Source organism: Gigantopelta aegis, chromosome 14, assembly GCF_016097555.1.
Source record: "Gigantopelta aegis isolate Gae_Host chromosome 14, Gae_host_genome, whole genome shotgun sequence".
NCBI lineage: Eukaryota > Metazoa > Mollusca > Gastropoda > Neomphalida > Peltospiridae > Gigantopelta > Gigantopelta aegis.
The window spans coordinates 56680530-56824708 of NC_054712.1; the positions used below are offsets into that span (position 1 = coordinate 56680530).

The 144179-nt window shown below is 37.7% G+C and overlaps 2 protein-coding genes across 2 annotated transcripts; both read right to left on the bottom strand.

Annotated features, from left to right (window-relative positions):
• Window positions 1-2313: 2313 nt before the first annotated feature.
• Window positions 2314-119106, bottom strand: LOC121389349. The gene is made up of 72 exons (XM_041520944.1): window positions 119098-119106; window positions 117839-117863; window positions 116633-116750; window positions 115098-115240; window positions 114044-114158; window positions 113028-113167; window positions 111644-111775; window positions 111123-111149; window positions 109474-109588; window positions 108356-108600; window positions 107208-107322; window positions 106321-106586; window positions 104868-104982; window positions 104238-104437; window positions 103381-103495; window positions 100951-101135; window positions 100353-100467; window positions 98486-98670; window positions 93405-93519; window positions 92631-92860; window positions 91491-91605; window positions 90687-90871; window positions 90031-90145; window positions 83657-83886; window positions 81360-81474; window positions 80171-80310; window positions 78714-78828; window positions 77563-77771; window positions 74181-74295; window positions 73455-73630; window positions 70898-71012; window positions 69002-69234; window positions 66654-66768; window positions 65551-65741; window positions 64360-64474; window positions 62994-63220; window positions 61625-61739; window positions 60440-60615; window positions 59360-59474; window positions 58171-58418; window positions 56920-57031; window positions 55648-55802; window positions 52112-52226; window positions 50780-50964; window positions 48742-48856; window positions 45333-46849; window positions 44554-44668; window positions 40066-40322; window positions 39211-39322; window positions 34995-35188; window positions 33822-33936; window positions 32265-32542; window positions 31477-31591; window positions 28682-28959; window positions 27671-27788; window positions 26230-26483; window positions 25076-25190; window positions 24234-24541; window positions 23226-23340; window positions 20030-20256; window positions 18922-19036; window positions 16901-17145; window positions 14261-14407; window positions 12349-12471; window positions 10600-10826; window positions 8989-9146; window positions 8291-8460; window positions 7405-7455; window positions 5274-5436; window positions 4315-4406; window positions 3010-3124; window positions 2314-2601 (listed from the first exon to the last, which is right to left on the bottom strand). Exons 1-72 carry the CDS (start codon window positions 119104-119106, stop codon window positions 2475-2477), a joined length of 12408 nt encoding a protein of 4135 aa, XP_041376878.1. The 3' UTR covers window positions 2314-2474.
• A 7808-nt stretch (window positions 119107-126914) lies between these two features.
• LOC121389350 (cartilage matrix protein-like) lies at window positions 126915-129707 on the bottom strand. The gene is made up of 4 exons (XM_041520945.1): window positions 129476-129707; window positions 128522-128863; window positions 126994-127473; window positions 126915-126955 (listed from the first exon to the last, which is right to left on the bottom strand). Exons 1-4 carry the CDS (start codon window positions 129705-129707, stop codon window positions 126915-126917), a joined length of 1095 nt encoding a protein of 364 aa, XP_041376879.1.
• Between the last annotated feature and the right edge of the window lie 14472 nt (window positions 129708-144179).

Here is a 144179-nt window from a genome sequence, read left to right on the forward strand (position 1 = left end):
GTACCTGCCAGTGGGCTCTCCCTTGGATGCAATGACTTTCACCTCAGGATTATCTTGGTTTATTTTGTACTTATAATGGAAAACATTACTACGATCAGAGGCAACCGTCTGGTTTTTTTAATTTTGCTACATTAGATTTACTTACATGCTTGGTATTATGAAACCACTATCGATAAAAACATGGATGAGTTTGCCCTTGGAGACATGTGCTTTGACATTTACTGAAGCCATCTTGAAAATGAAATCGACATGCCCTGTTGAGACATGACTCAACTAACAATCAGATTTATGTGCCATCTTTTAGGACATCGCTCAACTAACAATCAACAAAAAATAGCTGTTTTAATGAAGTTAAATTCAATAAATATCGAATCTGGACTAGTATTGTGATGTTATTTCCTGAATAGTGTTTGTAAACTGGTGGCCATCTTGGATTTCCAGATGACATGATCAGTATATGAACTTTGATTTAGTAAAATCAGATTTGTTGTCCCCAGATACCCAGGGGTAGAAACCTTCATAACTGTCCTAGAGTAAATAGTATAGGAGATAGGCCAGTTTTAGTGTCATGACGGCCATCATGGCAGCCATCTTGGAATTGACAATGATGTAATACGTTTTCAATATAATAATTGGTTTTAATGGATAGGTTGACCCCTAAAACCTAGGTATAGACATGAAAATACCCTTCCTAGGATGAATAGGTTGCGAGCTATGGTCAGTTATATGTAATGGTGGCCATCTTGGACGCCATCTTGAATATCTCAAATTGCTCAAGGGTGACAACATGTCATCAAGCAGTTTTTGAAAATATAGGCACTGGGCTACCAAAATCAACAGAAAAAAACCCTTAATACAACATTGCAAGGTTAAGGTAACAAATGGCATTTGGCTCCTGGACTATATTAACACACACCAACACATGTAGGTACACGTGCGTGCACACACACACCACATTTTTGTGGAGCTGGGACAGTCCAGTGGTAAAGCACTCACGGTCAGTCAATGTGCCGATTTCTTGTTCCAGCCAGTGCATCGTTACTGGTATATCAAAGTCTGTGGTATGTGCTATCCTTTCTTTGGGATGGTGCATATAAAAAATCCCTTGCTTCTAACGGAAAAATGTAATGGGTGTCCTCTCTGAAACTGTTTGAATTACAAAATGTTTGACATCAAATAACTGAAGATTAATAAATCATCAAAATACAAACAATCACCTGAACAGTACTCAAGGGCATTTTATGTTTTTTCATGCACATAGGCCCGATGTCACTTACCACAGCCTTTGAAACACTCAAAGAATTCTGGTCAGAATGGCAAAAACCTGTGGGTTCTCTTTTCAAGCAAGGGCCTAACCACTGAGCTACATCCCCTCCCCCCATCTCTAGTACAATAGCTAATAAGGTTCAACAACCATAACTCTTTTAACAAATGGGCAAAAACTCCAAGAAAGCATTCTGACAGTACTGCTAGAGTAATCTAAGTCTGCTACCGAGCCCAACAAATGTACATAGCTTGTTAGTTCATGGGCCATAACCGTCCCTCTAGTGCTAGTGCAAAGCCTCAAATTCGGGCAAAAATGATAGAGATATTTGGGCAAAATGTGCCAACCTCAGACCTTTTTACCATGTATTTCCATCAATGTCTACCAAATTAGTTGTAATCCATGTAAAAATGTGTAGTAATTTTGTTTGCAACCCTATATAACTGTTTGGTAGTAATGCTAATATGAATAAATGTTGTTATCCAGATTCAGGTATTTTCGTTTAATTCCGGCAAAAACCAGCCTCACCCCCTACCAAAATGGGAGCCCATAGGCCTATGGCCATAGTCAAATCCCAACAAAGTTAAACTTGATCTGTAATTCTACATGATAAAAACTATACACCAAATTTCAACTCAATATCTTGAGGCATCAAATTGAAAAAGAAAAAAAAAAAGTCTGGAAACTATATGTTCAGGGATGTGAGAAACAAAAACATGATGTTCAATACTGTTGACCACACAAGGTTCATTTGCATGTTTTCACAGTTTCAAATTTATGATGTGTCATATATTATAAGTTATAACCAGTTTAGATTTGTTAGCATTGAATGCAATTTTTGGCAGTTCCAGGGGTTGCAAACAACAATTTTCCTTCTAGGGCCCTTGAGCGGCCCCTGGACCCTGTCCGTAGTAAACTTTTTTGTTCCAGTCCCTCTCACATCCCTGTATGATGACAGACGGATGAAGACAAAACCTATAGTGGCCCTCTGGATTGGTAGGGGACTAATAAGGCTGCGATAAGTCCACACATAAAAAACAGAGAACATATAAAAATACATACTTTATTTACAGGATTAAAAAAAAGTAGCAACAACAAGAAACACGAGAGATAGAAGAAGAAACTGCAGAAGTTTGCGTGGATCAAAGTTAACTATGGACCCAGCCCTGTGGGTCAGAGTTAACTAGGAACTCATCTCTGTGGGTCAGAGTTAACTAGGGACCCAGCCCGGTGGGTAGTTGACGACGATTCCCGCAGGACAGCTGGGTGTTTTACAGCACATTCCAGTACCAGGAGGAATCAGCTTGCATACCTTTGGCAGAGTCCACTCCAGACATCTACAATACAAAAAATATATCAAAATACATTAGTTTCAAGGAAAACATCTAGACTGGATGTTTGTTTGTTGTGTTTAATAACACCACTAGAGCACACTGATTAATTAATCATCAGCTATTGAATGTCAAACATTGGTAATTTTGACTTGTAGTCATCGGAGGAAACCCGCTACAATTTTCCTAATGGAGCAAGGGATTTTTTATATGCACTTTCCCACAGACAGGAAAACACATACCACGGCCTTAGACCAGTTGTGGTGCACTGGTTGGAACGAGAAAAGCCCCAATCAGGTGAATGGATCCACCTAGGTGGTTCAATCCTCTGACGCAAGCATCTCGGGTGAGCACACAACCCACTGAGGTGAATCCCAGCCCTGAATGGGATAGGATGCCTCACAATTTTCATACCTGGTCTCGCATCGGTAGTAACCACGTGTGGCATCTTTGCAGGTGCACTTATAATCGCAGCCATCATTCCAAGACTGACCCTGGGCATACGCCTTGTTCTTGTAATAACAGAAATCTGAAGAAAAAAACAAGAATAAATGTATGTTTATCAACACCCCAACACAAAAATAGAGATCGGCTATTGCGTGTCAAACTTGGTAAGTACATCAATATGATTATAGAATGGAATAGAATGTATGTATCTATAAAGGCAGGATGGATGAGTGAATGAATAAATTGATGAACAACAACATGCCGGAAAGAAAAAAACACCTAATATTGATTAAAACCCCCCACCATTTTTACTACAGTAAACTACATGTACACTTATAACGAACATGTTTAGAATGAACTATTGCATAGAACGAACTGATCTGATCGTAAAGTCCCATTTTATCTCCCTATACATTAATAACTAACTGGTATTTATTTTGACATTGGCACGTCTACCAGTGTAATAGCCCAAAATATACACCCCCGCCAAACTATACCCGGGGTATAAACGGGACTAGCCCAGAATATACCCCGGAGTATAAAATAGGCTAGCCCAGAATATACCTCTCTAGTCTATATTTCAATGTCCAGAGGGTTTTTTCCCCATCATAATTTATATACATGTATTTTGGACTAGAGAATATCGAAATATCTTCTAAAATGACTAATCTGTGATAGTTTTATTTTTATGAAAGCAATAGTTGCTTTTCATTTAAAGCGTTTATTATTATTATTTATTTATTTATATTTTTTATACAGGTTAGTAATAAAAAATGAGAGTTAGGGTTAGGGGTATAGAATAGGCTAGCCCACTTTAAAGGGCATATTGTCACAGACCACTGACCTATTTAATGGTCTAACAAAGATTACCTGAACAAAAATAATTTGATTTGTCCCTAAATGTACTTTATTCAACCATCTTCATAACCACCATACTCCATTTATTAATGATATTTTGTAAAAATAAGTGAATTATGGCAATGGTCTATAATTCAAAAACTAAAATTACCAAGAGGGTTAAGATGGATTTCACTCCATCATGCTTCAGTTTAGGTGATGCGATAGCTAGATTTGGTTTCCAACAATTAGTGTAATTTTTATTTATTATCCATTTTTAGAGAAATAAGGTCCTTAAATCCGTGACAGTATGCCTTTAACCCCGGGTATAGTTTGGCGGGGGTTATATTTGGGGCTGTTATACCGGGATCCGCACTTGGTGTTGCTGACAACTGTTCGCTATGTGTCAGAACTCTTTAAAGGATGATTACTTACTTCCGTTATTTATACAGTCGAGTTTTTCACAACATTCACCAGGTTTCTTTGTCAACTTGCATCCAGAAGGCACGACCGAGTAAACCGGACATCTATAAAATTGAAATAAATTTATATGTGGATTAAATCCTTGTTTACAAAAGGAAAAAGATTATAAATTAAAGTTTGTTTGTTTTGTTTAACAACAGCACTAGAGCACATTGATTTATTAATCATCGGCTGTTGGATGTGAAACATTTGATAATTTTGACATATAGTCTTTAGAGAGGGGTGAAAGCCTCTGAAGTATGTGACGTAATTAATATGAAATCAATCTGCTCTAGTGGTGTCTTTAAACAAACAAATTTTAACCAAAAATGAATATGACGTCATCATATTTGCTTTTATATCAAAACACGTTATGACGTTGTTAGATTAAGTCATATCCTTTCACCCCTCTTGGAGAGAATTCCATAAAAAGACAAAATGGCAACCGGCACAAAATTACATTACATGCTTTTTGCCCTATATGATCTCAGCTAAGTCGATATAGTTATCATCTAGTATGTGGAATCTGTGTCATTGTAATGTTTTTTTTTTCAAGATTTCTGTCTGGACAAAATGTATGTAAAATCTAACGAAAGTTAAAGGTAGGACAGTAATTTATTGTAGTTGTTAACAATTTGGTTCGGACTTTAACTAACAACAACTCTACAAAAACATACTTCCACATGTATAACCACAACATGAGGTGGTACTCTGGCATGAGGGTGCATGGCTGACTGAATAAAATTGTTTGGTCGACGTACATTTGTGTGTTGATTTTTTGCAAGGTAGTTGTGAACAAAGAGTACTCCTTAAAACTAGCAGCCACATGATCCACTCAATATTGCTTAATTTTTCACAGAATATATCATCACATAGAAATTGTATTGAACTGCATGGAGTAATTAATGATGGCGTGCAACCAGTATACCCACATATCTAAACATCTGTAGAAGCCAGTCTTTGCGTCTTCGCAGGTGCAGTTGTACTGGCAGCCATCTTTCCAAGTCTGATGTTCCTTGTAGAATTTGCCCTTGTAGACACAGACATTACTGTTGTGAGTGAACGAGGTTGGAGTTATAGGGTGGGTGCCATCACCTAGTTCACAAACAAAACATTTATATTGTAATTATATAACTTAATTTTATAATACAGTCAAACTTTGATAACTCGATCTTCAAGGGGACGAGGAAATAGTTCGAGTTTTCGAAATTAATATATAAGAGTTCACATTTGAAACTGCATTGCAGCTGGTTGATTTCACTTAATATTGTAAGAAGCATGTGCTTCGCTGCCTACCTCTGAACTCTGAAAACTATGCATCCCCAATTAAAAGGCAAATTAATATATCAGTCACCTCACCCCATGCCACCCCATCCCATCCAATCCCACCCCACCCCAGCTGTTGGCATCTTTGACGCTTGTGATATATTAATTTTACGTATATTGTAAAAGTAAGTAAATAAAACAAAAAAGATAACCCAGATGAATATGAAATATATGTTTGGGCATATAGGCTACATGTATTTATTGACAGAAAAAAAGAAGAAAAAAAAGAAGAAGGTATTTACATACATATATAAATAACAGAAAGTAATGGCATATTTTACAGATGTTAATACAAGGCGGAACGTAACTAACAAATAACACTGAATGCCAAATAACACTATAAGTACATTTGTTTTACACAGAATTATTTACGCTTCACACCTCTACTTTCTTTCTCCAATCTGGCCACCCACCCCCATTTCTGGGCCCTATGCAAGATTGCTTGGATGACAAGAAAGCAGAAGTTTTTAAAACCAATCTGGCAAACCTCACATTACCAGGTCCTTCCCCAGATTTCTCTATCTGTGATGTATCAATTTTTAACATAACTAAATGACTAGTAATTGGTAAACATTAATTGATATATAAATACAAAAGGAAATGTTTGACACGATTCACGCCTTTGAGAGCAAAAACAAACCGCGCTAACAATTATTACAGATGCTCTTTGAAGTTAACCAGACTGTCTGTAATTATGTATTACGCAGCGAGCCTCTCCACCACGGACCAAACACAGGATAATTTCGTCCCGCTTAGTCGGCGATCTATTATTCTGTAATTATCACCTTAATCCTCGACAGCCAAGACCACCCAAGACAGGCGCGCTTCGCTTGTTTGACATGATTGACAATGCATTCGTCTTTAAAATACTATCAGCAACGACAGTTTGATCAATCCACACGCGTCGAGTTTTCGAGGTGCATACTCTATTAAATCTTTATGGCGGGACCAAAGAATTAAGTCGAGAGATTGAGTTTATTGAGTTTTCGAAGTTTGAGTTTTTAAAGGTCAGTTTGGATAACAACTTGGCCGGGACCGTCGCTTCAGATCGAGAGATCGAAGGTGGAGTGATCGAAGGTGGAGTGATCGAAGTTTGACTGTATAATAATTAAAATTTCTGTTACCTTAATTACAATTTAACATCATCACATTGGTCCAGCTGTAGCAATGTACATGTAAGTTTGTTAATTTCTTGGTGAACTTAAAAATAACGTTGTCAGGGAATGTCATAGCTGATGAAATCACTTTGTATTGATACTTTGTCTTTAGTTATTGTTTAAGAAACAAAAAAATAATTCTAAATAAAATGTCAACTTCTAATGTTATTATTAGTAAGTATGTTTTAAATTTAATTACATGGATTGTCTGTGAGTTTTGAAAGTTATTATGGGTACGAAAACCCCTCCAAAATGTTCACACCCGATAAGCTTAAAAGAAATAACAAATAATCCTTAAACATTTTATAACTTTGATTAGGATTCATTTTAACAACATATGCCACTTTGGTTTAGGCTTAAAAAACAAATAGGAGTGCTTCAGGTTTCATCCTTGAAAAAAATTAAGTTTGTGGCTTTGTTTTAACCGCAGCTTATTTAAAGGTACAGTTTATGTACGGATGAAGGTCAAAACGTGGTCTAAAAACAAAAGGTGCGGTTTATACACCAGTGCGTGTAATAGGTCAGAAAATACGTTTCATTAAAAAAAACATTTCTCTAAAAAATAAGGAAATATAATTACAATTTCCGCCTTGAGCAAGAATGGCAAACACATCTCCAGATCCTAGACTACCTGCAAATGAATAATGAGAAATAATTAGGCTGTATGTAAAACTTTAGCTCAATGAAAATTAATGTTTTTTTTGTAGTTTTTTTTAAAATGACACTACAGCATATTGTAGCCATTTAAGCATTAAAGTCACAGGCCCTGGTTTAAAAAATTCAAAATAGACACTTACCGGTATATGTTTGGTTAATTTATAAACCAATGGGAAATGGGAGGGTGTTGTATGGACCAATACACTTTGTTTTGTTTAATTAGAGCACATTGATTTATTAATTAATAATCGGCTATTGCATGTCAAACGTTTGGGTTATTGGTTGCTGAAGTCATACGATTGTCAAAGTGTATGCTAGCAAAATTCTCTTTAATTTTGACAAATACCGGTAGTCTTAGAGAGGAAACCTGCTATATTTTTCCATCAGCAAAACGGGATCTTTTATATGCTCTTTTCCAGTCAGGACTAAACATACCAGACTTTGATATACAAGCCACGAGGCACTGGTTATGACGGAAAAAACCCCAAACTAATCCGAGAATGGATCCGATGATAGGATTTGATCCCTTGACTAAAACACCTCTAGTAAATGCCATACTGACTAAGCTAGATCCTGCCCACTTTGTGGACCAGTACGTCTATCCACTTAGGGCTACTGATCCTACAACGCACTGCATCTTAGTTGATCTAGTAATACTCTACAGTGGCCTGGGCTACCGGTTCATGTATATAAAATCTGGTAGCCCTCAGTAAAAACTTAGTAGCCCAAAAATTCCAGCAACAAAAGCAAACCTAAATGGCCACTCCCATACACAATCCTGCTTAAGCTGGTAATGAATGAAAACGTACTCTGACTGAATTTCCCCTTCTGGTTTCCTTTGACGTAATAGAAAGCCGGTTTTCCCGAGCTGCTTGGCTCGAAGCTGCATCCTGACCGCGTGGACACCATGAACCAGCCGTTGACATCACACCCGAACCCAGAACTACTGGCATAGAACTCGCGGCCAGTAGAAGGATCTCTGTAGGAAAATGTCATATTCAATAAACTCATACAAAAATTAAGCTGGATGGAAAATATTGTTAGTAATTTTATTATCTAATTTTTTTTATTTTTTATTTTTAAAGTATAGCCAAATTCAAGAACTACTGACATAGAACTCTCATCCGGTTGAAGGTCCTCTGTAGGAAAATGTCATATTCAATATACTGTGGCAAGTGAAGTTTAGGTGTCATGCTCTATAAAAAATACATTTAAAAAAAAAAAAAAAATTGCTTGAAAGTGTGTGCTGGGGTGGTGGTGAGGGGTTAGATCCCCTTAACCCTCATCGGCACAAGTGCCTGTAATTTCCTATAACATTACACTTGAGTGATTCAAATGTCATTCTTCTTATTTAATGATCAATGATCAGCTTCTTGAAAAAATTTAGAATCTTATACTTTCTGTTGCAATATTTATAAGCAATATGTTTAATAATTCTGCTCAAGTGAAAATTGAGTTCAACTAAGTTAATTTTTTATTTCACACTGCTATCCCACTAAAAGCATACCCTGACAATCTGAAGATGTTCAATGGAGCATATCGGATGTCGTTCCAAGTGCTGGAGATGATTCGTTCCGGTCTGAACCAGTTCATTTTGTCACTGTTCCGAGCGTCAAATATAATGTTAGCCTTTTCCACTCCATTGTTGTAGATCCCTACCATGACCTGAAAACCCCCAAATTGCAACCTTTAATTACAAACGATATATTATCACCATATTTATAAAATAAATTAAACTTAAAAAACTGCAGATGCCCAGTTAAATATCAATTATTACATGAAATTATTTTGCCAAATTAAAATACAATTCACCAGTTGAGTTTAAAATTCACAATTGGCGAATTTGTCGAGTTCCAGAGCTAGTCCAGAATACACATAGATGTTCAAGAATCAGTACAAAAACAGTGATTTGTCGAGTTCCAGAGCTAGTCCAGAATACACATAGATGTTCAAGAATCAGTACAAAAACAGTGATTTGTCGAGTTCCAGAGCTAGTCCAGAATACACATAGATGTTCAAGAATCAGTACAAAAACAGTGATTTGTCGAGTTCCAGAGCTAGTCCAGAATACACATAGATGTTCAAGAATCAGTACAAAAACAGTGATTTGTCGAGTTCCAGAGCTAGTCCAGAATACACATAGATGTTCAAGAATCAGTACAAAAACAGTGATTTGTCGAGTTCCAGAGCTAGTCCAGAATACACATAGATGTTCAAGAATCAGTACAAAAACAGTGATTTGTAGAGTACAAGAGCTAGTCCAGAATACACATAGATGTTCAAGAATCAGTACAAAAACAGTGATTTGTCGAGTTCCAGAGCTAGTCCAGAATACACATAGATGTTCAAGAATCAGTACAAAAAGAGTGATTTGTCGAGTTCCAGAGCTAGTCCAGAATACACATAGATGTTCAAGAATCAGTACAAAAACAGTGATTTGTAGAGTACAAGAGCTAGTCCAGAATACACATAGATGTTCAAGAATCAGTACAAAAACAGTGATTTGAATGAATAAAAACATAATGGTTATCAATATTTCGGTGAAAGGATTTTATTATAACACCAGTGGGAATTGTGTTAATTAATGGGTGTTCTCATTATGCAATTGTGGCTCAGACTTGTCACATGTGATCAAATTGTACTGCGAGAACACCTAAATCAGAACAATTTTAGTCTAATATGTTCAGATTTTTGTAGGGCCGAAAAACTGCAATGAGACAAGTCGGTGCGACTAATCGCATGATGGAAACCCTGGTTAAATTTGATAAATTGCGTCTTAACCTATAGGTTACCAAGCCTGTAGTTTACGATAATCTGTACATGAGTTACCAGACTGTGTGCTTCTTTCAATGCCTGCATTCAGACAATATTTCATTTCATTTTAACTTATTTTCGTGATTATATCCAATTAAGGTTCAAGCACACTGTCCTGTACACACACCTCAACAATCTGGGCTGTCTGTCCAGGACAGTGGGTTAGTTGTTAGTCAGAGAAGAGAGGGTGTAGTGGTCTTATACCTACATGTACCCATTGAGTCGTTAAAACTCACTCTGGTTGGGACCACGACACCACCGAGGCCGGGGTTTTTTGGGACAATAAACACATTACTGTGTGTACCTTGTCGAAGTGACATTCGCTCCAGTGGTTGGACAAGTCTGGCTTGTAGTGCTGAGGGAACTGGGCGGTCATCAGTTGTGCTGCTGGGACATGCTCATTCTGGGTGTTGGGGGATGCCCACAGACTGAATAGATCTCCGGGTGCTCCTGCCACCCCCTTCAACAAAATGGTCCAGCCCTGAGGTGGAATACCCAGTCCAGCTGGAAGTGGCGTTGTTACCTGACCTGCTAAAAAATTTGAAAACAAAACGAGAGAGAGAGATATTATTATACGAGCTTGTGTGTCATACTTATTTTATGAAATGAGAGGCAATTTCCGTAAAGAGCTCCAATCAGGATTTTTGTACGGAAATATTTATTAGATATTTTTAAGCATTTAACAATTGAATTTTTTTTTTTTTAATGTGATTCAATTTATAAAATATTTTACATGTTTGGTGCCAAATATAGACCATCTGTCATGTTTTCTTTACCGTTATTTTACATGTTTGGTGCCAAATATAGACCATCTGTCATGTTTTCTTTACCGCTATTTTACATGTTTGGTGCCAAATATAGACCATCTGTCATGTTTTCTTTACCGCTATTTTACATGTTTGGTGCCAAATATAGACCATCTGTCATGTTTTCTTTACCGCTATTTTACATGTTTGGTGCCAAATATAGACCATCTGTCATGTTTTCTTTACCGCTATTTTACATGTTTGGTGCCAAATATAGACCATCTGTCATGTTTTCTTTACCGCTATTTTACATGTTTGGTGCCAAATACAGACCATCTGTCATGTTTTCTTTACCGCTATTTTACATGTTTGGTGCCAAATACAGACCATCTGTCATGTTTTCTTTACCGCTATTTTACATGTTTGGTGCCAAATATAGACCATCTGTCATGTTTTCTTTACCGCTATTTTACATGTTTGGTGCCAAATATAGACCATCTGTCATGTTTTCTTTACCGCTATTTTACATGTTTGGTGCCAAATATAGACCATCTGTCATGTTTTCTTTACCGCTATTTTACATGTTTGGTGCCAAATATAGACCATCTGTCATGTTTTCTTTACCGTTATTTTACATGTTTGGTGCCAAATATAGACCATCTGTCATGTTTTCTTTACCGTTATTTTACATGTTTGGTGCCAAATATAGACCATCTGTCATGTTTTCTTTACCGTTATTTTACATGTTTGGTGCCAAATATAGACCATCTGTCATGTTTTCTTTACCGTTATTTTACATGTTTGGTGCCAAATATAGACCATCTGTCATGTTTTCTTTACCGTTATTTTACATGTTTGGTGCCAAATATAGACCATCTGTCATGTTTTCTTTACCGTTATTTTACATGTTTGGTGCCAAATATAGACCATCTGTCATGTTTTCTTTACCGTTATTTTACATGTTTGGTGCCAAATATAGACCATCTGTCATGTTTTCTTTACCGCTATTTTACATGTTTGGTGCCAAATATAGACCATCTGTCATGTTTTCTTTACTGCTATTTTACTTGGAATAAACAGCATTATTTTACTTGAAATAAATACTGGTATTTCATGTGGAATAAATAACATTATGTTGTATAGATGAATAAATAACATTATTTTGTATGGATGAATAAATAACATTATTTTATACAGAATGATTGACATTATTTTGATTATGGATAAAATACTGTTACTTTATACAGCATTAATAATGCTTCTGGACCCTACCCAAACAGTACAAATAGGAGTCGTCTAATACTTACGACACAAACCACAGGACAGGGCACAGTTTGTCTTGGCCCAGGTTAGATACAGACCGGCACAAGAACTCTTTCCGTAGTCATGACAATTAGTCAGAACGTCATGGCAACCACTTTGTGGCTTAGCTGTATATAGAGATAACAAAAACAAAAGAAAAACACAACACTTAGGACAAGCAGTATAAAATTTGAAAGCAATAATGGACCAAGCTAAAATTAAACTGTTTGTGTATGTGTGTGCATTTACCATCTGGCATATAAAGTGTGAAACCGGCCTCAGTGGTGTAGAGGTTACAAATGTATGTCATAGGCCTTATGGGTGGAAGGTACTGGGTTCAAATCCCAGTCCACTAGCACCCATTCAGAGTGAGTTAAAACAGCTCAGTGATTTCTCTCTCTCACCAGTAGCCACTCAGATAGCCGAGATGTGTGCCCAGGCATAATGCTTGAACCTAACTGGATATAGGCAGAACGAATGACTGCCCATTGTATGTAAGGAGCAAACGTGGGTTAGATATGCTTGAAAATCACGAGTTGTAAGCTAAATCATCTCGAGTTGTAAGCTAAATCATCTCGAGTTTGTAAAATAAATCATCTCGAGTTGTAAGCTCAATTATCTTGATTTGTAAGCTAAATCATCTCGAGTTGTTAAAGTTGACCATTTCTGTGGGTTTTTTTTTTTTATTGCACATGGAATCCACTTGCATTAATTTCCTGTTGCATTTTTGTGTGACCACAATGACATTAATTTCATGTCACATTTTTGTGTGACCACCATGACATTAATTTCATGTCACATTTTTGTGTGACCACCGTGACATTAATTTCATGTCGCATTTTTGTGTGACCACTGTGACATTAATTTCATGTCACATTTTTGTGTGACCACCATGACATTAATTTCATGTCACATTTTTGTGTGACCACCATGACATTAATTTCATGTCGCATTTTTGTGTGACCACTGTGACATTAATTTCATGTCGCATTTTTGTGTGACCACCATGACATTAATTTCATATAGCATTTTTGTGTGACCACTGTGACATTAATTTCATGTCGCATTTTTGTGTGACCACCATGACATTAATTTCATGTCATATTTTTGTGTGACCACCGTGACATTAATTTCATGTCGCATTTTTGTTGTGACTACCGTGTCATTAATTTCATGTCGCATTTTTGTTGTGACCACCATCACTTGCATTAATTTAGGGATGCCTTAATTTCAAGATGTACAGTACAATTAAGACGTTTTAACTATCACACAGCCACAGGGTCTATGATATATACAAAACTTCACTTACGTTGTTTTTACTTCCTATTTATTGCACAGGTTCATTTTTCTCAAGAATATATACCCCGAAACTGCTTAGCGGTCAAGTGGTATGTTCTTGCGCAAAATAAACGAGTGCAATAAACAGGAAGCGAAAACAATGTATGTGAATTCTGTATTTATTACATACCTTCTTTTGTGCTTTACAAAAACCGTTTTTAATTTAACGTCATAACAACACTTTCTTAAATCTATGATTAATACTCCTTTTATGGATTTACTTAATGTTAAAAATCATACTCTGGGGCAATATTGTGTAATGTTTCAAATATGATGTGACATAATTTGTAAATTAAACATGACGTCACTAATAAAAAGGTGCCAATATAGTAAAAATAAAAAGGGAATTCCCCATTCAAAAGTTCCGTTTCAGATCGCACATAATTTGTAAATTAAACAAGACGTCACTAATAAAAAGGCGCTAATATAGTACAAATAAAAGGGGAATTCCCCATTTAAAAGTTCCAGTCCAGATCGCACATACATGTATGTGCAATACAAGATAAATTTATCACATGGTTTGAACATGTCTTTATCACTATAGCTTCGTAAAATTGAATAGGTAGTAAAATGACTTACAGCAGTAGCCACAATAGAGCTGACAGTTGTCTCTCGCCCAGTGCTCGTACTGACCAAGACAAGATGTCTTTCCGTAACTTGCACAGTTGGTCAGTTTGTCAACACACCCTGTCTGTGCAGGGTTGGGACTTGTTACAGGAATGTTAGCTGAAATACAAAAACAAGTGGCAACAATCCTTAGAGAATCGTAGAAGGTTGGTCGACACACCCTGTCTGTGGGGGGTTGGGACTTGTTACAGGAGTGCTAGCTGAAATACAAAAACAAGTGGCAACAATCCTTAGAGAATCGTAGAAGGTTGGTCGACACACCCTGTCTGTGGGGGGTTGGGACTTATTACAGGAGTGTTAGCTGAAATACAAAAACAAGTGGCAACAATCCTTAGAGAATCGTAGAAGGGTGGTCGACACACCCTGTCTGTGGGGGGTTGGGACTTGTTACAGGAATGTTAGCTGAAATACAAAAACAAGTGGCAACAATCCTTAGAGAATCGTAGAAGGTTGGTCGACACACCCTGTCTGTGGGGGGTTGGGACTTGTTACAGGAGTGCTAGCTGAAATACAAAAACAAGTGGCAACAATCCTTAGAGAATCGTAGAAGGTTGGTCGACACACCCTGTCTGTGGGGGGTTGGGACTTATTACAGGAGTGTTAGCTGAAATACAAAAACAAGTGGCAACAATCCTTAGAGAATCGTAGAAGGGTGGTCGACACACCCTGTCTGTGGGGGGTTGGGACTTGTTACAGGAATGTTAGCTGAAATACAAAAACAAGTGGCAACAATCCTTAGAGAATCGTAGAAGGTTGGTCGACACACCCTGTCTGTGGGGGGTTGGGACTTGTTACAGGAGTGCTAGCTGAAATACAAAAACAAGTGGCAACAATCCTTAGAGAATCGTAGAAGGTTGGTCGACACACCCTGTCTGTGGGGGGTTGGGACTTGTTACAGGAGTGTTAGCTGAAATACAAAAACAAGTGGCAACAATCCTTAGAGAATCGTAGAAGGTTGGTCGACACACCCTGTCTGTGGGGGGTTGGGACTTGTTACAGGAGTGTTAGCTGAAATACAAAAACAAGTGGCAACAATCCTTAGAGAATCGTAGAAGGGTGGTCGACACACCCTGTCTGTGGGGGGTTGGGACTTGTTACAGGAATGTTAGCTGAAATACAAAAACAAGTGGCAACAATCCTTAGAGAATCGTAGAAGGTTGGTCGACACACCCTGTCTGTGGGGGGTTGGGACTTGTTACAGGAGTGCTAGCTGAAATACAAAAACAAGTGGCAACAATCCTTAGAGAATCGTAGAAGGTTGGTCGACACACCCTGTCTGTGGGGGGTTGGGACTTATTACAGGAGTGTTAGCTGAAATACAAAAACAAGTGGCAACAATCCTTAGAGAATCGTAGAAGGGTGGTCGACACACCCTGTCTGTGGGGGGTTGGGACTTGTTACAGGAATGTTAGCTGAAATACAAAAACAAGTGGCAACAATCCTTAGAGAATCGTAGAAGGTTGGTCGACACACCCTGTCTGTGGGGGGTTGGGACTTGTTACAGGAGTGCTAGCTGAAATACAAAAACAAGTGGCAACAATCCTTAGAGAATCGTAGAAGGTTGGTCGACACACCCTGTCTGTGGGGGGTTGGGACTTGTTACAGGAGTGTTAGCTGAAATACAAAAACAAGTGGCAACAATCCTTAGAGAATCGTAGAAGGTTGGTCGACACACCCTGTCTGTGGGGGGTTGGGACTTGTTACAGGAGTGTTAGCTGAAATACAAAAACAAGTGGCAACAATCCTTAGAGAATCGTAGAAGGTTGGTCGACACACCCTGTCTGTGGGGGGTTGGGACTTGTTACAGGAGTGTTAGCTGAAATACAAAAACAAGTGGCAACAATCTTTAGAGCACAGTATCCTAATAAACATGCACTGACAGTTTGTTTGTTTGTTTTGTTTAACAACACCACTAGAGCACATTGATTTATTAATCATCGGTTAATGGATGTCAAACATTGGGTAAGTTTGACATATAGTCTTAGAGAGGAAACCCGCTACATTTTTCCATTAGTAGCAAGGGATTTTTTATATGCACCATCCCACAGATAGGATAGCACATACCATAGCCTTTGATATACCAGTCATGGTGCACTGGCTGGAATGAGAAATAGCTCAATGGACTGCACTAACAGAGCAATATTGTGATTGAAAATTAAAAAGACAAAAAGAAAATATGTCAGAAAATGTAAGAATTTAATGTTACAACTTCAAATGTTACAACTCTACCAAACATGAATACATTCCATTTCAATACACTGTTCAAGCTATACTGGATTAATGAACAAAGGAATGTTTGATGACACCCCAGCACCAAGGTGAGGAACTGCACACTCAAAGAGAAAGGTTGTTGGACAACTTAAATTGCATTATGTTAGAAAATGAAAATTGAGAGAGAGAGGGAGGGAGAGAAAGAGAAAGAGAAAGAGATAGAGAGAGAGAAAGAGAGACAGACAAAGAGAGGTATTTTACAAAATGAAAATTGAGAGAGAGAGAGAGAGAGAGAGAGAGAGAGAGAGAGAGAGAGAGAGAGAGAGAGACCTTCTCACTCTTCCCCCATTTCCTATTGGCTAGCACAGAGCAAATACTCACGACAGAAGTTGCAGTAGGCTGGGCAGTTCGTTTTGGCCCACTGGATGTAAGGTGCCTTGCAGCTTTTCTTTCCATACGAGACACAGTTGGGCAGGACGTCCTTGCAGGCACCAGTGATGTGCACAGGTGTCATCTTAACGGGGTACGGTGTTGTCACGATGTTACACGTAACCTGCTGACAGCACTGGCCCTGTGGTGGCTGGACAAATCTGCACGCTGGAGGCAGGTTGCTGTATTGTGGACACCTGGTTAACAAAAGCATACACACAATGTCATTTAGAATCATCCGAGATACCCTCCACCACCCGAAAAAAACAAAAAAACGCTACTTTTATAACAAGGATTCACACACACACACACACACACACACACACACCTACACACACATGTACCCACCCACACCTACACACACACACACACACACACACACAAACACCTACACACACATGTGCCCCCTACACACACACACACACACACACAGTATGGTCCTGTTTTGGGGTTTGTTGCTGTAGTTGTTCAAATACAGTTTGATATTTATAATAATTCTTCTCCTGCAATAAATGTTGAAATAGTAAATAATGTGAAATTGTTCTCTGGATGAACTGGAACTGGATGAACTGGAGCTATTGAAAAACAAATTAAGACAACTTTAGAACAGGTTTTTCCTGGCCTGGTGCTTATAAAACGTTTAGAGTCTACACTTGAGAGACACTAATGTCATGACAATGCTATACAAACTGTATGTGTGTGACCAGGCATCGCAATAAGCATTGTGTCTGGTAACCCATTTACAGGTTACCACAAAATATAGCCTCGTAACTTATAGGTTACCACAACTATAAGTCGACACTACTAAAATGCGGACGTTCTGAAATTGTATCGGTGCACATGAACATCAGTACAAAAAACTAAATTTATCTAGTGGGAACTGCTTAAACACTGATTGCCGAAATTGCTTTGCAATTGCACAAGTGCGCATGAATATCAGTGCAATTTCGTGTGAGAAAATAAAATGCAGAAGTAAATTTATTTAGTGGGCGCTACTTAAACGTGGAATGACTATAATTGCTTGCAATTGCACAAGTGCGTGCGAACATCGATGCAATTTCTTATGAGAAAATGAAACGTGGAAGCCTGGAATGCATTGCCTGGTTTACGTTCAGAAACTACCATTTGTTGAAATTTTTGTCGAGAACAAAACACTGTTCTCAACTTTTCTTACATGTGGTAACCTCCCAGTAACCTGAACAACCGTTCTCGACTTATTTCGATGTCTGTGTGACAGCATTAGAGATTGAGTCCGGACTCTAAAAGTTTTATAAAGTACAGGCCTGGACTTCATTTTTGCAACAGTATTGAGGTAATTAATCTAACAAATAAATGTAGGTATTACTACAAAAGCATCTAATACATGCACATGTAACACTGAACAGTCTTTGACAGACTGTTACGCCGCTATAGATATATCAGCTTTTATGTATCGATCCGCACACACTTCCAGACACATCCCTGCTTCCACATTTATACCTGTCTGCAATGCAATTAAATATGGCAGATAATGGATAATTTATGTGAAAGTACAATGTAGCTACATGTAGGTGCAGATGAAACAACTGATATATCTGACTGTGGCCATATAGTCTGTCCCATGGGGAGAACCTTTTTTCATGCTATGGAAATGACTACAAATTATTTATTTTTGAGCCGATTGTTTTCTAAATTGGACACAAAAATATTATATTTTGAGTTATTTTCAAAACACTTTTACTTTTCTTCTTACCGCAAACAAAACTAAAATTATTTACAAAAAACATTTTTGTAGGAGGAAGGGATGGACTATAGATCTTGCACATCAGTTGCCCGACCATGATATTCCTTTGGCCCTGGGCATTGCATGGACAATGGTATTTTTAACTCGAGGAGCGTTACTTGTTAAACACCTTTCCAATAACTAAATACACAAATTAAAGTTTAAATTGCACCTGACAAAAAATCTGAGAACAAATAGCAAATCAACCTACTTGGGATGACACTGATACTGGCCCTGGTCGCTGTCCAGACAAGCGCAGTCGTACTTGCAGCCATCGGTCCACGTTTCACCGCGGCGATACAGGTGTCCGTTGTACACACATCCAGCTGTGAGGAAATGGTAAAATATAAATCAAAATACAAGCTGTGAAAACTGTGTGTACGACAATTCTGTTTGCTCTTCACTTACATGTATAAGTGTGGTTTTACATAGCCCATTTTTCATTTGCACATAAAATGTAGGACATATAACTTATATGGTCATAACCACATACACAACATACATGTAGAAGAAGTGCCTGGAATATTTTTATGTACCGTACATCTTTGCCTATAAGTAGATTTTATCAAAATATTATTTTATAACTTATGTGGGTTGACTTATAAGAGAAAGAGAAGTTTGTTTTGTTTAATGACACCACTATTGATATATTACTCATCGACTATTGGATGTCAAACATATGGTCATTTTGACACAGTCATAGAGAGGAAACCCACTACATTTTTCCATTAGTAGCAAGGGATCTTTTATATGCACCATCCCACAGACAGGATAGCACATACCACGACCTTTGATATACCAGTCATGGTGCACTGGCTGGAATGAGAAATAACCTAATGGGCCCACCGACGTGGACCGATCGCACATCAAGTGAACGCTTTATCACTGGGCTACACCCCGACCCCCAACTTATAAGGGGTTCAATTTTTTTTTTAGGGGAGGTATTGCAATTTTTTATTGTTCAAAATGATCGCTCCAGCCAGTGCACCACGACTGGTACCGGTACATCAAAGGCCATGGTATGTGCTATCCTGTCTATGGGATGGTGCATATAAAAGATCCCTTGCTGCTAATCGAAAAGAATAGCTCATGAAGTGGCGACAGCGTGGTTTCCTCTCTCAATATCTGTGTGGTCCTTCACCATATGTCTGACGCCATATAACCGTCAATAAAATGTGTTGAATGCGTCATTAAATAAAACATTTCTTTCTCTTTTTTTGTTCAAAATGATTATACTCCACCCAAATATAGTGAACCATGCATTTTTCAATGGTGTTTAGTCTATAAATGCTCTTAAAAACAAGAAACTTTGGTATTACGTGTTCGTCCATTGATGATGATGTTCGTGCCGGGAGTGTATCCAGGTCTGAATCCCGTGAATCCGCCGGTGAATGAGCCGACTATCGGGTAGACGCCGGGTGCTGTCAGCGGATTGACGACGGTGCCGTCAGGTTTACGGCACATCGGCCTCTGACAGCAGACTGCCGGCGTGGTGACGAGGTAACAGCCCTGCTGCGTTAGTTTACTGACGTCATACTTGGGACATCTAGCAAGTGCAAACAAACGGTTATAAGCGTCAGCAGTTCATCTTCATCATTATTCACACTTAAAGTGACAGACCCTAGTTTTTCAACATTACCACACATTTTTCACCATTAGTTCCATTTTTGATAATTTTAAATTAGATATTACTTACTTTTTATTATTTAGATTATCCATTTCTGTACATCCATTTTGTTCTGGTCATCTTGGAGTTTGTAATAGTGCAAAATGCATTTTAAAACTACACATACCTCTGAGAAGTAACAATTATCAGGGTTTTAATACTCATGTTTCTAGACTCCGATAATCAGCATCATTCCCCACCATTCACAAAACGCTGCAACGTTTTTTATTCCCAATTTTGGACAAAATAATTCCCAATCCGAATGTAAATAATTCCTTTTTTATTACTATATAAAGATTTATCCTATAACTTACCCATGATATCCATGTCATAAACCCATGTGATAATTTACTTTATTAACCCGGTTAATAATGGTATGCAAATTTACAAGGTCTCTAGGTAATGTGTTTACAAAGATTTGTTTAAAATGTGTGACATCAAACTAATCTGTGATAACATCATATTATCGATGGCGGCGACTTTAGTACTGTGATTTACTAAAAAATTAATTTGAATGTTATTTTAGAAATGTTATACAATAAATAGAATTCGCTACTCATGTTTTTCAATATGTAAAATATCAACCTCATCTAGTTAATCGGTATTTTTCTCGGCAAAGCCTCGACAAATACCAATTAACATAGACTTGGTTGATATTTTCCATATAAAAAAATACTTGTGATGAATCCTCTATATATTTTTTAAAATGAAACAGAACACTTGACAAACTCACCCATAACTTTTCATAATGCAAAATCGATATATTAGTTTGAATAAATTACAAGTATATGTATGGTATTACTCTTTTAAATTTTAACTTTAAGTTTTAAAATGAACCTGAAAATTCCCATTTTTTTTAAAATGACGCTAAAATTCCCAAAGTCAAAGCCATGAGTATCAAGTTAAATTTTAGAAATAAACCCCTGATTATGGAGACAATCTCTAGTCTATATTAAGAGAGTATATCTCTTCGTTTCAATGTCACAGTCTTGTTTCATTTTATTGTAACTTTACACAGATTTGTTACATGTTTGTAGATTACCCAAGCTTGGTGTTTATTACACGGGCTGAAGCTATTATGGTACACTGACAACCAGTACTGTAACTTTTCAACTGCAATTCGCTATTATGGTACACTGACAACCAGTACTGTAACTTTTCAACTGCAATTCGCTATTATGGTACATTGACAACCAGTACTGTAACTGTTCAACTGCAATTCGCTATTATGGTACACTGACAACTACAATTCAACTGCAATTCGCTATTATGGTACACTGACAACCAGTACTGTAACTGTTCAACTGCAATTCGCTATTATGGTACACTGACAACCAGTACTGTAACTTTTCAACTGCAATTCGCTATTATGGTACATTGACAACCAGTACTGTAACTTTTCAACTGCAATTCGCTATTATGGTACACTGACAACCAGTACTGTAACTTTTCAACTGCAATTCGCTATTATGGTACACTGACAACCAGTACTGTAACTGTTCAACTGCAATTCGCTATTATGGTACATTGACAACCAGTACTTTAACTTTTCAACTGCAATTCGCTATTATGGTACATTGACAACCAGTACTGTAACTGTTCAACTGCAATTCGCTATTATGGTACATTGACAACCAGTACTGTAACTTTTCAACTGCAATTCGCTATTATGGTACATTGACAACCAGTACTTTAACTTTTCAACTGCCATTCGCTATTATGGTACACTGACAACCAGTACTTTAACTTTTCAACTGCAATTCGCTATTATGGTACATTGACAACCAGTACTGTAACTTTTCAACTGCAATTCGCTATTATGGTACATTGACAACCAACTGTTCAACTGCAATTCGCTATTATGGTACATTGACAACCAGTACTTTAACTTTGCAACTGCAATTCGCTATTATGGTACACTGACAACCAGTACTTTAACTTTTCAACTGCAATTCGCTATTATGGTACACTGACAACCAGTACTTTAACTTTTCAACTGCAATTCGCTATTATGGTACACTGACAACCAGTACTGTAACTGTTCAACTGCAATTCGCTATTATGGTACATTGACAACCAGTACTGTAACTGTTCAACTGCAATTCGCTATTATGGTACATTGACAACCAGTACTTTAACTTTTCAACTGCAATTCGCTATTATGGTACACTGACAACCAGTACTGTAACTGTTCAACTGCAATTCGCTATTATAGTACATTGACAACCAGTACTGTAACTGTTCAACTGCAATTCGCTATTATGGTACATTGACAACCAGTACTGTAACTGTTCAACTGCAATTCGCTATTATGGTACACTGACAACCAGTAATTTTTGCACTTTTCAACTGCAATTTATTTATCATAAAGACAACCTTACATCCATGTTATGATGCAGGGATTTTCTGAGGATTTTTTGCCAGGGTCCATGTCCGATCGACTTGGGACAATTAGTGCAAATAAATCATATTTGAGACATGTTTTCAGGCCACTTTCTGATGCAGTACACCACTGTTCAGTTAATTTATTAGAACAGACATAATTAGATGTATATATTGGGAATATTTAGTAGAGAAATTGGGTATTTTCAGTGCCACTTTCTTTTGGGAAAGGGCCTATATTGGGACCCACATAACGCCTGGATAAAGCCCTGTAATGATAAATAAATCAATGTACTCTAGTTGTGTCGTTAAACAAAACAAACTGTAAACGTGAATGTGTCACTATATAGATGACCTACTCTGATATATATGCACATATCAAAAAGACAACTTTACATCCAATAACTGATGATTAATAAGCAAAACAAAAACGTAAACGTGAATGTGTTACTGTGTAGGTGACCTACTTTGGTATGCACTTGAAGAATCCAGACCGTGCCTCAACACACTCACACTGGTAGTTGCACCCATCGTCCCAGTGCTCTCCCTGGTTGTACATCCTGTTCTTGTAAACACACTTATCTAAAATCATTAAAATCATCTATAGTACAAGAATATCGTGGAATTAGAAATCTTGCCTGCCATAAACTAATTTGGTGTCAGTCATAGCTGTACCCACTGATGTATGCATCGATGCATAGTTTATATACATATATATATATATATATATATATATATATATATATATATATATTATTAAAATAATAATAAAATAAAATAATAATATTATTAAATTCAATTTTTAATTAATTTTAATTTAAGTTTTAATTTTATATGTTATTTAAAAAAAAAACCATATTTAAAGGAACAGTTAATTATAAACAATGTTTGACTGAGCTATGACTTTGGGGCTAAAGGCAAACTGTTAATGTGGAACAAATAGCTTACATATACCTGTACCTCCAGTGACAATTATCACAATTTACTTAACATAATTATTCCAAATGATAAAAAATCAGCAAATCACTCCCTATTGATTCCTACATTGGCAACAGAAATACCAATTGGTACAGGAACATGATTACCGAAATTTGATATAATTGCAGTATTCCAAAGATTAAATATCAAGAAATTTGATATAATTGCAGTATTCCAAAGATTAAATATCAAGAAATTTGATATAATTGCAGTATTCCAAAGATTAAATATCAAGAAATTTGATATAATTGCAGTATTCCAAAGATTAAATATCAAGAAATGTCATTCCTTTACTTTTCTCCAATGGCTACAAGCGACCGTGACATAATTATTCCAAAGATTAAAAATCTTTCCATTGATTCCTCCGGTGAAGACACAAGTCCCAGTGGACATAGGTGATCGTGACATAATTATTCCAAAGATTAAAAATCTTTGCATTGATTCCTCCAGTGATGACACAAGTCAAAGATTAAAAACCAGTCTTCCGATGGTCTTACCATTGATGCCTCCAGTGATAAGAGAAATGCCAGTGGGTACGGGAGCGCCGTGTCCGGAGAGTCCACTTCCTCCAACCATGCCACCCTGTCCCGGTCCGACGATAATCTGTGGTGCCTGAATGGCCCCGGGGGTGGGCACCATGTTGGGAGACTGACCAGGCATAGGGGTGGGCACGGGGGTGGGCACGATCATTGGGACAGGATTGTAGTTACCGACGCCGGGAATATTGCAGGACAGACTTGGACAACACTGACCAGCCACGTCGATGAACTTGCAGTACGACGGAATTGCTGGGTACGTTGGACATCTGAAATTGAAGGTGAGATATTTGAAGAAATAAAATAACTTTGAATATTCCACGCTGGACATCTGAAATTGAGATGAAATATTTGAAAATAAATCAAGATACAATCAAATCTGGAATGGAAAGGAATATTTGTTTCAAGAAACCTCAGTATATTTTAAACTATGGTTATTTTCACACTTAGTAGAGAGAAAAAAAAAAGGAAAAAAAAAAAAGGTTTGTTTTGTTTAATGACACCACTAGAGCACTGATTTATTAATCACTGGCTACTGGATGTCAAACATTTGGTCATATCGACATATAGTCTTAGTAAGGAAACCCACAACATTTTTTTATTAGTAGCAAGGGATCTTTTATATGCACCATCCCATAGACAGGATAGCATATACCACGGCCTTTGATCCACCAGTCGTGGTGCACTGGCTGGCACGAGAAATAGCCCAATGGGCCCATCGACAGGGATCGATCCCAGACTGACCGTGCATCAGGCGAGTGCTTTACCACGTGACTACTGTCAAGAAAAGTGTGTCCACTCACTTTGAAATACATTCGTACTGCCCGTCTTCGCTGTCCTTACAGGTACAGGTGTACTTGCAGCCGTCGTCCCACGACTCTCCGGGCTGGTGAATGGTGCCTTTGTACATGCACACACCTGTAATTAGGACAGGTGTAAATACTAAAGAACACAACATTGATTGTACATGCACACACCTGTAATTAGGACAGGTGTAAATAGTAAAGAACACAACATTGATTGTACATGCACACACCTGTAATTAGGACAGGTGTAAATACTAAAGAACACAACACTAATTCTACATGCACACACCTGTAATTAGGACAAGTGTAAATACTAAACAACACATTAACTCTGCAAGCAGGACAAAAAAGTTGATCTCTTTTATTAAAGATATATTTTGGACAATAAAATAATGATATTCAAAATACTGAAAGAAAGAAAGACCTACATGTATTTAAAAATTATTTTCTTAAAATTAATTGTTAATATTTGCACTTTTCAACTGTAATTCCCTATTACATTGACAACCAATATTTTATTACTCTTAACACAAATCCAACCTTAATTTTCGTACTGTAATAATTTATTATTTTAAGAGGACAACCTCACAAAAAAAACGTAAACCCCCCTCATAACCCCCCCCCCCCCAAAACATGATTACTTTAACTTGAATGACTAATAAAAATCAATGCCATAAGTATTAGTGTTTTGCATGGTGAGCAAAATCTGTTATAATTACATGTATTTTATGCTTGCTAATATCTCATAATTTACAGTAAAATAAAAATAAAAATTTAAAATAAATAAATAAATTTTAAAAAGTGCATAACATGACTAATGGAAGGAAAACTCTATTAACGCGCCCATATCCATGACGGTTCAGGCACATCCATCCTGGGCACGAGTCCTGATTTGCACCAGATCTCCTGTCCCGGACAGTATATGACTATTATGCAGACATCACCCTTTATGGGGAGCTATCACTCACTCCCCTTCACACTCCTTGAGACTAGTTCAAGAGGAGTGATTTTAGCTCCCTTAGCATGTGAATTTATATGATATTAATATGGTAATATCTTAAATGGCTCCCCATAATCTAAGTTAGGGGAGCCATTAATCACGTCCCCTCAATGTTTTTCACTGCACGATCTGCTAATGGCAAGAGTCTTACTTCTCTGCCCTTGGCCGTAGTGTACAGACTGTCCTGGTGGTAGGCCTGTTCCGGAGAAGATCTCGTGTGTTCCCAGTGGTACAACATTTGTAATCGACGGACTGAGGGTGGGTACAAGTGGTGGGTGTTTCGGGTTGCCAGGCATGGGCACCAGCATTTGTCCGTTGTAGCTGCACACGGGTTTCTTACAGCAGACGTCGGCCGGGTCAGGGGTCAGCTGACAGAACGATGGAATGCTTGTGTATGTTGCACATCTGTTGAAAATGCAACAAAACTTTATATTTCTGACATTAGGATTATAGTGTCTTATCTAAAGTCCGTCCCACAGGGAAAGCCTTTTTTCATGCTATGGAATTTACTACAAGTTATTTATGTCAGAGCCGACCGATTTGCAAATTGCACACAAAAAATAGTATAAGTTTGTTATTTCCAGAACATTTTTGCTTTTCTGTTGACATCGAACCAAACAAAAATTATTTACAAATAGAATGATAGGATGGACTACAGCTTGTTTTAGTATGGTGCGGCACCATGCCTCGGTAGTCCAGCACCATCTTGCCTAAATCAGCACCATGCTACCCTGCGATTAAACAAGTCTTTTTCAATAATTAATTGTGAAATTGCTGTATAAAATACTCACAAAATGTATTATATTAATTAATAAAATATTCCTGTTATATATTTTGCCATTCATTTATTAAAGCAAACATTATTTAAATTAATTGTTTGTCTATAATGCCTTGCCAAATTTCTAGGGGAAACACTAGGATTAGCATTAAAGTATTTCAGAAGCATGCACTTGTAAATATAGAGGCACTGATTTTCCATTATTGCAGAATTGCAGACGGAAACGTGGAAATACCTATCTGAAACGGAATTCCCAATTGTTTTCCAAAACATTATTTACCTTTAAATAGTGCATTTTATTCATCAAAATTTATTTTCCGGACTAGAAATTATACACATCGACATCGGCCTGTGCTATGCTATGACACTAGTAAATTAATATGTTACGCCAAATGTTTAATGTGGCGCATCTAGACGTTTTACCAATCGTGTGTTCTTCGCTTGTTCTAGTCGATTTTAGTGGGGAAACTGAACATTGTGAGCTGAAATTCTCCGACATTTACTCAAGTGAAAGATGAATGCTTTTCAGCTAACTCACTCTGGCATTCATACAGAGTGTGAAAAGATATTGTGGGGCATACTTTCATGAACATCAAATGAAGAAAGAGTTGGATTGTTTTTTCATAGTCTCAAACGAATGTTTTGAATGAATAATGACTCTCAAAAACAATAAAATGTCAACTACACACATCATGAAAAAATCTACACAATTATCTCTAGTTATTTTGTGACAAAAAACTGTACTTAGTGAACATAAAATGACCATTTTTAAAGAATTTCGGCCGAGAATGTTTAGCTGTAGGACAATGTCTACCTCTGTTCACAGTGGTAATCATTTGTCAGTGGATTCTTGCACTCGCACGTGTAGTCACAGCCGTCGGTCCACGTCTCGCCTTGCTTGTGCATTGTTCCATCCTTGTATCGGCACACATCTGAAAAAACATAGGTCAGAGAAGGGTTTATTTGTTTAACGACACTAGAGTACACTGATTTATTAATTATTGGGTATTGGATGTCAAACATGGTAATTCTGATATATAGTCTTTGAGAGGAAACAAGCTGCTACATTTTCCCTTAGTAGCAAGCGATCTTTTATATGCACCATCCCAGACAGGATAGCACATACCACAGCCTTTGATAACCAGTTGTAGTGCACTGGCTAGAGTGAGAAATACAGCCCAATGGGCCCACCGACAGGGACTGATCCTAGCTAGACTGACCGCGCATCAAGTGAGCACTTTAACTCTGGGCTACTTCCGTCCTCAAATTACTAATAAATTGACTAATAGAATAACACTATCATACATAATTTTCATTATGTTTTATGGGCTCAAGTGGTGTCGTTAAACAAAACCAATTTTTAACTATATTGCACTCCTTTTTTCCCTCCTGGTTTGATTAACAGTAAAAATAACTATTTTTATCACCTGGTGGTTTTCTTCCAGACACATAAAAATTTAAAACTTAATTGCTTTCATACTCTGCATATCCCATAGCAATGAAGCCAGTTCCATGTAGAAAGTTAAAGTTGTTATATTTATTTAACTAACAACACCACTAAAGCACATTGATTACTTAAATCATCAGCTTTTAGATGCCAAACATTTGGTAATTTTGACACATGCATGTACGCTTCAGAGGAAACAATCTAAACAATCTACATTTTAGTTTTATTAGCAACAAGGGATCTTTAATCTGCATTTTCCTCACAGATAGAACAGCACATACCATGGCATTTGATATATCAGTTGTGGAGCATTGCTTGGGATGGGAGAAAAACAACAACATTTCCATGTAAAACTAACTACAAAATGAATACACCTACTTGGTGGTTTTGTCCCTGAGAATGAATTGAAGGTTGTGTGAGCAGTGGCTGGCTTTGTTCCACTGGGTCCGGTCAAAATGGCTGGAGTGAAGGGTTTGCCTGTTTGATGAGGGGCGGTCACCTTCGGTGTAGGGTTCACGGCTGGGGTCGGAGTCTGGAAGGTGCCTGGGGGCGGGGTTGGGAACTGTGCTGGGTTGCAGTGGACCTCCTGGCAACACGAATCCTTTGGATCGGTAACTTTGAAGCACTGTGGTGGCAAGAAGTACATCTTTGGACACCTGAAACCAATGCAGTTAAAAGTTAAAGCTTGTTTTGTTTAATGACACCACTAGAGCACATTGATTTGTTAATCATCTGCTATTGGATGTCAAACATATGGTCATGTTGACACAGTCATAGAGAGGAAACCCAATATATTTTTCCACTAGTAGCAAGGGATCCTTTATATGCACCATCACACAGACAGAATAGCACATATCACAGCCTTTGATATACCAGTTGTGGTGCACTGACTGGAACGAGAAATAGCCCAATGGGCTCGCCGACAGGGATCGATCCTAGACCGATCGTGCATCAGGTGTGTGCTTTACCACTGGGCTACATCCCGTCCCTCAATACCAGCTGGAGTTAGGCCATTGTTTTGATTCTGATCAACACTACAGCAATGTTAAAATATGGTATACCAGCTGGAGTTAGGCCATTGTTTTGATTCTGATCAACACTACAGCAATGTTAAAATATGGTATACAAGCTGGAGTTAGGCCATTGTTTTGATTCTGATCAACACTACAGCAATGTTAAAATATGGTATACCAGCTGGAGTTAGGCCAATGTTTTGATTCTGATCAACACTACAGCAATGTTAAAATATGGTATACAAGCTGGAGTTAGGCCAATGTTTTGATTCTGATCAACACTACAGCAATGTTAAAATATGGTATACCAGCTGGAGTTAGGCCATTGTTTTGATTCTGATCAACACTACAGCAATGTTAAAATATGGTATACCAGCTGGAGTTAGGCCATTGTTTAGATTCTGATCAACACTACAGCAATGTTAAAATATGGTATACCAGCTGCAGTTAGGCCATTGTTTTGATTCTGATCAACACTACAGCAATGTTAAAATATGGTATAAAACCATCATTTATTTCTTATAACAGGAATAGGAAGGGGGTCTGTGAAATGATAAAGTTAAAAAGTTAAAGTTTGTTTTGTTTAACGACACCACTAGAGCACACTGGTTTTTGTATTAATCATCAGCAACTTGATGTCAAACATTTGGAAATTCCTGACTCGTAGTCTTAGAGAAAATCGACTGGCCTTGGTGGCGCAGTGGTTAAGCTATCGGACTACAGGCTGGTAGGTACAGGGTTCGTTGCCCGGTACAGGCTCCAAGCCAGAGCGAGTTCTTGAGGGCTCATTGGGTAGGTGTAAGGCCACTACACCCTCTTCTGTCTCACTAACCACTAACCACCTAACAACTGTACAGACAGCCTAGATAGCTGAGGTGTGTGCCCAGGACAGCATGCTGGAACCTTAATTGGATATAAATTAAACACGGAAATAAGTTGAAATGAATGAGGAATTCTGCTACATTTTTCCACTGGCAGCAAGAGATCTTTTATTACATTTTCCCACAGACAGGACAACATATACCATAGCTGCAATACTGATTGGGACGTTCAATATTACAACACAAGCTCCTGAGGTGAGCGCTCCAGTACTGGCCGAGCTAGATGTCTCCCCACTCCAGTACTGGCCGAGCTAGATGTCTCCCCACTCCAGTACTGGCCGAGCTAGATGTCTCCCCACTCCAGTACTGGCCGAGCTAGATGTCTCCCCACTCCAGTACTGGCTGAGCTAGATGTCTCTCTCCCCCCCCCCCCCCCACCCCCCCCACCCCACCCCAACCCCATCACGACACTGAACAAAATGTTCTCTAGTGACAGTAACAACCAACTGTTACATTAAATATAAAAATAGTAACCGGGCTAGTAATGGTAAATATCAAATAGGTTTACGATATGGATATTATGGGTAAATAAGTTATAGGATAAATAGTGGTAAATATCAAATGGGTTTACGTCATGGGTATTGTGGGTAAGTTATGGGATAAATAGTGGTAAATATCAAATGAGTTTATGACATGTACATGTATATTGTGGGTAAGTTATAGGATAAATAGTGGTAAATATCAAATGAGTTTACGTCATGGATATTGTGGGTAAGTTATGGGATAAATAGTGGTAAATATCAAATGAGTTTACGACATGTACATGTATATTGTGGGTAAGTTATAGGATAAATAGTGGTAAATATCAAATGAGTTTACGTCATGGATATTGTGGGTAAGTTATGGGATAAATAGTGGTAAATATCAAATGAGTTTACGTCATGGATATTGTGGGTAAGTTATAGGATAAATAGTGGTAAATATCAAATGGGTTTACGTCATGGATATTGTGGGTAAGTTATGGGATAAATAGTGGTAAATATCAAATGAGTTTACGACATGTACATGTATATTGTGAGTAAGTTATAGGATAAATAGTGGTAAATATCAAATGGGTTTACGTCATGGATATTGTGGGTAAGTTATAGGATAAATAATGGTAAATAGCAAATGGGTTTACGACATGGATATTGTGGGTAAGTTATAGGATAAATAGTGTTAAATATCAAATGCGTTTACGTAATGGATATTGTGGTAAGTTATAGGACAAATGGTGGTAAATATCAAATGGGTTTACAACATGGATATTGTGGGTAAATTATAGGATAAATAGTGGTACCTGTCTGTGCATCTGTACTTTCCACGAAGCTGATCAATGCATTCACACCGGAAGTTGCAGCCGTCATTCCACTTTTCACCCTGTTTGTACACCTTGGTCTTATACACGCACACACCTGAACAAAATAATTAAAAGTTTGAAAAAATCATCAGGTAGCTATTCCATAAATAGTCACATTGGACATGCATGGGAAGGCAGATGGTATTCTACTTTCTCTATGTCTGTGAGTCTAATGAACTGTATTAATTTCCATCCCACTGGTTGTGAAAATATAACTCACAGGACCGTTGTGAAGGATTGATCCTACAGTCTACTGGACATGGGATGAGTGCTCCATCACTGAGTAATATGTAGGTCCTTCTTTGAGAATAAGACAAATTTTATTGTAGGAAGAAATTTCTGTAAAAAGTTGCTTAATTTGCTAACAAAACAGCTGTAACAACCGGCCTTGGGCGTGTCATGGATAAGACATCAGACATAAGGCTGATAGGTACAGGGTTCACAGCCCGGTACTGGCTCCCACCCAGAACGAGTTTTAACGACTCAATGGGTAGCTGTAAGACCACTACACCACTAACCACTCACACACTGTCCTGGACAGATAGTTGAGGTGTGTGTCCAGAACAGCGTGCTTGAACCTTAATTGGACATAAGCACCAAAATAAGTTGAATGAATGAATGTAACAACAAAATCCCAAGACTACATGAAGAAAAAAGATTTACTAAAACACCTCACTAACCATCACCCGCTCCCTCCTTCATATACAAGCAAACCCCTTTGCACTTACCACTGTGTCCCGAAAAGGCATTTCCTGGATTTGGGTTCACTCCAGTTCCAGTGAATGTTCCTAACAGACCTACAGGTACAACATAGGGGGGTCTCGTCCCAGAGATGCCGGGTCCTTTAGTTGCCCATGACGGCAGGTTGGTTCCGGAGGGACCAGGTCCAGTGCCTGGAAAAACGGGGATCAGTGGCTTTTTGGTGCAGTCTGGGACCAAACAGCAAGAGTCTGCAGGGTCGGTCTTAAACACACAGCCAGCTGACAGAGATGGATAGGAGGCACACCTATCATAAGAAAAAAAAAAATATATATATATATATACATGTATATACACATGTATACATACACAGTGAAAGCCCTCAAAACCGGACCCCTGTAAACAGGAATTCCCTCAAAACCGGACCCCTGTAAACGGGAATTCCCTCAAAACCGGACCCCTGTAAACAGGAATTCCCTCAAAACCGGACCCCTGTAAACGGGAATTCCCTCAAAACCGGACCCCTGTAAACGGGAATTCCCTCAAAACCGGACCCCTGTAAACGGGAATTCCCTCAAAACCGGACCCCTGTAAACGGGAATTCCCTCAAAACCGGACCCCTGTAAACGGGAATTCCCTCAAAACCGGACCCCTGTAAACAGGAATTCCCTCAAAACTGGACATTTTCATGGTCCTTCTTTATAACAAAACATAACATAACCTCTTTAAACCAGATACCCATTAAAACTGGACTTTTTACGTGGACTGGTGGGTGTCCAGTTTAGAGGAGTTTCACTGTAGTACATCACAAAGTGTAATTACTTTAGTACTTTAGATACTCAAACTCCTCCATGCAGCTGGAAACGAGAAATAAAAAGGCACAAACTGAAAATACTGTAAAACATATTTCATATTGATATTCGTAATAATAAGAGAAAAACAAAATATAGGAGGCCACATTACTGACCGACACACGATTCCGACACACTTGTGTCCGTTTACCTCTGTTTACATGTATAGTGATTTTCATGTTTACCTGTGTAGTGGTTACCACGTTAACCTGTTTACATGAGTAGTAGTTTACATATTTACATGTGTACCGGTTTACATTTCCCTGTTTACATGTGTAGTGGTATACATGTTTACCAATGTCGAGACTTACATGTTTACCTGTTTAGTGGTTTACATTTACCTGTTTACATGTGTAGTAGTTTACCTCTGTTTATATGTGTAGTTGTTTTCATATATTTACCTGTTCACGTGTGTAGTGGTTTACATGTTCACACATGTAGAGGCTTACATGTTTACATGTGTAGTGGTATACATTTACCTGTTTACCTGTGTAGTGGTTTACCTCCGTTTACATATGATGGGGTTTACCTTTGTTTACGTGTAATGGTTTACCTGTTTACACGTGTAGGGTTTTACATGTTTACCTCTGGTTACAGGTGTAGTGGTTTACCTGTTTACGTGTAGCAGTTTACCTGTTTACACGTGTAGGGGTTTACATGTTTACCTCTGGTTACAGGTGTAGTGGTTTACCTCTGTTTACATGTGTAGGGGTTTATCTCTATTTACATATTTACCTCTGTTTACACGTGTAGTGACCCGTTGACGTGTCATCACAGACACACTCCTGGGAGCACCCATCGTTCCACTGCTGGCCTTGTCGGTAGAAACTTCCCTTGTAGACACAGAAACCTGGCAACACAATCACAGTGTTAGACAGAAAAACAAGACAACAACTACACACGGAATCATAGGGACAAACATTGAGGACCGACAACCATAAATGGTTATGTCCACTGTTTGCCAAAATGATATGCTGCATTCTGCATGACATTGTTTTCTTTGTATCGTTCCCGAAAGTGCGAGCCTGAGTACTCTATCGTTCAAGAGAGAGATAGGCATTTGGAATGATACCATTTAGCTCAGGCTAACGAGATTGCCAGTTGAACATTTGGTAATATATTTTTGAGGTGAGGGATAGATTACGTAATCGTTCGTTCACATCTGAAGATAGAAATTGTTCGCCAAAATATCAGCTGCTTGCCAATTATCAGCCAAAATAAATAAACAAACAGCCAATCGCTAATCTGACTACGAACAACGCGAGACCTGCTACCTTTTCATACATGTATCTTAAGAAATTCTAACTATCAGTTATTAGATTCGAGCAATATGTAATAAACTACCATTGAACTCTGTGCCATGATACGAACGAGTTTCCCCCTTGAAACAGAAATAGCAGCAACCCATTCGGAATGCTTTGAACAGCTAATCTGCATATGCACTATACACTAGCAAGTAATGCACTCAGAACTCCTCGACTGAACAAATTTATAAATTACATAATGATAAACATAACTGGGCAAAGTGTTCCAAATAAGTAGTGACCGACTGAATAGTCCATTACTGACCCTCATTTCATATATCCATGCATTGACGATCATTTCAATTGAAACAATACACATAGGGCCCAATACATTCGGGCAGATGTAAAATTCCATGACTTTCCAGGCCTAGAAAACTAAGTTATCAAATTCCATGACTTTCCAGGATTTTCATAATCGTATGCGCCCTGCTGTAAGTGATAAGTAATTAAATTATTTAAAAAGCTGTAACTGCTAAAAATATTTTCCATTCCTTAATAACTACCATCAGTGTCATTAAGTATTGTGATACATATCGTATCATGACCAGCCCATACTGTTACATCTCTATGGCTGTCATATTAAGTTAACGTTCAATAAATCTACCTGGTGTTGGGTTGTGTGGAGGTGTTGGTTTCTGGCCAGGGGGTAGTGAGGGGTTCAGGTTTGGATTTGGTGTTGGTAATCCACCGGGGAAGGGAGTCGGGTTCATGAAATCGCAGTATGGAACCTTGCAGCATGGATTCTTGGGGTCCTGCAACATCACACACTGGGGTGGGGGGTTCGGCACCCTCACACATCTGTAACACAAACCAATACATTGTAAAACATCACACACTGGGATGGTGGGTTCGCACTCTCACACACCTGTAATACAAACCAATACATTGTAAAACATCACACACTGGGATGGTGGGTTCGCACTCTCACACACCTGTAATACAAACCAATACATTGTAAAACATCACACACTGGGATGGTGGGTTCGGCACCCTCACACATCTGTAACACAAACCAATACATTGTAAAACATCACACACTGGGATGGTGGGTTCGCACCCTCACACACCTGTAATACAAACCAATACATTGTAAAACATCACACACTGGGATGGTGGGTTCGGCACTCTCACACACCTGTAATACAAACCAATACATTGTAAAACATCACACACTGGGATGGTGGGTTCGCACCCTCACACACCTGTAATACAAACCAATACATTGTAAAACATCACACACTGGGATGGTGGGTTCCGCACCCTCACACACCTGTAATACATACATTGTAAAAACCAATACATTGTACAAACCAAAACATCACACACTGGGATGGTGGGTTCGGCACCCTCACACACCTGTAATACAAACCATTACATTGTAAAACATCACACACTGGGATGGTGGGTTCCGCACCCTCACACATCTGTAATACAAACCAATACATTGTAAAACATCACACACTGGGATGGTGGGTTCCGCACCCTCACACACCTGTAATACAAACCAATACATTGTAAAACATCACACACTGGGATGGTGGGTTCGCACCCTCACACACACCTGTAATACAAACCAATACATTGTAAAACATCACACACTGGGATGGTGGGTTCGCACCCTCACACATCTGTAATACAAACCAATACATTGTAAAACATCACACACTGGGATGGTGGGTTCCGCACCCTCACACACCTGTAATACAAACCAATACATTGTAAAACATCACACACTGGGATGGTGGGTTCCGCACCCTCACACACCTGTAATACAAACCAATACATTGTAAAACATCACACACTGGGATGGTGGGTTCCGCACCCTCACACACCTGTAATACAAACCAATACATTGTAAAACATCACACACTGGGATGGTGGGTTCCGCACCCTCACACATCTGTAATACAAACCAATACATTGTAAAACATCACACACTGGGATGGTGGGTTCCGCACCCTCACACATCTGTAATACAAACCAATACATTGTAAAACATCACACACTGGGATGGTGGGTTCCGCACCCTCACACACCTGTAATACAAACCAATACATTGTAAAACATCACACACTGGGATGGTGGGTTCCGCACCCTCCTGCACAATACATTGTAAAACATCACACACTGGGATGGTGGGTTCCGCACCCTCACACACCTGTAATACAAACCAATACATTGTTCCGCACCCTCACACACCATACAAACCAATACATTGTAAAACATCACACACTGGGATGGTGGGTTCCGCACCCTCACACACCTGTAATACAAACCAATACATTGTAAAACATCACACATTGGGATGGTGGGTTCCGCACCCTCACACATCTGTAATACAAACCAATACATTGTAAAACATCACACATTGGGATGGTGGGTTCAGCACCCTCACACACCTGTAATACAAACCAATACATTGTAAAACATCACACATTATGGTGGGTTACCCTCACACACTGTAATAAAAAAAGGTACATTTTTTTACTCAGTAATAACATAGGAGAGTTATAGACTGAAAAAAAGGTAATTTTTTTACTCAGCTGTTTGATCACACCAATTTCACTGCACACAATGTAAGTACCGAGTTAATCTGCTGAGTGGCAGGAGGGATGAAACATCCTGTTACAGGTCTCCTAGGGTAGTGGCAGTCTTCCTATAGGAGGTATGAAATATCCTGTTACAGGTCTCCTAGGGTAGTGGCAGTCTTCCTATAGGAGGTATGAAACATCCTGTTACAGGTCTCCTAGGGTAGTGGCAGTCTTCCTATAGGAGGTATGAAACATCCTGTTACAGGTCTCCTAGGATAGTGGCAGTCTTCCTATAGGAAGTATGAAACATCCTGTTACAGGTCTCCTAGGGTAGTGGCAGTCTTCCTATAGGAGGTATGAAACATGTTACAGGTCTCCTAGGGTAGTGGCAGTCCTCCTAAGGATGAGCACTTGATAGTGGATCACAGAAGCAATCACGATTATGCCCAACATCCTTTCGACTCTGCTTTGTGCATAGATACAGTTTTGATTACAGAATACAGTTTTGTTGCTCAGATTTATGACTGTCATCACATCACTGACATAATGTGTGAAATCAGATGTTTTTAATACTACATATATTTGTGTTTCCATTGGTCATTTTGTTAATTCAGCTCAGCTGACAGTTCATTTCGCCCAAATATGGCATTTTTTTGCCATGTGACATCATAAATATCAAACGAGAGATATATTTTCTTCACAAAGTGAAAAACTCTCCAAATTCACCCGTCAGCTGAGCAAACAGTCTTCTTAAGTTACTTTTTTCTCAAGCTTATAGCTTTCATGTGCGGTATGCTTAATGCACAAACCAGGACACTGTATGACTTGCACCCAAACCAGAACATTGTATATACATAAACCAATACATTGTATGACTCTCACACACAAACCAGTCCATTGTATGACTCTCATCACACAAGCCAGTACATTGTATGACTCTCATCACACAAGCCAGTACATTGTATGACTCTCATCACACAAGCCAGTACATTGTATGACTCTCATCACACAAGCCATTACATTGTATGACTCTCATCACACAAGCCAGTACATTGTATGACTCTCATCACACAAGCCAGTACATTGTATGACTCTCATCACACAAGCCAGTACATTGTATGACTCTCATCACACAAGCCATTACATTGTATGACTCTCATCACAAACCAGTACATTGTATGACTCTCATCACACAAACCAGTACATTATATGACTCTCATCACACAAGCCATTACATTGTATGACTCTCATCACACAAGCCATTACATTGTATGACTCATCACACAAGCCATTACATTATATGACTCTCATCACACAAACCAGAACATTGTATGACTCTCATCACACAAGCCAGTACATTGTATGACTCTCATCACACAAACCAGTACATTGTATGACTCTCATCACACAAGCCAGTACATTATATGACTCTCATCACACAAGCCATTACATTGTATGACTCTCATCACACAAGCCATTACATTGTATGACTCATCACACAAGCCATTACATTATATGACTCTCATCACACAAACCAGAACATTGTATGACTCTCATCACACAAGCCAGTACATTGTATGTCTCTCATCACACAAGCCAGTACATTGTATGACTCTCATCACACAAGCCATTACATTGTATGACTCTCATCACACAAACCAGTACATTGTATGACTCATCACACAAGCCAGTACATTATATGACTCTCATCACACAAGCCAGTACATTGTATGACTCTCATCACACATTTAAACCAGTACATTGTATGACTCTCATCACACAGGCCAGTACATTGTATGACTCTCATCACACAGGCCAGTACATTGTATGACTCTCATCACACAAGCCAGTACATTGTACGACTCTCACACACAAGCCAGTACATTGTACAACTCTCATCACACAAGCCAGTACATTGTATGACTCTCATCACACAAGCCAGTACATTGTATGACTCTCATCACACAAGCCAGTACATTGTACGACTCTCACACACAAGCCAGTACATTGTACAACTCTCATCACACAAGCCAGTACATTGTATGACTCTCATCACACAAGCCAGTACATTGTATGACTCTCATCACACAAACCAGTACATTGTATGACTCTCACACACAAGCCAGTACATTGTATGACTCATCACATAAACAGTACATTCTATAAATCACAGGTGTTGTTAAAAAGACAAGTCTGACTGTACTACATGTATATTTACACATAAAACACATCTGGGTTAAAAGGTGATTCTTAAAATTATATATAATAAATTGGATAATAAAGATTTACTTCTCTGTACACTTGTACTGTCCAGTCATGTCGTCAAGGCAGGCGCACGTGTAATCACAGCCGTCATCCCAAGTGTCGCCCTTCTTGTGTATGACACCCTTGTACATACAGCCTTAAAAACACCATAACATTTAATGCAGGATTTTACAGCTTATGAGAACCGAACTTTAGAGAAACAATAAAATATTTTCTTACTTAATACTGTACAAAAGAACTCTGTACACATATACACAGAAAAAAAGAAGAGTTACTGTGTATAACACACATGAATACACAAGCTTCAGAAAGCAGATACAAATTTTGCTGCTTTTATCTAGAAAATATTGATTTTGTTACTTATGCTGGGCATAACAGCCTTGTATAAACAGTCTTAGAAAACTAAAATAGAGAGAAAACTTACTGATTGTGTTGACTGGAAATCAAGCAAGAAATTAAAACTTTTGAACGAGGATCTTTTGCCCATAGACCAATCCCATTTCAAACAAATAAGATGAAATTAATTTTATTTAAAAAAAAAAGTATATTTAAATAATGTTTCTTTTGTTTCAGTTAAAAAAAAAAGTCCCATCAATTTATATTTCAGTCTAGTTCTCTTATTAACACTGGGGGATAAAACTTTTGAACGAGGATCTTTTGCCCATAGACCAATCCCATTTCAAACAAATAAGATGAAATTAATTTTATTTCAAAAAAAAAAGTATATTTAAATAATGTTTCTTTTGTTTCAGTTAAAAAAAAAAGTCCCATCAATTTATATTTCAGTCTAGTTCTCTTATTAACACTGGGGGATAATGTCCCAGTCTGCCCCCCCCCCCCCCCCCCCAACTTCGATTCCCAGTGTGAAAGTCTACCTACCTGTCTTGGGTTGAGGTGTTGCATATGGGTTTGGTACCGGTGTCTGTCCTCCAGGTACTGGTATGAGGTAGGGGTTCTGTGTGGGCACAGGAGCCAATCCAGTCACCTGCCCGGGGCTGCCAGTCACAGGCAAGTAACCAGGCGTCGGTGTTGCTCCCACTGGTTTCACGGGACAGCTTGGCACCTTGCAGCATGCTGGGTCCTTTGGATCGGGCATCAGTGTGCATCCAGGAGCAACATTCTTGAAAGTGGAACATCTGAAAACAAAGAAGTTGAGTTCAGTGTTCAAATTTTACCAAGGCAGCGATGGCAAGTGAGGTACTGAAAATGATCCACAATGTCACATATCAATAATCCTTGTTTTCAAATAAAGTTTGGAATGTTCAAACTGTATCAAGGCAATGAAGGCAAGTGATTTACTGAAGATGATCAAGAATGATGTTATGAATGAATCACTATGACATCCTTGTTTTCAAATAAAGTTTGGAATGTGATGTATAGGTATTTTGTAAGACACTTTGTGGCACTTACATGAAAGCAAAAGTAGGAATAGGACCTCATTATTACCCGCTATTGGGAATATAAATTATACAGTAAAATAGATTTAAACCGTACAGGTCATAGTTCATAATTTTATTATAAAGTTAGCCTTTAAAGTAACAGACCCTAGTTTTTAATCACTACAACATAGTTTTCACTATTAAAGCCATTTGTGTGATAATTCAAATTAGAAGTATTTACATTTTATTACTTAGAATATTCATCTTCATACACCTGAAGTAGTTACAGTCATCCAGGTTTTGTAATACCAAGAAACATATTTTTCTTAATTCTCAAAATGCACGTTTGTCCAAGAAGTAATGGTTATAGAGACAAGCTTTAATTATTTGTAGATGGTATGTTCCCATTTAAATATCACAGACTTTAGCTGCTCTCTGTTATAACCTTACCCTGATGAGTTGAAGGTTTGTAGACGGTATGTCCCCATTTAAATATCACAGACTTTAGCTGCTCTCTGTTATAACATTACCCTGATGAGTTGAAGGTTTGTAGACGGTATGTCCCCATTTAAATATCACAGACTTTAGCTGCTCTGTTATAACTGATGAGTTGAAGGTTTGTAGACGGTATGTCCACATTTAAATATCACAGACTTTAGCTGCTCTCTGTTATAACCTTACCCTGATGAGTTGAAGGTTTGTAGACGGTATGTCCACATTTAAATATCACAGACTTTAGCTGCTCTCTGTTATAACCTTACCCTGATGAGTTGAAGGTTTGTAGACGGTATGTCCACATTTAAATATCACAGACTTTAGCTGCTCTGTTATAACCTTACCCTGATGAGTTGAAGGTTTGTAGACGGTATGCCCACATTTAAATATCACAGACTTTAGCTGCTCTCTGTTATAACTGGTGGGTTGTAGGTTTGTAGATTAATTAAATTTAGTTTCCATTTTCACGGGATGAAACAAGAGTCTAAGCCTTTAAGCCAAGAGACCCTTTCTGTATTTACATGAACTCATTGCTGTAGACGGGGATCGATCCCAGACCGACCGCACATCAAGCCAGTGCTTTACCACTGGGCTACGTCCTGCCCTCCAATCAGGTAGAAGACAACTGGCAGGTGTGTAATTTATAAACAGAAGAGATTGGATAAAGTACCTTTCTTGACATCTGTGTAATTTATAAACAGAATAGATCGGATAATGTAGCTTTCTTGACATCTGTGTAATTTATAAACAGAATAGATCGGATAATGTAGCTTTCTTGACATCTGTGTAATTTATAAACAGAAGAGATTGGATAAAGTACCTTTCTTGACATCTGTGTAATTTATAAACAGAAGAGATTGGATAAAGTACCTTTCTTGACATCTGTGTAATTTATAAACAGAATAGATCGGATAAAGTACCTTTCTTGACATCTGTGTAATTTATAAACAGAATAGATCGGATAATGTAGCTTTCTTGACATCTGTGTAATTTATAAACAGAAGAGATTGGATAATGTACCTTTCTTGACATCTGTGTAATTTATAAACAGAAGAGATTGGATAAAGTACCTTTCTTGACATCTGTGTAATTTATAAACAGAAGAGATTGGATAATGTACCTTTCTTGACATCTGTGTAATTTATAAACAGAAGAGATTGGATAATGTACCTTTCTTGACATCTGTGTAATTTATAAACAGAATAGATTGGATAAAGTACCTTTCTTGACATCTGTGTAATTTATAAACAGAAGAGATTGGATAATGTACCTTTCTTGACATCTGTGTAATTTATAAACAGAAGAGATCGGACAATGTACCTTTCTTGACATCTGTGTAATTTATAAACAGAAGAGATCGGATAAAGTACCTTTCTTGACATCTGTGTAATTTATAAACAGAATAGATCGGATAATGTAGCTTTCTTGACATCTGTGTAATTTATAAACAGAAGAGATCGGATAAAGTACCTTTCTTGACATCTGTGTAATTTATAAACAGAAGAGATTGGATAATGTAGCTTTCTTGACATCTGTGTAATTTATAAACAGAAGAGATCGGATAAAGTACCTTTCTTGACATCTGTGTAATTTATAAACAGAATAGATCGGATAATGTAGCTTTCTTGACATCTGTGTAATTTATAAACAGAAGAGATTGGATAATGTACCTTTCTTGACATCTGTGTAATTTATAAACAGAAGAGATCGGACAATGTACCTTTCTTGACATCTGTGTAATTTATAAACAGAAGAGATTGGATAAAGTACCTTTCTTGACATCTGTGTAATTTATAAACAGAAGAGATCGGATAATGTAGCTTTCTTGACATCTGTGTAATTTATAAACAGAAGAGATTGGATAATGTACCTTTCTTGACATCTGTGTAATTTATAAACAGAAGAGATCGGACAATGTACCTTTCTTGACATCTGTGTAATTTATAAACAGAATAGATCGGATAATGTACCTTTCTTGACATCTGTGTAATTTATAAACAGAAGAGATCGGACAATGTACCTTTCTTGACATCTGTGTAATTTATAAACAGAAGAGATCGGACAATGTACCTTTCTTGACATCTGTGTAATTTATAAACAGAAGAGATCGGACAATGTACCTTTCTTGACATCTGTGTAATTTATAAACAGAAGAGATCGGATAATGTAGCTTTCTTGACATCTGTGTAATTTATAAACAGAATAGATCGGATAAAGTACCTTTCTTGACATCTGTGTAATTTATAAACAGAATAGATCGGATAATGTAGCTTTCTTGACATCTGTGTAATTTATAAACAGAAGAGATCGGATAATGTAGCTTTCTTGACATCTGTGTAATTTATAAACAGAAGAGATTGGATAATGTACCTTTCTTGACATCTGTGTAATTTATAAACAGAAGAGATTGGATAAAGTACCGTATTTGACCGGAAATAAGCCCATGTCTTTGAATAAGCCCCCCTCCGTTTTGATAGCATTTAAGAAATTAGGCCCTCATTCGTAAATAAGCCCATCCCCAACTTCGTCACCTTATAAATAACATGAAATTGCAAGTTTGCTCAAAGTTAATTTAAAAGTTCATACCTCCTGCAGATAATTAAACACAAATGTAACACAATATTTTACCACCAGTGAGATTTAGCAGTCTAACAATAACAGTGTGTAACATTGTTTTCAATTTCATGCCTGCAGTATTTCTCTGAAGTGCCCAAGTATGAACTAAAATTAAAACCAATGTCTATTTTCACCACCACACTGGGTCCGCAGTTAATGCTAATTAAGCAAATACCTTATTCTGATTGGCTAAGAACAATGACCTTAGATTGACAATTCTTTGTAGTGTAAGCTGGCTGCCTGTGTCAGAAACGTGTGTATACGCTATTGAGTTTGTTGTTAATTGCTGTTGTTTTAAGTCTTCTCAGCATTAATTTTGGATGTAAATAAACAGCACTGGTAAGTAATTGTGACATAGAAGGTGTGTTTAGATACTAGTAAAAAACCCACAATTTAATAAACAATTATTATTTATTAATAACAAATGGAACACTAATTAATAGATGTGCTACTGAACGTTTTTTGTTTTCTTCCTAGTTCATTTAAGTATTGTTATTTATTTTAATTATTATTATTAAAAAAATTTTCAACAAAACTGGCCCCTTGTCTGGGAATAAGCCCACCCCATGCTAAGCTCACAATGAGTTGTCTTGGCCCCCTGGGCTTATTTCCGGTCAAATACGGTACCTTTCTTGACATCTGTGTAATTTATAAACAGAAGAGATCGGATAAAGTACCTTTCTTGACATCTGTGTAATTTATAAACAGAAGAGATCGGATAAAGTACCTTTCTTGACATCTGTGTAATTTATAAACAGAATAGATCGGATAAAGTACCTTTCTTGACATCTGTGTAATTTATAAACAGAAGAGATTGGATAAAGTACCTTTCTTGACATCTGTGTAATTTATAAACAGAAGAGATTGGATAAAGTACCTTTCTTGACATCTGTAACTACCCGTGTCTCCACTCTCGCACCGGCAAACAGCATTACACCCATCGTACCAAATCTGCTGTTCTCGGTAGTAAGCATTCTTGTACACGCAGAATCCTGCAATTTTAGTTAAAAACGAGTGTGAAGGTCTTAAAAAACATTTTTATTATCACTATTTGTTTTAACATCTTTTTTTTTTGGTTGTACCAGAAACTCTGTAAACTGGAGTTCCCTCAAAACTGCAAATTTTTCATGGTCATTTTTTAATACCATTACAGAACATAACTTTTTTAAACCAGATACCCCTTAAAGTAGGTTTTTTTTACTTGGTCCCAAGGATGTCCGGTTTAGAGGGTTATAACTGTGTATCCAATCAGTTTTTTTAGATTATTTAATTTTTCAAGAATACGACCTCAGACTCAATCAGGATCAAGATCAAGAGATTTAACGTGTACGTTCAGAACAAAATATTGTAGTACACTCCTGTCATGGGCTCACATGATCACTTATGCCAACTCTTCCGTTCAGATCAGGAAAAAGGCTCAAATCACTATTAGCTTATCTTACGACTGGGTTCAGTCCCAATGAACAGGATTAAACAATGAAAAAGAGCCAAGACCGCAAGTATATCGGATATAGTTTTACATATACTATTTACCTTTCATGTGTGGAGTTGGGAATGTAAACCATGTAGTAACTACCTAGTCTGGGTTCAGTTTATTAAACAAAGGAAATAAGCCAAGACCACAAGAATATTGGGTTTTACATATACACTATTTACCTTTCATGTGCGGAGTTGGTGTTGGGAATGTAAACCCTGGAGGGAACGTCTGGCCTGGTGTTGGGGTCAGATATGGCGGCAACGTCTGTCCAGGGGTTGGTACAAAGTTTGGCGGCAGTGTCACGCTTGGAGCATATGTCTGACCCGGCGCTGGAGTCAGCTGAGGTGGCAGGGGTCGACCGGTTGGTGTCGGGAACGTGAAACCAGGTGGGAAGGTCTGTCCAGGAACTGGTGTTACGTTGGGTGGCAGGGTCTGCCCAGGTGTTGGGACCACGTTGTACGGCAGGGTAACGCTCGGAGCGTAGGTCTTGCCAGGAGCTGGGGTGAGTTGAGGAGGAAGCGGATGTCCAGGGAGGCTTGGGAAGGTGTATCCGGGAGGGAAGGTCTGTCCAGGAACCGGGGTTATGTTCGGTGGAAGAGTCTGGCCTGGTGTTGGGACCAGGTTGTATGGCAGGGTGACACTTGGAGCGTAGGTTTTACCAGGAGCAGGAGTCAGGTAAGGAGGCAGAGGGTATCCTGGAGGAGTCGGGTAGGTGAATCCTGGAGGATAGGTCTGTCCAGGAGCCGGGGTTATGTTCGGTGGCAGAGTCTGGCCCGGGGTAGGAACGAAGCCTGGAGGGAAGGTCACGCTCGGTGCATACGTCCGCCCGGGGGCTGGGGTCAGCTGAGGAGGCAGACGATGACCAGTCGGAGTGGGTGTCGGAAACGTGAATCCTTGAGGGAAGGTCTGCCCCGGTGCGGGAGTGAAGTAAGGCGGCAGAGTCATTCCTGGTGTTGGAATCAGCCCAGGAGGAAGAGTCAGACTTGGTGCGTAGGTCTTCCCAGGAGCTGGGGTCAGCTCTGACGGCAATGGACGACCCGGAGTTGGGAACGAGAAGCCGGGTGGGTACGTCTGGCCTGGCAGAGGCGTCAAGCCTGGTGGAAGAGTTGCTCCAGGCGTTGGAACAAACTGTGGTGGCAGGGTCAGATTTGGTGGGTATGTCTTGCCAGGAGCAGGTGTTAGGTAGGGTGGAAGTGTCGGTCCCGGAATGAAGGGGAAGGTCACAGATGGTGGGTAGGTCTTTCCAGGAGCTGGGGTCAGCTGAGGCGGCAGGGTCTGGCCGGGAACGGGAACCAAACCGGGAGGGAGGGTCATACTCGGGGCAAATGTTTTGCCTGGTGCCGGGGTAAACTGGTGTGGGAAGGTGACCCCCGGGAACGGTGTGAAGAGAGGTGGGAAGGTCAGATTTGGAGCGTACGTCTTTCCTGGCTGGGGGGTCAGGTTTGGAGGAAGAGTTCCACCAGGGACAGGGGTTACCCCGGGTGGTAAGGTCATTTGTGGAGGGAAGGTCTGATGCGGTGCTGGAGTGAAGTATGGAGGGAATGTAGCCCCCGGGGATGGAGTAAACATGGGGAGAGGGGTCAGATATGCAGGATGTGTCGGGAACAGACTGGGGCAGTACGGCACCATGCAGCACTGGTTGTTAGGGTCCTTCATCATGGAGCATGAAGGAGGTACACTCGTGTATTTAGCACACCTACAAAATAAAGAGAAATCAATTTTAACAAATATGATAACTGCAATGTCCTGACTGGATTACTTTCCAGCACAGTGAAACCAGTCTAAACTGAACCCTGAACAAATCAGAATATTGTCAAAGTCGGCCAAGTTTCATAAATCGGAGAAGTATTAGATCTCCATTGTGATCCAGTTAGTAATTCAATTTATACATTAATTAAACCAGAACTGCTTGACATTGTTTAGAATATGGTTGTGGGTTAGGGTTAGGGGTTAGGGGGTAGGGGTTAGGGTTAGGGTTAGGGTTAACCCTAACCCTAACCCTTATATGGTTGTGGTAATTAAAAAACAAAACAGCTCTTTTTCATTTAAAATTAAAAAAAATTATTACTTAATTTTAGTAGTTTAATTTATACATTAATTAAAATATAACTGCTTGACATCGTTTAGAATGTGGTTTTGATATAATGGTGGCACAAAACAACAGGAAGGAAAGGAAATGTTTTATTTAATGATGCACTCAACACATTTTATTTACAGTTATATGGCGTCGGACATATATTTGTTGCCACTTCATGGGCTACTCTTTTTTATCAGCAGCAAGGGATCTTTTATATGCACCATCCCACAGACAGGATATAACACATACTATGGCCTTTGATATACCAGTCATGGTGCACTGGCTGGAATGAGAAATAGCCCAATGGAATCACCAAAATAACAGGAGGCATTCAGTGTCAATATGTTAACGTTGAATATTTCTGGTTTAATGGACATTATCGATTCACAAACAGTACAGCTATTACTAGTTATTCAATATAAAAGAGACTTAATTGAAGAACTTTGATATCACAGTGAAATTTATAAACTACTGTCAACCATCAATTCTTGATTCTAGACTAACAAATACGCAAAAGATTTCACCTTGGAATTGTTCTTCCTAATTTGTATAATGTACAGATTTTGTTTAGAAGAAAAGTGTGAAAAATAAACACGTCTGAGAATTAAGAGTTTGTTAACTACAGGCAACCCATTTTAATTAGCATAACCTTTTACAATCATGATGTCCAAAATTATAATGTACAAATGAAAACTAATGTTCTTTCATTTTTCAGAGGCCAATAATACATATAACAAGCATTCTGAGAGTAATGCTAAAGCAATACATTTCCCCTACCAAGCCCAACAAACATTCGTATCTCCTAAGTTTAAGGGCCATAATTTTGTGAAAAATGAGTTAATCGCCTTGAAAGATAAATTTATACACAAAATTCCAGCTCAATATTTTGAGGCATTGCAAAAAAAAAATCCAGAATTTTTTGTTTCATATCTCCCAAGTTCAAGGGCCATAACTCTGTCAAAAATGGGTAAATCACCATGAAAGTCAAACTTGATCTGTAACAGTACATGATAAAGCTATACACAAAATTCAGCTCAATATACCAAGGCATAGTGACAAAACCATCCGGAAAACGATATGTGGGACAGATGGAGATACAGACAGACTGATGGACAGACAGGTCAGAGATGAAACCTAAAGCCCCTCTGGTTGGGTCGTTAGGGGATTAATAATATAGCAGTCGCTATATTTACATACTGCATGGAAACCAAAGTAATCCACACATGTAACCTTGACATCACATTATTATATTTTATTAAACTATACAGATGTGAACAAGGCAATTACTATAACTATAACTCACCCCTATGGAAGTCATGAATTTTTTTTTTTTTAAATCCACACTTCATTGTACATTCTCCACTACTTAATATTCTTTAAAATATTCCTCTAGAATCATGGTAGTTATAGTTATTGGCATAATCACATCATCATAACAAAAGTTGCTGATGCATTATTTGCATGGAATCACCATAACCATGGTTACTGTTACTGAATATTTCAGCACTTACTTCTCGTTACACCTGTACTGTCCAGTCATCGAGTCGAGACACTCGCATGTGTATGAACAGCCATCCTCCCATGTCTGTCCTTGTTTGTAGCTTCTGCCATGGTAGATACACACATCTGATGGATATACACAATGTACAATGTACTTAGATTTACATATATCAAAGCATTCTGAGAGTACTGCCAAAGCAATACATGTCCCCTACCGCGCCCAACAAATTTGCATGTCTCCTAAATTCAAGGGCCATAACTCTTGCGAAAAATGGGTAAATCGCCATGAATGTTAAACTTGATCTGTAACAGTACATGATAAAGCTATGTACAAAATTTCACCTCATTATCTTCAGGCATTGCCAAAAAAAGAGAGAAAAATCTGCAAAACAAACTTTTCCTGTCTCCTAAGTTCAAGGGCCATGACTCTATCAAAAGTGGGTAAATCTGTAACAGCTAGTATGTGATAAAACTGTACACTAAATTTCAGCTCAGTATATCAAGGCATTGTGAAAACAAGCATCAAGAAACCTATATGTGGGACAGGCGGATGGGGATAAAACCTATAGTATCCTCCAGTTGGATTTGTAGGGATCGAACTAATAATAGCAGAGTTTTAAATTTTTGTTGCTATACCTTAAACAGGGACTTGTGCAAGAATTTATGCAGGGGGGGGGGGGGGGGGGTGTGTGGTGTGTCGGGGGTCCAGGCGAGTGAAGTTTCTAAGAGGCCAAGACATGCTGCCCCAGAATTTTTTTTTTTTAAAAGAGAAAATTTGCTTGTGTGTGGTGGGGGATTCAACACACACCCCCCCCCCCCCCCCCCCAACACCCCTGGTTGTTAAAAGTGTTAACCACAAGGGACTCATAACTGATATATTGAACATTCTGACTATATTCTCATTCCAATTAGTTGCTCCCAACAGGTAATATATTATCAAAGGCAGTGGTATGTGCCATCCTGTGTGTCCCTTGCTACTGATGGAAAAATGTGGTGGGTTTTCTCTCTGAGACTGTATTTTAGGATTATCAAATGTTTGACATTCAACAGCCGATGATTCATTAATCAATGTGCTTTAGTGGTGTCATTAAAAAAATTATAATAATAAGACAAAAATATATATATACAAGAGGGGCCTATACAAGTTTTTTCTATCATTATTATCTCATTATTCAGATCAAGTGCCTAATAGTTAATGGTTAAGCCAGTTGTTAAGAATTTAATTAAACATATTACTTGCCCTATCTGTTATGAATTTTGTTTCATCACATTAAAAAGTACAAATTTAAAGTATTAAATTAAATGTTAATTAAATATTATTTATGATAAATTACATTTAAATTGTTACCTTAAATTTGTGTTTGTTGCATTTCATGAAAATAACTGTTGTAAATTTTAACGAAGTACTGATTAATTTTGTTAAAATTATTTTCAATATGAATTTAATTATTTTATTACTCAGAATTACTTGTCATGATTGATAAAAGTTGTAAATTACAAACAAGAATTACAAACTTCAGTGAAACCCTTCTAAACCAAACACCTACAGGAGCAAGTACAAGTCTGCTTTACAGGGGATCCAGTTTAGAGAGGTTCTTTAATATTTAAAAAGAGACCCTGAAAAATTTCCGGTTTTGAGGGAATCCCAGTTTCCTGATGGTCCAGTTTAGAGGGTTTTTACTGTATTAAATACAATTATTATTAATATAAAGTTAATGTTAATGTTTGTCTTGTTTAACGACACCACTAGAGAACATTGATTTATTAATCATCGGCTATTGGATCTCAAACATTTGGTAATTCTGACACATACACATGAAGCCTTAGAGAGGAAAACCTGCTACATTTTTCTATTAGTAGCAACAGTCTGGATAGTACATACCACGGCCTTTGATATACCAGTTGTAGTGCACCGACTGGAAAGAGAAATAGCCCAATGGGTCCATCAACAGGGATCGATCCTAAATCAACCGTCCATCATGCAAATGCTTTACCACTGGGCTAAATCCTGCCCGTTAATATGCATTTAAATATCTCATGAAAACTCACTATTTCTTGTGTTGGGGTTCTGGTTAGTTGGCAGACTGCTGCCATGGATGGTACCCGGGATGCCAGGTAGTGTGTGGTCTGGGTTGGTGACGTCCGGTTTGGTACACTTGGGAATCTGACAGCATGGATCCGATGGGTCGGTTATCATAGTACAACCTGGCTTCAACTGGGGATATGTCAGACAGCTAACAAACAAATTAGTAATTAGGTAGAATTTAAAAACTGTGCATTTAATTCATAACAAATGCATTTAATTATTAAGAAATTTGTAAACATAATGAAAATAAAAAGTATTGCTTTTTTAATTATATATACACAATGTATATATATATATAGATATTTTTTTAATAAAAAAATGTGAAGGTATAAATTAATAAAAATCTATTAAAGATGTTGATAAGGTAGCATTAAAATATTCAACAATTTCTTAGGAATCATTAAAATGTTCAATAATTGCTTAGAAATCATTAAAATGTTTATCTATTGCTACATGTAAATATATCATTAAAATTTTCAATAATTGCTACTTTATCTTTAAAATGTTAACAATTGCTAAGGTATCTTTAAAATGTTCCATCAACCACTAAAGCATCTTTAAAATGCTTATAATTATTAAAGGTATCTTTAAAATTTTCATGTAATGCTAAGGTATCTGCTAAATGTTCATCAGTTGCTAAGCTATCTTTATAATGTTCATCAATCGCTAAAGGTATATTTAAAATGTTCATCAACTGCTAAGGTATCTTTAAAATCTTTATCAATTGTTAAAGGTATCTTTGTAATGTTTAAGAAATGTTAAAGTATCGCTAAATGTTTATCAGTTGCTAAGGAATCTTTTAAATGCTTACAACTGTTCAGGGTATCTTTAAAATGTTGAAGAATTGTTAAGGTATTGCTCAATGTTTATCAGTTGCTAAAGCAGCATTTCTCATTATGCGATTAGTTACACTGACTTCTCACATGCGATCGAATCATAATGTGAGAACACTTAAATTGAAACAACTTTTAGTCCTGTACATTCTCATTTTTGTACAGTCCACAAATGACATGCGACAAGCTGGTGCGACTAATCGCATAATGAGAACGTTGCTTAAGGAATCTTTAAATTGTTCATTAACTGCTAAACGTATACAGTGACACCTCACAAAACCAGACCCTCTGTAAACTGGAATTCTCTCGAAACCGAACGTTTCTCACCGTTCCCTTTTAAATATCAGTATAAAAGAGAACCTCTCTAAACTGGATACCCCTTAAAAGCAGACTTTTTACTTGGTCCCGAGGGTGTCGGGTTTAGGGGAGTTTCACTGTATTTAAAATATGGCAACCTCTTACCGGTCATCACAGTTGATGAGACCCGTCATGGAATCCTCGCAGCGACAAGTCTTTGAACAACCATCATTCCAAGTCTGGCCCTGTCGGAATGGCACTCCATTGTAAACACAGACATCTGAAAAACACATACAAAACGACAATAAAACAAAAGTACCGGTGAGGTACATGATACGCCTGTCAAAAGTAGGTCACTGTGAACTAGTTATGGTAATCAACATACCACCATCCCAAGTCATACTTGCATGCAAGATTTGGTGATCCTATATGAATTGAGAAGAAAGATATGGCCCGTACAAGCATATGTACAAAAATTAGGTTGCAGTGACCTAGTTATGGTATGCAAAACACACTGTCGTCCCTAGTTGTACTTGCATGTAAGGTTTGATGATCCTGTATGAATAGATAAATAAGCTATGCTCCAGAAACTAAAAGTTTACGGATGGATGGACAGATGGACAACGCCATACCATAATATGACTGGTCAAAGATGGGCATTAAAAACACTTTGGTTTGAAAATGAATAATAATTCTTCAAAAATGAAATTTAATGTATTTTAAAAATGCACATAAAAGAATGAAAACAAAAAAGAAATATTGTGTTCTTGGAATGTGCTGTCCTGTCTCAGGAAACACTTCATTTCAAAACATCCCTGGCAGATATTCAACAGAAGTAGCCTGCGTGCAATTTGATGGAAGTATCCTATATTATTCTCTCACTCGCTAGACCAATTAATTTTCGATATATCCATTTATTATATAACATTTAGTTAAATATCTTAAATGTCAGTGATATAAAAGTGCTGTCAGTCAATCAGTGAAAATTTCACTCTAAAATGTGTTATCGTCACTGTAGAAAGTGTTATCTTCACTGTAAGAAAGCCGGAACTATTTTCACCCTGCACACCACCCACCCTTGAAACAGAGTTAGCTCCCTTTTATTGTTTGTGTTGACGTCTGCTTCCAGAAAAATGGACACAACAGTAGTACAATTTCAAGAAGGAACAGATTCAGATTTAGATGAACTTTTGAACATAGTTAACTTAAGATGTTATTGACTTTTACTAATGTTTGAAATAAAGTACTTCAATTTTTTAATTAATTTTCATATATATATTCTTTATTCCTCTTGTAGAGAGTTCGAACAGAACAGATTATCATACATACATAATACATAAAAGGCAATGCACAATGCTTAATGGATAATACATAGTACTTGATGCAAAATACATAATAGGTAATATATACAGTGGCATGGGAATAAACACATGGTGAGAGAATTACATGAAAAGGGTTGTTGGTTGATCAGAATCACGCTCATATAAATTCACTCACCACCCTGCCATGTCACTTGGAGTAGGAGAAATAATAGAGATGTCATCTGCTTGAGTTGGGAAAGAAACTCAGTATCCAGGATCATTGCACCTTTGTTGAATTGGGTTAAATTATTCAGCAATTCATTAATAAACAATACATACAATTTGGGGGATAGTATGCTTCCTTGACACAATCCTCTTTTCAAAGGAAAGTGTGAAGAGAAACTATTGTTTACTAAGACCTGTAGTTTACAGTTTGAATAGATTGCTTCTAAAATAAGCCAGACTTTGGGGGATATACCAGTTTCAGAAAGTTTCCACAAGAGACCAGAGTGCCAGACAGTATCAAAGGCTTTAGCACTATCTAGAAATGTAACAATTACTCCATCACCAATATTTAAGAATAACTCAGTCAATCAGGTTTTTTTGTTGACATCCATAGACTTGCTGCTGGTGTTTTAAAAATAAAGTTAAATTGCCAAAAGTTATATAATAAATAGAAAATTTCACGTTTTTTATCAAATATGATTTATATCTCACCGAATGAAGTTTGCAATCATATCTTATGAGTGGCGCTTGCGTGGAGAGTGTGATATGATTGCAAACTTCACAAGATGAGATTTAAATCATATTTGTGAGATATGATTGCAAACTTCACAAGATGAGATTTAAATCATATTTGTGAGATATGATTGCAAACTTCACAAGATGAGATTTAAATGATATTTGTGAGATATGATTGCAAACTTCACAAGATGAGATTTAAATGATATTTGTGAGATATGATTGCAAACTTCACAAGATGAGATTTAAATCACAGCAGTGTGATATGATTGCAAACTTCACAAGATGAGATTTAATGATCTTTGTGAGATATGATGAACTTCACAAGATGAGATTTAAATCATATTTGTGTGATATGATTGCAAACTTCACAAGATGAGATTTAAATCATATTTACCAAAAAATGAAATAGCCTCTATTTATTACATAGCAGTGGAAGAGATACCCACGTGATATTTATCGTCACTTCACGTGAAAATATGTCTTTTGAGAGGTCATGACCTTCGATCAACGGTGTCACACAGTACAACTTCACATTACCAACTTCCAGTACCTACCGGCCTTAAGTCCAAGGCTGGTTAGAAATCAATGTATGGATATGGGAGCATTTTAACATGTGAATCCAGTACCTACTGGCCTTAAGTCCAAGGCTGGTTAGGAATCAATGTATGGATATGGGAGCATTTTAACATGTGAATCCAGTACCTACCGGCCTTAAGTCCAAGGCTGGTTAAGAATCAATGTATGGATATGGGAGCATTTTAACATGTGAATCCAGTACCTACCGGCCTTAAGTCCAAGGCTGGTTAGGAATCAATGTATGGATATGGGAGCATTTTAACATGTGAATCCAGTACCTACCGGCCTTAAGTCCAAGGCTGGTTAGGAATCAATGTATGGATATGGGAGCATTTTAACATGTGAATCCAGTACCTACCGGCCTTAAGTCCAAGGCTGGTTAGAAATCAATGTATGGATATGGGAGCATTTTACCCATGTGAATCCAGTACCTACATGGGCCTTAAGTCCAAGGCTGGTTAGTAAATCAATGTATGGATAAGGGTGTTTTTAACATGTGATTAGTCCAGTACCTAGGGGCCTTAAGTCCAACACTGGTTAGGGTGTTCTCATGTATGGATAGTGGGAGCATTTTCAAATGTGAATCCAGTACCTACCGGTTCCTTAAGTCCAAGGCTGTTTAGGAATCAATGTATGGATATGGGAGCATTTTAACATGTGAATCCAGTACCTACCGGCCTTAAGTCCAAGGCTGGTTAGGAATCAATGTATGGATATGGGAGCATTTTAACATGTGAATCCAGTACCTACCGGCCTTAAGTCCAAGGCTGGTTAGGAATCAATGTATGGATATTGAACGATACCCTAGCACAAAAATATACATGGGCTATTAGGTGTCAAACCAAGGTAAGTAAATGCTGGTTAAAGGGTGTTCTCATTATGTGATTAGTCGCACCGACTTGTCGTATGCAATCAAATCGTACTGTAAGAACACCAAAGTCGTGTCGGCGTCGTCCCGATTAAAACATGTCCTATTTCTCATGACAAATTGCATGCAACAAGTCAGTGTGACAAATCGCATAATAGAGAATGTCGCTTTAGGCTGCACAAAGCAGACAAATGAATGAGAACGATCCCTACCTAGTGGCGAGGGTGTTGGGTTCTGGCCTGGAATTGGTGTGATGTTTGTTCCTGGTGTGGGAGTGTGAGAAGAGCAGTCAGGTTTGTAGCAGCACGGGTTTGAACTGTCGTACACCATCCTGCACGTTGCTGGCAGGTTCGGGTACTTGGGACATCTGTGATGAAAAAACAAGGCCATCAGTTTAAATTGGCTACAAATTCAGGATAGTAAACCAGTCGAATATCATTGCTAAAAATGACATATTCAAGACAGATATGGTGTGATTCCACTCTACATGTGTGTATGGATACATGTGTGTCCGACCTATAATATATAATCACAAATATTATTTAGAAGTTAGGACAAATAAAAGAAGATATAATATAATAGAGTCTTATTTTCAAACATATTTGGGTTAAATATCTATATCAATTTCACACATACAAATAAAGACAATGAAAAATTCAATGTGGTCTTCATGAAAGTAAAAATCAACTTCGACTGAATGCACTTTAAAAAAAAAAAGGTTGGTTACTTTTTGCCCTAAAATGGTTTAGATCCTCTTCAAAGATACAGGCAAAAAATTATTTAAAAGCTTTGGTGATAGAATGATTTTTTATTCTAATACAAAAGTGGGGTGGGTTTTTTGTGATAATAAATAATAATACACATAATAATAATAATAATAAAAAATCAAAACATCTTTATAGGTACATGTAGCTTAATTAGTTAAGTTCAACAATGTTTTGAGAACCTTTAAGTTAGTGTCTGATATTGTCCTAAAGGTACATGGAGGCACATCCGATAATGTTTCATTAACTAAACGTACTCATTTAGAATGTTAGGATTAACAGTGATATCTTCTGTCTGTAGTTTGTCAGCTAGCTCAATAAAATACATGTATTTGTTAAAAATATTGACAATTTCTGTAGCAGATGTTGCCTTTTTTTTGTTTTTGTTTAACAACACCACTAGAGCACATTGATTTATTGATCATCGGCTTTTGGATGTCAAACATTTGGTAATTTTGACAGTCTTAGAGAGAAAACCCCCTACCTTTTTCCATTAGTAGAAAGGGATCTTTTATATGCACCATCCCACAGACAGGATAGCACATACCACAGCCTTTGATATACTAGTTGTGGTGTACTGGCTGGAATGAGAAACAGCCCAATGGGCTCACCGACTAAGATCGATTCCAAACTGACTGCACATCAAGCGAGTGCTCTACCACTGGGCTACGTCCTGCCCTCTGCTGTTTTGTTGTTGTGATCTATGTGTATCTGACCTACCTCTCCGTGCACTTGTATTTCCCTTCTATTCCATCAATACAAACACACATGTAGTCGCACCCATCAGCCCAACGTTGTCCCTGGGAATACGCCACGCCCTTGTATACACACACTGCAAGGGAAGATCCCATGATAAAACAAATGTAACAAATAAAATTAACCCCGTAAATTATGTAATACAAATTATAATATGGCGAGGCAAGATTACAACTTTATTGTGGCAGCAGAAAGTATTTATCTCTCACATAAATTTTTTGTGCATACTGTAAAGTAAGAAAAAAATTCAGGCATATAAACTTGGGGTTGTTTGTGCCCAACCTTAAATTGAGACTTATCAGGCACAGCGGAAGCAAATAGATATTGGGGGAAGGGGGCACTGACTGAGATCGAGGACACAAAGCAAAGTTTCTAGGGGGTTCAGATGTATGTTCCCCGTAAAATGTTTAAAACTAGATGTTCTGAAATGCAATTTCCTGCATTCTACAAATAAAATTCATATCTGCCTTAAGATTTACCAGCGTTTGAAATAAGCACTTATCCATTTGTCCTGACAAGTGAAAATCTATTTGGACAAACAAAATGCACCTTGGTGCTTGTCCTGTGGACAAGTGAAAATGTTCAATGCAGTTTAATTTTGGGCAATCAAAAACATGATCCTGGTACTTGAATAAAACAAATCATTTATTTGAAAATGTTGGCGGACAAGTAGATTTCTAGATGTATTTGTCCGGTGGACTAGTAAAACATGCTGCTTATTTCTATCACTGTTTACTACCAATAATATTTTTTACTCAGAATTATTGGAAGGGTAGAGACCCTCCAGCACCCACAGCTCCGTTGTGCCTGCTTATATGTACACAATATTTTTCAGGTAAATGTATGCTTAAGGCAATGTCAGTTATTCACAAAATTAACATGTCATGAAACACGCACAAAGGTGAATATTTGCGAAAAGAAAACATTGCAATTATTATATTAATCTGGGCCGATATTTTTGAAGCTCTCTTAACACTATGAAATCCTAAAACCATCGCAAGTTATAACATCACTATGCCATGTGCTGTAATGACGTCATGTCCTACGATAGTTTCACGATTTCTAGCCTGGTTTTCAGTATGCAACATGGTAAGTTTGAAGATGCACTAAAAAAGGATGACATATACATGTATGGCTTTAGTTTACAGACACTATACTGAGCATATTTTTCAAGTTTATTAAAATCCTTTATAAAATAAAACAAACTGCACTTACCTGGCTTTGGTTTTGCTGTGGTACCTGGAGCAGGACTGAAGAATGGCGGGTATGTCTGTCCAGGTTTAGGAGTTGGGGCGATGTGTGGTGTGGGGGTGGGAGGCTTCCCGATTCCGGTGACACTTCCCGTAATTCCGATGGGTGTCTTGCCAGTCGGGCTGGAACACTGCGGGGCTTGACAACACACCGGGTCGGTCGGATCCGGTACCATCACACACGACGGATCCATGTTCGTGTATTTAGGACACCTGTCATAATATACAATTTCTTTTTTTAAATTATATGTAATGCAGTGTAGAAAAGACACAAGTAAATTAATGCACGATTAAAATGGGAAGTGTTTATAGTGGAAAACAAAGAGTACTGCTAAAGCAATACATGTCCCATGCCGGGTCCCAAAAAATTTCATACCCCCCCTAAATTCAAGGGCAATAACTCTGTCAAAAACGGGTAAACTGCCATTAAAAGTCAAACTTGATCTGTAACAGTATATGATGAAGATATACACAAAACTTCATTTCAGCTCAGTATCTCAAGGCATTGTGAAAAAAACACATCTGAATAACTATATGTGGGACAGATAAATGGACAGATGGACAGACAGACAGACAGACAGACGGAGATGAAACGTAAAATCCCCTCCGGTTGGACGGGTAGGGGACTATTAACATGAGGAATGAAAATACTACAGGTATTTAAATGGACTATCCTGAATTTGTAGCCATTTTAAAAAGTTTTGACAAATAAAATATTTTTACATTTAAGAGATTACAATTTAGTTAAATTTTCTTGCTACGGTTATGAATATCTCCATCACCAACATCTGACGCCATAAAACCATAAATAAAATGTTCTGAGTGCATTGTTAAATAAAACATTTCCTTCCTTCCATCATCAACACATTTGGACATCATAATGTTTTGTAGTGTCTTTATATTGATTTTTGTCTAAAACAATTTCGTACATCCAAATTTATTTCTTCAAACAGTTGAATGAAATTGAAAATAATTCAGCCAAATATAATTCCAAATGTATTTTAAAAATAATTTGCATGTACATTAAATTGCAATTTTTTTCACCATTCCAAAATGAGCTTCAATTACTGTTTCTTTTGTGTTTTTCACGTTTAATTAACGGTAACCATGGTAACCACTACACCTGTCTAACTGACCCGGCAGAATATACTAACCTATCTGAACAAGTGTAAAATCCTGTTTTCCCATCAGCACAAATACACTTCTTGTCACAACCGTCATACCACTGTTGGCCTTGAGTGTACGGCAAACCCATGTACACACACACCTCTGTAGAAAAACAGCTTTCACATTATTATGATATATTTTTAATGTTTTATTATCTCCAGGAAGATAAGGGTCAAGGTTGGGGGCCTTAAAACATTGCTTTACATTGATTATATGTAGGACATTATTTTTACATACATTTTGCATCATTATGTTAAGACACAAAATTATTCTAATGTATGCACATGAATACAGTTTATTTAATATGAAAAATAACGTCTATTTTTAACATTATTTACTTTAAACCATAAGACATATTCTAATTTAAGACATTTTGTTACCAAAAATACTGGATCTAGTTAAAATTTATGATGGTAAAATTACCAAAACACTACTTTTAATCTAAGATGGATGCTGGTGTCGTCAATTCTATATCAACCTAATACCAACAAAGTTTTCACAATGATGAATCAACTCTCTCACAATCCAAGATGGCTGCAGACATCATCTACTCCTTATCAACCTGATAACAACAAAGTTTTCACAATGATGAATCAACTCTCTCACAATCCAAGATGGCTGCAGACATCATCTACTCCTTATCAACCTGATAACAACAAAGTTTTCACAATGATGAATCAACTCTCTCACAATCCAAGATGGCTGCTGACATCATCTACTCCTTATCAACCTGATAACAACAAAGTTTTCACAATGATGAATCAACTCTCTCACAATCCAAGATGGCTGCTGACATCATCTACTCCTTATCAACCTGATAACAACAAAGTTTTCACAATGATGAATCAACTCTCTCACAATCCAAGATGGCTGCAGACATCATCTACTCCTTATCAACCTGATAACAACAAAGGGTTGTTTCATCTACAAACACTGGACTTGATGATGGATCTACTCTATTAAAATTCAAGATGGCTGCAGACATCATCTACATTGTACTCTTTATCAACCTGATAACAACAAAGGTTTGTTTCATCTACAAACACAGGACACAATGACGGATCTACCTCGAGGTTGTGGTACTGGAGTCTGAGGTGGAGCAAGGGTGGTAAACCCAGGTTTCGGGGTATGTTGTGGGTTTGGTGTCGGGCTCAATGTGGCACAAGATGGCTTCTTGCAGCAGACGTCGTACGGGTCCTGAATCAACGTACAGAAAGATGGGATGCTGATGATCTTGCTACACCTGAAATACACAATACTGACCATGTAGAACTAATAAATACACAATACTGACCATGTAGAACTAATAAATACACAATACTGACCATGTAGAACTAATAAATACACAATACTGACCATGTAGAACTAATAAATACACAATACCGACCATGTAGTGACCATGTAGAACTAATAAATACACAATACCGACCATGTAGAACTAATAAATACACAATACCGACCATGCAGAACTAATAAATACACAATACCGACCATGTAGAACTAATAAATACACAATACCGACCATGCAGAACTAATAAATACACAATACCGACCATGTAGAACTAATAAATACACAATACCGACCATGTAAAACTAATATATACACAATTCTTATCTAGAACTAATAAATACACAATTCTGACCATTGAGAACTAATAAATACACAATACTGACCATGTAAAACTAATACATTGTATGTAGAACTAATAATACATTGTATATACACAATTCTGATCATGTAGAACTAATAAATACACAATACTGACCATGTAGAACTAATAAATACACAATACTGATCATGTAGAACTAATAAATACACAATTCTGATCATGTAGAACTAATAAATACACAATACTGACCATGTAGAACTAATAAATACACAATTCTGATCTAGAACTAATAAATACACAATTCTGACCATTGAGAACTAATAAATACACAATACTGATCATGTAGAACTAATAAATACACAATACTGATCATGTTGAATTAATAAATACACAATACTGACCATGTAGAACTAATAAATACACAATACTGATCATGTAGAATTAATAAATACACAATACTGACCATGTAGAACTAATAAATACACAATACTGACCATGTAGAACTAATAAATATACAATACTGATCATGTAGAAATAATGCTATAAAACAAATTTTATCTGTATCTATTAAAATCATAATTCATTCATGTAATGACAGACAATTCATTACCCCTCCCCCCACCCCCAGTATTTCCAACTTACTTTTCAGTACATGTGTACTGTCCAGTGCTGTCATCAATACAAACACAGTTGTAGTCGCAACCATCCTGCCATTTGTCGCCTTGTTTGTATTGTTTTCCCTTATACACACAGAATCCTAAATAAAAACGAAACACAAAACGGTCAAATGTCATCAATACCAAGTCATAGTCACAACCATCAATCCTTCCATTTGCCACGTCATCCTAGTTTCCACATATTCACAAAAACCTGTCTAAACTATCAGAAAAAACAAATGACACCAACACTAAGTGGTAATGATGCCAATCAAGACATATTTAATTTTTTGGTTGTGGTACATGTAGTATATAAATCAATGCCAGATCCAAGTGAGCAGGTCAGAGTGTTTAACATGCACATTCAGAACAAGCTATTGTAGCACAGAACAAGCTGTTGTAGCACAGAACAAGCTGTTGTAGCACAGAACCATGGATTTACATACTACTGCATGGTGTACCATTTTTTCTTATACTCACGAAAACCTAGATATAATATATTGTAAGAAATACACTATTTTATAAGCGATATTTTTTATCAACATTTATTTTTTATTTTAGAAATGTACATGTACATATATCCTGGCATTTATTCCTCTTATCAACATACTATTTGGTTTGGATGCTTGGGAAAATCTTGTAATTGAAAGGCCTTTTAGGGAAAATTTATCTGCCTGTATCACTTTTACAAATACAGGAGCAGGATGTAGTCTAGTGGTAAAGCACTCGCTTGATGCGCAGTCGGTTGGGGATCGATCCCAGTCAGTGGGCCCATTTAGCTATTTCTCACTCCAGCCAGTGCACTACGACTGCTATATCAAAGGCCATGTTATGTGCTATCCTGTCTGTGGGATGGTGCATATAAAGGATCCCTTGCTACTAATGGAAAAATGTAGCGGGTTTCCTCTCTTAAGACTATATGTAAAACTTAACCAATGTTTGACATCCAATAGCCGATGATTACTAAATCAGTGTGCTCTAGTGGTGTTGTTAAACAAAACAAAGTTTTTATTCCTCAAGATAATCCATGGTTTGGATGCTTGTACAAATCTCATCACTGTCAAAGACAATTTATGGAAAAAATAATCCATGGTTTGGATGCTTGTACAAATCTCATCACTGTCAAAGACAATTTATGGAAAAGATAACCATGGCTTGGATGCTTGTACAAATCTCATCACTGTCAAAGACAATTTATGGAAAAGATAATCCATGGTTTGGATGCTTGTACAAATCTCATCACTGTCAAAGACAATTTATGGAAAACATACAAATGTACATGTATCTGCCTGTATCATTTTAAAAAATATATTGTTTAAATTAACAAAGTTTATAATAAAAAAACTAGCCCAAACCTTGATTGGTGAGAGGGTTTATGTTGGGTCTGCTACCTCCGATGGTTCCAGGTGGTACAATGGTAGGCTGAGGCACGGGGTAAGGGTTTGGTCTGGGCGACTGTCCTGGGCCGGGGGTCGGGAACATGTTGGGTGACGGTGTGAGTGAACAGAGTGGAATCCGGCAGCAGGCATCGCTAGGATCAACAACCATCCTGCAGCCTGGCTGCTGCTTGTGTGTCGCACATCTGTAATTGAAACAAGACAGTTGTACAATACAGCCTGTAGTGATCAAATGTATAATTTAAAATTGTGTGTTTATGTGTGTGTGTGTGTGGTGTGTGTGTGTGTGTGCATGAGAGAGAGAATGAGAGAGAGGGGGAGGGAGAGAGAGGGAGGGAAGGACAAAGAGAAAAAAAGGGAGGGAGAAGAAGAGTGAGGGAAGGGGGACAGATGTAGAATAGAGAGAGAAACAACAATATAGTCTGATGTGGTGATACAAATGTTTGATTTAAAATATAGAGAGAGAGAGAGAGAGAGAGAGAGAGAGAGAGAGAGAGAGAGAGAGAGAGAGAGAGAGAGAGAGAGAGAGAGAGAGAGAGGAGGGAGGGAGGGAGGGAGGGAGGGAGGGAGGAGAGAGACAGAGACATGGGATGGAGGGAGACAAAAAGACATAGAATAAACTACACCCACTGGCACTTTTGTCACATTCAAAAATCTAAGGCTGATTTTAATATTCCTTAGGGGCTGGTTAATTAATACAGGTTTAACTGTGCTGTCTCTTAAATTTATCAAAGCAAATAGTAATTTCATGATCACAATTATATTCTGTGTGTTTTATTTGTCAACTTAAACAATGTTCATACAGCTTCTATGGTCATGAAGGAAACCATGTTAAAATTCTTCAAAACACCTTAAATTATCCATGGATAAATGGCATAATCACTTCTCAGAATACCTAAATTTAATGCTCAGGGCCCAATTTCACAAAACATTGCAAGCCAAGTTTTGCAAGTAATTCTTATTACTATAATTATAGTACAGTGAAACCCCTCTGAACCGGACACCCTTGGGACCAAGACAAATTTTTTAAAAGGGATTCTGTGAAACGTCCGGTTTACGGAGGGTCCAGTCTTGAGAAGTTTCATTGAACAACATGTGTATAGTTAGAAATACACATATTTCATTTTCTTTTGTCCTTAAAATGCTCCACCTTCCATACTGATGTAATTTTCAGCATGAAATAGATGCCAAACATTGAAACGTATGACCGCTATAACTGCTAGTCGTAGACATAATAAAACTTACAATGTTTTGTGAAACTGGCCTCTGGCCTATATGATGGACATAACATGCCACCAATATGATAAATTAATCAAGTACAGACCTGTCAAAGCAGGTGTAGTAATTATTGGACGCGTCATCACATCGACATTTCTGTGAGCAGCCCACATTCCACTCTTGACCCTGTCTGAACGGGATGCCCTGGTACACACAGTAGTCTTGAAAACACACAAATAGAAACATGCACAGAATATCTCACACAAATACTCCACATTTTGGGCTGGGTTCTAAATAAGATAATTAACAAACTAGTCATTATACCTTCAGCAAGTCTTCAAGAATCTGCCTTCTACATTACATTCTGTTATGATTTACTTTAATGTGTCTATCTAGTTTGTCGATGTTGATACTTGGTAGTGGGGTGTTCCAATTCCAGGCTGATTTTATGTACTGTTTTTGGTGGCGAGGTGTTCTGGGGAAGGGTGTGTGCTGATTTTGATAATATACATTCTTGGAGGGGATCTGGTGCTTTATGTTGATAATTTTTATAATTGGTATTGGGGTGTTCTTGAGTGTTGGTGTTTTGTTTGGATGTCAAGCATTTACAATGTGTGTATGGTTGAAGGGTGTTATGGAGTTTTGAGGTTTTGTTTGGATGTCAAATGTTTACAATGTGTGTGTCTAGTTTTGGATGTTAGTACTTACATTGTTGATGGAATGTATTGGAATGCTAATGTTTGATTTGTGTGTGTCAGTGTTTACAATGTACGTACATGGTGGAGGGGTGTTGTGGGGTGCAGGTGTTTGATTTGTGTGTCAGTTTACAATGTACGTACTTGGTGGAGGGGTGTTGTGGGGTGCAGGTGTTTGCTTTGGGTGTGTCACTGTTTACAATGTACATACTTGGTGGAGGGGTGTTGTGGGGTACAGGTGTTTGGTTTGTGTATCAGTGTTTACAATGTATGTACTTGGTGGAAAAGTGTTGTGGGGTGCAGGTGTTTGGTTTGGGTATGTTAGTGTTTACAATGTATGTACTTAGTGGAGGGGTGTTGTGGGGTACAGGTGTTTGGTTTGTGTATCAGTGTTTACAATGTACGTACTTGGTGGAGAGGCGTTGTAGGGTGCAGTGGTTTGTGTGTCAGTGTTTATGATGTATGTACTTGGTGGAGGGGTATTGTAGGGTACAGGTGTTTGGTTTGTGTGTGTCAGTGTTTACAATGTACGTACTTGGTGAAGGGGTGTTGTGGGGTGCAGGTGTTTGGTTTGTGTGTGTCAGTGTTTACAATGTACGTACTTGGTGAAGGGGTGTTGTGGGGTGCAGGTGTTTGGTTAGGGTGTGGATTGGGTGTCAGGGTAGATCCGGGTGATGGTGTCTGGAATGGGTTTGGTGTTGGTTTATTCACACAAGACATCTTGTAGCAGCAGTAGTCGGAACTGTCGCGGATTAGTGTGCATGTCGGTGGAACAAATGGATATTTTGGACACCTGAAATAAAAATAAAAAATTATTAAAAACTGAACATTTAATTTTTTTATTATTTTTTTTATTGAAGTCTATCTGATTAAACATTTTATTATTGTATAAAAACTGAACATTTTGAAATTTTATTAAAGACAATCTGATTAAATATAATTATAGTATATATTTTGCTACAGTTTATACAATTTCATATACATGTAATCACTAAAAAAAGCCTATGGTCTATATTATTGAAAATGGTTTATTTTGCTAAAAACAGGCCCCCCACCCACCCGTCCCCCCAACTCACACAAAAGCCTAAAGAAGAAATAAAAAATAACACCAACACCAACATATTTTTATGTTCTATATTCCACAGGACATTTTTTTTTCAATTTGTTGCAGGTAAAAAAAGCATCACTGAAACACTTACCAAGCAGGACTCGAACTTAATGAAGGCAATTGCCGTCATTAAGATATAAATTGCATCACTGCAGCACTTTTATGCCACTGGATAAAAATTACTACAGTCAGTAAAACTCCTCAACGACAGCAAAATTATCTGCCAGAATTTAACATTTGTACATTTAAAATAACCTTTCAGTAATATTTATTTGCTGCAAAAGTTACCTTTTGAAAAACATGCCACAGACAGGCTCAAAATTGCCATTGCTGAGCCGTTTCACCCACATCAATTTTTTGTTTAATGCTGTGGGTGATAAATTCTTAGGTTCAAGCCCTGCACTGAGATAAAACATCAAAATATTTTTGGTTAAAGTCTATGCCACCAAGGTTTAAAAAACAAAATCCAGTATTTCACTAAAGTCTTGTTGCCAGTCTCAATTCCATCAAGAGAATAATGGCTGAAATTTTAAGAAAAACATACTGCAAAAATCTATTGTCAAAAAATAAATTAATAAAAAAACAAAAGGAAAATACCTTTCTTCACATCTGTACGAGCCAGTTACTTCGTTTTCACAGACACAGTTGTAATTGCAGCCATCTTGCCATCTCTGTCCCTGATGGTATTCATTCCCGTTGTAAATACAGGCTTCTGTGGGAAGATCAAGTAAAACAGATATACAGTCAAAATGATGATTCGCAAATTGTCTGTTATCAACCATAAGTTTGGCTTAAATGTGATGATCGCAGGTTATTCAAAATGAGATGATGCAAACTTTGCAAGTAGTTACAAACAATTATTCTGGGACTGATAGAAACTCTAGAAAATATTGACTGAACCGCAATACACATCTGACAATGAACAGATCAAATATTGACTGAGCCGCAATACACATCTGACAATGAACAGATTAAATATTGACTGAACCGCAATACACATCTGACAATGAACAGATCAAATATTGACTGAACCGCAATACACATCTGACAATGAACAGATCAAATATTGACTGAACTGCAATACACATCTGACAATGAACAGATTAAATATTTACTGAACCGCAATACACATCTGACAATGAACAGATCAAATATTTACTGAACCGCAATACACATCTGACAATGAACAGATCAAATAATATTTACAATGAACAGAACTGCAATACACATCTGACAATGAACAGATCAAATATTTACTGAACCGCAATACACATCTGACAATGAACAGATCAAATATTGACTGAACTGCAATACACATCTGACAATGAACAGATCAAATATTGACTGAACCGCAATACACATCTGACAATGAACAGATCAAATATTGACTGAACCGCAATACACATCCGACAATGAACAGATCAAATATTGACTGAACCGCAATACACATCTGACAATGAACAGATCAAATATTGACTGAACCGCAATACACATCTGACAATGAACAGATCAAATATTGACTGAACTGCAATACACATCTGACAATGAACAGATCAAATATTGACTGAACCGCAATACACATCTGACAATGAACAGATTAAATATTGACTGCAATACACATCTGACAATGAACAGACAATGCAATACACAGATGAACAAATATTGACTGAACCGCAATACACATCTGACAATGAACAGATCAAATATTGACTGAACCGCAATACACATCTGACAATGAACAGATCAAATATTGACTGAACCGCAATACACATCTGACAATGAACAGATTAAATATTGACTGAACCGCAATACACATCTGACAATGAACAGATTAAATATTGACTGAACGGCAATACACATCTGACAATGAACAGATCAAATATTGACTGAACGGCAATACACATCTGACAATGAACAGATCAAATATTGACTGAACGGCAATACACATCTGACAATGAACGGCAATGACAATGAACTGAGCTGCAATACACATCTGACAATGAACAGATCAAATATTGACTGAGCTGCAATACACATCTGACAATGAACAGATTAAATATTGACTGAGCTGCAATACACATCTGACAATGAACAGATTAAATATTGACTGAACTGCAATACACATCTGACAATGAACAGATTAAGGCCATGATCACAGACTATAACACTTGTTTGCTTCTGTCCTCACTTCCATATATATTGTCCCTCAAATCGGAATAATTAAATTTGTGTTACATTCATTTCATTTTAACATAATCCCAACTGTAGGAATGCGAGTTTATTCATTTCTCTATGAATGAAATATTAACATTGTCAGGGAACATCATACCCGATGACATCACTTTATATTAGTATTTTGTCTTACTGAGCGTTATTGTTAAGAACCAATAAAATAATGTTTTAAACAATATTAACTTTATGTGTTATTATTAGAAACATTTTCAAATTTAATTATAAGGATTGTCTGTTATTTTTTTTTACGTTCATCAGAGTATGAAGAAAAACAATACTAATCTGCAAACTTGTGTGTGAATAGTTTCACTGATTCACACAGTCTGCGGATGATTTTTTGTTCATATCCTGATGAATGTAAAAGAAATAAAAGACAATCCTCAACTGTATTGAAATCAGTTGGTGTTTACAGACCGATCTGCCACCACTTCCAAACATTTATGTTCCGTCCACAATGCAATCAAATTGGGTGGAAGAAGAATAACTTATGTGGAAGCGAGTGTAGATGAAAAAACCCCACAGATAAATCCAATCGCAGCCTAAAGCTTCCATTACATGTAGGTGGCAGGGGCCTAATTCACAAAGGTCTCTTAGGCTCTGCTAGACAACAAAGTATCCTCTTTGTAAGTCTTTTAGCACTGCACTACGAGATCGCAAAGTTGCGAGAGTTTAGTGAATTAGGCCTCTGGTCAGCTGAATGGTGACACACTTACTTCTTGGAGTCGGAGTCTGTCCATTAGACCCTGGCGTAGGAGTTGGAGCCTTGCCGGTAATCACTCCTGGAACATTGGTCACTATGGTCGGAATGGGATTCTGCCCTGGCCGTGGGGTGGGGAAGCCGTTGGGCCCAGGTGTGGGGAGACACTGTGGTACCTGACAGCACTGTGGATCCTTCGGGTCGGCCACCATTGAGCACTGTGAAGGGACGTTGGGATACTTGGCGCATCTGAGGATAACAAAGACAGAAAATTAACTGCTAAATGTGTATTCAACCAAATCAGAAAGTGAACTGCTCAATGCAAATTCAACAAAGACAAAACATTAACTGCATGCAGAAAACTTAGCATGATTCCGTGCTTCCACAATTCCCGATTACAGGTCGGAAGTATCAGATAATGACACAGAACCCCTAAATATCTATATTAAATCATGTTTATGATATTGTGGAATCCAACAACCCAATCCAAATTCAATGGCTAACTGCTGTAGTCCATCCCATTGTTGTCGTTTCTCTAACTGTTGGGATATATTCGCATATTTCGAGAACATTTTGTTCAGTATTTCATCATAATTAGCTGTGCAAGTTTCAGAGATTGCTACACAATTCTAAAATGTTAAACAGTACATGTAGTTGTTTCAATAGATTAGCCACCTTAATGAATCCATTAAACTGATTGGGTTTTTTTCTAATTCCAACCAGTGCACCATAATTGGTCAAAGGCCATGGCATGTGCTTTCCTGACTGTTGGAAAGTGCATATAAAAGATCCCTTTCTGCATTAGGAAAAATGTAGCGACTTTTCCTCTGATGACTACATGTCAGAATTACCCAAATTTGACATCCAATAGCCAATGATTAATTAATTGATGTGCTCCAGTGGTGTCGTTAAACAAAACAAACTTCTTCAATAGATTAGCACCGAGTCACAATAACCACAATATTTGACACCTGTAAGCCACTAATCACACATTGTGCGGAGGCATCATTAAATAAGGTTCCATTTCTTTTAATTCCCAAACAACATTCAACAAAATTTAGGTACGTGTCATCAACTGATGTCACAAATCTACATGTACAATGAACAGCTGACACTGTCTTGGATTTCGACTGGTAGTCGCCACAGTCTTACCTGTCATTACACCGGAAGTAGCCAGTCTTACCTGTCATTACACCGGTAGTAGCCAGTCTTACCTATCATTACATCGGTAGTAGCCAGTTTTACCTGTCATTACACCAGTAGTAGCCAGTCTTACCTGTCGTTACACCGGTAGTAGCCAGTCTTACCTGTCATTACATCGGTAGTAGCCAGTCTTACCTGTCGTTACACCGGTAGTAGCCAGTCTTACCTGTCGTTACACCGGTAGTAGCCAGTTTTACCTGTCGTTACACCGGTAGTAGCCAGTCTTACCTATCGTTACATTGGTAGTAGCCAGTCTTACCTGTCATTACATCGGTAGTAGCCAGTCTTACCTGTCGTTACACCGGTAGTAGCCAGTCTTACCTGTCATTACACCGGTAGTAGCCAGTCTTACCTGTCGTTACATCGGTAGTAGCCAGTCTTACCTGTCATTACACCGGTAGTAGCCAGTCTTACCTGTCGTTACACCGGTAGTAGCCAGTCTTACCTGTCGTTACATTGGTAGTAGCCAGTCTTACCGGTAGTAGCCAGTACCTGTCATTACACCGGTAGTAGCCAGTTTTACCTGTCGTTACACCGGTAGTAGCCAGTCTTACCTGTCGTTACATTGGTAGTAGCCAGTCTTACCTGTCATTACACCGGTAGTAGCCAGTTTTACCTGTCGTTACACCGGTAGTAGCCAGTCTTACCTGTCATTACACCGGTAGTAGCCAGTCTTACCTGTCGTTACACCGGTAGTAGCCAGTCTTACCTGTCATTACACCGGTAGTAGCCAGTCTTTCCATCCTCACAAACGCAGGTCTTCTCACATCCATCAAACCACTGCTGACCCTGAACATATCGGGCATTCTTGTACTCACAGTAATCTGAAGGGAAAATATACATCAGCTTAAAGGTTTATACACATCAAACAAGGGGACAATTAATATTATACATGTACATAGGGGATATTTCAAGATTTTTGTCAAATATGATTTATATCTCATCGAGTGAAATTTGCAATCATATTTCACGAGTCGCACTTGCACGACGAGTGTCACATGATTGCAAACTTCACGAGATGAGATTATAAATCATATTTAACCAAAAATATGATATTTTCTATTTATTATATAACTTTTGGCAATTTACCTTTATTTTTAAAATGCCAGCAGCAAAATAGTTCTAGCTTTCTTACAGTACAGATAACACTTTCTATAGTGATGATAACACATATTATAGTGAAATAGTGAAATTTTCACACTAAAATGTGTTATCGTCACTGAGTGACTGATAACACTTTTACTGATATTTTAAGATATTTCACTAAATGTTATATAATAAAGGAGTTTACATTTAAAGGTAAATTTATATGAACCCATATCCTGGACAGATAGTCCAGATGGCTGAGGTGTGTGCCTAGGACAGCATGCTTGAACGTAAGCATCAACATAAAGTGAAGACTAAAGGGGTTGCGGTGTATCGTCAGGAAACCAGATGTTATGGGTTGGGTTTTAGTCTGTTATAAGGGTGGGACGTAGCCCACTGGTAAAGAGCACACCTGATGCACGGTCAGTCTGGGATCAATCCCCATCGTTGGGCTCATTGGGTTGTTTCTTGTTCCAACCAGTAGGGATGGGACGGTTCGGTTTTTTCATTTTTGGTTTGATTTGTAGTTTTTGGTCCACGGTTCGATTTATTTGCGATACTTTTCACAAGTAGTACAAGTACGCCAATTATCATATATACAGTTTTATAAACTATTTTAAGAGCAAGACATTTTATTTTTAATGGTAATTTGTAAAATAATTGTAAATATAAAATTATATCTTGACTAGAAAAACAATTTGTATTTTTACCATGCCATGTTAGCATGTTGGGTCTGGGATACTTGGGCAATGTGTCCCCCAGGATTTGAGTTCAGAGGGTTGGTAAAATAATTTGGGGGAGAGAATGCTAGGGACAGTCTCTCGTGTATTAAAATTAAAATTCAATTGTCTTTAAATGCATTCTGGAGTACATAATACTATAATAATATAATAAAAAGATAACAAGCACAAGTACATGCACATAATATATAATAGTGAATTATTTAACTAGTTATTATTTTTATTTTATTTTTTGGTCATACTGAAAGTGAAAACAAAACAATCTGCAAAGATTTAATACTTTAAAAAAAGAAGAAAAAAGTGCACAGTAGTTTGTGTACATTGTAGTTTTGGATCTGCGGATAATTTCATCCCGATAAAAACTTACGGAAATTAGTGATGTTGAATTGTTTTAAATTAATACGATGGAAATTGGGTGCCATTTTATAACACGTCTTTACTTTTTAAAATTTTGACAAATGGGAAGTTTATTTTCTCGTCAGATTAATCACTGAGGTCAGTCCCTATTTTGGGAGGTTACAATTTTTATGGTCCCAGCAAGAAATTAGCAAGAATCGAATGGTGTGATTGGCTGAAATACTTTACGGATTATTGGGATTACCAGCAAGGTGTGAAAACGTTGATACATGTACCATTTAAAAAAAAATTGAAATGAACCATGGTCTGCAGTTTTCGGTAACATCGAATAATTGTGCCATCCCTACCAGCCAGTATACCATGACTGGTATATCAGAGGCTGTGGTATGTGTGTTCCTGTCTCTGGGAAAGTGCATACAAAAGATCCCTTGCTGCATTAGAAAAAACATAGCAGGTTTCCTCTGATGACTACAAGTCAGAATTACCATGAATTATATGGTGCATATAAAAGATCGCTTGCTACTAATGGAAAAATGTAGTGGTTTTCGTCTCTAAGACTATACATTGTACAATGAATGTCAAAATTACGAAATGTTTGACATCCAATAGCCGATGATAAATAAATCAATGTGCTCTAGTTGTGTTGTTAAACAAAACAAACTTTAACTTCAGTCTATTATAATAGTTTTCTGTGGATTGGGTATTATGAAATTTATAACAGACACACTATCTGTAACTTACTTCCAGGCTGTGGTACTGGAGTGTTATGCTGGCTGACCGGGTGTTGTGGGTTGGGTGTTGGACTGACTGGGTACTGAAGTGTTATGCTGGCTGACCGGGTGTTGTGGGTTGGGTGTCGGACTGACTGGGTACTGGAGTGTTGTGCTGGCTGACCGGGTGTTGTGGGTTGGATGTTGGACTGACTGGGTACTGGAGTGTTATGCTGGCTGACCGGGTGTTGTGGGTTGGGTGTTGGACTGACTGGGTACTGGAGTGTTGTGTTGGCTGACTTGGTGTTGTAGGTTGGGTGTTGGACTGACTGGGTACTGTAACACTATAACAGTCACACTATCTGTAACTTACTTCTAGGCTGTGGTACTGGAGTGTTGTGCTGGCCGGGTGTAGGGCTGACTTGGTGTTGTGGGTTGGGTGTTGGACTGACAACAGGAGGCAGGTTACACTGAGGTTTCTTGCAGCACTGATCAGCCGGGTCAACTCCCATGGTACAGTAGGATGGCACATTGGGATATTGTGAACACCTGGATAAAAAATGTCAAATAGATTTTCTTGGACACATGTTGGTGAGAACACCATTTGTTATTTTTCATAACACATGCTAATAACACATATATGTGTGATAACAATTTAGAGACATACGACTGGTTGTTCCAAGGTAGCCAATGCCATACCACCCTATGAAACAATTGAAATCAATCACCCTGTGATGTACAAGTTAACCTGTGTCTGATACGCATATGTAGGTTAACTACAAGCGCAAGGGCCGTAAATAGGTTTTAGTTGAAAAAGGCACTTCAAATTATTTTAAAACTGTTTTTGAGGATATGTAAAACATTTTTTACTACATTTGTGTCCATCAGATACCATTTATCTTACAGTTGTAAGATAAATGGTATCAGGCCACTCATGTAGTATTCTCTCTCTATATATATATATACCAGTATGTGAATTAGTGAAATACCTGTACCTACCGTAATTATTTTTGACGTTACTAAAAACACCCCCATTTTGGGCCTCTTATCTTTTAATGGGAAGCAATAACTTGTGCCGATCTTGATCTGCCGTGCTTACCTTTCATGACAGACATATCTTCCTGTGTGCTCATCAATACATTCACACCTGTAGCGACATCCATCATCCCACTTCTGACCCTGGTGGTAAACGACTCCATGGTACAGACACGTTTCTGTGCAAAAATAAGCAAAATGTGAAATAAAACATAAAGAAAAAACACAATGTAGCCTGACAGCAAAGACACTTAATTGGGACAGCTTGCCTTGCTTTTGGATATGTACAAATAATGTTTAATGCTGGCTTTCCATATGTACAATTTTCACGTTCATCATTCTTAACACGCAAAACAAAAATGCTCGTCTTCTAAACTTTCTGTATCCTTCCCATATAGGCCTATCCTAAGTGTCCATCACATGTCATCCAACAGTTTTAATCGCAACCTGATGGGCTGGTGTTTCTTTATTCCTTGTGTTTTTCCCATTTTTTGTAATACAGTGCATAAGAGCATGGATTAAAATAACCTATCAGTCCGTGAAATCGTATATATATGGAAAGTGTTTTCACATACAACAAATGTTGCATGTCAGACGGACAAATGGCAGATGACGTATGATGGATGAAAAGTCAGCCTTAACAGAGTAACAAGAACCAAGGTAATGGTTGTAAAATGGAAGAAACCTTTTGCTTTCTTTTCAAGAAAAGTTAATGTTAAAAGTTTTTTTAGTTTAACAACACCACTAGAGCACTTTGATTCATTAATCATTGGCTATTGGATGTCAAACATTTAGTAAATTCTGACTCAAAAGTATTCAACGAAAAGCTACATTTTTCCATTAGCGGCAAAGGATCTTTCATATGCACTTCCACACAGACAGGACAGCACATACTATTCCTTTGATATACATGTAACAGTTGTAAGGTACTGGTTTTCTTTTTATGAATACTAAAACCAGACATCTTACCAAGTGCATATCCCCTTTAAACTGACCGGCTAGTTTGAACATCCTGAAAACTTACCAAATGTCAGTAATCGTTCATTGTGTATTGGGTTCTCATTTTAGGTCATGTGACTACCTCTATCTACTTTTCTCAACAGAAGAGCTTTCAGAGTGAATTGGGATTAAAAACAGAAGAAAAAACAAAAACAAACCCTACTAGGTATAATTATATATCTTTATACACAGAGAAAACTTATTACAGAAATGCTAACATGTAATTTAAATATTTTATGGACTAAAGACCATTCCAAGTATGTTTATTTTCATGGTTTTTCTTTTTTAAATCAATTAGTAAAATTAATAATGTTAAAAAGGATTTTTAGTTGTCCTTTTTACACAACTATTACTAATTAAAAACTATCACTGGGCTTGGTGTGCCAAATATTGTGTACAGTGCGACCTTTCCAAACCGGACCCTCACTAAACCAGAATTCCCTCAAGACTGGATGCCTTTTAAAATAACAGAATAAAAGAAGAAGTTTGTTTTGTTTAATGACACCACTAGAGCACATTGATTCATTAATCATCGGCTATTGGATGTCAAACATATGGTCATTTTGATACAGTCATAGAGATTTGATACAGTCATAGAGATAAAACCCACTACATTTTTCCATTGGTACACTGGCTGGAATGAGAAATAGAACAGAATAGAATAGAATAGAAGTTCTTTAAAACCGAAACCCCTAAGTAACGAGACTTTTTCATATGGTCCTGTGGGTGTTTGGTTTAGAGAAATTCACTGTATTATTTTTTTTTTTTAAAGGAGTTAAGTTAAAAGTTTGCTTTGTTTAACGACACCACTAGAGCACATTGATTTATTACGCATCTATTGGATGTCAAACATTTGGTAATTTTGACATATAGTCTTAGAAAGAAAACCCACTACATTTTTCCCATTAGTAGCAAGGGATCTTTTATATGCACCATCCCACAGACAGAATAGCACATACCATGGCCTTTGATATACCAGTCGTGGTGCACTGGCTGGAACAAGAAATAGCCCAATGTCCCCACTGACAGGGATCAATCCTCGACAGATTGCACATCAGGAAAGCGTCTTACCACTGAGTAGACACCTGAAGTCTTTCTCATTTTATTATCCATATGGTTCAACATAACCGAGTTAATAACAATCATACCAAGCACACGTGTAATAACAAGTGTTATTATCCACATGGTTCAACATAACCGAGTTAATAACAATCATACCAAGCACACGTGTAATAACAAGTGTTATTATCCACATGGTTCAACATAACCGAGTTAATAACAATCATACCAAGCACACGTGTAATAACAAGTGTTATTATCCACATGGTTCAACATAACCGAGTTAATAACAATCATACCAAGCACACGTGTAATAACAAGTGTTATTATCCACATGGTTCAACATAACCGAGTTAATAACAATCATACCAAGCACACGTGTAATAACAAGTGTTATTATCCACATGGTTCAACATCACCGAGTTAATAATAATCATACGAAGCACACGTGTAATAACAAGTGTTATTATCCATATGGTTCAACGTAACTGAGTTAATAATAATCATACAAAGCACACGTGTAATAACAAGTGTTATTATCCATATGGTTCAACATAACCGAGTTAATAACAATCATACGAAGCACACGTGTAATAACAAGTGCAATGACGTAATTTTGGGAACCGATGTCATAATATGACGTTGCTTCTCCAGTCCTAGCTCAGACAATGCATTTGAAATGAGACGTCATTTCGTCATCTCATTCTAGTTGTAGCTGAAACATTTTGAGTTGGGTCTTGTTATTCATAAAGAAAACAACAATAATAATATGGATAATAAAGAAATTATTACACTCGCATGTGAGTCTTACTGATTTTACAAAACTCGTGTCAGGATTCATGTATTACCCTCGCTCTCCTTTGGGTAATACAAAAATCCTGACATTCGTTTCATAAAATCAGTATGACACACAAGCTCATATAATAATCTCTATTTATCTAGTGCAACACGACTGGATATACTATCCATAATGTGAGAAATATTCTTGCTGCTTATCAAAAAGAGTAACATACATGTATATGTAGACAGCAACAGGTATCGATAAGACATACCACGGCTTTTGATATATACCAGTCGTGGTGCACTGACTGGAACGAGAAATAGTCCAATGAGCCTACTGATTAGGATTGATCACAAACTGACTAACCCGTTTAATTTTTAACATTCTGACTCCTGCAGGCGAGATATCTTATAAAACATTTAAGTGAATGAATGAAAGAATGTTTAACGACAACCCAGCACAAAAAATACATCGGCAATTGGGTGTCAAACTATGGTAAATGCAAACAAATATAAAGCATTTAAGTGAATATATGTGAGTAAAAATTATAAACTTGTTCCCATGGTTTTTGTCAAAACTTAATCCAGTAGTCTAAACGTTAACTTACTCTGAGTGTTGTTGCTAACGGTCTGGCCTTGTACGATTCCAGGAGCGATGGTAGGAATGAGTTGTGGAGCAGGCGTCTGTCCTGGGGGAGGTGTCTGGCCAGGTGCCAGTGTTGGTAGGGTCTTCATTGGACAGGATGGTAGCGAGCAGCATGGATCACGTGGATCCAGCACCAACGTGCAGCCGGGCATAACAGGGTACTGAGGACATCTGAAACACACAGACTTTCACAATGATTACAGTCACAGCTTTTAAAGAGACAGACCCCAGTTTTTAAACACTATCAAAGACATATTTTTCACTATTAAAGTCCTTTTTGATCATTTACATTAGAAGTACTTACATTTTATTATTTAAAATATAGGAATGTGAGAGGGACTGGAACAAAAAAGCGTACTGCTCACCTTCTTTCTTCCCAAGTCGAACAAAGGCTTTTAAATAGCAATGGATTGGACAAAACTGGCCAATTGCAGCGAAGCTGACGAAATCCAGCCAGGGTAATGTACTACACGTGAATACTACTTGTGATCGCATACTACTTTCATTTTTCCATCATTTTTTTTTTTTTAGCTTCTCTGTTATAGCTTTATACAAATGTGTTGCCTGTTTGTAGATTAACTAAATTTAATGTGTTCACATTTAATATATCGAACAACAAAAGATACACTAAATATATAGATATTTTTTCCAGTATAAAACTACAGTAATTTGTTAAAATGGGCCCAATATTTTCCCAGAAATTTTGCAAATTTAATAGACACAAAAACTAAATCTATGAGATTCAAAATGAATAATTTTAAATAAATAAATAAAAAAAACTTTAATAAAAACCCCTAAATATTTGTGTTTTCTTTTTTATTCAGTATACATCTGCAACCCATGCAATTAAGAAAATGTCCACGGCAAAAAACAAGCAGTGGAAAACAATTCTAATATAGTCGACAGCAAAAAAAGTGCCGTGGAGAATGAAAACCTCTACGGCAATCTCCACGGCATTGTCGATTGCCGTGGGCAATTGCAGGAGTTGATATATCTGCTGAATGCGCGATATACAATCAAAGACTAACGAGCATCCTGGATGAAACTGTAGACATCTGAAATATTTAAAGTGAAGTTAAAATGACAAAGTCGATGATAGAGATAAAAACCCACCTTGTATCACATCGATAAATGTTTGTCTTTGCATCCTCACAGGAACATTTGAGTTGACAGCCATCATTCCACGTCTCACCCTGCTTGTATGGAACACCATTGTACGTACAAAAAGCTAGGGGAAATAAAATAAAGAAAAATATAAATAATATTATATTACATTTTTAAACAAAAATGTTTTAAGGTTTTACTATCTATAGTCAATGTTACATTTAGATTTCTCTTCTGTTATTTCCATTTTTAGATTTAGAAAAAACAATTCTTAATAAAATTATGTTAAATTTTTGTTTCAAATTAAAACAATTTTTTTTTTCTTTCTTATTATTTTTAAAATTATTATTTAAGATAAAATAAAATGAGAGCAAGTTCCGCTGATTTTTACCAATCAGTCAAGTTATGGCAACATTTTGTTTTTAAAACCTGTCCTAATACAAACATACATGTTCTAAACAAACCCATAAAAAAGAAGGTTAACAAACAAGGAGAATAGAATAGAATAGAATAGAATAGAATAGAATAGAATAGAATATATTACAATAGAATAGAATACAATACAATAAAATAGAATAGATGTTTAACAACACCCCAGCATGAAAAATACATCGCTTATTGCATGGGTATCAAACTATGATATATGCAAACATTAAGTGATGATCAATATAAAAATGCAACAGTTAAATTAAAAGAGAGTAACAAACAAAGAGAATGCACCACACTCGAGGTGAGTGAAGACGTACCTGGTGCTGTTATTGCGAGAGAGTGTAACAAACAAAGAGAATGCACCACACTCGAGGTGAGTGAAGACGTACCTGGTGCTGTTATTGCGAGAGAGTGTAACAAACACGGAGAATGCACCAAACTGGAGGTGAGTGAAGACGTACCTGGTGCTGTTATTGCGAGAGAGTGTAACAAACACGGAGAATGCAACAAACTCGAGGTGAGTGAAGACGTACCTGGTGCTGTTGTTGCGAGAGAGTGTAACAAACACGGAGAATGCACCAAACTCGAGGTGAGTGAAGACGTACCTGGTGCTGTTGTTGCGAGAGAGTGTAACAAACAAGGAGAATGCACCAAACTCGAGGTGAGTGAAGACGTACCTGGTGCTGTTATTGGGAGAGAATGTAACAAACAAGGAGAATGCACCAAACTCGAGGTGAGTAAAGACGTACCTGGTGCTGTTATTGCGAGAGAATGTAACAAACAAGGAGAATGCACCAAACTTGAGGTGAGTGAAGACGTACCTGGTGCTGTTATTGCGAGAGAATGTAACAAACAAGGAGAATGCACCAAACTTGAGGTGAGTGAAGACGTACCTGGTGCTGTTATTGCAAGAGAGTGTAACAAACAAGGAGAATGCACCAAATTCGAGGTGAGTGAAGACGTACCTGGTGCTGTTGTTGCGAGAGAGTGTAACAAACAAGGAGAATGCACCAAATTCGAGGTGAGTGAAGACGTACCTGGTGCTGTTGTTGCGGGTGGTTTTCCCGTCACTAGACCGCTGGTTCCGGTGAAGTCGCACACAGGTTTATAACAGCACGGGTTGTACACGTCGCGCTGCAGATGGCATTGTGCTGGCAGACTGGGATATTTGGAACATCTGTAAGTTTAAAACGAAGAAAGGAAGAAATTAATTTCCTCTGAAAACAAGCATTCTGAGAGTACTGCTAAAAACAATACATGTCCCCAAACAGGCCCAACAAATGTACGTATCTCCTAAGTCCATGCACCGTAACAAATGTACGTATCTCCTAAGTCCATGCACCGTAACAAATGTACGTATCTCCTAAGTCTATGCACCGTAACAAATGGTGGCTATAGCTATAATGAAGTCTCAGACAATAAGTCAGTAGCATTTGACAAATAGAACAAAGACATTTGTTTTTTTTCAATGACACCACTAGAGCACATAGGTAATTCTGACACATAGTCATCAGAGGAAAGCTGCTGTATTTTTTCTAATGCAGCAAGGGATCATTTTTATGCACTTTACCACAGACAGGTAAGCACATAACATGGCTTTTGATGTATCAGTCATGCATGTTGCACTGGCTGGAATGAGAAATAGCCCAATGGGCCCACCGACGGGGTTTGATCCTAGACCGACCGTGCAGCAAGCGAGCGCTTTACCACAGGGCTAGGTCTCACCTCTACAAATGGAACAAAACTTTTCTCTTTTCCTCTTCCATGCAGTTTCACGTCCACATGCACATGTCTACATTAATTGCATCGTACCAAACTTTGAAACAGCCATTTACCATAATTAGCTGTTTTCACAACATGGAACTGGCAGATCCAGCTGATTGCATATACTCTTTGAAAATCGGAATTAAAACAGTAATTGTTTTTTAAAAAAGGATTTAAAAAAAATAAAAATTATTTAATTTTTAATTATCACATTTTAAAAGAAATATTGTTAAAAAAACCAACACCTCACACTCATAAATCCTTGTGATATTGAAAACATTGTTTAAAATGGAATTAAAAACAGTGGGCCGATTTTACAAAGCTTGTTTATCTTAAACCCAGGTGTTTACAAATCGTAAAAGGATGAAGTTACACGTGTGTAAGACATAAACAGGCATTGTAAATTCGTCCCAATATTGTTTTTAAGAAACACCACTAGTACAACTGAGAACATTAACTTACTTTTCCACACACTTGTACTTTCCTTCCATGGAGTTGATGCACTCGCAATCATAGTCACATCCGTCCTGCCATCTCTGACCCTGCTTGTACGTCTTCCCGTGATATATACACATATCTAACACAACGGAAAATAATCTTGTCAAGTTAAAGTAGTGAAATTCCCTCTCTGACCCTGCTTGTACGTCTTCCCATGATATATACACATATCTAACACAACGGAAAATAATCTTGTCAAGTTAAAGTAGTGAAATTCCCTCTCTGACCCTGCTTGTACGTCTTCCCATGATATATACACATATCTAACACAACGGAAAATAATCTTGTCAAGTTAAAGTAGTGAAATTCCCTCTCTTACCCTGTTTGTACGTCTTCCCATGATATATACACATATCTAACACAACGGAAAATAATCTTGTCAAGTTAAAGTAGTGAAATTCCCTCTCTGACCCTGCTTGTACGTCTTCCCATGATATATACACATATCTAACACAACGGAAAATAATCTTGTCAAGTTAAAGTAGTGAAATTCCCTCTCTGACCCTGCTTGTACGTCTTCCCATGATATATAAACATATCTAACACAACAGAAAATAATCTTGTCAAGTTAAAGTAGTGAAATTCCCTCTCTGACCCTGCTTGTACGTCTTCCCATGATATATACACATATCTAACACAACTGAAAATAATCTTGTCAAGTTAAAGTAGTGAAATTCCCTCTCTGACCCTGCTTGTACGTCTTCCCATGATATATAAACATATCTAACACAACGGAAAATAATCTTGTCAAGTTAAAGTAGTGAAATTCCCTCTCTGACCCTGCTTGTACGTCTTCCCATGATATATACACATATCTAACACAACGGAAAATAATCTTGTCAAGTTAAAGTAGTGAAATTCCCTCTCTTACCCTGTTTGTACGTCTTCCCGTGATATATACACATATCTAACACAACGGAAAATAATCTTGTCAAGTTAAAGTAGTGAAATTCCCTCTCTTACCCTGTTTGTACGTCTTCCCGTGATATATACACATATCTAACACAACGGAAAATAATCTTGTCAAGTTAAAGTAGTGAAATTCCCTCTTTGACCCAGCTTGTACATTGTACGTCTTCCCATGATATATACACACATCTAACACAACGGAAAATAATCTTGTCAAGTTAAAGTAGTGAAATTCCCTCTCTGACCCTGCTTGTACGTCTTCCCGTGATATATACACATATCTAACACAACGGAAAATAATCTTGTCAAGTTAAAGTAGTGAAATTCCCTCTCTGACCCTGCTGGTACATCTTCCCAAGATATATACACACATCTAACACAACGGAAAATAATCTTGTCAAGTTAAAAGTAATGAAATTATATTGAAGCTAAAGGTCTGGTCAAGTTGAGCCAAGTTTATGTCACATAAAAAGGTGACATGGTTTACCATATCATGGAAAATAAAAACTATTTTTGTATGTATATATGTAGTCAAAATTAATTTATTCTTCTATCCTGTCCTGGACGGAGGAGCTGGTCGAGGCCGGCCCCTGTGCCCAGGACAGGCGTGCGCTACAACAGCTTGCTCTGAATGTGCACATTAAACACTTTGGTCTTGGTCTTGATGTTGTATTCTTTTTAAACTAAAAACTGCAGAAAAAAGTTACAAAAAAATAATAAATGTATATGTACTTAATAGGGTAACAATAAAAGTGAATAATTAAATTTCTGATACATTCATTATGATATAACGTCATCCCATTGGTGGTCCAGACCTAGCAACGGGAGTTTGTTCATTTCACGATGAACGTAAAAATTACACCGTCAGGGATCTGGATAAGGACACGTTGTCATATTGAACATTATTGTTTATGGACCAAAAATAAATCAAAATAAAGTATGACCGTTTAGTGTTATTATTAGCCTGTATGATTCAAATTTGATTATAAGTATTGTCTGTTATTTCTTTTACATTCATCTGGGTATGAAAAACAAAATCATCCGCAAACTTATGTGAGAATGCATGGCTTCACCCATTCACACAGTTTGAGGATGATTTCTTTTTTTCATACCCTGATGAACATAAAAGAAATAACAGCTAATCCTTAACTGACGCTGGGTTATTAAAAAAGTAGCAGCTATTAAAACCAGTAGGGCTGTATTCATTTAATACATGGGTGAACAGTGTCGAGTTTGTGTAGATATATGGATTCTGCAAGGTCTAACGTAGCTTGCTCCCTGTAAACTTGCTGTAATAGAACATACCAGCTGTAAATTAAATATAACACCACTTGTAATATGAAGAGACCTACTTTTGTATGCTGGTGTCGCTCCTGGATTTGGTGTCGGGTTGGAGCCTGGCGTTGGTGCGGGTGTTGCACTGCCCCCTGTTATCTGACCTGGAGGCAGGGTGGGAATTCCGTGTCCAGTTATCTGTCCTTGGCTTGGATTGAACGTGCACTTTGGAACTCGACAACAGAACGGATCTTTCGGGTCAGGCACAAAAGAACATTCTTTCGGAATACTTTTGTACGATGGACACCTAATATTGAAACAAATTTTAATTAGTCATTATGATTATAAGTAATATATATGTAATATTGTAACAAATTAATTTGTGTGATTATAAATAAATCTTTAATAAAAAATACTGAGAAATATTAATTCATTTCCTTTTTGTGTTACCCACAAGTTGCAGAAGTGAAATAAAGTATTAGGTGTCATGTTGTATGACCTCGGTAGTGTCGTAGTTAAGCCATCCGACATAAGGCTGGTTGGTACTAGGTTTGCAGCCTGGTACTGGCTTCGGTAGTGTCCTGGTTAAGCTATCCGACATAAGGCTGGTTGGTACTAGGTTTGCAGCCTGGTACTGACCTCGGTAGTGTCCTGGTTAAGCCATCCGACATAAGGCTGGTTGGTACTAGGTTTGCAGCCTGGTACTGGCTTCGGTAGTGTCCTGGTTAAGCTATCCGACATAAGGCTGGTTGGTACTAGGTTTGCAGCCTGGTACTGACCTCGGTAGTGTCATGGTTAAGCCATCCGACATAAGGCTGGTTGGTACTAGGTTTGCAGCCTGGTACTGACCTCGGTAGTGTCATGGTTAAGCCATCCGACATAAGGCTGGTTGGTACTAGGTTTGCAGCCTGGTACTGACCTCGGTAGTGTCCTGGTTAAGCTATCCGACATAAGGCTGGTTGGTACTAGGTTTGCAGCCTGGTACTGACCTCGGTAGTGTCGTAGTTAAGCCATCCGACATACGGCTGGTTGGTACTAGGTTTGCAGCCTGGTACTGGCTTCGGTAGTGTCATGGTTAAGCTATCCGACATAAGGCTGGTTGGTACTAGGTTTGCAGCCTGGTACTGACCTCGGTAGTGTCATGGTTAAGCTATCCGACATAAGGCTGGTTGGTACTAGGTTTGCAGCCCGGTACTGGCTTCGGTAGTGTCCTGGTTAAGCTATCCGACATAAGGCTGGTTGGTACTAGGTTTGCAGCCCGGTACTGGCTTCGGTAGTGTCCTGGTTAAGCTATCCGACATAAGGCTGGTTGGTACTAGGTTTGCAGCCTGGTACTGGCTTCGGTAGTGTCCTGGTTAAGCTATCCGACATAAGGCTGGTTGGTACTAGGTTTGCAGCCTGGTACTGACCTCGGTAGTGTCCTGGTTAAGCCATCCGACATAAGGCTGGTTGGTACTAGGTTTGCAGCCTGGTACTGGCTTCGGTAGTGTCCTGGTTAAGCTATCCGACATAAGGCTGGTTGGTACTAGGTTTGCAGCCTGGTACTGACCTCGGTAGTGTCATGGTTAAGCCATCCGACATAAGGCTGGTTGGTACTAGGTTTGCAGCCTGGTACTGACCTCGGTAGTGTCCTGGTTAAGCTATCCGACATAAGGCTGGTTGGTACTAGGTTTGCAGCCTGGTACTGACCTCGGTAGTGTCGTAGTTAAGCCATCCGACATACGGCTGGTTGGTACTAGGTTTGCAGCCTGGTACTGGCTTCGGTAGTGTCCTGGTTAAGCTATCCGACATAAGGCTGGTTGGTACTAGGTTTGCAGCCCAATACTGGCCTTGGTAGTGTTGTAGTTAAGCCATCCGACATAAGGCTGGTTGGGACTAGGTTTGCAGCCCAATACCAGCTCCCACCCAGAGTGAGTTTTAATGAATCAATGGGTAGGTATAAGACCACTACACCCTCTTCATTCTCACTAACCACTAACCACTAAACCACTGTCCTGGACAGACAGTCCAGATAGCTAAGGTGTGTGCCTAGGAAAACATGCTTGAAGCTTAATTGGATATAAGCACGAAAATAAGTTGAAATGAAATGAAAGGATGTCAAACATTTGGCGTTTCTGACATATTTCCATTACCAGCACTTTCCCAGAGACAGCACAGCACATACCATGGGCTTTAATATACAAGTCATGGAGCACTGGTTGGGACATACATGTAGAATGGGTCCAACCCTTTGACCCAATCACGTTAGGCGAACACTCCATTGACCGAGTTATATCCCGACGTAAACACTTTAGATTATACACATGTAGTTGTTTTGCTGTTATTAAACAGGCAAGAAAAACAAAAATCAATCACCATTTTGTTCAGTGCACATGTATCTACATGTAAGACCATTCCAATCTGCAGAATAAAATATTTCTGTATGATCCTCGATAAACCTTGGTCCTTACAGAAATAATTTTCTTACAAACCCATTGGTGAAAACATTATTCATTATTTCCGATAACACATACTTGTTAACACATGTACTTGCGATATAACATTTTACAGACATACGACTGACTGCACCTAGGTGATGACCAGGTCACCAATGCCATATCACCCAATGGAAAAGCACTGTAGAAATCGATCACTAGATGTGACGTAAAGGTAAAAGTTAACCTGAAATTGACTTGTCTGTGACGCACAAGTTAACTACAACCACTAGGGTCGTACATACATGTAGTTTTTAGTTTGAAAAGGCGTTTAAATTTATTTTAAAACTGTTTTCTGAAGATATGTAAGAAATAGAATGCTACATTCATGTTCATTAGATACTCATTGTTTAAAAACGTATCTAACTTGCTTTCTCTCGTTAGATGCATTTTAAAACAACTCGTTGTAAGATAAATGGTATCTAACGGCCACTCATGTAGTATTCTCTATATAAACAACTCGTTGTAAGATACATGGTATCTAACAGCCACTCATGTAGTATTCTCTATATAAACAAGTCGTTGTAAGATAAATGGTATCTAACGGCCACTCATGTAGTATTATCTATATAAACAACTCGTTGTAAGATAAATGGTATCTAACAGCCACTCATGTAGTATTCTCTATATAAACAAGTCGTTGTAAGATAAATGGTATCTAACGGCCACTCATGTAGTATTCTCTATATAAACAAGTCGTTGTAAGATAAATGGTATCTAACAGCCACTCATGTAGCATTCTCTATATAAACAAGTCGTTGTAAGATAAATGGTATCTAACAGCCACTCATGTAGCATTCTCTATATAAACAAGTCGTTGTAAGATAAATGGTATCTAACAGCCACTCATGTAGCATTCTCTATATAAACAAGTCGTTGTAAGATAAATGGTATCTAACAGCCACTCATGTAGCATTCTCTATATAAACAAGTCGTTGTAAGATAAATGGTATCTAACAGCCACTCATGTAGTATTCTCTATATAAACAAGTCGTTGTAAGATAAATGGTATCTAACAGCCACTCATGTAGTATTCTCTATATAAACAAGTCGTTGTAAGATAAATAGTATCTAACAGCCACTCATGTAGTATTCTCTATATAAACAACTCGTTGTAAGATAAATGGTATCTAACGGCCACTCATGTATTATTCTCTATATAAACAACTCGTTGTAAGATAAATGGTATCTAACAGCCACTCATGTAGTATTCTCTATATAAACAAGTCGTTGTAAGATAAATAGTATCTAACAGCCACTCATGTAGTATTCTCTATATAAACAAGTCGTTGTAAGATAAATGGTATCTAACAGCCACTCATGTAGTATTCTCTATATAAACAAGTCGTTGTAAGATAAATGGTATCTAACAGCCACTCATGTAGTATTCTCTATATAAACAACTCGTTGTAAGATAAATAGTATCTAACAGCCACTCATGTAGTATTGTCTAGTTCTCCTTTGTGTTGGAATCGTCTTACATGTACTCTCAATTGTAATGGTTTCAATACTGATGTAAAGAAATACTGGATCACATGGATAGTAACAATAAATAATGACTGCAGACAAAACCCTCGTCTATAGAAGTTTGTCTTGTTTAACGACACCAGTCGAGTACATTGATTTATTAACCATTGGCTACTGGATGTCAAACATTTGGTAATTCTGACATGTCAACAGAGGAAACCTGCTACATTTTTCCATTAGTAGCAAGGGATCTTTTATATGCACCATCCCACAGACAGGATAGCACATACCACGGGCTTTGATATACCAGTTGTGGTGCACTGGTTGGAATGAGAAATAGCCCAATGGGCCCACCAACAGGGATCGATCCCATACTGACTGTGCATCAAGTGAGCACTTTACCACTGGGCTACATCCCGCCCTCTCACCTATAGAGGTACAAAGTGAACGGTGTTACTGACATTCAATGCCACGTCATTGTATATTATCCAAATATAACACTACTAGCAGTGACACTATGCTAGCAGTGACACTATATGCTAGCAGTGACACTATATGCTAGCAGTGACACTATATGCCAGCAGTGACACTATGCTAGCAGTGACACTATGCTAGCAGTGACACTATATGCTAGCAGTGACACTATATGCTAGCAGTGACACTATATGCTAGCAGTGACACTATGCTAGCAGTGACACTATGCTAGCAGTGACACTATATGCTAGCAGTGACACTATGCTAGCAGTGACACTATATGCCAGCAGTGACACTATGCTAGCAGTGACACTATATGCCAGCAGTGACACTATGCTAGCAGTGACACTATATGCCAGCAGTGACACTATGCTAGCAGTGACACTATATGCCAGCAGTGACACTATGCCAGCAGTGACACTATATGCCAGCAGTGACACTATATGCCATCAGTGACACTATGCTAGCAGTGACACTATATGCCAGCAGTGACACTATATGCCAGCAGTGACACTATATGCCAGCAGTGACACTATATGCTAGCAGTGACACTATATGCCAGCAGTGGCACTATGCTAGCAGTGACACTATATGCCATCAGTGACACTATGCTAGCAGTGACACTATGCTAGCAGTGACACTATGCTAGCAGTGACACTATACTTGCTGTAATTCTCGAGACTGGTACAAAAGAATACAACATGCTCACACAGTGATAGTCAAATACAAATAGTGATACTATACTTGCTGTAATTCTCGAGACTAGTACAAAAGAATGCAACATGCTCACACAGTGATAGTCAAATACAAATACAGTGACACTATGCTTGCTGTAATTCTCGAGACTAGTACAAAAGAATACAACATGCTCACACAGTGATAGTCAAATACAAATACAGTGACACTATGCTTGCTGTAATTCTCGAGACTAGTACAAAAGAATACAACATGCTCACACAGTGATAGTCAAATACAAATACAGTGACACTATGCTTGCTGTAATTCTCGAGACTAGTACAAAAGAATACAACATGCTCACACAGTGATAGTCAAATACAAATACAGTGACACTATGCTTGCTGTAATTCTCGAGACTAGTACAAAAGAATACAACATGCTCACACAGTGATAGTCAAATACAAATACAGTGAAACTCCTCTAAACCAGACACCCTCAGGACCAAGTAAAAAGTCTGCTTTTAAGAGGTATCTGGTTTACAGAGGTTCTCTTCTGTACAGATATTTAAAAATGGACCATGTAAAACATTCGGTTTTGAGGGAATTCCAGCTTACAGAGTGTCCAGTTTTGAGAGGTTTCACTGTAAAATAAATTAAATTAGGCATTATCATTATCATTATCATTAGTAACCTAAGAAGGAACTTGAATTAAGAACTATGTGTATGGTGCAATTTCCATTTCTCCGTAATCCATTTAACGATTGTCTATTATTTCTTTTACGTTCATCAGGGTATGAAAAAAAAAAATCATCCGCAAACTTTGTGAATCGGTGAAGCCGTTCTCACATAAGTTTGCAGATGATTTTTTTTGTCCATACCCAGATGAACGGAAATGAAATAACTGACAATAGACAATACTTATAATTAAATATGAATCATACTTGCTAATAATAACACTAAAACTTCATACTTTATTTTTAATTATTTCTGGTCCATAAACAATAACGCTCAATAAGACAACTTGCCCATATCAAATGACATCATCAGATATTCCCTGACAATGTAATTTTTACATTCATTGAGAATTTAACAAACTCCCGTTGCTACATCTGGACCAATGGGATGACGTTATATGGTAATGAATGTAACAGAAATTTAATTATATGTGTATACATGAATATGTACTTCACAATGCACAGAGTGATAGCATACACACACACACACACATATGGAGGACACATACATGTAAATGGAACCTACTCAACCCATCTGCATAGAAAGTGTTTGATGCTGATTACGAATTATGTATGCATACGGATTATGGACAAAAGGAATTCACACTTTAGCCTGCAGACAAACCTGTTGTTGCATCTGTACACTCCGCCAGTGCCATCTTCACAGACACACTTGAAGTCACAGCCATCATACCAAGTCTGACCCTGGGAGTAACTCTGACCCCGGTACACACACACATCTGAAAACAGTAAAGTCACACTCATCGTATCACATTTGACCCTGGGAGTATAATTCTGACCCTGGAAATAACTTTGACCTCAGTAGCAAATTGACAAAAGTGTTGACCGTGAGGATGAGATTTGGTAGAGTGTAGACTGACAAAAAAGAAGTGATGACCTTTAGGATGAGGTTTAGTATAGTGTAGATTGACGAACCAGTGTTAACATATAGGATCAGTTTAAGTGAGTGTAGAGTGACAAACTAAAGGGTTAACCTTTAGGATGAGGTTTAGGAGAGTGTAGATTGACAAACCTTTAGGATGAGGTTTAAGTGAGTGTAGAATGACAAACAAGAGTGTTAACCTTTAGGGTGAGGTTTAGGAAAGTTCTGACTGACAAACAAGAGTGTTAACCTTTAGGATGAGGTTTAAGAGAGTGTAGACTGACAAACGAGTGTTAACCTTTAGGATGAGGTTTAGGAGAGTTTAGATTGTCAAACAAGAGTGTTAACCTTTAGGATGAGGTTTAGGAGAGTGTAGACTGACAAACAAGAGTGTTAACCTTTAGGATGGGGTGTAGGGTTAACTGCTGGATTTGGTGAGACACCTGGTTTCGTTGTTGGACGTCCGGTTCCTGTAATTTGAGTGTTGGTTGGAGTAAATATACATGACGGCACACTGCAGCATGGGTTGGCAGGATCCTTGTTGAGACGACACTGAGCTGGCAGATTAGTGTACCGAGGACACCTGAAACAAAAACAAACAAACACGTACGTATACAGTAGAATTTTGTGGAGTCGCACTCGCATGTGACAAATACACTGAAACGCTCAAACCCAAACCGAAGTCCTGAGTTACACTTACACGATGATGACCGAATGGTTAGGTCAAACTACCCGATGGGTCAAACACTTTTTCAAGCACTGACGGGGTTCGAGCCAACAGGATTAAACTGTAATTTGATTCTTTGAATGAAAACTCCAGCCCTTTAAAATTCACGACAGTAGTCAGCAATGTCGCTGTGAAAAGCTGTGGCAAAATTTATCTGCAATGGCATCTTTATCATCATTGAGTATTTAGTGTGTTAGTATTTGTAGAAAATTGCTGTCACAAGACAATCTGAATTTCGAGGCCAAACACAGGTCCCTTCCCAAAAGCCAATGGCCCTGAAACTTTCCAATTTAATGAATAAATATTTGGGTAATTATATCAGATGTAATAAATTATACTGAATGGCCTAAAATGTATCCCAGTTGTGATTAAATTTGCACTAATTTTTCCAAAATCCCATCAGACATGGGAACATTGTGAAAAATCCTAGATAAATTCCTGACTGATAAAAATAATTGGAAAAAAAAGAAGTTACTTTTCTTTGCAGACGTATCTGCCAGTTGATTCGTCCTCACACTTGCACGTGTAGTCGCAACCATCACTCCACTCCTGTGACTGCCGGTAGTGCACTCCCTTGTACACACAGAAATCTGATGGAAAAAAATCAAGGTGGATTGATTCTGTGTTTTCGAATACGTGACTAGTGACCAGAGGCCTAATTCATGATACAGGTCTCTCAAGCTCTGCTAGGCAACAAAGCATCCTCTTTGCAAGTCTTTTAGCATTGCACTGTGAGATCGCAAAGTTGCAAGAGTTTGGTGAATTAGGCCCCTGACTGTTATGGATTTACATTTGTACACTTCCTCCCACCCCTGAGCTAATAGAGGAATTCCCACAAAAAGTGTTTTGTTTTATGACACCACTAGAGCACATTGATTTATTAATCATTTCCTATTGGATGTTAAAAATGTGGTAATTTTGACATATAGTCTTAGAGGAAACCTGCTACATTTTTCCATCAGTAGCATTTTTTATATGAAAAAAATCCCACAGACAGGATAACACAGCCTTTGATATACCAGTTGTAGAGCAGTTTATAGAAATGAGATATTAAATCTGAGCCCTAATTCACTAAACTCTCGCAACTTTGTGATCTTGCAGTGCAATGCTAAAAGACTTGCAAAGAGGATGCTTTGTTGTCTAGCAGAGCCTAAGAGTGCTTTGTGAATTAGGCCCAGAAAACAAAATTAGCCCACACAAAACAAAATGTAAAAAATACACCCTGAAACAACAACTGCAGCAGAAATATCAAGCCATGATTTTTAAGTGAAGGGCCTCTTTTAAATAAAAATGTTTTAGTATTTCAGATGGATTTTACCCTACTTCATGAAAATTATTTCATGCAAACTACCCTCCACCCCACCCCAATTAGATCCAAAAATGAAAAATTATATACCCATTTCAAAAACAAAACAAAAAAACAAAAAACATTTACCATCAAATTCACAAGATCTTAAAATACACTAGATCTCAGTTCTGGCTACCTAGTGAATTTTTATTCTGGGCTAGTGAAGACTATCAACTGTATTACTCTAATACATATATGGCACTAGCCAAAGCTTCTGTGAGGTCTAGTAACATTCTCAAACATCTGTCAAACACTAGAATATCTTACTTAGTTTGAGAGGTGTGGGAACATGGCCGCCAGGTCCGGGGGTGGGGACGGGTACTTTGGCCGTTCCAGTGATCACTCCAGGCACGGCAGTCGGCAGCAGGTGAGGTGCCAGGGTTCCAATTACCTGCCCTTGGGTTGCCGGGAACTGGCATGATGGTATTTGACAACATGGATCCTTGGGGTCCGTTACCATGGAACACTGGGGTGGGAGACTCGAGTATGTTGGACATCTTGAAAACCAGATTGAAAAGAATTCACATACTACAACAGTTTACTATAAAACATTAACATATAAAGAGGATATTGCATGTTTTTTATCAAATATGATTTATATCTCATTGAGGGAAGTTTGCAATTATATCTCATGAGTCGCGCTTGCACAAAGAGTGTGATCTGATTTCAAACTTCACGAGATGAGATATAAATCATATCTGACAAAAAACATTACATTTTCTATTATTATATAACTTTTGGCAATTTACCTTTATTTTTTAAAATGGGTTATAACTATAACTGAGCTACATTCCAACCCATGATCTTTGAAATACAAATCAAAAGAAACTAGATATATAACCCAAAATGTCCACCAAGGAGAAGCGATCCAATAACCCATCACACTTCAAACGTTAAATAGAAACTCTACTACATCCTGCTCTGAATAAACGGAATGTACCAAAAGGCAGTTGAGATTTTTTTTTTTTATACCAAAATTCCATGACTATTTACAAGTCACATTTGCATCATTAGTAAAAGCATATGTTAGTAAACACTAACCTGTTATCGCATGTGTAGAGTCCATTCTGGCTGTCCTCACACCTACAGTCGAGATTGCAGCCATCTTGCCAGGTCTGTCCCTGAGTGTATTTCACACCTTTATACACACAGTATGCTGCAATCAAAATACACACAGTGTGCTGCAATCAAAATACACACAGTGTGCTGCAATCAAAATACACAGTGTGCTGCAATCAAAATGTACAGTGTGCTGCAATCAAAATGTACAGTGTGCTGCAATCAAAATACACACAGTGTGCTGCAATCAAAATACACAGTGTGCTGCAATCAAAATGTACAGTGTGCTGCAATCAAAATGTACAGTGTGCTGCAATCAAAATACAGTGTTCTGCAATCAAAATACAGTGTGCTGAAATCAAAATACACACAGTATGCTGCAATCAAAATACACAGTATGCTGCAATCAAAATACAGTGTGCTGCAATCAAAATACACACAGTACGCTGTGATCAAAATACATAGTGTGCTGCAATCAAAATGCAGTGTGCTGCAATCAAAATGCAGTGTGCTGCAATCAAAATGCACAGTGTGCTGCAATCAAAATGCAGTGTGCTGCAATCAAAATACACACAGTATGCTGCAATCAAAATACACACAGAATGCTGCAATCAAAATACACAGTGTGCTGCAATCAAAATACACACAGTACGCTGTAATCAAAATACAGTGTGCTGCAATCAAAATGCACAGTGTGCTGCAATCAAAATGCAGTGTGCTGCAATCAAAATACACAGTGTGCTGCAATCAAAATACACAGTGTGCTGCAATCAAAATACACACAGTGTGCTGCAATCAAAATACACACATTATGCTGCAATCAATATGTACATAGTACATTGCAATGCAAATAAATACACAATATACTACAACACAATATATATATATACACGTATATCATATAATATCTTACATTTTCAGTGCAATCAAAGTATGTTTTTCAGATCACATACTTTAAGAATTTGATAACTTTGCAAATTAGATGTAAATTAATCGAGGTCATGGCACTAGGTTAATTGACATTTAAGCAAACGTACTTGGGTGACACTCCATGATTGACGTATGCATTCATAGTCATCAAATAAAAACATTTCAATGGCAATTTGACACTGAAAGCTGTCCAGCGTTCAGAAAACAAAAAAGCCATTAAGCCCTGGTTTGTTTTGATGTAAGGACATCCAAAATGACGTCATTTAAGTTTGACGTCATTTCCATTCAAAAATACACCGCACCACATATTCTTACATCATCTGAATATCTAGTAATGGCGGACTGGAATTAAAGTTGCGTATACAGTTTACAAAAACATGTATTAAGCTTGAGATTATATGATAAAGAGATTATTACCCTAGTGTATTTCGGTATCGTCAATATCATATATTAGGAATAAAAATAACGTATTATGCTCGCATAATACAATTTTTATTCCTAATATGATACTGACGATACCGAAAAACACTCCGGTAATAACCTCCCTCCCTCCCTCCCATCCCTCCCTCTCCCTCTCTCTCTCTCTCTCTATACATTGTGTATATAGATATATTTTATGACACACACATATATATATGTGACCTACACAGAAATTAATAAACTATGTACAGTGAAACCCCTCTAAACGCCAGAGGCTCGCATAATACAATTTTTATTCCTAATATGATACTGACGATACCGAAAAACACTCCGGTAATAACCTCCCTCCCTCTCCCTCTCTCTCTCTCTATACATTGTGTATATAGATATATTTTATGACACACACATATATATATGTGACCTACACAGAAATTAATAAACTATGTACAGTGAAACCCCTCTAAACCGGACACCCTCTGGACCAAATAAAATGACTGGTATTAAGAGGTATCCAGTTTAGAGAGGTTAATTTCTGTACCAGTTTCACTGAAAATGTGGAATTCTGCATGTATTTGAAATACTGTCAAAAATAACATGGAATATTAAAAGTTTGTTTTGTTTAATGACACCACTAGAGCACAATGATTACTTAATCATCATATTGGGTGTCAAACATTTGGTAATTTTGACACATAGTCATTAGAGGAAATCTACTACATTTTTCCTGATGCAGCACAGACAGGAAAGCACATACCACAGCCTTTAACCAGTTGCGGTGCACTGGTTGGAATGAGAAAAACCCAATCAGTTGAATGGATCCCCCGAGCACCTCAAGCGAGCACTCAACCCACTGAGCTAAATCCAGTCCCCAAACATGGAATGCAAAACCTGCTTATAAAACCAATTATTAGAAAGCATACTGAGTGTCATTTGCTGCCTGCCCCCAGCAAATGTTAACACATGCAATGCAAAACCTGCTTATAAAACCGATTATTAGAAAGCATACTGAGTGTCATTTGCTGCCTGCCCCCAGCAAATGTTAACACATGGAATGCAAAACCTGCTTATAAAACCGATTATTAGAAAGCATACTGAGTGTCATTTGCTGCCTGCCCCAAGCAAATGTTAACACATGGAATGCAAAACCTGCTTATAAAACCGATTATTAGAAAGCATACTGAGTGTCATTTGCTGCCTGCCCCCAGCAAATGTTAAAACATGGAATGCAAAACCTGCTTATAAAACCGATTATTAGAAAGCATACTGAGTGTCATTTGCTGCCTGCCCCCAGCAAATGTTAACACATGGAATGCAAAACCTGCTTATAAAACCGATTATTAGAAAGCATACTGAGTGTCATTTGCTGACTGCCCCCAGCAAATGTTAACACATGGAATGGAAAACCTGCTTATAAAACCGATTATTAGAAAGCATACTGAGTGTCATTTGCTGCCTGCCCCAAGCAAATGTTAACACATGGAATGCAAAACCTGCTTATAAAACCGATTATTAGAAAGCATACTGAGTGTCATTTGCTGCCTGCCCCCAGCAAATGTTAAGACATGGAATGGAAAACCTGCTTATAAAACCGATTATTAGAAAGCATATTGAGTGTCATTTGCTGCCTGCCCCAAGCAAATGTTAAGACATGGAATCTGCAAGTCTTACACGATAGTTGCTGAAACTATAATCACATTATTTTAGACAAACTATACTTTATTCCAGCAAATATTATAAGTGTTTTTAGTTAATATTTTCAGTTCGGCTTAACATAACAAAAAAAGAAAGAAAAGTGTTTTGAAAACAACAAAAATGTTTTATTTTTATGTAGTTTGCAGAAACATTAAAAATGTGTTTTGTTTAATGGCACCACTAGAGCACATTGCTTAATTAATCATCGACTATTGATGCCAAACATTTGGTAATTCTGACTCGTAGTCATCAGAAGATACCCGCTACATTTTTCCTGATGCAGCAAGGGATCTTTTATATGCACTTTCCCAGAGACAGGAAAGCACATATCATGGCCTTTGACCAGTTGTGGTGCATTGGTTGGAATGAGAAAAACCCCAATCAGTTGAATGGATCCACCGAGGTGGTTTGATCCTGCGATGCAAGCACCTCGGGCTAGTGCTCAACCCACTGAACTAAATCTCGCCCCTGTAGAAAGATTCTTGGTCAAAATATCAATAAAACAGCAATACATGTACTATCCAATAATAAGCACAGGCCTTTGAGAACTGAAAATCTGCGTAATCCATTTATGGGTTACACCAAAACAAATTCAGGTAACCTATTTTGTTTTTACTTAACCCGTCATGACTTGGTAAACAATGTCATAAATTCAATGCGCGAACGAAAAATGAGTTACACAAACTATCAGGGTTTTATTTCTAAAAAATGAGTTACACAAACTATCAGGGTTTTATTTCTAAAAAATGAGTTACACAAACTATCAGGGTTTTATTTCTAAAATATGAGTTACACAAACTATCAGGGTTTTATTTCTAAAATTTGAGTTACACAAACTATCAGGGTTTTATTTCTAAAATTTGACTTGACACCTATGGCGCTGACTTCGGGAATTGTTTTTATGCATTATGAAATGTTATAGGTGAGGGAAGGGTGTTTGTCAAGTGTTACATGTCGATTTCAAAATATATCTGTATATAATAATAAAGAAAAGGAATATCTACATTCAGATAGGGAATGTTTTAGTCCAAAACTAGGAATAAAAAATGACATAGCCTTTTGTGAATGGTGGGGAAAGGTGCCGATTATTGGAGTTTAGAAACATGGGTGATAAAACCCCAACTATACTTACGCGAGCAACGTGCGAACAATACTAGCACTCTTGCAATTTGCAGAGGCCTGAAGAATGTTGTCTGCTCATGGAGTTTGAAATTACATGTTCTTGATTACTATTGGATTATTATTTTGTTAATATGTTTCTATAGTTAGATAACTTTTGTATGTATGTGTGATAAAATAAATTGAGAAATAACAATTTCAAACTCCATGAGCAGATGACATCTTCATTATGGGAGAATACTGGTGTTTTATTTTTTATCTCGATAAATGATTTTACAAATTGCATTTAAAAACAGCACTCACACAGAGAATAATTCAGAATTTTTTTTATTTAACGACGTACTCAACACATTTTATTTACGGTCATATGGCGTCGGACATATGTTTAAGGACCATTGAGAGAGGAAACCTGCTGTCGCCACATCATGGACTACTCTTTTCGATTAGCAGCAAGGGATCTTTTATATGCACCATCCCACAGACTGGATAGCACATACCACAGTCGTTGTGCACTGGCTGGAACGAGAACTAGCCCAATGGGCCCACCGACAGGCATTGATCCTAGACCAACCGCACATCAAGAGAGTGCTTTACCACTGGGCTACGTCCCGCCCCAAGAATAATTCAGATGCATGTGTGTAGAGGATAGCTTCGATAACTATTACAAAATGGCTGAAGTTTAAACCACATTTTATAAGCCAAATACTAAATGTTGTAGCCACTTTTGGCAATTGACTAATTTGGCTACGGGCAGGGTGAGCCCTGGTTAGAAAGCATTTGTTGTTTCAAAAAATACTTTTCTTTTTTCTTCACCTCTATGTCAAGCCAAACTGAAATGACTGAGACTTTGTTTTTAGCTATTTTAGCTGAGACAAGGTTATAGGTCTGCTTAGTTCACTCACATGGCTTGGGAATGTTAGTAGATCCGGGTTTGGGGGTGTTCACGTTTGGTGCAGGTGTCTGATGACCTTGACCTGAAATCTGTCCGGTAGAACCGGTGAAGGAGCAGTCTGGTTTCTTACAGCATGGGTTGGCGAAGTCCGGCCTCATGAAACAGCCTGCTGGCATCGGAGGATATCTGGGACACCTGGAGAAAGGAGAGGAAAGGAAGGGTTGTACCTGACACCCCAGCACATTGATGAATTCTGCAGTCAGATCTCAAGCTAAACAAAGAATACTGTTCATGTTCATATTGTAATGAAAAGAGAAAAGCGTTAATGTTAAGAGTATGTCAAAGTTGCAATAATGGCAGTTCCCGCCAAAAATGTTTATTAATCTTTGCCTTGAAACATAAAGTTTATACCTTCAGCTGTATGCCTATACAAAAAACTACAACTAAATAATTCCATATACCAGGAGCATTTTTTAAATTTTAGGTGGGAATCTTGAGAATGTCACACGCATTAACTAGTGGCATTAACTACTGTACAACTTCAACACACCAAGGCCCAAAACACACCAGATCTGGGTCTGGGTCTGGTGAGTATGGCACAGATGCCATGTCTGGTGTATTTTAATGTCTGGGTCTGTAATTGTTATGTGTTATCAATATATATTAATGCGTTTTTATCTTTAGATAAATTTACTTCTATAAACATCATTAATAAGTATGAGAAATCAACATTGATTAATATATACCTTTCCTACTACTTTGCTACATTGTAGTTATTAAGAAAAATGAACGAGTAAAGTTCAAACATTATGCAGGTGTCAGTCTGGCAGTGTTAAAATATAGCGCATGTTCTATAACGTCTGTTGTCAGATCTGTAGTTGACGTCATCACAGACACGGTGTATTTGTCACATTCGATTCAGTGCGTTTCTATTTTCGACTGGTGCCATACTCGTCTGACCCAAACCTGTTGTGTTTTGGGCCCAAGTTTACCGAGAATTCTTTGTGGTCAACTGACAAAAGAGACAAAGATGGTGGCCATGCTATATTTAGTCACAAATTATTCGAGAACCCCTAGCTCTTGTCATCCAGAGCAAGATTTTTTAAATTAGTATTCTAGAGTTAATTATGGAAAGATTATGCATGGGATAGATTAATTTGTAGTTATTTATTACAAATAAATGTGAAAATAACAAAATATTTGAAATTCAACTTTGTCATAGCACCTTTAAAGTTTGTTGTGTTTAACAACACCACTAGGGCACATTGATTTATTAATCATCAGCTATTGGATGTCAAACATTTGGTAATTCTGACAGTCTTCAGGGGAAACTTGCTATATTTTTCTATTAGCAGCAAGGGATCTTTTAGACGCACTTCCCACAGATAGAACACTGGTTGGGATGGGAAAACCCAATGGGTCTGACAAAGAAGTATTAAAACAGAAATATCCACCAAGGAATTAGCTGTGATAAATTTTTAACTTTTAAATATTATTGGTTTTTAAAAAGGGATTTCATCCAGTGTAAAAAAAGAAAAGAAAAAAGTGTCAACAAGGGCAAGAAGGAAGGAAATGTTTTACTTAACGATGCAGTCTACACATTTTATTTACGGTTATATGGTGTCGGACATATGGTTAAGGACTTAATGTGCTACTCTTTTCGATTAGTAGCAAGGGATCTTTTATATGCACCATCCCACAGACAGGATAGTACATTCCATGGCCTTTGTTACACCAGTTGTGGAGCACTGGCTGGAACGAGAAATAGCCCAATGGGTCCACCAACAGGGATCGTTCCTAGACCGACCGTGCATCAAGCGAATGCTTTACCACTGGGCTACATGCCACCGCTCCACAAGGGCCAGAAATCTGCTTACATCTCTGTACATCTGTACTGTCCATGCACAGCATCCTCACAAGTACATGTGTACTGACATCCATCCGTCCATTTGTCAGCCTGTTTGTACGTCTGACCCTTGTACTCACAGTGACCTGGAAAACAATTCATATTTCTTCATATGATTAAATACACAACTTGTCATATGAAAGGAAACATAATTTTTTACTTTTTTTTTTTTTTACTTTTTTTTTCAGTTAATAAAATGGATTGGTAAACAGACCTACCGCCTAACATATAAATGTCTCCCCAAAAGATGATGTTACATACTACATAAATATTAATTAAAAATATGGAAGTAACCATTTGTTGGCAACCCCATGCAATTTAAAAAATGCCCACGGGAAAAAAACACCATACCATTGATAAACACCCTGAATATAGTCTACGGTAAAAAGGTGCAGTGGAGAATGAAAAATTCCACAGCAATCTCCACGGCATTGCCGACTGTCGTGGGCAATTGCAGGGGTTGGTTGGGGACAAAGGAAATTGATATTTTCAGTAGATTAAGAGCAATTTATCATGCCCCTGGGTTTTTTTTCTCAAAAAAAACGAAATTCTGCTAATGTTTTTCTTACCAATAGGTTTTGGGTTGGGTTGGTTGACAAATGAACCAGGAGGGAGCGTGGGTGGATTTCCGTGTCCCATAATGGAGCCAGATGTTGGAGTGAAGTGGCACTCTGGGATCTTACAGCACACTGGGTCTTTCGGGTCGGGCACCAGTGTACAGCCAACTGTAGGGATGTTTTTGTATTCTGGACACCTGGGGATAGACAACAATAGAAAAACACAAATGATTCCATAAGAGGAATGCAATCACGTTAATGACATTGGACAAAACAAATACAGCAATCTTTGCACTCTTAAAATGTAGCGGGTTACTGTGGGCTATTCATCAAAGAAGAATCACAGGAAGAGTTTGGGGATGTTTTTGTATTGTGGACACCTGAAGAGAGACAAAAACATAAAAACACAAATGATTCCACATGAGGAATGTTCAGGGCTCACTCTACCCATTGCCAATTAAATGAGCCAACTGCTAATTTTTATCCAAAGTGGCTAATCAAATTTTGTTTAACTTATCTAATTCTTAATAATTTTCAAGGAAATCATCTACATTTGAAAATTGCCTAAAACATTCTTTCCAGTGTAAGCCCTGGGCCTGTGCTTATAAAACTTTTAGAGTCCAAACCGGGGCTCGAAACTAGCCAAAAAATAATAATGGATGTTGGCAAATTAAGATAAGCGAACCATGAACCAAGAGCAAGATTTTAATGTGGAATAAATATATGCAGTACAAATATTAATAGTGGCTCATATGTTATAGTTCTAAAGAAGACTGCCCAAATAATATTATTTAACGTATTAACATAATTATTTTTCAATATTTATAAGTCGCCCAAACGGGACATTGGTAGCCTTTGGCGATCTGGCTACAGGCCATTTCAAGGCCTGGTCCAGACTCAATCTCAAATGACATCACGCGCATACAGTTTGTATGGCGTTGTCATAACATTAGACTCTCAGACTCTATTAGAGTCTCGAGTCTAGACTCTAACAGTTTTATAAGCACCAGGTCTGGATGATAATGACATTGGACAAAACAAATACAGCAATCTTTGCACTCTTAAAATGTAGCAGGTTACTGTGGGTTATTCATCAAAGAAGAATCACAGGAACAGTTTGGGGATGTTTTTGTATTCTAAATATCTGAGGAAAGACAGAAACAGAAAAACACAAATCATTCTATATGAGAGATGAAAACAACACTGGACAAAACAAATACAGCAATCTTTGTAAGCTTTTAAAATGTTACTGTGAGTTATTCATCATAGGAGAATGGCGGGAACAGTGTGGGGATTGTTTGTATTCTGGACACTCGAGGAAAGGCAGAAACAGAAAAACACAAATGATTCCATATAATATGAGCGATGTTCAAGGATCACCTTGCCCATTGCCAAGTTAGCCAACTGCTAATTTTTTATCAAAGTGGCTACAACTTTTAGTGAGTGATGTACAACTGAAAACACACTCGTTGTAACATAAACTGTCTCTCATGGGAACTCACTTAGTATTCTCTATGTAAGAAGGGAACAAAGTTTGTTAAATTTTTGGTTTCTTTAAGAAGTAGTTTACAAAAAAGGTTTGTTTTCTTTAATAACACCACTACAGGCTACTGGATGTCAAACATTTGATAATTTTTATATATAGTCTTAGAGAGGAAACCTGCTACATTTTCCCATTAGTAGCAAGAGATCTTTTATATGCACCATCCCATAGACAGGATAGCACATACCACTGCCTTTGATTGATCAGTCGTTGTGCACTGACTGGAATGAGATACAGCTCAATGGGCCAACCGATGGGGATTGAACCTACGTTGAACACACATCAAACAAGTGCTTCACCACTGGGCTACATCCTGCCCTAACAAGGGACTAAGAATTGCAGTGCGTACCTCTGTGTACACCGATGGGGATTGAACCTACACTGAACACACATCAAACAAGTGCTTCACCACTGGGCTACATCCTGCCCTAACAAGGGACTAAGAATTGCAGTGCGTACCTCTGTGTACACCGGTGGGGATTGAACCTACACTGAACACACATCAAACAAGTACTTCACCACTGGGCTACATCCTGCCCTAACAAGGGACTAAGAATTGCAGTGCGTACCTCTGTGTACACCGGTGGGGATTGAACCTACGTTGAACACACATCAAACAAGTGCTTCACCACTGGGCTACATCCTGCCCTAACAAGGGACTAAGAATTGCAGTGCGTACCTCTGTGTACACCGGTGGGGATTGAACCTACGTTGAACACACATCAAACAAGTGCTTCACCACTGGGCTACATCCTGCCCTAACAAGGGACTAAGAATTGCAGTGCGTACCTCTGTGTACACCGGTGGGGATTGAACCTACACTGAACACACATCAAACAAGTGCTTCACCACTGGGCTACATCCTGCCCTAACAAGGGACTAAGAATTGCAGTGCGTACCTCTGTGTACACCGGTAGACTCCCATCTGAGCGTTGTCACACACGCACTTGGAGCTGCAGCCATCATACCACACTTGGGCCTGACTGTAGTGTTTGCCTTGGTACTCACAGTACGCTGCAACACAACAAAAGAGAAACTCGGTATTAGGACAAGGCAGACGATATTTATGAGGATCATTCCCTATCCAAAATATCTAAAAATTAAATAATATAAAATTAAAAAATATGCAATGGCTGTTTGAAAAGTAATACCTATATCTGACCGTGTACTGAATAAAAGAGACACACTTAGAGGCTCGAATCTGACCCAGATCAGTGGAGATTTTATTATGGTAAGAAGTCAAACTTCAACAAAAGTGCCTTAATATAACCCATAACAGCACCCATTCAAAGTAAACAAGTGTGAATGGTTCCGTGTTTTCGTAACAAAACAACTTTCTGGAGTCGCGGACTTCATAAATACGAGACTTATATACATGTATATATATATATATATATATATATATATATATTAAATGAGCTTCCATTTCGTATCATGTTTATGTCCCAAGTGAAATAATCTTCAGTTGTCACAAGCTTAAGCAAGTAAAAATGAAATTATTTCACAAGGGACATAAACATGATATGATATGGTAACCAGTTTATATTCTATTTACTACACATAATCGATCTTAATTTATATCATTCAACTCATTTGGCTGACGTTCTTGTAAGGTTGTAGTGTGCCAATCGATGACGTCATTGTGTGACGTCGAAGTGTTACGTCCCACTTGACGTTCTAGTGGGACATATTACTTTGATATGTACCAAGATATTTGTAACCATATGGATAATAAAATGGTATTAAGAGTACCTACCAGGTTTCGGTGTGGTTGGTATGAAGTGGCTGGGAGGCGTGTTTGGATTCACAGGAACAGTGAACGGCGGCTGAGTGAGAGTGCCGATCAGATCGGTCACCTGCGCTGGGAACACGCAGTGAGGCACCTTGCAGCAACTGTTGGATGGGTCGGGAACAAGCCCGCAGTAAGGCTTCGGCAGGTTGTTGTATTGACGGCATCTGAAAAATAGGTACATGGTTTCAGTCTAAAGAAGTACACACCCGTAAAGAGGTTCTGATGAGCAGTGAAGGAAGGAAGTAAAAGTTTCTTTTGTTGAATAACACCACTACAGCACATTGATTTATTAATCATCGGCTACTGCATGTGAAACATCCTGTAGTTTTAACAGGTGGTCTTAGAGAGGAAACATGCAACATTTTCCCACTATGCACAATTCAGACAGGATAGCACATACCACAGCCTTTGATATGCCAGTCATGGTACACTGGCTGGAATGAGAAATAGCCCAAAGGGACCATTGCTGAGGATTGATCCTAGACTGACAGCACATCTGGTGAATGCTTTACCACTGGGCTACATCCAGGGTGCTTGAACCATAACTGGATATATAAGAATGGAAATAACTAAAAATGACTGAAGTAAACTCACTTTTCCACGCATCTCCAGAATCCAGTGGAGGCATCTTCACAGACACAGTTGTACTGGCAGCCATCTTCCCATCGCTGTGACTGGCTGTAATGTTTACCTTTGTACTCGCAATAACCTACAGTCACAGACAAAAATTAAAGTTAAAGTTTGTTTTGTTAAAAGACATGACTAGAGCACATTAATTTATTAATCATTTTGACACAGTCATAGAGAGACAACCTGCTACATTTTTTCATTAGTAGCAAGGGATCTTTTATATGTACCATCCCACAGACAGGATAGCACATACCATGAACTTTGATATACCAGTAGTGGTGCACTGGCTGGAACGAGAAATAGTCTAATGGGCCCACCGACGGGGATCGACCCTAGACCGACCGTTCATCAGGCATGTGCTTTACCACTGGGCTATATCCTGCCCCAATCCACAGACAGTAATGGACACAATTTCAAATTCATGACGATGTATACAAAATTTCAAATTCATAACAATGTATACATAATTTCAAATTCATGACAATGTACATGTATACACAATTTCAAATTTATAACAATGTATACATAATTTCAAATTCATAACAATGTATACATAATTTCAAATTCATGACAATGTACATGTATACATAATTTCAAATTCATGACAATGTATATATAATTTCAAATTCATGACAATGTATACATAATTTCAAATTCATGACAATGTATACATAATTTCAAATTCATGACAATCTACACATAATTTCAAATTCATGACGATGTATACATAATTTCAAATTCATGACGATGTATACATCATTTCAAATTCATGACGATGTATACATAATTTCAAATTCATGACGATGTATACATCATTTCAAATTCATGACGATGTATATATCATTTCAAATTCATGACGATGTATACATTATTTCAAATTCATGACGATGTATACATCATTTTAAATGACAATACATTGGAAAAGTGGAATTAGAACAAAAGATCCATGGGGCTTGAATCGCTCACCTGGTACCAAACTAACTACACTCTGAAAAGTGAACCATTGTGAAAATTATTTGTCACATATGGCCATTTGGTGACTGCTAATTTGACATTAACATAGCAAATGAACAAATGACGATGTACATACATATGTATTGTAACCCGAACCAATAAATGATTCACATTTATCACAGCATACATGACTTAAAATTTTGTAAAGTCTAATTTCAATGTGACATAATTAGGGAATAAATGAAGATGTAAACCGGAGATGGTAAGAGTCATGAGATGATCATTTACACCAGCTTTGGTTGAAATCTACAGAACGTGACAAGTCGTAAATCACTCAGCCTAGTAGAGGCTAGGGCAGAGCCAGATTAGATTTCAGCAGGATGAGCATAGAGCTTAAAAAAGAAAAAAGAAAAAGTTTTTATAACAAGCACTGTATTTTAAAAGAGAGAACCATAAATTGTACCTATCCCACCACCAGATGTCACTGATGGTGCAGTGGGAGGGGCGACGGTCCCCCCGGAGAAGTCGATGGTGTTGATGAAGGTGAACGTCCCCGAGACGAGGTCAGTGTAACTGGGAGGTTTCACAGCGCCGATGTTCTTGACACTCTGCCCGTAGAACGGGATTGGGACGTAGCCCAGCTGTGGACAGTGAGGCACCGTACAGCATATGTCGCTGGGATCGGCCACGCGTGCACATTGTGCAGGAACCGACTGGTAATCTGGGCATCTGAAGTAGGTGAAAGCAAAAGACTTATTAATGTTTACAGGTCGAGCCAAAAATATTTAAGATCATTTTGTTTAATGACACCACAAGAGTCCTAAAGAGGAAACCCGCTACATTTTTCCATTAGTAGCAAGGAATGTTTTATATGCACTATTCCACGGAGAGAGTATACCTATGATATACCAGTCATACGATTTGGTAAATACATAAAATGACGTTATGCAGTTTAAAGAGTTTGCGTAATAAAATGTTATTTTAATTGCAATTTATAACAGATATTTTTAAACAGAATATGTAGAACTGGTTTTTGAAAATGATCTGTGAAAGTGATTAAAATACCAAGTTATAGCAATACTTGAACATCGAAAATAAAGGCTGCTAGAAAAAAATAATAGTCGGAGAAATAAACAGGACAAGCATTCTGAGAGTACTGCCAAAGCAATACATGTGCGCTACACATTTTGGTATCTCGAAAAACATGATGGATGCTTCTGAGGCTGAACATTGAATACATGTGATTAGTTTGCAGTGTATAGTTATGAAAAAAAAGTAAAGTTTGTTTTATTTAACGACGCCACTAGAGCACATTGATTTTTATCTTATGTATAGTTATGATGTCATTACCTTGATCTGCACTGATACATTCCAGTAGTCTCATCAACACAGACACATATCTGTGTACATCCATCGGTCCACTGCTGGTTCTTAACATACAGCTGGCCTTTGAACAAACATCCATCTGTTAAACACAAGTACAAAGAGTATTTCAGTTAGTGATGTTCCAATGATCGGCTATGATCAAACATTGATCGGCTTATCTCTACCGATATGACAATCGATCATAAAAATCCATTTTCAAATGTGTGGGAAAATGATAAAAGTAATAGTTCCTGGAGTTTAGCTGATGGAATTGTTGTAAATATGTTATGGTTGGTGATTTTTTGTGACATCTCCCCCAAACCCCCACCCACTTGCAGTGCCCTATTTGATGACTTTTTGTTTTATTTTTAAATTCATCATCTACCAAGTACAATACTAAATAGCCCTGAAAACATGTCTCTGAGCAACTTCAACAGTTTCCAGGGAGCATGTCCCCAAACTCCACTTTGGGAGCTCGGCCCATTTGCCGTCAACAAACTTATACAGTTTCCAGGGAGCATGTCCCCAAACTCCATTTTGGGAGCTCGGCCCATTTGCCTTCAACAAACTTATACAGTTTCCAGGGAGCATGTCCCCAAACTCCACTTTGGGAGCTCGGCCCATTTGCCTTCGACAAACTTCAACAGTTTCCAGGGAGCATGTCCCCAAACTCCACTTTGGGAGCTCGGCCCATTTGCCTTCAACAAACTTCAACAGTTTCCAGGGAGCATGTCCCCAAACTCCACTTTGGGAGCTCGGCCCATTTGCCTTCGACAAACTTCAACAGTTTCCAGGGAGCATGTCCCCAAACTCCATTTTGGGAGCTCGGCCCATTTGCCTTCGACAAACTTCAACAGTTTCCAGGGAGCATGTCCCCAAACTCCACTTTGGGAGCTCGGCCCATTTGCCTTCGACAAACTTCAACAGTTTCCAGGGAGCATGTCCCCAAACTCCACTTTGGGAGCTCGGCCCATTTGCCTTCGACAAACTTCAACAGTTTCCAGGGAGCATGTCCCCAAACTCCACTTTGGGAGCTCGGCCCATTTGCCTTCGACAAACTTTAAAAAAAATTGTTTTTAATTTTCTGACACCTACTACCGGCACAAAATCCTGGATCTGCCATTGATACATACTTAATCTATTAGACTGCATTCCTGTTCCTCCACTGCCAGGGGTTCCACCAGAAGGCAGGGTGGGCAACACGTTGATGATGTGTCCTCCAGGACCCATGATGGTCATGCCACCGCCATTGCCGATTGACAGCAGGTTGGTCGAGGACGGAACAAACGTGCCTCTGGTGCACTGCACACTCTCACAGCAGTCACCAGACTTCTTGGCAGTGTAGCAGCCGGCTGGCAAGTTGCTGTACGTCGGGCATCTAAAAACACAAAGTTCAGGGTCTAGAAATCATTACATGGAATAAAATTGATTGCCAGAAGGTTCCAAGTTGAAACTGAGCAGCGTTTCTGTGATAAGAAATGAAAGACAAAACAACAGCGTGCTAGTTAATCCCTCTAAATATGAAGTACATTTTCATTTCAACTTATTTTCAATTGAGGTTCAAGCATGAAGTACAAATTGAAACTTATTAACCGGCATCGGTGGCGCAGTGGTTAAGTCATTGGACTACAGGCTGGTAGGTACAGGGTTCACAACCCGGTACTGGTTCCAACCCTGAGCGAGTTCTTAAGCGCTCAATGGGTAGGTGTAAGGCCACTACACCCTCTTCTCTCTCACTAACCACTAACAACTAACAACAAACCCACTGTCCTGAACAGACAGCTGAACTGTAATTGGATATAAGCACGAAATTAAATGAAATGAAAAGGATACTTATTAAACTGCAACTTCCCTTGCAAGTAGGTATTAAATTACAGTAAGATGAAACAAACTACAAAAATTACTAGTCCACAACTTTTTAGACAATACATTTATTGAAATTATGTTTTTTCCAAAATTAATAACTTCAAAAAACGTCTAGTGGAGAAGACAGAATGTTAGTGGAATTTGGGGAAATGGGGATGGGGGTGGGTGGTGAAGGAAAGGAACAGGTTAATGTATGAAATGCAAGACATATCTAAATACAATGTACCAACACTTGCAATTAAGAAAATATCCATGATAAAAAACAAACACATGCCTTTGACAAAAACACTGAATATAGTCCATGTGAAAAACGTGCCACGGAGAATTGTAGGGGTTGAAATACTGACAATGACAGTAAACAAAATTATGATGCAATTAGACGAACCTGTTGACACATCTGTAATATCCGTAGATGGCCTGTTCACAGGTGCATTCCTTGTCACAGCCGTCCCTCCACGACACACCCTGGTGATAGCGGACTCCGTTGTAGATACACACATCTGTGAGGAACACCAATATCGGCTTGTATAATGTCAAAGGTAAAACTCAATCTAATTAAAATTAGCTCCACTATTACATGTGGATCTAAAGACAGCCAGTTGGAGCTCATGTCCACCAATCAAAACCTTACTTGCAGAATCATGCCAGTGATTTAAAACTAACAACACTGCGTAGTCCCCAATGTCCAGGTAACATTTCGTCTGTAAATAATAATTTAAATATTGACCAATCACACTTCGCCTTTTATAACGTTATTTGGGAGCATACAAATTTTAAAAATATCGGGCGAGTCTATTTTAGTGGCCGCAGTACAGCGAACCATACCAATACGTACCGAGTGGGTTATCAGTCTTCAATTTTACATTAAAAATTATTTATTTATTTATAGAATTTAAAAAAACTAAATCAGTCTTCAGTTTTACATTACAAATTATTTATTTTATAAAATAAAACATGTTTTAAGGCATTCGTAATTCACGCGAAACATGTCGTATACCCTCAGGATAATTCGGAATGTTTTCAAATTATTTTTAAATTACTGGCAGAATTACTGGCAGGATTCTGCAAGTAAGGTTTTGATTGGTGGACATGAGCTCCAACTGGCTGTCTTTAGATCCACATGTAATAGTGGAGCTAATTTTAATTAGATTGAGGTAAAACTAACACTAAGCTGTGCCTAAACTCAATTAAAAGGCATTTTTCACAAATTGTCAGGGAGACATTAAATGTTTTTATTTTGATGGATTTATCCAGGATATAACACCAGGCGTACTGGCCAGTGAATGATGCAGTACACAACTATGAAATGAATTCATTAGAACAGACGTAATTAAATATATATATTGGGAATATTTAGTACAGAAATTGGGTATTTTCAGTGCCATTTTCTTTTGGGAAGAGGCCTATATTCGGACTCACAAAATGCCTGGATAAATCACTGATTCTTTAGGTTGAGGGTGCTGTAAAAAATATCTTTCACTCTTTATATCCCTGCAAGATTATATTTAAACTAAATCTTAGATTGTTCAAGACTTTATTGTTTCCATTATTTCCCCGTCCAAATCTCCAGTGTGAGTTACTGGCAATTAGCCGCGACAACATAACATCACATAACACTGTGTCATAACATAAATTAAAACAGAGAAATAAAAAGCTTATTATGTTAACATGATGTCAAAATACTGTATACCCAATAGCCGATCTCTATTTGTGTGTTGGGTTGTCATTTTATTTGATTCAATAGTAAACATTTGCATGGCTGTGAATATATATCACGGCTCACCCTGTACATGGCCAAACTAGCCAATGGCTAATTTTTATACAGAGTGGCTACAACATTTAGTCTTTGGCTAATAAAATATTCTTTAAATTAACCACTTGTTAATAATTTTAAAGGAAATACTCGACATATCTGAAAATTGGGTAAACCAAAATTTGTTGCAGCGTGAGCCCTGCTATATAAAACTGAACAAACATGTAGTGTTCTTTCTAGTAAAGTATTTGTTGTCTTGAGTTTAGTGTCTAATCTCTTACCTGAAGGACTCGGGGTCGGATGCTCATCTGAAACAGATTTATTAGACATAATTATACAGTAAAACATTGGTGAAATATCTCGTATACATTTGTATATGTATGTTTTCAGGGATAGCTCTGGGTGATCAGAAAATTTCGACAAATTACCTCAAAAATGCTAAACCTACATGTATAGCTATTTTATAACAAAATATAAATTATTACACAATTTGTTTTTCGCCAAATAAAAATTAAATTTGCCAACTGTTCTTCAATTTTTTTTTTTAATAAATATAAACAAATAATAATAAAAAATAAAATAAAATAAAATAAAATAAAATAAAAATAAACAAATGTATCAAAAGTATGCTTTCATATATGTCTGATGTCTGATCAAGTCAACCTTGCTAAATAAAATATCATTTCGCTAATATGTCACTTATTTGGATTTCGCTAAATTTTAAGATGGCTACTATTTTATGATTAACAATGGGTTACAAGGTTAATGTTCAAATGATATTTTCTCTGTATAGGATACTAACCACAGAGGTTGCAGTATTTGCGACAGTTTTGTCTGGACCAGGACAGGAAACTTCCCTTGCAGGCGTCGGTACTGTATGACTGACAGTTTCCAAGAACGTCTTGGCACACCGGTGGTTGTGTTGGGTGCGTTCCTGTTATACATACACGTACAGTATCAGTAACAAACAACAAATTGACAGAGATACAAGGAAATAGTTCTTATATTAGGAAAATAGCACAGATCATATTATATTAGGAAAATAATGTAGATCCTACAATAGGTAAATAATGTCATTATTATTCATAGGTGAAATATAAACATATCAAAGCTTATTATTTATTGTGTCATGTGGTATTATAAGTTTTATTATATGTTTAACAAATAAAAAATGACAGACAACTATTTACCATCTGCAGTGAACATGGCAAAAAATATAATAAAACAAATCAAACACAAAAAACAAAAAAAACATTCTACAACAAATATAACAATAATGATGACAACAACAGCATTGACAATTAGAAAACAATTTGAAAGATAAAACAATGTGTTTGAATATTTCATCAATAAAAAAGAAAATGTATTTAACACAAGTAGCATTTAAAGTAAACGACATGTAGTTATATGCTGTGTATTTGTTAAGACTTTCACAGTTCATACGTCAGAACACCAATAGCTGTACAGCAGTCTGAAAACTGGACATAACCCATCAATGCTTTAAGCAAAAGAGACGCTGAAGTAAAAAAAACCAAAAAACCCAACTCCTTTCCTCTCCTGTCTTATATCTAAACTTTATATATGAATTGTTTGTCATTCTTTGTGAATTCATTGTATAAAATTGCATAGTGTAGCAATTTTATACTAAATTTGTCATTGTTATACATCAATAAATTCCCCCCAAAATTACAAACAATTCTTATAATTACAAACAACACAACTTATTTATGTCATTTTATGAAGTACATCATGTAACGGTGTGAAGTTTGTGATTTATATATATTTATCCTATAATTTACCCATGATATCCATGTCATAAACCCATGTGATAATTTAGTTTATCATATAATATCTTACATTTTCAGTGCAATCAAAGTGTGTGATATTTTTCAGATCACATACTTTAAGAATTTGATAACTTTGCAAGTTAGATGTAAATTAGTCGAGGTCTCGGCACTAGGTTTATTGACATTTAAGCAAACGTACTTGGGTGACACTCCATGATTGATGTATACATTCATAGTCATCAAATAAAAACATTTCAATGACAATTTGACACTGAAAGCTGTTCAGCGTTCAGAAAACAAAAACGTTAGTTCCTAATATATGATATTGACGATAGCGAAAAACACTCTGGTAATAACCTATATATATTATATAAAACTACAGCGATGTGACATATGTACCTGAGCCACTAGAGCTAACAGAACCAGTTCCTGTGAAGCTGCCGACCTGCTGGTTGAATTTGCATGATGGCGTGGCACAACAACTTCCTGGTGATTTGACCAGCTTGCAGATCGAGGGCAAACCTGAATATACTGGGCAGCTGAAACAGTTAATAATCAAAGTTAAAGTTTTTTTTGTTTAAAGACACCATAGGAGCACATTAATAATCAATAAATTTATTAATCATCGGCTATTTGGGACTTCTGACATATAGTCTTAGAGAGGAAACCCGTCACACATTTTTCCATCAGTAGCAAGGGATCTTTTATATGCACCATCCCACAGACATGATAGCACATACCACGGCCTGTGATATACCAGTCGTGATGCACTGGCTGGAATGAGAAATAGGCCAATGGGCCCACAGACAGAGATTGATCCTAGACTGACCGTGCATCAGGCGAGCAGTTTACCACTGGGCTACGTCCCGTCCCCTATTGGCTATTGTAACTTCCAAGTCTTATAGACATTATATTACATCATTTATAGGAAAATGTTTAACACAGCTGCCTACTTTGAGTGAGAGGACTCCAACTTCGGAACACAACAAACGTTCTTCTTCAGTGAAGTCCAAACAACATTCTTAACAACTACTGTAAGTTACACTCATATCTTTCATTTCTGTTAGATTTCCCCCACATTTTGTCCAGACACAAATCATGAAAAAAACATTACCCTGACACAGAGTCCACATACTTTATCAACGATCTATCATGGAGGGTATTTCATAAACAAGACAAATGGCAGCCTACATATACATGCCTTTTATCCAAGGAGATTTCAATAAAGTCGATATAGATAACATGGTTACCATCAAGTATGTGGAATCTGTGTTATTGCAATGGGTTTTTTTTTCACGATTTCTGTCTGGACAAAATGTTGTGGAAATAAAAAAATAATTAAAGGTAGGGGAGTAATTTATCATAGTTGTTAACAATGTGGTTTGGACGTGAGTTATTTCCATTAGAAAACTCACTATGACTGGCATCTGTACGCTCCTGATCTGGCATTGAAACATGAGCACTTGAAGTCACAGCCCACCTCCCAGGTCTGGTCTTGATAGTACTGTTTACCACCGTACTCACACACACCTCAAAATGAAAATACAGTGTCAAACAGTAACCAATTATAAGATACTCATGAAGCCAACACCATTAAAATAAAGACTGCAAGTCACGGGCAGTTGAAATGTTCATCTTTATAATGCCTAATTGTGTACCAGCTTATTTTCTTTTTCTATCCCACTCTCTCTTTCTTTCTCTCCCACTTTCTCTTTCTTTCTCTACCTCCTGTCTGTCTCCCTTTCACTCTCTCTCACCTCCCCATCTCTTAATCTTGCTCCTCTCTCTCTCTCGTTCTCTCTCTCTCTCTCACACACACACATACAAAAACACATGCACACTTCTCAAACAAAATATTAAAAATTTTAAGCACACACCAGTGAATTCACAGATCTCCATTTTTCAGTCCTAGCTCACAACTGATTACAAACCCTGGCTGATCTAGCAACAATTTAGATTTATTTTTCTTGACAAGGGGTAGGGGTGGGGTTGGGGAGGCTTTTTTGTTTTGTTCGTAGCTAGGCCTGATGACTAACTACTATATAATTAATCAAGGGATTATATATCAGCATAACTTCTTATGAGTTTTTATGACAACAAATTTACTAATTCTTTTTTCATCCTTTCTTTTTTCATGACATCAGCTGATGTAATCTTATTTAAACATTTATATTGTCCAGGTGCATTCCTTATTTAATAAAAAAAGAAAAAAAGAAATGTTTTATTTAACGACGCACTCAACACATTTTATTTATGGTTATATGGCATCAGACATATGGTTAAAGACCACACAGATTTTGAGAGGAAACCCGCTGTCGCCACATAGGCATCATTGTTTATAATGGGATTATTGGGTAACAAATAGTTTATAAACATGATATGACATAGCATCTTGTTTTAAATCACTTTACTCCCACTAGCCCTAACATGCCCGATTGTATTTTCTTTAAATTAATAATTTTCCATTACTTATTCCACTGGGTGTTTTTCCCAATCCAGACCCCTCAGTTATCTGTACGTTCTGTTGGAAATTGCACACTGGCTTCAGACAGCATTCCCCAGGTGTCGCAACCAGCGTACATGTTGATGGAAGATCATAGTAGAGGGGACACCTGTAGTAATAATTTTAAATGTTATAAACATTAAAAAATATGTAAGCATTTCACACACACGTACACATAATAATCAAGTGTATTTTATTTAACAACACCACTAGAACACATTGTTTTATTAATAATTAATCATCAGCTACTGGATGTCAACAATTTGGTAATTGTGAAATATACAGTGTATTAATCATTGGCTACTGGATGTCAAACATTTGGTAATTGTGACATATACAGTGTATTAACCACTGGCTACTGGATGTCAAACATTTGGTAATTGTGACATATACAGTGTATTAACCACTGGCTACTGGATGTCAAACATTTGGTAATTGTGACATATACAGTGTATTAACCACTGGCTACTGGATGTCAAACATTTGGTAATTGTGACATATACAGTGTATTAACCACTGGCTACTGGATGTCAAACATTTGGTAATTGTGACATAATTATAGTCTTAGCTAGAGGAAACCTGCTAAACCCATTATCAGCAAGAGATAGTTTACATGCCCTTTCCAGACAGAACAGAACATACCATCCCTCTTGATATATCAGTCATGGGGCACTGGTTGGGATTGGATCACAGAATGGATCCACTCCAAAACACCTCAGAAAAACGGTCAACTGACTCAACTAGATCTCGCTCCCTACATGTAATAAATCATTATATGCCTAATATTATGGACGGAATTAGACAAAAAAGAAATCTAGACTAAACCTGTCCTCTTACTAGCCACAGCATATAAGCTGACAAATTAATGTTACAGCTTAGTATTTCCGAGAGTGGAGCTAATGAAAGTAAACATTGAGGAATAGGTCTACATGCACGTTTAATGACATCTCAGTACATTTTAAACTATGGCTTTTTGATGTTCTGTCAACATTTTGTTCAGTATCGTGTTAATTCACTATGTAAATTTCAGAGATTGTTACACGATTCTAAAATGTTAAACTATTCGCTACTCAATTTTCAATTGGTCACCAAAATGTTCCCCTGTGTCTAACATATGGTTACATGTACAAATACTGGTTTAAAGATAGAGACAGAAAACTTACTGCCACCTCATAGGTTACTCCTACCAGTAATGGAGCAATGGATCTTACACTTCACTGTGTACTCCCCCAAGACAGGCAGGCTTCTGAGAGAACTGATAATTTGAATAATCTATGGGTCAATTCCGGTAACCCATTTCCTTCCTGTGTAACCTGATTGGTCCATGTGAATGGTATATCCTAAGTTTAATTTGTGAATGAAAAATAGATTACTCAAAATTACTTTATATGTGAACAACATACGAATGAAATGATTGTTTAAAGACTGCAATTTTCAGAGGACTGACATGACACCACATACCACAGACATCAGTGGAGCTAATGAAATCCACAACTCTTACTTGTTATAACATCTGTAGCTTCCAGTTTGGCCATTTTCACAGACACACTCATAGTCACATCCATCATCCCACTTCTGGCCATGGCTGTACGCCTTATTCTTGTAGAAACACTTCCCATCTGGAAGAATATTTCAAAACTATTTCAGATTATGAGAATGAGAAATAATAAAGCATAAATATGAAAGATAATATAATTGTTAAATCAATAGAAAATGAAAGGGTTTGTTTAAAATAATCCATAATATATATATACCAATTAAGTCAGCAAGAAATAATCTTAAAATTTGTGTTATCTGTTTTTACAAAATCATATACATTTTATTACCATGATTTTATTTCTCTTGAACTTGTAATGGTACTAGTTGAGCAATCATGTGAAGTTTCAATTAAAATGTATTAAATTTTTTATTACGAGGCGATCAATTTGCCACTCTTCTTTCCAAGTGAGTGTGGAGGGGAGCACAAGTGATTACTTGCCATTCCTCGGCAAACCCTGAACTTTGTAGTTCTAACACCACTTACAGTGATAGAAATAAGCAGAATCTTTTACTGCCATTATTATTAGTCTGTGCAACTGGACAAATATATCTAGAAATCTACTTGTCTGCTAATAGTTTCACTTGTCCAAATAAATGGTTTGTTTTATTCAAGTACCTGGATGATGTTTTCGATTGCTCAAAATGAAACTGTATTGAACATTTTTACTTGTCTACTGGACAACCACTGAGGTACATTTTGCTTCTCCAAATAGATTTTCACTTGTCAGCACAAAAAGACAAGTGCTTATTTCGAACGCTGCACTTGTAACTAGTCAGCTTAATTTGAATGTTGGGTTATTTTGACTGGCTGAATGATGTGAATCTTACCTCTGCCCCTACCCCCACCCCCTCCAAATTCAATGCTAAAAACTACAATAGCCTATATTAGTAAGACACGTGACCTGTAGGATAATATGATACATTATATTTTTGTTCATGTTTAATATATGATAATTATAAATACATATGAAAGTTTCAACAAAAATAATCGCCCCAAGTAAGAGAGGGACATCATTACATGACAGAAGTATGAGAGGGACGTCATTACATGAACTCCAATTTCCAACACCCATCTGTACTAACGATGATAGAACTGTCAAATAAAATGACACTAATTCGATTGTATATAAATATTACATTATTAAATGAACAAGTTACGACCACAAACCATGACCAATGAAATGCCCCTTGAGCTGCTTTTTGCATCAAAGAATACAATTTCTGAACCTTTCCGCGACCTTAACTGGCCTCAGATTACAGTTATCTTCCCATTTGGTTGTCGAAAATCCGGAAGTTTCACCGCGCAAGTAGTCTGCTGTTTGACTGTGATTATTTCATGGCAGGCAGCTATGAAGTGGCAACTGTTTGACTGAAGTGACAGGGGATAGCATGTAGTTTGTAAACATGTGTAACTTGTTGACATTGAAGACTTGTTTGTGGTAATTCCGGCCCATGCAAAAGTAGTGCTTTTTGTGTAAAATGGGTGTACTCCGGCCTGGTTTAGAGGGTGTGTCTGTTTAAACCAATATGCTGGGAGAAAGAGCTGGACAACAGGGGTTGTCCTTTTCAGGGTATGTGTCCCCATTGCAGGCAAAGGTACATACAAAACTTCACGGGCCTGCTGATATTAATAAAAATGTTATAGCCACTAAGGCTATATAGAAACATATAGCGAAATTAATTGTGGTCTGAGGCCAACTTACTGCATCTATTAGAGTTATTTCCCCTTAACACAATAATGGTCTCATACCATAATTTAGAATTAACAACGCTCTTTGTAAAATTACTGATACTATATTGTTTCTTGGAGATATGAATCGTTTATTGGGGATACTATTTTCACCGGAAAACCAATGTTCCTCCAAATGCAACTATAAATCCGTTCCTGGATCATTGTGACACAATAATAATCAGGCACGGCGGAAGCAAGTCAACATCTGGTGGTGGTGGTGGTGGTAGTTATGGGGGTGGGGGGGCTGACAGATCGAGGGCGCAAAAGCAGTTCCTAGGAGGTTCGGGGAAATGCAATTTCCTGCATTTTACAAGTCAAACTCTTCTCTGCCTTAAGATTTACTACCAATAATATATTTTTATTCAGCCCCCCCCCCCCCCCCTTCCACCCCCTGCTCCGCCGTGCCTAATAATTACAATAATTAATAGACTTCGTTATATTATGGCATAACATTCTGGTGCTTTTATTCATTTATTTATTTAGTTACTTATTTAGTTACTTAGTTAGTTAGTTAGTTAGTTAGTTGGTTAGTTGGTTATTTGGCTATTTGGTTATTTAGTTATTTGGTTATTTATTTATTTACTTATTTATTGACTCGTTTTTATCATTATTTGTTAATTATGATACAATAACATCAGACTAATATACTGATTAATTGCTAATATTAAAACACTAAACATTAACTGTATACTTACAAAATCCATTTGCTGAGCCTAAAAAAACACACATAATGAATAATATTAACAACTTTAATTATTTAGCTATATGTTATAATAATAATTAATACATGTTTGAGAGAGAGAGAGAGAGAGAGAGAGAGAGAGAGAGAGAGAGAGAGAGAGAGAGAGAGAGAGAGAGAGAGAGAGAGAGAGAGAGAGAGAGAGAGAGAGAGAGAGAGAGAGAGAGAGATAGAGAGAGAGGTTGAAAAGGAGGAATACAGTCGTCATGACAGGCCTCATGCTATAGGCCGTATGTGGTCTAAGGTTATTTAGATAAGTTTAGAAACCCCCCCACAAAAACCGATAACATTACTGAATGTGGAATTTTTAAATAAAAATTAAAAACATTGTATGTGTTTTAAAATTACTTCAGATTAAATAATAAATTAGTTGTGGAATTTTTTGTTGTTTGTTTTCTTATTGTAGATTTTTGTGGGGTCATTTTTTTGTAGATTTTTGTGGGGTTTTGTTTGGTTTTAATTTTTGTTTGTTGTTTTTTGTTTGTTTGCTTTGTGATGGATTTTTGTGAGGTAATTTTTGTAGATTTAAAACAAAAAATTGATTTTGTTCTCGTGAGTTTTTTGTTTGTTAGTTTGTTTGTTACAATATAACTACCTTTGCAGAAACCACAGAATTGAGCACAGTTCTCGTGCGCCCATGGACCAAATGACGTACACATGTCTGCAGAGTACATGTTGCAATTGTCCGCTTTATCTTTGCATGCCGGTGGTGGTGTTGTCGCCGCACCTAGATATGGAGGAACATATACATCAGCGTCGTGGTGAGTGTGTGTGTGTATCTGTCCCTCTCTCTATATACTTGATCTGATAATGACCCATATATATATATATATATATATATATATATATATATATATACACACACACACACACACACACACACACACACACACACACACACACACACACACACACACACACACATACATATATATATATATATATATATATATATATATATATATCCTTTTACATGTTTCAATCTTTACTTATCTTCAGAAAGGAACTAAATAACTGCTAAATATGACGTCATACATATTATGATGTTACTGTAGTAGAAGGGGAATGATTTAATTACGCCATTGTTGCTTTTATCTAACGAAGAGCATTAAGACTTTCTAATAAAAGATATTAAATTCACCATTTTCCCATTTTATCACATAGATACCAATGATGAAATGAAAAGAAAGACAAAGGAAATGTATTTTATTAGAAAGTTTTGTCCACTTCTTAATGCTCTTCGTTAGATAAAAGCAACAATGACATAATTAAATCAATCCCCTTCTACTACAGTAACGTCATATTATGTATGACGTCATATTTAGCAGTTATTTAGTTCCTTTCTGAAGATAAGTAAAGACTGAAACATGTAAAAGGATAATTATTTCTTAAATTGTTTTTTGAAATACATATATACTGAACACTTGTTTTCTTTTATCATATATATATATATATATATATATATATATATATATATATATATATATATATATATATATATATATATATATATATATCAGGGCCGTAGCTAGCGGGGTGGGGGGGGGGGTGGGGGGGGGCAAGGTAACTTAAAGAAAATTATCTTCTTAACTGTTTAAGGAGATTTAAACTATTAACTACTCAGTTGCCCCCCCCCCAAAAAAAAAATCCTAGCTACGGCCCTGTATTTATATATATATATATATATATATATATATATATATAGATAGATAGATAGATAGATATAGATAGATAGATACATGCAGATAGATAGATAGATAGATATACATATATACATACATATGCATATACATATACATAATATTATATATATATATACTCTTCAAAAGAAGAAACGCAAAACCACATTGTCGTAACATTTGGAGAATTGATTTAATTATTGAATGGTGAGTCCGATAATTACCAAATGTTGCAGGATTGTTCACAATTCACTCTAGTCCATTGTGAGTAAGTGATAGGACACACCACCAAGGTCAAGGTCATCTGGAGTCAATACCGGGTGTGGCCTCCGCGTGTGTTGACAACTGCCTGGCACCGCCTGCCCATTGAAGCAACCAGAGTACGGATGACGTCCCGGGGGATGGTGGCCCACTCGGCCTGCAAGGCTGCTGCCAGCTCGGGCAGGGTCTGGGGCTGTGGTTGTCGCTGTCGGAGGCGTCGGTCCAACTCGTCCCATAGATGCTCAATTGGGTTCAAATCCGGTGATGTCGATGGCCAAGGAAGGACATTAATGTTGTTGTTCTGTAGGAAAGCCGTTGTGAGACGTGCTGTGTGAGGCCTGGCGTTGTCATGTTGGAACACTGCGTTGGCGTTGGCCATAACTGGAACGATGTGTGGCCGGAGGATCTGGTCAATGTAGCCCTGTGCATTCAGGTTGCCCTGAACGTGGACCAGGTCAGTTCTGCCAGTGTGTGAGATGGCTGCCCACACCATGACACTACCCCCGCCGAATCTGTCCACTTCCTGCACGCAGTTTGCCGCATAACGTTCACCGCGACGCTTATACACGCGACATCTTCCATCATGACGTCGGAGCAGAAATCGGGACTCGTCACTGAACCACACCTGTCTCCATCGCAGTTGAGGCCATTGTCGATGAATCTGGCACCACTGCTGTCGGAGTCGACGGTGTTGTGGTGTTAAGATGACACCTCGAACTGGACGTCTGGCACGAATTCCTACCTCACGTAGGCGGTTCCGTACGGTCTGGTCGGATATCCTGCGCAAACCTGGTATTGCTGCGGCTGTGGAGGTGGCAGTAGTCAATCGTTCCCGAAGGTGGCGTACCCGGATGTAGCGGTCCTGCCCGGGGGTAGTGACCCGTGGTCGACCGGATCTAGGGAGGTCACGTGTTGATCCATGTTGCTGGTAACGTTCCCACAGTATGGAGATGGTGCTTGGGGACACATGGAATGCCCTGGCAACGGCCGTTCTGGATTCGCCTGCTTCTAGTCGGCCGATGGCATTGTTTCTCTGCGGTTCACTGAGACGTGGCATGTCCTGGATTGTCAACTGTCGGCCAGATACAGAGGCCAGGCAAGCGAACACCCTGCACTTTTATACTGTCGGTGTTCATGTTGCACGTGCAGACAACGCACGTGCAGTGGTGACATGGTTTGCACGTGGCTGCGTTTTTGCGAATATTCAGATTTTGGAACTTTATTGTACAGTAGCTGCGTTTTATCGAATGTAACCGTGGGAATGTGTTTGGGACATGCAATGACCTTATATTCACAAAGCATGAACCGGTAGGAAACATAAAATCGGAGTTATAACCCATTTGTAACCTTTTGCGTTTCTTTTTTTGAAGAGTATATATATATATATATATATATATATATATATATATATATTGGGAGAGAGAGGTAGTCATAAATAGATAAAAAGAGAGAAGAAAAAAGGAAGAATGAAAGAAAAGTTTTAGTTAAAGATACACTTAACACGTTTTATCTATGGTTGTAAGACGTGAAAGACACACACACACTAGTATATTTGTAATGTTGATACCTTATTAAATATTAAAGCGCAAGTCTAGATTTTAAAGTTTTATCAAGCACAAGGCTTTTATAGATAACAGATTAAAATTCTTTTATATTAATTTCAATTCATTTCAACTTATTTTCGTGCTTATATCCAATAGGTTCAAGCACGCTGTCATGGGCACATACCTCAGCTGTCTGTCTGAATGATACGTTATTACAAGTATAATTTTTATATTTGAAAACTGTGAATGATAATTTCTCACCAGTACAGAATTTACAATGCGCTTGACAGTTCTCCGTGGCCCAGGTCTTATATTCTGTGCATATATTCGCCTCGTAGCTATTGCAGTTTGGAAGTTTGTCCTTACACGTGCTCGTCTGGCCTGTCGATAAAAAATTAAAATAAATTCGTTGAAATCAAATCAATCTTGAACAAAATAAACAGTTTGAATATAATTGGATATTATTTAGTTTTATATCCCTTCCTTTCTCATCTTTTTTTGTGGTGATCTATTTCAGTGCCCCCCCCCCCCCCCCCCATTCTCACTCTCAGTCACTTCCTCCCTTTTCTTTCCCCTCCCTCTCGATCTCCATTTCAATCGTCTCTCCCCTTCCCATCCGTCTCTAATCCTCCTCCCTCCCCTCTCTCTCCCCCTCTCTCTCTCTCTCTCTCTCTCTCTCTCTCTCTCTCTCTCTCTCTCTCTCTCTCTCTCTCTCTCTCTCTCTCTCTCTCTCTCTCTCTCTCTCTCTCTTTCTTGTGTCCCTCATAATATGCTACCCTGAGACATTTTTACATGTATTTCCATCATTCTACTTAAAAATGTGCAGTGATTCATTTGGAACCCTATATAGCTGTTTGGTAGTAATGCTAATATGAATAAATGTTGTTATCCAGATTCGGGCATTTTTGTTTAATTCGGGCAAAAGCCAGCCTATGACAAAAATTGGAGCCCTTACGCCTATGGTCTCCCTCTCTCTCCCTCCGCACACTCAGCTAGGAAATTACCAATTTATGTCGGAAAACTTAAGTAATACAAGAAAGCAACAATAATCGTTATTACTTCCACGTTTTGTGACGCTTCTTGTCTACATAAGGACAGATTGCTATAAACTAGGAGGTAGAGAAAGGGTTAACCGTTCATGAATCACTTTCACACCTCATTCACAGACAAAAAAAAGAAAAAAAGGAAAAAAGAAATGAAAATAGAAACATGGACTGTATCATGTTTGAATATTCCCAGGGCCATAGCTAGCGGGAAAAAATTCCGGATAAAAATTATAGAAACTTAAAGAATATCTCTTCTTAACCGTTTAAGGAGTTTTAAGCTATTAACTATTCAGTTGCAACAAAAACTCCTAGCTACGGCCCTGAATTCCCACATACCTGTTTGCGATGAAGAGGATTGAGTCATAACACTGTGTACTGCAATAAAACAGAAATGAAATCATATTATTTTAACTAATCTCGTTGAAAACTATATATGTACGTGGACCAAGGATTGTGGTTTTATTGGGTACACTTCCCTAAATTATATATACACAAGGCACATTTTGTTTTCAAAATCTTGCGATATTTCTAGTCAATTAAAAATTGATTCACAACTACTGTTTAATGTTTACTTGCATAGCGAATCGCAACTCCATATTGAACGAACTGTTCCTGTTATATATATATATATATATATATATATATATATATATATATATATATATATATATATATATATATATATATATATATATATGTATATGTATATGTGGAACAGATAGTCAGTATTATAACTGTCATGTATGTCACAATGACACACTAAATTAAAAACCTATAATAATGTATATGTATTATATTATTATCCACATGGTTCTTAAAATAGCAGGTTAGGTCTTTGAACTATCAAAACACATTAACGCATCTCCTGCCAAGGACAAAGTCATTAGAAACTGAAAGAAGTTGATAGTAATAACAAAAAGGATCCAGTAAATGAAACAATATGCAGGAAATGCCATTTATTTGTAAGATGAAAGACACTTTTTAACCGAATGTCCTTTCTGTACAAACCAAGATGAAAGACTCTTTTTAACCGAATGTCCTTTCTATATCAACGAGTAACGTAAAACCTATTTTCTATATACAACACATAGTACTTTTAATTAGTTCGCATGGATTAGTTCAACTTATGGTTCGCCTACCTGGAAACTTAGCTCATATCATCTTCCTGAGTAACTCCTTTCAACTCAGTTAATTGGAACTAATTTCTTCTCTGTTTTTATTTTAATTAACCAGTTAGTAATGACATTATCGACGTATTGTTCTTATCAACGTATTGTTCTTGTGTTTCTTACAGAGTTCTAGGGGACGGCATTTAGCTCAGTCGGTTGAGGTGCTTGCGTCGTAGGATCGAACCACTTCGGTGCCCCTATTAAACTGATTTTTTTTTCTCGTTCCAACTAGTGCACCACAACTGATCAAAGGCCGCGGTATGTGGTTGCCTGTCTGTGGGAAAGTGCATTTAAACGATCGCATACTGCATCTGGAAGAAGGTAGCGGGTTTCCTCTGATGACTACATGCCAGAAATGAATTGAACTGAATACATTAAACTGAATATGTTGGTGAAACAACTAAAAGTTACGGGTTCATCAGAAATAGTCACTATTCTCAGTATTAACATTCGCATCATCCAGTAACTAAACCAAATACAACCCCCCCCCCCCCCCAAAAAAAAAAAAAAAAAAAAAAAAACCCTACACACCCAAAAGAACCCACAATTTTTTAATTTTTTTAAAATCGGTTATGCATTTTAATCTAAAAGAAGGTGAAAAGAGTACATGCATAATATTTTATCTGGGATGAATTCAGTAATTTTCCCAAGCCAACCAACCCTATTTAATTTTTTGGCACGTTCCAAGAAACACACATTTTTTTAGCCCTAGTATAACCAGAAACCAAAGGGATTTGACGAAATTGGAGCGCTAAGCATTGTGTAACAAAACGAAAAAAAAAAAAACCTCTGATAGCCCAAACTATTTCATACTACCTATAATGACCTGGCTCAGTGTCTTTAAACATTCTCTAGGTCAGTCGGTAAAGCGCTTGCCTCGTGTACCTATAATGACCTGGCTCAGTGTCTTTAAACATTCTCTAGGTCAGTCGGTAAAGCGCTTGCCTCGTGTACCTATAATGACCTGGCTCAGTGTCTTTAAACATTCTCGACGTCAGTCGGTAAAGCGCTTGCCTCGTGTACCTATAATGACTGGCTCAGTGTCTTTAAACATTCTCTAGGCCAGTCGGTAAAGCGCTTGCCTCATCTTAAACATTCTCTAGGTCAGTCGGTAAAGCGCTTGCCTCATGTACCTATAATGACCTGGCTCAGTGTCTTTAAACATTCTCTAGGCCAGTCGGTAAAGCGCTTGCCTCATGCACTTGCGCCGTAGGATTGAACCACGACAGTGGACCCATTATCTGATTGGGGTTTTCCCATTCCAACCAATGCACCACGACCGGAATATCAAATGCGGTGGTATATGATGTCTTGTCTGAGATAAAGTGCATATAAAAGATCCCTTGCTGCTAATGGAACAATGTACTGAGTTTCCTCTAAGACTGCGAGTCAATAGTTACCAAACGCTTGATAGCCAATAGCCGATGATTAATAAATCAATGTGCTGTAGTAGTGTCGTTAAACAAAACAAACATTAACTTTTAACTGCATTGGTTTCAGGTGTTCAAAGATGTACTTCTTGCCACCGCAGTGTTTCAAAGTTACCGATCCAAAGGATTCGTGTTGCCAAGAGGTCTACTGCAGCCCAGCACAGTTCCCCACCCCGCCCCCAAACAGTTTCCAGACCCCGACCCCAGCCGTGAATCCTACACCGAAGCTGACCGCCCCTCATCAAACAGGCAAACCCTTCACTCCAGCCATTTTGACCGGACCCAGTGGAAAGAAGCCAGCCACTGCTCACACAACCTTCAATTCATTCTCTGGAACAAAACCGAACCCTGTCGGTGGGCCCATTGGGCTATTTCTCGTTCCAGCCAGTGCACCACAACTGGTATATCAAAGGCAGTGGTATGTGCTATCATGTCTGTGGAATGGTACATATATAAAAGATCCTTTGTTACCGTACTAATGAAAAACTGTAGCGGGTTTACTTTCTAAGACTATATGTCAAAATTACCAAATGTTTGATATTCAATAGCCGATGATTGATAAATCAATATGCTCTAGTGGTGTTGTTAAACAAAACCAACAAACAAACAAACAAACAAAACCACCAAGGAGATATATAATTAACTCACCCCCACAAGCAGCTGTTATGATCTGCTGGGCGGCCGACTTGAGATCGCCATAGCTTTTCACGGTGATGGTGTTACCACTCCCAGCGATGTTGTGCAGCTCGTTAATGTTCACCCCTGAACCGACGCCTACGCCAATCACGCCTATTTTACTCATTCGGGCGTTGTCGGCCTCGATCGTTGTCTGCGACGGATTGGACGAGTGACCGCCGGTGATGACTACGGCGATCCTCGGAACGTTGAAGCGCGCTCCGGAGACGTGCGAAAACACGTGCTCGCGCATGTATTTGAGCGCGTCGGCCGTGTTGGTGGCGCCGCCAAGGTAGTTGAGGTTCTGGATGCCCTTGAGGACGTCCAGTCTGTTGCTGTACATGTCTAGAGGGAAGGCGATCGATGGGTGGCTGCCGAATTGCAGGACGCCCATCTGCACGTTGTTGGGACCTATTGGAAGCCTGACGGCGACGTCTTTGAGGAATTCCTCCAGCTGCTGAAAATCTTCCGAGCTAATACTTGAGGAAGAGTCCACTAGAAAGACTAAGTCGGCTCTCTGGAGGCAGCCTGTAAATAAAGCAGCATGTATGATGTATTAATGCACTAAATTTATAGCTCACACACACACACACACACACACACGCACGCACGCACGCAAGCTCGCTCTCTCTCTCTCTCTCTCCTCTCTCTCTCTCTCTCTCTCTCTCTCTGTCTCTGTCTCTGTCTCTGTCTCTGTCTGTGTGTGTGTGTGTGTGTGTTTGTGGATGCTTTTGTTTTTTGCAGAATTACCAAAATTGTTTTTTAAACCTTATAGCTGTCCTAACCACTGTTATGGGAGAAATAGGTATTTCAAACAGAGATGAGATGTTTGTTATTCCCGAGCCACTTGTTTTCAGCTATAAATTGGCTTTTTAAATGATGAAGGGTCATGTTTGGAACATCTCTGAGGTAATGAATGGCACGTGTCTCCCAGCTCCGATAACTGGAACAACATTCATCACTTTGGTGTATTTATATACAATCTTCTTTCAATCTAATACAGTATCAGACCTATTTCCAATTTATATGTTTATACTGTCTTTTATTTTATAAATCCTATTACATCCTATTACGTATCTCCTAAGGGAGTGGCAGTGATCTTAAGGACGAGAACCTAATAGTGGATCATGATAGCAATCACGACTTTGTCTAACATCCTTTCGACTCTGACGTGTGCGGAGATACGATTTTGATATCGGAAAACCATTATTTTTCGTTCAGATGTAACTGATTGACAATTGGTTATACTTACTAGATGTTGTTGGCAAGTATGATTGTGACATTGGTACCTCTGAAAAACAGAAGTTTAGAATGTTGTAACTATACAGTAACAAATATATGAAACATATCTGACGAAAACAACTCCACAACACATGTAAATATTTATTGTGCAAATGTTGATACGGGGCGGTAACAAATATTTATTAAGCAGGATTGTTATCTTTATTCATATAGAGTATGACAAAATGTACATTTCTGTCCTGAAGTTAGGAGGGGCAGTATTCCCCGTATCACCGGTTCCTACGGACCTGTTAAAATAAAAATAAATCTATGAAACGCCATTAAATTTTTTTACCGCTTCTAACACTTGTCGATAGTGGATTAACCAACGAGTCCAACGATTGGTAGGTGTCAGAGGTCAGCACGTACTTCGATGCTGGTTGGCTGGCCAGCTGTCTTACTTCGTTCATGTTGACGCCGTTTCCAATAGCAACATTGTACACGATCGCTCCGTTGTCCTTCGCTTTCTTAGCTTCTTGCATGGCGAACGCCATGTTGCTCGACGGATTGTTGCTGACGTGGATGATGACATGGGGAACGCCTTGCCGTGCGCCGTGCATCGTACTGAAACCGGTTTGAGAAACAAACTGGAACGCGTTTCCCGCATCCGACGGTCCTCCTTGAAACTGGACGTTTCCTAAATTGTGATGAACAAATTAAAAGGCATGTTCTTGTTAGCATTGACTGAAATGTAAATTATCATCGTTGCAAGTGCCATATTTTAGTGTTGTTACTTTTTTGTGATGAATAACAACACATTAGTCGATGCCAACATAACTGTTGCATAGTTAATTCTAAAATACCAAATTTGTAATGTGCTGACATGTTCTCTTTTTATTGTTTCAAATCATTTAACGTGCATACATACATACATACATACATACATACATACATACAAACATACACACCACACACACACACACAGACACACACAGAGAGAGAGAGAGAGAGAGAGAGAGAGAGAGAGAGAGAGAGGAGAGAGAGAGAGAGAGAGAGAGAGAGAGAGAGAGAGAGAGGCGATATGATACGATACGATACACGACATGATAAAATGCAATACAGTACAGTAAAATATAATATAATATTTTAATTCTTACCTAACGCATCAATCGGCTATGATACGATATGATACGATACGATCTGATACAACCCGATACGATACGATACCATACAATACGATACGATACGATATGATACAATACGATACGATACGACACGACACGATACAATATAATATTTTCCTACTCACCTAACGCACCAATCAGCTGTGACTGACTCAAGTGCGAGTTGAGGAAGAACTGGTTCTGTACACCGTTACTGTACGTCACCAGCCCGACTCGGATTTTCTGCGGGCCTATGTTCCAGTGCCTCACCAAGTTCTGCACGTAGGCCATGACACTCTTGAAATTGGCCGGTCCCACCCGGTCCGACGAATCGATGATAAATTCAACATCCACAGGGCTGTCCCAGACTGAAATCATAATTACTTTATAATGGGAATGGTTCTTGTCCAACACACAAACTGAAATTGTTTTGTAACTATTGTTATTTGGATACACAACCTACCCCAGACTGACACTGCAATTAGTTTATATTGAGAGTTGGAATGGTTCCTGGCTCTGTCTATGACAGAAACTGAAATTGTTTTGTAAGCATTCTGTTATTTAAATATAAACCTTACCCCATAAGGAAATTGCAATTACTTTATACTGAGTATTTGGAATCGTCCCTATCGCTAGGCAGAAACTGAAATTGTACATACGTATATACGAACGTACAATATAAAACAATAAATACAATACAACACATTTTTATATAACACCACTTGGCAAACTTAAAATAATAAAACATAAAATATTCCATCCATCCATCCATTCATCCATCCACCCACCTACGCACTCACCCACCCACCTAAAACAACCCACCCACCCACCCACCCATACATCTATCCATCCATCCATCCGTCCATCATCCATCCATCCATCCATTCATCCATCCACCCACCTACGCACTCACCCACCCACCTAAAACAACCCACCCACCCATACATCTATCCATCCATCCATCCATCCATCCATCCATCCATCCATCCATACATCTATCCATCCATCCATACATCTATCCATCCATCCATACATCTATCCATCCATCCATGCATCCATTCATGGAGGGGCGGGACGTAGCCCAGTGGTAAAGCGCTCGCCTGATGTGCGATCGGTCTGGGATCGATCCCCGTCGTTGTGCCCATTGGGCTATTTCTCGTTCCAACCAGTGCCCCACGACATGTATATCAAAGGCCGTGGTATGTGCTATCCTGTCTGTGGGATGGTGCCTATAAAAGACCCTTTGCTACTAATGGAAAACAGGTAGCTGTTTTCGTTTCTAATTCTATGTCAACATTATCAAATATTTGACCGATGAAAATTAAATCAGGGTGCTCTAGTGGTGTCGTAAAGCTCTCTTTAACTATCGATGCATGGATGCATGTTACTTGTACGAAACACACACACACACACACACACACACACACACACACACACACACACACACACACACACACATACACAGACAGACAGACAGACAGACACACACACACACACATACAGACACACATACACAGACGTACATACTATACACACAAATACATACACACAAAAAAGCAATCACAGAGTGTGGAGTAACACATACCATATCTGAACTGTTGTCTTTTTTCTGAAATGAATTAAGTATGAAACATATTGATTAGTAAGAAACATATTGATTAGTAAACAACATATTTCACATAGTTGTCTGAGGAAATTACGAATTTTTAAACTTTGGATAAAGCTATGCAACATTAATAATTGTATATTTTTTAAGATACATGTAGTTGGTTAATAAATGTCTGACAGGAACTCAGCAGGTTTGGTTTAAATTATATATGGAATTATGCTAGTCTCAGACTACTAACTGCCACGATAAAGTTGACCAATTTTATGCTCTCACGACTTCTACAGTTTTGTCGTTCAGATTCTGAACACAAATTGTATAATCAGTAACAGTTACCTTGAAAACAATATTGTATGAATTACTGAAATCTCAGAAAGTAAGTGTATATATGGTGCATACCATCAAATTAAATTCAATTGAAGACAATAGTAAAATAAGTGGCTACAGGTAGTACTAGACCAAATAACTTCCGGCTGGGTCAGAGAAGTGAACACCACAAGTCCTGTGATTGGTTATAAATGTGAGTGTGTTGGTTGTAAAAAATAATAGTTTTATCTGGGTTAAAAAAAAAAGCAATTTTATTTCATCTAGTACCAATGTGTCAAGTAGCCTTGTGCTTGAAACATGTATGGGGTACCTGTAAAAAAAAGTACTCGAATTTTGTGCGGAACTAGGGTAGTCATAGACGCTACCCGTTATCTCAGAAACGAGCAGCTTGACCCCCATTTTTTTCTGATTCACTTTAAGTGTGAGGGGTGGTAGTATTTATATCCGTGGCGTTTATGTCGGTTGATACGTTGCAGGTAGGAGTTTTAGCCACATATGTTACTATTGTCGTCTATGGGATTTGATTTGGTAGTATACACCCTATAGCTGCTAGATGCAACCTTTCAAATAACATAATATACAGTCCATGGGTAATGATCCAAATTTTGGCCGATTGGTACCAGTCGAAGTTTTTCCATAACTTAGTATCTGTAGTTTCCAAAACTGCTTGTTGGACATCCATACCTGGTAGGTTTTTAGTAGAACTGTTATCTTAAAGATATGCATGGTGAAGTACTATTTTAGCATTTGTAGATATGTCGGGGACCCATTGGGCTATTTCTCGTTCCAGTCAGTGCTCAACAACTGGTGTAACAAAGACCGTGGTATGTACTATCCTGTCTGTGGAATGGTGCATATAAAAGATCCCTTGCTGCTAATCGAAAAGAGTAGCCCATGAAGTGGCGACAGCGGGTTTCCTTTCTCCATATCTGTGTGACCTTTAACCATATGTCCGACGCTACATAACCGTAAATAAAATGTGTTGAGTGCGTCGTTAAATAAAAATGTCCTTCCTTCTTGTAGATAAGTATATGTTGTAACTCTTGCACGAATCCAGCTAGTCGTGTCACTATTTAGCAACACTTCAGTCTCTTGTAGTTGGTTAGATAACCAAACTATTAAATGAATTAATAAGGATTTTTGTATTCCACATTTTCCGTTTTGAAGCATAAAAATAGTTGGATTTTAAAATATTTTTTTATTACTAACTACTAATTATCTGAAATGTAAATATTAATTTAAAATAATTGAATAATTCAACAATTCAAATTGAAAGGAATTGATCATAAATATTGTAAACAAAATTGCTAAATTTATGCTAGTATCGGAATTCCAACTGTCATGACGAAGTTGGCCAACTCGCCGATCTCACGACTTCTACGACTGTCCAGTTGCTAGTCTGAGCGCTCTTATAACTCTCAACAGTGCACCCATCGTAAGTTAGCAGGTGGGAAATGACAAACAGCCGTCGAGTTGGTGAACTTCGTCATGTCAGTTGAAAGTTTGAACCTAGCATTATAGCAGGTTGATAATGGTATTTTTACCATTATAATTTTAAGAAGAATACGGATGTATTCATGCAAGAATCCTATATAGCAGAATAAAAACATCATTATATATTAAACGGATTTAAGTTGCAAACCTACTTGAAAAACCCCCAACAACCTGTAGTAATGCTTTATTTAAATGAATGAGCAAATATTAGACTATGTACTAATAATTTAAATGTATATTTTGATAGATATAGATATTTTATAGTCTGCAATTCTAAAGAAATAGAAGATTAATTCCATTTTATACTGCAATATCACCGATATAATGTTATACGGAAAACGTTTCTTAAAGCGTACTGTTACAGACGACCTAGTGTTTTTAAGCTAATCCAACTTTTAAGTACTGAATATATTAAAGAGCTCAATAACATTGGAAAATAATTCGGGAAAATAATTTTAAAAATCTGGTTTTAGATTGCATATTTCTATTTATATTGCATATTTGTCAGTTTTAAATATCATGTGAAAATCATTCATTTCATTTCATTTCAACTTATTTTCGTGCATATATTCAATTAAGGTTCAAGCACGCTGTCCTGGGCAGACACCTCAGCTATCTGGGCTGTCTGTCCAGGACAGTGGGTTAGTTGTTAATTGTTAGTAGTAGTGGTTAGTGAGAGAAAAGAGGTTGTAGTGGTCTTGCGCCTACCCAACTCGCTCTGGGTGGGAGCCGGTAGCGGGCCGCGAACTCTGTACCTACCAGCCTTATGTTCTATGGCTTAACCACGACACCACCGTACAGGCCCCGGCCCCGAGTAAGTTAGTCTCTGTTTTTTTTTCTGTGTTTTACTGCCTTGCCCGTATTATTTTAGATAAATAAGGCCCTGGTAAGTTCACAGATATGTTTGGATATGTAAAGCACTCACTAACCACTAACCCGACCACCCTGTCCGCTCAGACAGGTTGTCCAGATAGTTGAGGGGTAAAAATATACATAGTTTGTTATTTATTATAACACACACCAATAAAACCTAGGTGATGACCTGGTCGCCACAGCCATACCATCAAAGGACAAAGAAGCACAATCAAAATTGATAGCTCTGCGACTTATAAGTTAACCTGAAACTAATTTATCTGTGATGTATAATTAAACACAAGCGCAAGGGACGTAAATATGTTTTGGTTGGCAAAGGTGTTTAAATTTGTTTAAACCTGGTTTTTGAAGTTATGTAACAAAAAATAGAATGCTTCATTCGTATTCGCCAGATGTCTTTTATATTTCAACTTGCTTACGCTCATTAGATATACTTTGAAACAACTTATTGAAAAATGAATGGTATTTAACGGCCAATCGTGTAGAATTCTGTATTTATTTTGAAATTTTCATCATCATCATCATAATCATCATCATCACTATTATATTATTATTATATAATAACAGTAACACAATTAACTATAATTTCAAACCATTAATGAACTACTCAGAAATTATCTTAAAAGTAGTTTTTACATTATCTACACTAATGCTGTCAGCAATAGTTTAAGTAATATCACTAGAATGTCATTGGCCTTGCAGGCGTCTATGAGAGACAACCATCTGGCGACATTAGATAGCATGTCTGCCAGACAACCGACATTTTGACTGTGTCATTTTCGTTTGAAAAACTATAAAACCTTATAGAATATATATATCGGTTGTTCTCTGTGGGAAGCACTACAAGTAGATTTATTAATATATCCATATCTATCTATCTATCTATCTATCTATCTATCTATCTATCTATCTATCTATATATTAATAAATCTACTTGTAATCCTTCCCACCGAGAACGCCTTTTTTCATACCATAGAATGTACTACAAGTTATTTATTTCTGAGCCGATTGTTTTCTAAATTGCATACAATTTTTTACGTTTACTTTTCTTCTTACGTCAAACCAAACTGAAAGTATTTACAAAAAAAACAAAACTTTTTTGTTGAAGGATGGGATGGACTTTAGGTGTATCGTATACTTTAGTATAACATATACAATGTAAAACAATGAGATACTTTAATGTATTGGAGAAGTTGTGGTGATTGTGAATTTTACATAAATTCAAGAAATATTAAATAAAGTGTTAGACAAGTGCCAGAGAATGTACATTTTAGTACACCACAAGAATATCAAGACATATTTTGAAAAGTATGACGAATGTACATTTTAAATATACATGAACCATAAGATTATCAAAATATGTTAAATAAAGTCAATTTTATACGTATCACAACTTTCAAGGAATAACAAACAAAACAATTAAAAATGTTGAGCTTTTGTAAATTCAAATAATATGATAAAACATTTTCAGAAATATTAAATGAAATATTGTCGAAGATTTACTGACTATAAATGTTTAATGGTACTAATAGAAAAATCTAGAATATAAAATAATCATTACAAATAATGAATGTATTATTTCCTAGTAACATAATTAATATATTTATATTCTAAAGAAATACATTCAATGAAAGCAATATTATTTATGAATTTATATAAACATATTAAAGAAAACTATTTCTACCTAAAGTATAGCATTAGCAAAACACTAATGTTAAATTATGTTGTTCATCATTTTAGGTTTGCGTTTACCATAGTTTGACACCCAATAGCCGATGTATTTTTCGTGCTGGGAGGTCGTTAAACATTCATTCATTCATTCATTCATTCATTCTAATGTTAATATTATTTTTATTATAAAATTATTATTATTTTTAATTTCAAATTTTTTTGTAAACATAACAATCATAAATACTCCAATATCCATATATAGTTCGGAACAATCCAACATCAATCATACACTCATCCCCATATATGAATAGTTCAATATACATTATGCCTAGATATATATAATAATTACTATAGGAAATGAAAATTATATGAAACCTATTAACTAATGTTGTTTTTGTTTTAAATATTAAAATAGTCCTACCTATTTTGTGTTTTTTCCGACTGTCTACCGCCTGTAAAGTGGCTATCACCACCAAGGCGACAAAAAGTCCCCTTAACATTGTGGACAACTGAAATGATGCTGAAGTTTGAAAGTTTTTCTCACTTATTATACTTACCGTATCGTCACGTGATTCCAGTACTGTGTAACGAGATGACGAATAATCGACATAACCTGGATTTACCTGTGGAAAGCTGTCGAAAACTCACACCCACTGTCCACTGATATGCAAACCTGCTGATACCGCAATCAATGAATGTCTCTGTAGGACTGAAACGACAATCGGTTATCCGACCAAGATAATACTTTTTAATGAGTAAAACAATCAGTAAACAATTAATGTAATAGTCAGTACAACGTGTAGCAATGAGTAATAATTAATTTAAACACTCGAACGATACCCAGCCCTCGTGCGTGAATTACAATTTTTATACGAAACTAACGTTGTCAAAAATGTTTTTGTTATATACAAAACAAGCAGCATACCCTCCTCCCCCTCCCCACACATGGAAAAACACATTGAATAAAAGAAAGAGAATTCACTTAGAGCATCTGCACACTCGCCTTGGCCCATTTGTCTGCAGTTTACTAGGGTGAGGCGTTGTTCTTCAAGGGTGAGGCGTTGTACTTCAAAGGTGAGTCATTGTACTTCAAGGGTGAGGGGTTGTACTTCAAAGGTGAGTTGTTGTACTTCAAGGGTGAGTTGTTGTACTTCAAAGGTGAGACGTACTTCAAAGGTGAGTCATTGTACTTCAATGGTGAGTTGTTGTACTTCAAGGGTGAGTCATTGTACTTCAAGGGTGAGACGTTGTACTTCAAGGGTGAGTCATTGTACTTCAAGGGTGAGACGTTGTACTTCAAGGGTGAGTCATTGTACTTCAAGGGTGAGACGTTGTACTTCAAGGGTGAGTCATTGTACTTCAAGGGTGAGGGGTTGTACTTCAAGGGTGAGTCGTTGTACTTCAAGGGTGAGGGGTTGTACTTCTAGGGTGAGTCATTGTACTTCAAGGGTGAGGGGTTGTACTTCAAGGGTGAGGGGTTGTACTTCTAGAGTGAGGGGTTGTACTTCAAGGGTGAGTCGTTGTACTTCAAGGGTGAGTAATTGTACTTCAAGGGTCAGGTGTTGTACTTCAAGGGTGAGGCATTGTACTTCAAGGGTGAGGCGTTGTACTTCAAGGGTGAGGCGTACTTCAATGGCGAGGCGTTGTATTTCAAGGGTGAGGCGTTGTACTTCAAGGGTGAGGCATTGTACTTCAAGGGTGAGGGGTTGTACTTCTAGGGTGAGGGGTTGTACTTCAAGGGTGAGTCGTTGTACTTCAAGGGTGAGGTGTTGTACTTCAAGGGTGAGGCGTTGTACTTGAAGGATGAGGCGTTGTACTTCAAGAGTGAGGCGTACTTCAAGGGTGAGGCGTTGTACTTGAAGGGTGAGGCGTTTGTACTTGAAGGGTGAGGCGTTGTACTTGAAGGGTGAGGCGTTGTAGGGTGAGGCGTTGTACTTCAAGGGTGAAGCTTTGTACTTCAAGGGTGAGTCGTTGTACTTCAAGGGTGAGGGGTTGTACTTCAAGGGTGAGTCGTTGTACTTCAAGGGTAAGTCGTACTTCAAGGGTGAGGGGTTGTACTTCAAGCGTGAGGCGTTGTACTTGAAGGGTGAGGCATTGTACTTGAAGGGTGAGGCGTTGTACCTTAAGTGTGAGGCGTTGTACTTCAAGGGTGAGGTTTCAGGAGTGTCAGCAGGATTTTTCTAGGGAGAGCGTGCAACGTTTAAAGGGGTAATCTACAGTGTTCATGGAAGGAGTGCTAAGTCTAAAAAGGCGCATGTAATATTCAGTAGTGAACAAACATGCATTATCTATAACATATTGTGTTAAGCTTCCCCCAGAAAGAAAGAGATGACCAAGCTATCTCATATTCTCCAAATTATATGTGTTCATCCACTGGCGTTTTCGGGACACTTCGAAGGAGGTGCGTACTCCAACCAGTCTCTTGAATTCACACCTGGGGGTTGTATCTGTAGCTATATAGTTATATGAATTATGTTATTTGAAAGGTTGCATATAGCAATTGTAGCCACTTATTTTACTAAACTGTATCTTCTTTAAAATATAGGGGGCGGGACGTAGCCCAGTTGTAAAGCGCTCGTTTGATGCGCGGTCGGTTTGGGATCGATCCCCGTCGGTGGGCGCATTGGGCTATTTCTCGCTCCAGCCAGTGCCCCACGACTGGTACATCAAAGACCGTGGTATGTTATAATATTTCCATACAGTGTCAGCTAAAATTATTTGATTGCATGGTTTTACCAATCCTTTTATATGGTAGCGAAATTTGGGGTTTGTACATTAATGGAAAAATTATGTAACCAGTTTTTAAAATTGTTATTACCTGTAAGGAAATCAACACCATTTTACATGCTATTCTAATTTGAGAACTTGGACGTTATCCAGTTTATATCACTGTAAAATTAAGAATTGTTTTCTTTCTGGTATCGATTAATCACTGGAAAACAGTCCAAGTTATCATTACTAGTCTATAAATTATTACCGGTACTAAATGATGTGAACAATAATGTTTTTAATCACAAATGGATTATGTTTGTAAAATCGATTTTAGATGATGTTAGTTGTACATACATATGGTTCTCACAGTGCAATGGTATTACTAGTTGTTCCTAGTTCAAAAGATCTATTTCCACAAGGCTTACTGATCAATACTTACAATCATGGTACACCCACGTTAATAACTCATCCAAAGCTTCAACTTATAAATGATTAAAAAATGCTGTTGCATTTGAGACATATCTCACACTTATAGAGAAAAGACACTGGTGTCCATTATTACGATTCAGATTTTCAAATCATAATCTTCCTATTGAAACTGGCAGTATCACTAAACAATCGAATATGTCGATTATGTAAAAATTACATGGGAGATGAGTTTCATTATATATTTACATGCATGTTTTTTAAGAATGAAAGAAATCGCTATTTACCCGCTTTGTGTCAATCAAAACCAAATTTATTACCCCAGCGGTCACTCATAACAGGGAAAATATTTTCCATATTTTCTCAGTGAGAAATATTCTGCATTGGTCTAACGAACAATACTATTGGACAATTTGACGCTTACAAACCAATGACCTTGTCGGTACTAAATATGACGTCATCACGATTTGGCAAACACACAAAATGACGTCATGTAGTTTAAAGAGTTGGGGTTTACGGCTATCTGTTTTTGATGTTAAATTCATAACAAAATGTCATTTTAATGCAATTCGTTATAGATTTTATAGCAGAATAAAGAGAACTTTTGTTTTTGAAAATTATCTATGAACGTCATTAAATTACAAAGTTATAGCAATTCTCAGAACAGAGCGTAAAGTGGTTTTCTTCGTTTCTATACAGGTTGGCCTTCGTACATGTGCGTAGAAAATAAAGGCTTCTAAAGAAAAAATAGCTGAGGTAATAAAGCTCGTGACAATTGAAAATTATTTCACTCGGGACATAAATTTGATAATAACTGGTAACTCGTTTATTATCCTCTATATATATAAATTGTATACATTATTTAACTAAAAAAAAGCTGGTGTGGATACTTTCAAACCCTCTGGCTGATTTTCTGTGTGTTTTTGTATTTATGTATGTTATTGTACTTTCACCATCTTGTCACAATGTATTAATTGTTCCATGTAAACATGTCCTCATATGCCGTAGAATACGGCCTGAGTGTAAATAAAGTTCAGTTCAGCTACCCTGTCTATGGGATGGTGCATATAAAAGATCCCTTGCTGCTAATCGAAAAGAGTAGCCCATGAAGTGGCGACAGAGGGTTTCCTCTCTCAACATCTGTGTGGTCCTTAACCATATGTCCGACGCCATATAACCGTAAATAAAATGTGTTGAGTGTGTCGTTAAATAAAACATTTCCTTCCTTCTTTAGAATATAATATGATGGTATGCATCATATATATCATGGGCGTCGATCGGTGGGGGACAGGGGGGACAAGTCCACCTCACTTTTCAACGCCGGGGGACAACCTATATAAATGTCCCCCCCCCCCACCCCCAACACTTTTTCGTTTAGCAAAAGCAACAACAACAGCAACAACAACACCAACACCAACACCACCAATAGCAGCAACAACAACAAAAAGTTTAACCACTAATGTATAGCTTTATTATTTTCATTGACATTCCTTTATCACACACACACACATACACACACACACACACACACACACACACATACACACACACACACACACACACACACACACACACACACACACACACTAACACGTCCCCTCCACTTTTAAAGCCGGATTGACGCCCATGATATATATATATATATATATATATATATATATATATATATATATATATATATATATATATATATACACTTAATCTCTGAGACGTCAGTACTTTATTCAATATTATTTTCAAGTGATGATATAATTTGAAGTAACCTGTGACAAAACCGACATCCACGATCAAGACCGTATCTCTATACAACGCAGTCGAATTAAGCATTTGGCAAAACAGTGGTTGATTCACGAATCTTTATCTATTACCCTCGTGTATCTCGTGAATAAAAATGCTCGCATAATAAATTTTTATTCCTAATATATGATATTGACGATACCGAAAAACACTCTGGTAATAACCTCTCTGTATTAACCCGGTTAATAATGGTATTTATTACCCCAGCGGTCACTGATAACAGGGAAAATAGTTTCCATATTTTCTCAGTGAGAAATATTCTGCATTGGTCTAACGAACAATACTATTGGATGATTTGACGCTTACAAACCAATGACTTTGTCGGTACTAAATATGACGTCATCACGATTTGACAAACACACAAAATGACGTCATGTAGTTCAAAGAGTTTGCGTTTACTGCTCTCTGTTTTTGGTGTTAAATTTATAACAAAATGTCATTTTAATGCAATTCATTATAGATTTTGAAGCAGAATAAAGAGAACTTGTGTTTTTGAAAATTATCTATGAACGTAATTCTCAGAACAGTGCGTAAAGTGGTTTACATCGTTTCTATACAGGTTGGCCTTCATGCATGTGCGTGGAAAATAAAGGTTTATGGAGAAAAAATAACTGAGGTAATAAATAGAATAACAAACTCGGTTCCAGTTATTATCAAATTTATGTCCCTCGTGAAATAATTTTCACTTGTCACTCGCTAAAGCTCGTGACAACTGAAAATTATTTCACTCGGGACATAAATTTGATAATAACTGGTAACTCGTTTATTATCCTCTATGCAAATTGGCAAGGTCTCTAAGTAATGTGTTGCTGTTGATGGGTCATTTGCTTACAAGCCAACAAGACCTGTCTACCTGGGCGGAACGTTTTCAAATATTTAGTTAAACTGCGTGACGTCAAACTAATTTGTGTTAATCGTGATGACGGCATATTACCGATGGCGGCGACTTTAATACTATGATGTAACGGGGCTATAAAGTTTATTAAAATGTTATTTTAGAAGTGTTATAGAATAAATAGAATTCGCTACCCGTCTTTTAATATATCAACCTCGTCTAGTTAATCGGTATTTGTCGAGACTCTACAAAGACTCGGTTGATATTTTCCATATTAAAAAATACTCGTGACGAATCCTCTCTGTCTGTCTGTCTGTCTCTGTCTGTCCCTGTCTCTGTCTCTGTCTGTCTCTGTGTCTCTCTCTGTCTCTCTCTCTGTCTCTGTCTCTCTCTGTCTGTCTGTCTGTCTGTCTCTCTTTGTGTGTCTGTCTGTCTGTCTGTCTGTCTGTCTGTCTGTCTGTCTGTCTGTCTGTCTGTCTCTCTCTCTCTCTCTCTCTCTCTCTCTCTCTCTCTCTCTCTCTCTCTCTCTCTCTCTCTCTCTCTCTCTCTCTCTCTCTCTCATATATATATATATATATATATATATATATATATATTACCCATATGGGCTAAAATATACGGGGTAATATATTTTTCGATCTCTGCACAGTGTGCAGATTGCTTCTACAGCCACTGATTGGCTGGCTTAAAAATCACGACGTTTGATTGGTTGCTTGCTATGACCGGAACTTCACTTTCATTCATATAATGTTTCCATTCATGAGTCAGGATTACACATACGTTATACGATCTACACTGATTTACAAAAAAAATTGACTCATTTGTTTCGTAAACATGAAATGGTATATTTTCATAAGCAGCGGCTTTAGTAATATATAAAAATTATTATTTTCAAATGCAAATACAGTTGTATTATTTTGTACTGTAAACATTTGGCTGTAAAAAGAACGTCGTTAATGCTATGACGTCACTTACATTACGTCATGTAATGCGCGTAAGATTATATGACGTAATGGCTGATGGCTTTGTTGTAGACTGCAGAGGAATGTTTACATTAAAAATCAGTTAAAATTGACAATGGGTAATAAAGAGAATAACCAACTCGCTACGAGGAGTTACGAATGATCTGTCCCTCGTGAATGAATGTTGTAAAACCCTCGCCAAAGGCTCGGGTTTACAACATTCATTCACTCGGGACAGATAATTCGTTAGTTATTCTCTCTCTCTCTCTCTCTCTCTCTCTCTCTCTCTCTCTCTCTCTCTCTCTCTCTCTCTCTCTCTCAATCTCTCTCTCTCTCTCTCTCTCTCTCTCTCTCTCTCTCTCTCTATATATATATATATATATATATATGATTCGTCACGAGTATTTTTTAATATGGAAAATATCAACCGAGTCTATGTTAATCGGTATTTGTCAACGCTCTGCCGAGACAAATACCGATTAATTAGACGAGGTTGATATTTTACATATTAAAAAACACGAGTAGCGAAATCTGTTTATCCTATAACACTTCTAAAATAACATTTTAATTAATTGTTTTAGTAAATCACAGTACTAAAGTCGCCGCCATCGATAATATGACGTAATCACGATTAGCACAGATTAGTTTGACGTCACGCATTTTAAACAAATCTTTGAAAACGTTACGCTCAGGTACACGGGTCTTGTTGGCTTGTAAGCAAATGACCTATCACCAGCAACACATTACCTAGAGACCTTGCAAATTTGCATACCATTATTAACCGGGTTAATAAATAGAGGATGATAAACGAATTACCAGTTATTATCAAATTTATGTCCCGAGTGAAATAATTTTGAATTGTCACGAGCTTTAGCGAGTGACAAATGAAAATTATTTCACGAGGGACATAAATTTGATAATAACTGGTACCGAGTTTGTTATTCTATTTATTACCTCAGCTATTTTTTCTCCAAAAGCCTTTATTTTCGACGCACATGCACGAAGGCCAACCTGTATAGGAACGATGTAAACCACTTTACGCACTGTTCTGAGAATTACTATAACGTTGTAATTTAATCACGTTCATAGATAATTTAAAAAAAGACAAGTTCTGCTTCCAAATCTATAATGAATTGTATTAAAATGACATTTTGTTATTAATTTAACACCAAAAACAGAGACCCGTAAAGGCAAACTCTTTAAACTACATGACGTCATTTTGTGTTTTTGTCAAATCGTGATGACGTCATATTTAGTACCGACAAAGTCATTGGTTTGTAAGCTTCAAATTGTCCATTACTATTGTTCGTTAGACCAATGCAGAATATTTCTCACTGAGAAAATATGGAAAATATTTCCCCTGTTATGAGTGGCCGCTGGGGTAAAATATATATATATATATATATATATATATATATATATATATATATAGTAATTAATCATCAGAGAGATTAATAATTAATAAAGAGAGAGGATGACACCATCATACACTATATATGAAGACCATAATTAAATCTACATCTGATGAGTGAGAGCAATAATTCAACTCTCTCACGAAACAAGCCTGTCATGTAGAGAAAAACATACACTTTTTAACGTATATATATATATATATATATATATATATATATATATATATATATATATATATAATTCAAGAGTACCGCATATAATCTCTCAAAATCGAACGTATATGTAATTACAGCTGCATTATTATAAAATACAATTATTGGTATTGTTTTTACATTTAAAATAATAATAATAATTTTTTAAAGACGCCACAAGCATGACATTTTTGTCAGGGCATCACAAACATATGTGATGAGTGGAGTCGCAACATTTTCTCTTTGGTGTGGGATGACTTGACAGGGCCCTGCTCCACGCTTGCAGTCAGGTGAGCTATCTCGGTATCATCCGAGCCTGGGATATACAAAACGAGCAGTGCCTGTCGGGTAAAATACAAAGTTCTACTGCAGGATCACACCATCATACACTATATATGAATACCAAGTTATACTGCAGGATCACACCACTAAAGACCAGGTTCTACTGCAGGAGCACACCATCATACACTATATATGAAGACCAGGTTCTACTGCAGGATCACACCATCATACACTATATATAAAGACCAGGTTCTACTGCAG

Excerpts from the sequence above, each read along its gene's own strand:
- LOC121389350 (XM_041520945.1), bottom strand. The coding sequence starts at position 129,707 with ATGATTTCAGTCTGGGACAGCCCTGTGGATGTTGAATTTATCATCGAT. Across the intron at positions 127,474-128,521 it reads ATCGACAAGTGTTAGAAGCG|GCTGCCTCCAGAGAGCCGAC; the intron begins GTAAAAAAATTT and ends CTTTATTTACAG. Across the intron at positions 126,956-126,993 it reads GCACAACATCGCTGGGAGTG|TCGGCCGCCCAGCAGATCAT; the intron begins GTAACACCATCA and ends GGCGATCTCAAG.
- LOC121389349 (XM_041520944.1), bottom strand. Across the intron at positions 24,542-25,075 it reads CAGTACGAATGTATTTCAAA|ATGTCCAACGTACCCAGCAA; the intron begins GTGAGTGGACAC and ends CTTCAATTTCAG. Across the intron at positions 5,437-7,404 it reads TCTTGCTCAAGGCGGAAATT|GTGATGGCACCCACCCTATA; the intron begins GTAATTATATTT and ends TTTGTGAACTAG.